This window comes from Pelobates fuscus, chromosome 4 (assembly GCF_036172605.1).
Source record: "Pelobates fuscus isolate aPelFus1 chromosome 4, aPelFus1.pri, whole genome shotgun sequence".
NCBI lineage: Eukaryota > Metazoa > Chordata > Amphibia > Anura > Pelobatidae > Pelobates > Pelobates fuscus.
Window position 1 is genome coordinate 310,981,018 of NC_086320.1, and position 118,888 is coordinate 311,099,905.

The 118,888-nt window shown below is 41.8% G+C and overlaps 1 protein-coding gene across 3 annotated transcripts; it reads right to left on the reverse strand.

Annotated features, from left to right (window-relative positions):
• Positions 1–2,818: 2,818 nt before the first annotated feature.
• Positions 2,819–97,028, reverse strand: KAT2B (lysine acetyltransferase 2B). Of its 3 annotated transcripts, XM_063452297.1 has the most exons (19): positions 96,570–96,646; positions 59,567–59,728; positions 53,179–53,305; positions 51,049–51,194; positions 50,013–50,102; positions 45,893–46,074; positions 45,089–45,280; positions 40,770–40,876; positions 34,852–34,977; positions 31,412–31,548; positions 30,598–30,806; positions 27,650–27,776; positions 26,105–26,215; positions 23,897–24,040; positions 20,980–21,094; positions 19,912–19,948; positions 17,198–17,261; positions 11,586–11,670; positions 2,819–4,439 (listed from the first exon to the last, which is right to left on the reverse strand). In XM_063452297.1, exons 4-19 carry the CDS (start codon positions 51,151–51,153, stop codon positions 4,246–4,248), a joined length of 2,025 nt encoding a protein of 674 aa, XP_063308367.1. In that variant the 5' UTR covers positions 51,154–51,194; positions 53,179–53,305; positions 59,567–59,728; positions 96,570–96,646; the 3' UTR covers positions 2,819–4,245. The 3 variants fall into 3 exon arrangements, with proteins under 3 accessions (XP_063308367.1, XP_063308365.1, XP_063308366.1); XM_063452295.1 differs by lacking the exon at positions 59,567–59,728 and having other exon boundaries at positions 96,570–97,026; XM_063452296.1 differs by lacking the exon at positions 59,567–59,728 and having other exon boundaries at positions 4,349–4,439; positions 17,198–17,256; positions 96,570–97,028.
• Positions 97,029–118,888: the final 21,860 nt, after the last annotated feature.

The following is a 118,888-nucleotide window of genomic DNA, read 5'->3' on the forward strand; positions in this document are numbered from 1 at the left end:
ATTGTGTAACATCTTTCTGTACTTTTTATCTATGTGAAAATGTTTGTTATTCATCTTTAGTAGTGAATAGTGGTTTAAATTGCCACTTGGATGTCTCAACGTATCTGTGTTCATAATAAAATCAAATTTTAATGTAGATGCAAAGGCTGCCCATCTTATCCCCTCAAGGGCTGCTGAGAGGTAATATAGTCAGGATAATGTGTGTATAATTGAGTTAATGTGATCAATTTCCTCCAAACCATTGCATCTACTTGATTTTAGTGAGCACACTATTTGCTCAGGGTAATGCAAGCATTTGCACAGTTCTTCTGGGTTCCATTATCTGTAAATCCTTGATTTGCTGCATATTTCTAACACATAAGATGTTCCCCTATATTTTAACTAGAAATTTTAGAAGATGGGCGTGGGGGAATTAAAATCTGTGTCATAATTACAATAAACTTTAGCTTACCTAGTATCTGTTAAGGAAATGTAGTGTTTGTGTGTGTTTATATTTACAGGATGTAGTGTGCGGGGATGATAGTGTAGCCACCATAACAATGTTTTTTAAGTTGTTTTGGTGCCAGGGAGCACTCTTTCCTTTATGGGTTCAACTGCTTGAGAATGGCGTAACCCCAATGTTGCTTCTGAAATCTGTTTCAGGAAGTGTGGGGTGCCGAGAGCATTCAGCTGATGCTTTTAGCATCAGTGACTCTCCCTTCACAAAACTGACTTGAAAAAGGTAAGTTTTGTTTCAGGACAGTTTTGCGAATGGGGAGTCACTAACTGGCTGAGAGTGTATTAACCCTAGCTCAATCACTTAGAGATGAGCTGTTGACTCGAGTCTGTGGCACAGTCATTCACTGACCTCTGATATCATTTGTGTCCAATCAAGATGATGTTTTGTGAAATGGGGAAAGTTGCTGCGGAGGGTCGAGTAATACTCCGGAAAAATGCAAAACTTTAGTGTAGCAAACAAAAATACAACAAATAACCCACTGCCAATAAGTGAACGTTTGGCCAAGCAAAGCTGTGATATTTTTGTTTAGGTAAGCATTGTATGTTGGTGGAGAAGGGCCAAGGACCTGAAAGTGTTCCTTTTAATTTTTTGTAGATCCAAGAAGTGTTGATTTGGAATCTGTTTTTGTATTTCAAGTGCTGCAGTCATAAAAAGTTGAATATTGGCATAATCTTAAACAGGAAGTGCTCCAAGTGTGTGAATGAATATATACCAGGGATTGTTTTCCATGCTATTCCACACACGACTTCTATTATGTAGTAACTCTGACAAATCTGGAAGGTGCTATCCAATAGTAATTTGGAAAGAGGAAATAGGGTGGCTCTCTAAATGATTAGGAAAATATTATTTGGGTAGATTATTAAAATTTCTCTGTATTTCCAGTATATCAACCAGCTCCCTGTAGAACAGCATATGCATATGTTCAAGTTTGAATGCCCTGAAGAAATCTGGAACGTGAAGAATGTAATACAATAGATCCACAGTCACCTGACTGGGCAAAACAAAATTCTTGTACAGATAAAATTGATGGGTGTTTTTGTGAAAGCTTCATTTTTCTAGCTTCTCTCTGCCAGTAATTTCTTTACCCTACTACCCCCCTCCCCAAGTCAGCCTCTTTCTCTGTTTCATGATTTATTTGCCAGTATCTTATCCCTCTGTCATGTTGATCCTAATTTACGTGTGTGTGTAAATTAGAATATAGACTGCACCTCCTGAGGGTGCAGATCACCCGAATTGCTTCTTTCTTATTCAGAAGCGCTGAAACATGTGGGAGCTGCCTCCACTACCATCTCAGGAGAGATGGAATGTCCCGAGTAGGAACTTACGGTCGCTCTCTTAAGCTAGGTCCTGCATGCATAAATCAATATCTCTATAGGGCACATTCTTAACGTGGAGACACTGCACATTGGGCAGTACTGACACAGGAAGCACCTCTAGTGGCCGTCTGAGTGACTATCACTAGAGATTTTACTGGAGCAATGTAAACAGTGACTTTTCATTTAAAAGCCTGCAGGGACAGGCTATAGGAACCAGAACTACATTAAGCAATAGTTGTTCTTGTGACTATAGTGTCCCTTTAAATTTGAAATTCACTTTAGTATATAGTAGTAACCCTTAAAGTTATGCAAAACACCATAGACACCCCAGGTTCCAAGGGGGCTTCTATTGCATTGGGGAAACTAGTGCCGTTGCAGTAGACAGCTTGTTAGCAACAACAAGGAGGATGTTCAATAGTACCTGGGGACACAAGGGTTAAAAACTACTGTACCTGTTACAACATCTTGAAATGTTTTTTTAAGTACACAATGTCCATAAAATCAAATACAAAAAGACACATTGCCAAAATACCTTTATATCATGTAAAACTATTTAGAACCAATACAATATATTAAATTTATAAAGGTATATTATTTTTCTATATAAAGCACTTGCAAAACCACACATTCTATTCCAGCATTATTGCACAGTATCTATAATAAAATGTTTCTTTTCAATTTATACAACATAAAAATGCATTCAGTATATAAAAGGGGCAGTCTTTTAAAACAGTGTAGCTACTAAACAATACATTAAGGGTTCAGAACATTCACAGAAGAATCTTATTTAACAAAAAGGTCACTTATCATATTAATGTAAAATTATTTTAACATGTTGAGTGCCAATTGGATATTTAACACACTTGCAGTGATCGTGATCAGCACAATATATATTTTCCTGCAAAATTCACAGAGCTTTTTAAAATGTCACTCCAACCAAAACAGTGTTGGGAGGGTTTGGGTAACTTTTGCTGGCATGCCCTTCCCCCTTTTAAAAAAAAAAAAAAAAAAGGGAAAAATCTTCTATTCAGCTCTGATGGCAAGGTCTCCATGTAGCTTGATCCTTCTCCGGTGACATAATTTCCCCTTACAGCAGGGGTAGCAATGCCCCAGGAAGGCAGGGCAAAGGGGGTTCATGCTACCATTGGTCACTTGTCATAAGCATGCTATGCATGACAACGACAAATGCCCAATATGCACAGAATTCACATTATCCAGCCCAGAACTATTGAACTTTTGAAGGTACACCTCTGGTAGCAAGCTGCTATATTTCTACATGCAGCATTCCAAACAAATTCCACTTCAAAGTATTCTAGTTGGTACTCGGAGTAACACTTTAGGTGAGGTGAGGAGAGGGGGCAGGGAAAGGGACATAATGTTGTATACCACCTTCATGGTATACAGGTATAATTTCTGTATTGCAAAGGACTGGATTATAAATGACAAAATGTTATTTTGTTTACATATGCCACAAAACAAAATGGTTAAAAAATAAAAAAAACAATTTGAATAAAAAAATGTGTCAATGGGTGAAATTACTTTGTAACTTACAAACCGTGACCCAAGTGTGGTTATTATGGTCAATAGATGAATTCCAAATAAAGCTTTTACATACACACACACACACACACACACAAAAAAAAAAAAAAGTGTCAAAATCTTCTGGTACAAAACAGTAAAAAAAAAAAACAATTGTGCCACTACATAAAATGTTGTTTTGGGGATAATTCCTTAAAATCTCAAAATGTTCTACTTTGTACAATATTATAACTAAAAGTCATAAAAATTAAAAGCATCAAAATTCTAAAAAAAGAGCTTCTCAAATTGACCAAATATTTTTTACATTAAATCTGTATGTATTTAAATATAAATATAACAGTATACTAAACTTTTGCTATAATAAAATAAAAGAACTGGGAAGTATTTTTTGTATTGCAACAGGAACAATGCCATGGGTCGTTTATATATTTAAAATAGCAAATATATATCAAACAAATGCAGTATTAGTAAATTAGAAATCTTCCCAAGCAAAGCATTAGTGTCTTTGTATAAATATTAAAATTAGATTATGATTTAACTTATGTCCGGCATAAGCAGAGCTGCAATCTATTTATCTGTCCAGTCTAGCACAGTGCTGTAAGATTGGTGGTTTACACACAATCTTTAATATACATTTATTACATTAATATACATTAATATACAAAATTTGTAATTCAAGATATACAAACAATCTGATTCAAACATAGTGTAGTCACAAACCTACAGGTTTCAAGCATCTTAAACTATTGGATAGCAAAAAAAATAAAAAAAATTGCATCTCTTCAAAAGATATTAAGAAGAACAAATAACAAATATATTTCTGAAGAGTATGTATGTTAAGTCCTATAAACAGTAGGCTAGCCAATAAAACGAGGCACATCAAGTTGATGCTTATTTATCAATAAGTCCAGCTTCTTTAATTTTAGTATAGAAAAATTTCTCCATGATGTTTGCACATTTGAAATATTCACTTTCAGGTGGATTATATTCTCTGCAGTTTGTACATATCCTTTGCAGATCTGCCATAAACAATTTTTTCGTCACATAATATCTGTTCTTCACTCTTTCGCTCATTGTTTTGAGATCTGTAAAGTGGTAAGAAAAAATATAAATATATTTCAAATATTGAATATGCATACTGCAAAATGTATTTATTAAATATTTTACCAGGATGGATACATTGAGATTTCCCTCGTTTTCAAGTATGTCCTGGGTCTTTTTCCACAAAACATTGCATTGTTACAATTTTACAAAAATACCATATAGAAACTATATATATATATATATATATATATATATATATATATATATATATATATATATATATATATATATATATATAAATTTAATACATAACAGGTAATAAATATATTCAATCATGCCAGGTGCATTCTGTGCTGAGGTATATTGCCATAGATCTTGTGGCAAAACCGACCTCGCCACGTGTCCTTGGAGGGGACTGATTGCCCGCCTCTTGCCTTTGGACTATGGACCAGACTTTATGGGAATGTGATACCCCAGATAGCTATACCATGGAGCCTATTCATATAATGAAAGACTATGGGAAAGACTTTAGCTCCATGGCAATTGTACTGTGTGAATAGGATCTGCGCGCTCTTCGGTAGTTTTGTGCGCTCAGATCCCAGCTATCTGGGGATATGTGAAAGGTCTGTGTGTTATGGATAAAAAGTAACTTTCTGTATTTTAAAGTGTTTTATGTCGTTTTGCAACCATGTGGTTAATGGAGTCTGCCTCTAGTCCTGGATAATTGGATTACTTCTCCAATTATCTCCAGGGCATAAGGGAGGAAACCAGGATGCATTGTGGGGATGTTTTTTCTGCCAGCCAGGAGGGACAAAAGATACTTTTAGTAACTTTTGAACCCCTGGTCGGATTCATGCCATTTTTTAATATGTTGTTCCCCTGAATGGATTGATTGTGGATATGTATTTTTATGTGAATGTGATGTATGGTTTTAAAGTTATGAAAGTTGTGTTAAAGTATATTTTAAACTGTGTGCATAATGGGATTATGTGTCACACTAAGGGGAGGGGATGTGTGGGAGATAACATCTATGTCATTGGTTATTTTATGCCTCCCCCTGGGTGTGGCCTGTATGTGTGAGATGGAAATAAAAGCCGGGCTGGATGAGCCAGTCCAGAGTTCCTGCTTAACCCTGAAGCTGAAGTGTTGTCTCTTTCTTGGGGGAAGGGGACTGTATGCCGATTGCCAGGAGTGTAAGCTGTTCGTATGGCTTTTCCTGTTCGGCTGCTTCCAGGGTTTGTGTGTCTGCTGTTCGAGAGTTGGTGAATCCGTGCAGTTTGGGAGTTCGGGGAATTGGTGCTTATAGTAGCTGCTGGTCTATCTAAAGGGGATTATCGCCTAAACTGGGTTTTATCCTCTTGTAAGTGAAACGGTCCGTTACAATTGGTGGGATCGTTCCTACAACCAGAGGGACAGCTACAGACCACACCATTCCTGGATTACAAATTGAGGGCAACGCTAGTACCCGTACAGCGACCCTATCTACAAGGAACCAACTGAAGCAGAGCAAGCATGGCACCCAGCTACACTCAGGAGGAGTTTGACCGACAGGTTGCCATGCGGCTGGCGTACTTTGGACCCAACCCAGAGGAGAAATACATACAGTTCGTAAGGAGCCAGGTAGACGAGTACCTGCGGTTCATGGCAGATCCAGCCAAGGGTATCGGTCGCCCCATCCGGCGGCAGAGTGCGTTTCGGGGACTCAAAGGTGTACCCCAGGGAGCTGATGGTGTCGTCCGTCCTCCCCAGCGGCAGTGTGTGTCCCAGGGAGCAGAAGGTGCAGTCCTTCCTCCCCAGCGGCAGTGTGTACCCCAGGGAGCTGATGGTGTCGTCCATCCTCCCCAGCGGCAGTGTGTAACCCAGGGAGCTGATGGTGTCGTCCATCCTCCCCAGCGGCAGTGTGTAACCCAGGGAGCCGAAGTTGCTGTCCTTCCTCCCCAGCGGCAGTGTGTACCCCAGGGAGCTGATGGTGTTGTCCATCCTCCCCAGCGGCAGTGTGTGTCCCAGGGAGCAGAAGGTGCAGTCCTTCCTCCCCAGTGGTAGTGTGTAACCCAGGGAGCAGAAGGTGCCGTCCTTCCTCCCCAGCGGCAGTGTGTACCCCAGGGAGCTGATGGTGTCGTCCATCCTCCCCAGCGGCAGTGTGTGTCCCAGGGAGCAGAAGGTGCCGTCCTTCCTCCCCAGCGGCAGTGTGTACCCCAGGGAGCTGATGGTGTCGTCCATCCTCCCCAGCGGCAGTGTGTGTCCCAGGGAGCAGTCCTTCCTCCCCAGCGGCAGTGTGTACCCCAGGGAGCTGATGGTGTCGTCCATCCTCCCCAGCGGCAGTGTGTAACCCAGGGAGCAGAAGGTGCCGTCCTTCCTCCCCAGCGGCAGTGTGTGTCCCAGGGAGCAGAAGGTGCAGTCCTTCCTCCCCAGCGGCAGTGTGTACCCCAGGGAGCTGATGGTGTCGTCCATCCTCCCCAGCGGCAGTGTGTGCCCCAGGGAGCAAAAGGTGCAGTCCTTCCTCCCCAGCGGCAGTGTGTACCCCAGGGAGCTGATGGTGTCGTCCATCCTCCCCAGCGGCAGTGTGTGTCCCAGGGAGCAGAAGGTGCCGTCCTTCCTCCCCAGCGGCAGTGTGTACCCCAGGGAGCTGATGGTGTCGTCCATCCTCCCCAGCGGCAGTGTGTCCTGCAGGGAGCAGAGACAGTCAGTCTCGCACCCCAGCAGCAGGACAAGAGAAGGAAAGGGGAGACAGCTGGTCTCCCTTTCCACCAGCAGAGAGAGTGGCAGGGAGAGGAGCCTGCTAACCCCTCTCCCCAGCGGCAGTTCACCGTCCAGAGAGAGGAGCTTGTTACACCCTCTCTCCAGCGGCAGCCTGACCCACCTAGGGGAGATGTTGACCCCCGCAACTGTGCAGATGGGACCGTAGTCTCTGCACTTACAGCCCAAGGGGTAGGGACGGTCGGTCCTGTTCCCCAACCACAGAGCAGTATAGCCAGAGGGGAGACAGTCGGTCTCCCCCTCCCACAACCAGGCTTCAACCAGGCTACTTCCGCGGTAGTACTGGCACCAGGGCAGAGTACCGCTGGTCTCTGCCCACTCAGCAACCCACCAAGGCAGACTACCAGTCCCCCACACAGCCGTAGTGAGACACCTGGACCTGGACAAAGTTATCCTCTACCCAGGTGTAGTAACCAGTTATTGTGGGTGGGCTGTACTGCTGTTTCTGTTTTGTGGGTGGGTTGCTGGACTAACCAGGGCACTGACCGGCAGGAGGTCAGATACCCTGTTAGTCTGTGGGGTAAAGGGGAGAAGTGTGGCAAAACCGACCTCGCCACGTGTCCTTGGAGGGGGCTGATTGCCCGCCTCTTGCCTTTGGACTATGGACCAGACTTTATGGGAATGTGATACCCCAGATAGCTATACCATGGAGCCTATTCATATAATGAAAGACTATGGGAAAGACTTTAGCTCCATGGCAATTGTACTGTGTGAATAGGATCTGCGCGCTATTCGGTAGTTTTGTGCGCTCAGATCCCAGCTATCTGGGGATATGTGAAAGGTCTGTGTGTTATGGATAAAAAGTAACTTTCTGTATTTTAAAGTGTTTTATGTCGTTTTGCAACCATGTGGTTAATGGAGTCTGCCTCTAGTCCTGGATAATTGGATTACTTCTCCAATTATCTCCAGGGCATAAGGGAGGAAACCAGGATGCATTGTGGGGATGTTTTTTCTGCCAGCCAGGAGGGACAAAAGATACTTTTAGTAACTTTTGAACCCCTGGTCGGATTCATGCCATTTTTTAATATGTTGAATGTGATGTATGGTTTTAAAGTTATGAAAGTTGTGTTAAAGTATATTTTAAACTGTATGCATAATGGGATTATGTGTCACACTAAGGGGAGGGGATGTGTGGGAGGTAACATCTATGTCATTGGTTATTTTATGCCTCCCCCTGGGTGTGGCCTGTATGTGTGAGATGGAAATAAAAGCCGGGCTGGATGAGCCAGTCCAGAGTTCCTGCTTAACCCTGAAGCTGAAGTGTTGTCTCTTTCTTGGGGGAAGGGGACTGTATGCCGATTGCCAGGAGTGTAAGCTGTTCGTATGGCTTTTCCTGTTCGGCTGCTTCCAGGGTTTGTGTGTCTGCTGTTCGAGAGTTGGTGAATCCGTGCAGTTTGGGAGTTCGGGGAATTGGTGCTTATAGTAGCTGCTGGTCTATCTAAAGGGGATTATCGCCTAAACTGGGTTTTATCCTCTTGTAAGTGAAACGGTCCGTTACAGATCTCTTAAAAAGATTTTAGATTGAATGAAGATTTGACTGTGTCCCTGAGGTTATTCCATAATTGCGGTGCTCTGTAGGAAAAGGAGGATCGAGACGCTTTCTTTTTGTACTGAGGTAGACTAAATAAAGTGCTAGTACTGGATCGGAGGTTATAGGAGGTGGGAACAGCCAGGGAGAGCATTCTACTCAGGTAGGGTCGGAGCTACCAGAAATGCTCTTATGCACAAGGCTGGAAAGATAAGGGTGTGTCGGGATTCCAGCGACAGCCAGTTTAGCTCATTTAACATGCCACAGTGGTGGGTAAAGTAATTACATTCTAGTACATAGCGGCAGAACAAATTATATAACGTATTAAGTTTATTAGGGTGGGTTTGCGGTGCGGGTGCAAACACTACATCCCCATAATCAATGACCGGCATTAGCATTTGTTGCACTATCTGTTTCCTTACTGTAGGGCACAGGCAGGATTTGTTTCTGTGCAGGGCACCTAGTTTTGGGTAAAGTTTTGAAGAGATTTTTTCAATGTGAAGGCCAAAGAATAGATTGGGGTCTAGCAACATACCTAGATATTTAAAAGAATATATTGTAAATTACGTACATGCCAATTATAACAATATTGAACAGAATCTCTTAAAATATAGTTGTCGTTTTTTTACAATTTGTATTTAAACATGTTCTGTGTACGAAACACCATAAAGCAAATATTTTACGGAAAACTATGTTAAAATAGTAAACCAAACCGAGTTACACAGAAGAACCAAGATCCTGTATATTGGGTAGAGATAGGGTCACTGATCTCTATCCAATATACAGGATCTTGTTCTTTGTTAACAGAGAAGAACAAGATCATGGCTATCAACCAAGAACATGGTTAGGAATAAGGATACTGTGGAGGAAAAAAACAACCCACAAAACACCAGGCCAGCTCGCATTTACATTGAACTAACAAGGAACCTTGCACCTGGACCTTCGGTCTACCCAAGGGGACCATACTGAAGTGGAGGCATCAGATTGTCCTGAAAATAGGACTGTGGGACACATCCACTTCAGCATTAGCGAAGTTGAGGAATAGGGGCTGAGCATCAGGGTTGAAAACTGTTACAAACTAAGGGAATGCATCCACAGACTCTTTAAGCACCATAATCACTACAATGAGCTGTCATAGTGTGATGCCTAGCTTATCCCCTTAATTTGAAAGGAATATAAAATGAAGACACGCCAAATTATTTTATATCTCCCTACTGTGGATCCAGTGAAAACAATAATAAAATACAGTCATTGCTAATTGTAATGGGAAAAATATCTTCAAAATAATAAACTTTCACAATTCTATTACATTAAATGGATATTTTTATATGTATGTATATCCCACTGTGCCAAATATCATTCTCTCTAGATTTCATTAGAGATGTTACTGAATGTAATAAGCAGGAAAAGGCATTTAAATCAGAATGGGAGATAGCTGCCTGTGTAATTATCTTTTTAAATCCAATAGAAAATGCAAATATAATAGATATCTTTTGTTAATCTTATAAGGGTCAAGAAATCGTTTCACTATATATAGTAAAATTGGTTTTATAACTAACTTGAATAGGAGGATTTAACTTTAAAGTGTTACTATAATCCTCTTGCGAGACGGGACCTTTCTGGCGTGATATGCTTTTTTGGAAACTAAGAGGAAGGTGTCCCCTCTCGTCAATTTGCAGTAAAACCTGCAAATAGAAAGGTTTTACTTACGGTGAAACCAGTGCTGGGCAAAGCTCTTGGTGCTGATCGATCTTCCGCACGCCGCTGCGACATCACTGGGGCTCCGCGTAATCTTAGACAGAAGTATGTGACTGCACTATTTTGCCGGTTCAGAGCACATACATTAACTCTGAGCAAGCGAGGGGAGAGAGTTGTTTTTTTTGTTTTGTTTTGTTTTTTAAAGACTAATGCGGATGGAAGGAGCGTAATGTGGGACAGAGGGAGGGGAGAACTAGCTTTTCACATCTGTTGTCAGCAGACGGAATTTATGCACAGAATTGACATTAGGAAGCCGCAACAGCGTTCCTATCTGTCACGTGTGCTGAGAGTGCAACTAGCCCCTCCAGCACACAATTAACAATATCTCTGTATGTGCAGTGAATCAAGCAACGCATGTCCTTTCCTTCTTAAGTCCAAGATCCACTGCAAACAGTTTAACAACATCTATTTAGAGCCCATTCTATTCAAATACTTCAGAGTTGCTCTATTAATTATTCCAACATCAGAGTGACAGACATAAGATTTGACTCCGTTACAGTCAGTGAATACTTGACTGTATTAAAATCTGCATTTTTTAAAATTTGTTTTGCATATATTATACAGATGAGATGTGTCATATTGTCTGTGCCTCTGGTTGTTCAGAGTAGAGTAATAGTTATTTCAGTGAGATAATTGTCAGTGAAATGGGTCCCTTGAGAAACAGTTATAGGATTATTCATTAAACTGAGAATTCCAAGTGAATTTGGAATTTAAGGCATGAGTAACCAAACTGATAGTATAGCTGACTTTGAGAATTTTTCAAGTTTGGCTATTTTGACCTTAAATTTAAAATTCACTTAGAATTCTCTCTTTAGTAAATAACCCTATTAGTGAGTATAATCATTGTTTTGTGATGAATTAAAAAGGTGTCCTAATGTTTCACGTTAAGTGGAAGCTCTGGCTCTTGTGAGGCTCAACATTTTAAAATACTTGATTATTCTAATCCAAGACCTAATCCAAGACCTGGTAAAAATGGGGCTACAGATATCTGTCTCAAAAATCTTTGCTTTTTAAAAATTAAAAATACCATTAATTTTACATAAACAATTCAAAATATTCTCTGTAAGGTCAGATTGAAAACGTAGGAAGAAAATGCATTAGTTTGATTAACATGATATCTTCATCAATTAGAAAGTGATCTTACCCATCGGAAATCGTATCACTTCGTAATATCCAGGTGCTTCAGTCTTTTTCACAGGTTCCATAAAGGGCCAGGCACTTTGATGGCTCTTTGATGTAATAAAAAAGTTAAAACGAGTGTCAAATAACTATTTTAAAAATACTCAAAATAGAATTATAAATGGTCACCTGCGAAAATACAATAATATAATAATGAATCTAAAACCACCATAGTGGGGTTCTGCTTTGGGAGAAAAAAGTAGTAAAAACACCTCAAATTACAAAATAATCTATTAAATGAGACAGAACACACTATGTCTTCTGAAAAACATTTCTTCTTCTTGGATTACTCCATATACAGTATGGAGTGGGGTATCATGCTATATTTTAAGAAGAAAAACAACCAGTTCTGATGATATTGGCATCACACATAATGGGATATTTATCAAGGCAAAAACAAGTGCTTTTTCTGAGGAAAAGTCCAAAATAAGCAATCACCATTAGGGGGTCATTAGCATATCACTCACTCAACAATTAGCACTTTGCACTTAGAAAAGCATGTTTTTTTGCCTTGCTAAATCTCCCCCATTGTGCTCAAGGACTTCCCATAAAGATTCAGTGTTGTCTAGATATGACTTACTCCTGTGTTCGTAAAGCCCTCATAAATACTGACAAACTCAAGTGATTTTGTGATACTCAAATATTAAAATATCTCGAGTAACTAATGATTGTACAATATGATCTGGTCCTTTAATAAGCATCATCATCAGACTTTGCTGAAAGGTGATAGATTTTATGATCCATATGCCATGTTATGCGTGCAATGATCATGAATTCAAGCCGTTTTCATAAACTCCAGCTTTGTGAAGCTTAAAATGTATTGCTTGTTCAGCTTGTGTTCAGACTGGGTCACAAATGTTCTTATTCCATTCTATGTCATTTTTCAAGGATGTACATTTGAAAATCTATCCTGTAAGATTACATTTATCACTGTTTGACAATAAAATGTAGTACTGCTTCCATAGAACTCAGCGGTAGTGGATTATGTTAAAAATAATATTACCTTCAAAGTATTTGATTGACTACATAAGGTTGTAAGACTGAGTGGATGCTGCTGGGAATCAAATTCAGTAACCGCAGTTGGCTTCTTTAACCACTAAACTATGTCCCCGCTATATATTGTTCATAGTCCTCCTTTAAAAGAAAAATCTAAAGTACCTTATCAACGTTGCAGAGTTCCCGATACTCGCTATATACAGTGAGGGGAAAAAAGTATTTGATCCTCTGACAAAGAAATGATCAATCTATAATTTTAATGATAGGTGTATTTTAACAGTTAGAGACAGATTAACAAAAAAAAAAAAAAAAATCCAGAAAAACGCATGTCAAAAAAGTTATAAACTGATTTTCATGTCAATGAGTGAAATAAGTATTTGATCCACTATCAATCAGAAAGATTTCTGGCTCCCAGGTGTCTTTTATACAGGTAACGAGCTGAGATTAGGAGCACTCTCTTAAAGGGAGTGCTCCTAGCCTCAACTCGTTACCTGTATAAAGACACCTGTCCACAGAAACAATCAGATTCCAAACTGTCCTAGGATGTCAGGGACAAGATTATAGACCTAAACAAGGCTGGAATGGGCTACAAGACCATCACCAAACAGCTTGGTGAGAAGGTGAAAACAGTTGGTGCAATTATTCGCAAATGGAAGAAATACAAAATAACTGTCAGTCTCCCTCAGTCTGGTACTCCAGGCAAGATCTCAAATCGTGGAGTTTCAATGATCATGAGAATGGTGAGGAATCAGCCCAGAACTACACGGGAGGATCTTGTTAATGATCTCAAGGCAGCCCCGAACCATAGTCACCAGAAGAAAACAATTGGTAAAACACTATGCCGTGAAGGACTGAAATCCTGCAGCGCCCACAAGGTCCCCCTGCTCAAGAAAGCACATGTACAAGCCAGTCTGAAGTTTAGCAATGAACATCTGAATGATTCAGAGGAGAACTGGGTGAAAGTGTTGTGGTCAGAGGAGACCAAAATCTAGCTCTTTGGCATCAGCACAACTCTGTGTTTGGAGGAGGAGGAATGCTGTCTATGACCCCAAGAACACCATCCCCACTATCAAACATGGAGGTGGGAACATTATGCGTTGAGGGTGTTTTTCTGTTAAGGGGACAGGGCAACTGCACCGCATCAAAGGGACGATGGATGGGGCCATGTACCGTCAAATCTTGGGTGAGAACCTCCTTCCCTCAGCCAGGGCTTTGAAAATGGGTCGTGGATGGATATTCCAGCATGTCAATGACCCAAAACACACAGCCAAGGCAACAAAGAAGAAGCCACTCCAGGGAGTGGCATAGCCAGTTTCCAGACCTTAATCCCATAGAAAATCTGTAGAGGGAGCTGAAAGTTTGAGTTGCCAAAGGTCAGCCTCGAAACCTTAATGACTCGGATCTGCAAAGAGGAGTGGGACAAAATCCCTACTGATATGTGCGTAAACCTGGTGGCCAACTACAAGAAACGTATGACCTCTGTGATTGCCAACAAGGGTTTTGCCACCAAGTACTAACTCGAAGGGGTCAAATACTTATTTCACTCAATGACATGCAAATCAATTTATAACTTTGACATGCGTTTTTCTGGATTTTTTTTCGGTATTCTGTCTCTCACGGTTAAAATACACCTACCATTAAAATTATAGACTGATCATTTCTTTGTTAGTGGGCAAACATAAAAAATCAGCAGGGGATCAAATACTTTTTTCCCTCACTGTGTATATATATGCACTTGCAGGCTCCTGCTGTCTTCTATAATGAAGAAGGGGGCCAGAACACTCCAAATTCCACCTCCGGCAGTGTCCTCGCATGCAGCTGTCCGAGTGTTGCATGCTAGGCTCGCAAGACAAGGAGAGGACCTGCTACCTGGCTGCCAGAGGCGGAAGAAGGAGACTCCTGAGCCTTCTCTTCACTGTACAAGTTGCTGTACCATCAGACCACCAGGGAACCTACACTGATCAGCCACAACATTAAAACCACTGACAGGTGAAGTAAATAACATTGATTATATGGTTACAATGGCATCTGTCAAGGGTGGGATATATTATGCAGCAAGTGGATAGCCATTTCATGTGTTGGCATGAGGAAAATGGGCAAAGGAAAAGATCCAATTGACTTTGACAAGGGCCAAATAGTGATGGCTAAAGCATCTCCAAAATTGGAAATCTTGTGGGGTCTTCTCAGTATGCAGTGGTTAGTACCTACCAAAAGTGGTTCATGGAAGGACAACAGGTGAACCGGCATCAGAGTCATGGGCGCTCAAGGCTCAGTAGTGGACATGGAGAGCAAAAGCTAGTCTGGCTAGTCTCCAATCACACAGAAGAGCTACAGTAGCTCAAATTGCTTAAAAACTTAAAGGGACACTATAGTCACCAGAACAATTACAGCTCAATGTAGTTGTTCTTATGTCTACTGCCTGTCCATGCACGGCGCTGGAATAAAGGTGAGTTTTTATTCTTTTTAAGAGCCCATGATGATCGCCATCCACTGATAAAAGCGCCTTCAATGGGGACGTGAGTCTCAGAACTTAACGAAGTTTAATAGGTCTGATGAATCACGTTTTCTTTCAGATCAAGTAGCTGGCCGGGTGTGTGAAAAAAAGGCAAGCTCTGGGCAAATTTTTACTGGGAAATCTTGGGTCCTGACATTCATGTAGATGCTACTTTGACACATACCACCTACCTAAAGTTTGTTGCAGACCATGTACAACCCTTCACCGTAATGGTGTTCCTTGATGGCTCTGATCTCTTTCAGCAGGATAATGCACCATGCCACACTACAAAATTGAGGAACATTTGAGGAACATGATAAAGAGTTAAAGGTGTTGCATTGGCTTCCAAATTCCCCAGATCTCAATACGATTGAGCGTCTGTTGGATGTGCTGGAGCAATAAATCCAATCCCTGGAGGTCACACCTCAAAATTTGCAAGACTTGGTTTAAATGCGTGCCAGATACCACAAGACATATTCAGAGGTTTTGTGGAGTCCATGTCTCGACGCATCAGAGCTGTTTTGTCAACACGGGAGGGCAGGAGTAATATTAGGCAAGTGGTTTAAATGTTGTGGTTAATCAGTGTAGTGTCCCTCCTCCCTGGCCACAGGTAAGAGGCAGGAACGGCAGAATAAACTTTATTATCAATATAAAAAACTGTTCACCCCCCCAGAGCCCCAATCCAAAACCACAAATACAAACATACATTGCATCCACTACACAGACACTGCATCCACCAACACAAACACAAACACTGCCTTCCCTATAGACACTGCATCCACTACACACACTGCATTCACTAAACAGATATTACACTTTGTACACACACGTCATTCACTACGCATACTGCACCCACTATTCACACATTCTGCACCCACTATGCAGGTAAACACACACCGAATCAACTTTATTTATCCTTGTGGATGAACTTTTGAAATAAGTCCCTGGGACCACAGGCCTAAAACCGGTCCAAAAATTTCTGGTGAAAGCGCTGGCTGCGGTATATCAGTTTACTGAGCAGTTACGTGCATATTACATGGTGCACAGAACTGCTTGATGAAAATAAACTTCTTATGTCATGAATCACTGTTGGCCAGGGGTTTATATGAGAAAATCCAATGCCATAGAATAGAATGAGAGGCTGCTGGTTGGTAGAGCCTATACTTGATCTTGTAGAAGTTTTCTGGAGTTGCAGTCAGCCCCTCTAAAATGCAGGAACGTGGAAGATAAGTATTTTTGTTTAATTTTAATTTAATGTTTCCAGAGAAGGAAATAGACCTGCTCAACTTCCAAATCTAAATGTCATACATCCTACCTGAACAGGGATAGGCAACTTTCGACACTACAAAAGTTGTGGACTACATCTCCCATGATACTCTTACAGTCATAATGCTTGCAAAGCATTAGGGGAGATATAGTGCTCAACATCTGGAGTGCCGAAGGTTGCCTAGAACTGCACCAGGACATTATTTTGTATCTTTAAAACCCTTTGAGACACTTAGTTTGCACCTTTTTTTTCCCCACTACTGAGATGTGGCGTAGAATTATTGAATTTATATTAACCCCTTTCATGACCCTAAGGCCTTTCTTTTTAAAATGAGATACATGATTCTATTAGGAATTTAAATTGCTAATTTATAGAAAACCTTTCGGGGAATGACTAAATGTAATTTAATATACCTCCTAGAGCAGAAATATAAAGGAGTCTTACCTTATGACCAGAACCATTATTTATACACCCATGATTATTTAAACATGCGTTACATTTTATGTATTGTTAAAATTATCTAGTCCTACTTTACCCACTTGCTAACCTTCAGCTTTAATAATTAGGTGTCAGACCGCAGGATTGGTGTTTAAAATAAATGACAGGTAATGTGGTTGCCCCAGTATTATCTTCCAGGGACTGGAGTTGAAATTACGATCAGACACTCCCCAGAAAAGTAATTTATTGAATCACCTTCGATCGCAAAAAGACCACAGGCTGTAATAGCCATTCAAATTTAATTTAAAGCACTGCTAGGGATCCAGGGATATAAATTTGTGTAAAGGGAAAAAATAAAATCTTTAATGAAATGCCGACATACCTTCACCTGCTGAAGAATGTTTTTTAGTGTGTTGTATAGCTGTTCCGGATCTTTTGGCTCTTTACTTGAAAAAAATTAAATAAAATAAAAATAAATAATTTACACCCAATAATTGTATAATGCATATGTGAAAATATTAATTTCTAAAAAAGTATTAACAAAACAAATTATCCTGCAATATTAAATTCAAATGGTGTGAATGTATTTTAAATGGGCGAGTGCCCAACACAATCTTATTGAGACGCACCCAGATAATGTTAGAATTAAGGACATGGTCCAATGCTTGCACATTTTATTTCTAGCTTGCCCATAAGCTGCACACGTGAGCAAAGTACCCTAATGAGTACAGAATGCTACCCTTCCCGCCACTGTATGGAAATATTCCATCATGGTTGACCAGAACTTGAGAACTCATGGCGGAGTAACTCCATCATGTGCCTTATTTTCTGGGTTAAAATACTTTTGTGTCTGCTGTTTCAGAAAAACAGGAAGATGTTTTTCAACTAACCTGGACCTATCTATATATATATATGTATGATATAATCCCATGTTTATATGTGACTACACGTTTTGCATTTAAATTCTGTGTTCAATGTCACATAGATTACTAAAAACACGTGCACAGATTGTGTTCTTAAATAACTGTTTGTTAAATTTGTAGTTTTTACAACCATATCACATAGTGTAAAGCATGGGGTGCCCAAAAGGTAGATCCCCAGAGGTTTTAAAACTACAGCTTCCATGATGCTTTGTCATTCTAAAGGCATGGAAAGCATCATGGGAATTGTAGTTCTACCACATCCGGGCATCTACCTTTTTGGCACCCCGTTTGTAAAGTATACACTGACAGTAAGTCAGTATGCAGTAGACAAGATATCAAGATACACAATACCAATCCAGCAGAGAGACATGGATGCGTAGGAGGGTTCTGGCATGGGGGAGCAGGGAAGGATGAGGATTTCAGTATGGCAGGGAATGACGGATATTACGTCATGGAGGAGGCAGAAAAGGACACAGGAATATCAGCATGGGGGGATGGGGGCAAGGAAAGATTCTAGTATGGGGTCAAGGAAGGATGGGATTTCAGTATAGAGGCAAGTAATGACAGGGGGTTCTGAGTTGGAGGAAGGGAAAGACAAGGGATTCCAGCATAAAGAAAGGGTAGGACAGCGGATTATATCATGATGGCAAGGAATGACAGGGGATTCTATCATGAAGTCAGGGAAAATGTGTAAACCTTTTATAAACATTTATTTTGTTAATGGAAGAGCACATTACATAAATCATATAGACTGGTATATATTTAAAGACAGTAGCTTTAACAGACCTATTAGTTTAACATAAAAAAAAAGTTAACACGGCCACTCCAAGCACTATACACACTTCAGTACTCTGCAGTGGTTATGGTGTCAGGAGTGCCTTGAAGCCACCCAATGTCAGAAGTCAGACAATTTTATGAAGGTTTTAGTTCGTCGTCCTTGGAGTCCTCTGGACATCACTACCTGCCTCCTCTCAGTCAGAAGGAGAGCTGGAAGCTCCTGCTTCCACTATTTCATTTATTCATGGCTACCAAGGAGTCTATTTTCCTGTTCATGTTTTCACTGTTAATGAACATTATTTCTCTTTTACACCAAATGATTTTCTTCTTTTTTTTTTTTTTTCAGATTTTAAAGGTCTTTTATTAAAATGTGTCTATTTTGTATATGTAGGTGATTTATCTAATCATTTTTCAATGTGCCAGAAAGGCAGTGTTTTGGGAGGAAATGCTAAAATGAATAATGCATAAAATACCAAGTCCTGATCCAAAAAAATCAATGCATTCCATCATACGTAATTCATAAGTACAAACAAACTGTTATACAGTTAGGAATAAAGTGGACAGAATAATTTATCTTATTCATCTTAGATATATAATCATTTGGCTTGTGGTGCAACATTTCACCTGCAATTAGAAAATGACCTGTGAGGCCTTTTGCCAATCAGTTAAATGAATGTGCTGTGCAATATATGTTATGATAACTGTTAAATCGGTAATGTAGACAAGTAAACTCAAGATACCAAACACCCATGAACATGAACTACAAATGACTGGAAACTATGTACGTTCCTGGGAACAGTAATACAATTTGTCCTGCACTTTATTATTTGCATCAGTTTGACTTGCATTACATAAAGAAACTAATACTTCAAATACATAAACTACAGTAACTGTTACATTAATCTTAAACAAAAGCTATTATCAAAAAAAAAGATAGAATCTATATGAAATATTCATATGGAATGTGTTGAAATTTCAATGAAATCCAGTCAAAAGATACCATAAGAAAAGCAAGGACTACTTCTTTCCTGTGGTCAAGTTCTGTCAATTGCCCCAGCCGCCGCTAGGAGCAGCTTTGAGAATCAGGCCAAGTCCTGCAGATTACGAGACAGCTTTTTCTGATCCTTCATAGACATCAGTGTTGCACTCTAACGCATGCAGGTAAGTATAACTACCCTCCACTGTATATAAGCAATGGTGGCAGAGCTGCTTTGAGATAAAGGGATTTTAATGTTTAGAGTGACTGTTCCTTTAGTCACCAAAACAACAGAGAATTGAGCAGTGAGACTTCAGTGGCACGATTTATACACCAAAACTACTTCATAAAGCTAAAGTTCTTTTGGTGTAGACTTAGGACATAATTCAGATACACAGACTTTACACACATAAAACTTACCTTCTTTCTTTTATACTTGGCTTCCAACCCGTCTCCCCTATAAAGCAATAAAACCAAATGTAACAATTTGAATTTCCGCACCGGAAACACAACGCAAATCTAAATAACAAGAGTTGCAAACTGAACCCTAAAACGCGTCATCTAAAACATTTTTCAGTTTATTTAAACAACAAATAGTAATTCCATTTATCAATGAGCTCGGTGCTAAGTGTAATCTTGGTAATCTGGCTTTCCGGAAGACATCACAAGTTAAATCTGAGATTGGCATGTTGATTCATAAAAATGTAGTAATCTGGTTTGATATTAACATGCTAAATGGTGGCAAACTACAGACCTATGAAATGAAGCCAACTAGATAGAACAATCCAAGCATAACACCACCCTAGACTCGTTTATGGTGCAAGAACCTCTGCTGTCCCTTCTAGAAGCCCATAGATGTGTCAGTTTGCCAACTGTTGTATACACACACACACTCAATAGTTTAAATATCTGCAGTTAAAATGAGTAGGATGAAATTACCAAAGACAGTGCTTCTTGCTAGGTAACCTACACACAGGATAAATATAATCAAGGTGCATGTTCTATGGTGCTCCTACTAATTAGTAGGAGATAAAATGGCTTTATTAAAATGGCAACAAGGCTTTATCGTTGGAATACAATCTTTTTTTTTTTTTTGATCACCAATACACCCAACTTATTTTGTCACAATTACTTTTCTGTCATCAACCACCGTGAAATACTTTTATGCTTTATGAATAAATGCAAAATAATGATATAAGTGGACTGTAATGTTTAGCTTCATACAAAGCTTCCTGCCAATGTGACCTATGTTCTATGTATTAAAAAAAAAGACCTTCTGAATGTGGATTTATTGACTTTACTTATATTTGCAAAACAGACTATAAATAAGCATAAATAAAACCTGCAATGATTTGTTTAAACACAATCTTAGACAAGAAAGCTGAATACTTCATTTTGTTCAATTTTGATATTTCAAAAATGTACTGTAGTTTCAGTGTTTTTTTTTTTCCAATTGAGTAATTTAAGAAAATACAAAATAATACTTACTAATTCCCGGAATGCTTTCAATTGGAATTTGCCGCACTCCCTCTTTAAAGCAGGATAGCCCTGGGTACACTTTTCTAATTTGTGCCTGTTTTCGTTCAATCATTTTTTTGATAATCTGTAATAACAAACAGTAATATTCCATTAGATCTGAACATTCTTTAGCACATACACGTTTTAATGCAATAACAGAGAAAAGTATTGTTTCAAACACAGAGTGATCTTGCAAAGGGACAGTCTATGCTCTATAAACATACAGTCTATTATGGTGGTTATGGTGCCAGTAGGCTTGCAGATACTCTCTCATCAAGTTCCGTGTCAAACCATTTTCAAGCAGTTTGCTAAAACACAGGGGTCCCTGAAGCAGCAGTGATGGGCTCAACCTGCATTTGAAAATGAATGGGCTCTTCATTAAAGATTAGATTTTTATTAAGGCATAGAATGTAATCTGCCTACATTTGCCTTATCACCCAGACGCCGCACCTCTACAAATATTACTGGTCACGTTTCCTCAACTAACAGGACATCCAGGGATACCCTGTTGCAATTTTGATATATTAATTTGCTGGCTGTAGGTGTTTTGTAAATGTATTTGTTATGGGCTTCTGTTGCTCTCCATATAATGGACACACAGTTGCATTTGCACATTTTTCTGCATTCTGCTGCAAGGAGGCGCACGTTGAAGTAAGATCACATTGAATAGTAAAACTACATCAAAGGTTACGTTGAGAACAAGTGGCCATGCCCAATAAGGTATCACCAAGCTGGTGTTAGTGTGCACTATCTCAACGAAGGTTAAGAAATTAAACTAAACCGCCAGGGATTACCGGTCTTAAAGAACAATAGCATGGCAGGATTCTCACATATTAGTAACCTAGCAAGTAATTGTACATTGCATGTATATTGACAAACAAAGGGCACAAAGAATACATACACCTCAATATATAAAATAACACCTTCACACAAAAAATCACGGCTTAAGGGTGTAGAAATGCAGATTTCTGAATTTTTCAACCCACGATATTAATTGGCATGGTCAAGGTCCATGAAACCAATGTAGGGATATTGGAATACTCATCAATTACCAAAAAGAGGATACTGATTTTTAAATTTCACCTATTTCCAAACTAACATTCTATTATTTCTTTAACTAACTAGAGTGAAATTGATTGTGTTGATAAGTGATCAAGATTCATGAAAATGCATTACTACGTTCATAATCGTTGTTATTATTATGTTGTATGAAGCCTATAGTGTGGTTTGTGATTGCGGTGTTGTTGTACACCTGTAATGTCTCACGGCGGAGACAAAAGGGATTGTACATTGCAGAGTTTATTCACTAAACTGGAAATTATGAACAACTGAAAAGGGAATCACAAGCTTTAGGTCAAAAAAGATACAGAATTTTTTCCGCTATGTCTATTTCATTCTAAATCTACATTTCCCACGTCAGTTCTATAAAATTCACAGTTTAGTGGATAAAACCATGTTTTCCATGGATGAATATACCCGGAAATCTCATACAGAAGAGATGCTGTTCTGTTAACTTTTACCGACTATTACAAACTAATATCAACATAATTTTCACCTTTACTGTCTTGTTGAAAAAAAAAATAAAACAGGAAAGAAAGAAAATAAAAAATGCTGACATCCGAGTCCATTTATGAGACTATTAACATTTAATTAGTATTTGTCCGACAAAGGTTGGCACAGCTATGGGTTTGCTGACTCAATTTCCTTTAGACACGAGTTAATTAAGATTTCCAGTGGGTCTAATGATAAAGCTTATCAATGGACTCCATTGCATGATTTATTTGAAGGGGTGTCTGCTAAATCACTTAATCTGCCAAATTCTGATTAATGATTTAAACACCACTAATCAAATTGAAAAGGAAACTATTACACAATTTTTATGATACCTTCAATTCTAGATTTTAAGAAAAAAAAAATTGTAAGCATTAACATTTAATACCAATGTTTTGTTTCAGTTTGTTTTCCTCCAGTCATGACTTTCTGTACAGGTATTTGCATGAGAGCTTTATTGATATTTCAGTCTCAATCCTGATTTATTTATTTTTTAAACTAGATCTCTCTAAATTATGACTAGCAACAAAGAGCAGAGTACACAAAAACGTTTTAATAGCATTAAATACCATTTAGATGCAAGTGGTAGAGTGTCAAATACAAGAGTTAATGATAAAAGAACACCGACAAAGGACTGAGAGCAGAGAACAAGTCAAATAGCTTGGCCTTTGGTGAAGGGAACAGCCACACAACCAACCTTAAATCATTCAAATGAAGCAAGATTATGCACAACAGTAGTTTTATTGTGTTTGGTCTCACCATGGTCTTTTTTGGCACCTATATATGTGTTTACTTATATACCGTATTTACTCAATGTTCATGCGCATCTTTATTGGCAAAATAACGTTTCCAAAATGTGAATGTGCATTAGATTCGAGGGTGCATTAGATTCCGGTAAATTCACCGGCAAAATTTGAAACTCGCCAGTGAATTTCAAAACTCGCCAGTGATTTTTCAATTTCGTAGGAACTTAACTCGGTTGTTAAGTGATGAGCAATTTGAGCTATAAGGAGCTGTTCTAAAAAAAATAAATAACAAAAATAATAATAATGCATAATTTTGTATAGTAGTATGTTCTTGTACAAATGCACATTACAATCGCTAGGTAAAACATTTTTTCAGCTTCCAGGTTTAAAAAAATAATTTGATTCTATGGTGTAAAATTTGAGGATATACAGTATATTGATAAATATATATATATATATATATACATATTGATACATATATATAAATATTAACAAAATAGTAATATTTGGCATTATGATTCCCTGTGACGACCACAAATAATGATTAAGTGACAACATGTACAGTTAAATTTCATCATAAAATACTCTACCTCTTTCTGTTTCTTGATGATGACTGAAAACTCTGTATAAGGGATCCTGGGATTTAATTCACAACCCATCAGAGTAGCGCCTTCATAATCCTTAATATATCCAACATATCGTGCTTTAGGTACTTTTATGTCTTTTGAAAAACCCTAAAAAAACAAAATATATGTCTATGAAATATATGTAGCATCAACCTATACAGGTAGCTCAGTGTAAACAGACCTGACACATTGTGATCAATGAACTGAGCATTAAAGGGACACTTTAGGCACGGTAACTGTTTAATCTTATTGAAGTGGTTACAGTATCTAGAATCCCTTGGCGCTGTCTTTCCATTCAGCATTAAACCATTTTTAATGTTTTAATAGGAAACAAGAGTCCCCAGAATCCTAACCCATCTATGCTGCTTGCACTAATGAGCAAGTATAAGTATTAGCCTGAGCAACAATGGGTGGTTGTGATTGCCTAAGAGTGTCAGCTGACAGCTTTAGCCTAATCACAGCTTTGTTAATTGGTAAGGCTAGAAGAAAGTGTGTAATCTCTGCCCCAGCCATGCCTTTAGAAGGGGGTGAGGGCAGGCTGTGGATGATCAGGGACCCTCATTTGATGTAAAATGGTTTAACACTGAATGGAGAAACAGCGCCACAGAACTTCAGGAACTGTAACCAATTCAACAAGATGAAATGGTTAAAGTCACTTAAGCATGCCTTTAACTCCTAAGAACTCTACCCTCTTTAAAAAAGGTTGGGCGATGATAGTCCTGGCTTAGCTAAAGGCTGCAGGCGGATTGTAATTGCAAAAAAAATAATAATAAATTCAATAGATTGCAGTGACTTCATATTTATACATCGAACTATCATTAGAATAAAAACGTGTATTTCGTGCCTTGTTTTATTTAAAGAGTTTTATTTGAAGTAAATATCTTTTTTAGCTACTAAAGTTAGCAGGAAGCAATCAGTGTCTCTGAGTGGAAACCTCCCATCTCCAAGTCAAATGACATGAAAACACTCGTCTTCTGCAGTTTTAAGATTCTTATCAATCATATCTGTCAAGTTCAGACATCCTTTGTGTGCGTTCCTCGGACTGAAAAAGATTCCACCGTAGGAATGTGTGTATATATGTAATAAATTAAAGTCAATCTTGAGAAGCCTTATATCTATCTTGAGTTGGCATAATTAAGCTTTTGCATCGTATCTCTCTGTATATTCCAACAGTTAGAATTTGCACAGTAACAACAACAAAATGATCTTGCACTAGAGAGAAAAGGGTGTGTTTTATCCCCAGGTAAGAAGTCAAATCATTAGCAAATGTCAGAAGTGCACCAGGGCACTCCTGCACCATAACCACCACAGTGTGCTGTTGTGTGATTATGCTATTTGGAGTGTTCCTTTAACTAGTAAAAAAATTCATACAAATTTCCGGTTAAGTTATGCAGGTCTTTTTTTTGCCCCTTTTGTATTTACTTTATCTTTTGTATATTATTGTGAAATTGGCATAGAAATGAAAGAGCTGCCCTGTATAATAAATTGCCTTCCACAATTAACTCCAGCTGGTGGCACATACTTTTAAATTCATTCTTAAAAAAAATATGTATATGTTAAAAAACAAACATAAATGTTATATGATATGCAATGTAAAACAAATTGATTATTGATATTTTAAAGTACATATATTTTTACAACATAGTCTATATGTTGAATGAACAATTCTGGTGCAAAATGCTGGGGGGTTGTGTATAAATCCTGATTTGTAGGAGACTGAAAACAGTGCTTGCAAAGTATAGAATAAAATTGTGTAAATGGACACATTTTCAAGATTTGCGGTCTAAAGTTTTGACATTCTAACCTGAACTGATCTTATTTACAGTGCTATATTTGAAGCAGTCTGTGCATATTTGGTTCCACCACAAGGTTCAAATAAAGCAAGAGAAATAATCGTGACAATTCAGAAATAGATGATAACTGAAAATGTCAGGATGAATACCACAAGAACCACAACTCCCATGGTACTTTGCCAGCCACAAGGCCACTTTTGGATATCCAGCTCTAAATAAATGAAAGTGTTGAATTACTATTATAATGCTTTTAACATCTCCATCTACAATTATTTGGAGCCAACATATAGACTCATTTGGGTTAGGAATATTGTCAGATTATTTACAAGAATGTCTGTTCTAGGAATGTGCTGAATTAGGCAACTAAAAACATATTTACCTGTTTTTTGAAATAACCTATTGCATATTCATCTGCATAAGTCAGAAAATTGAGAATATTATGTTTGATGTGGTATTCCTTTAAATGATTCATCAGATGAGTTCCATAGCCCTGCAGGATAACATCACCACAATCAATAAAAAAAAAACGTATAAATGTGCAGTATGTATTTAATGCTACGATGAACTTTAAGATAAACAAATGGTTAAGTAGAATTTTTGAAGGTCACAGACCCCAAAAGCCAACTGTGGCCTTTATTTAATATTTTTATTTGCCTTTCAAATTATTTAATATTTTTAAATAAACTTAAATTTAAAAAAAAAATTCACAATCTTAAAAATCAAAAATATATCATATTTAAAAAATGTTTGCATTATATGAAAAATATGAAAATATAAAAATATAGATATTTTTTTCATTTAAAATAATTCAAAAAATGTATTCAAAAATATTAAATCATTTGAAAAACATACCCAAAAATATTAAATCAAGGCCTATATCAGAATCCATCTGTTGATATCTGTGTTGGTGAACTAAGATTTAAAATTATATTTTGTTATATAATTTCATTTGTCTTGTGGTGAGTGAAGGTACAGAGGGGGCACATCATGCTGAAAAAAAACCCAAAAACAAAACATTCTTCAAGCTCTACCAGCATACTAAACAACTAACAGTGGCCTCAATTTAATAAGCTTCCCAAGTGATTCAATAAAGTTAAAAACATTCCAAATTATCAACAATAATTCATAGACTTTAATTGTTATTAAATTGAAGCCAGAGTCACTTATAACAACAAAACATTAAACATTAAAGGGACACTATAGTTACCCAGACCACTTCAGCTCAATGAAGTGGTCTGGGTGCCAGGTCTCCCCAGGAGAAACTGCTATGTTTACATTGCAAGGTTAATCCAGCCTCTAGTGGTTTGTTTTCCTAACACTATAGTGATCCTTTAAAGGACAGTATTCCTGCACATCAAGCAATGTTGCACACATGATCCAAGGTGCAAAATAGGAACCAGATTATTACATGTGAAAGCAAGCAGCATATGAATGGAAGAATGAATAAGTACAGAGATTAAACATATTAAATAAATATTTATGTATGTTACTATTATATATATATATACATATATATATATATATGAATGTGTGTGTGTGTGTGTGTGTGTTTATGTATACATGCACAGGTCACACATGGTTTCTAGTTTTTGATTGGTTAAAAATAGAAAGTAATCCAGGCACTCCAGCGAATTCCAAAGTAGAGGCAATTTTTATTGGAACATTTCGACCCTTAAGGGCCTTTGTCAAGCTTGACAAAGGCCCTTAAGGGTCGAAACGTTGCTTTTTGGTTTCTTGTTCCAATATAAATTGCCTCTACTTTGGAATTCGCTGGAGTGCTTGGATTACTTTCTATATTTAATTCTATATTTGGTCCTTTTTTGGTACTGGGACTTATCCATTGGAGCATCCTAAATCCCATGACGAAGGATTGAGTGCACTTCCATCACCTACATATATTATTTGATTGGTTAAAAGACCTTACCTTAACTTGCTCATTGGAAGTAACGGCACAAAATACTATTTCTGTAAAACCTTGACTTGGAAACATTCGAAAACAGATTCCACCAATTACTCGACCATCTTTGATTAAAGCAAGGGTTTTGTGTTTCCTATAAATGGAAATGACATGTTTCAGTAAAATACTGCAGTTTTAAAATTACGCGACTGGTAGGGAATTTTAATAAATTTGCATATTATTTGTTTATATATGGGGTACAGTCATTAAAATTATAAAACTAGGTGAATACTTACTATAAGCCAAAGCTCTTTACACTCAAAACATCTGTAATATAGGAGCTAAAGGGCTTCTAGAAAAGAGGAGAGAAAATCACTGTCTTCTACTTCAACTTTTACCCATGCTGCATTTATGCTCTGAAATCTCATACTTGAGTCTGTCTCTATACTTGCTTTACAACAAGCATGTCAAACTCATGGCGCGAGTTCTCATGGAGCGAGCCGCGAGTACATGCTTAGTGTTAAAGCAGCGAGCACATGCTTAGTGTTAAAGCAGAATAGGTACCTGCTTTCTCCACATTGGCGGCCGGGAGGAGAGGTCGCTGGAGGAGCTCAGTCTTCCTCAGTCTCACTGATCCCTTGCGCGCACCGTCTGTAGTTATGCCGGGTGCCGGAATATGACGTCATATTCCGGCACCCGGCATCACTAAACTGCGCGCGTGAGGGAGCAGTGAGCAGCACTGCAGCCCAGGGATAAATACAATAATGTGAGTGTGTGGAAGAATGTGTAAATGTGTGTCTGTCAGAGTGTGTGTCTGTCAGAGTGTGTGTGTGTCTGTCAGTGAGTGAGTGTGTATGTCTGTCAGTGAGTGTGTGTGTGTGTGTGTCTGTCAGTGAGTGTGTGTGTCTGTCAGTGAGTATGTGTGTATCTGTCTGTGTGTCAGTGATTGTGTGTGTCTGTCAATGAGCATGTGTGTCTGTCTGTGTGTGTCTGTGTGTCTGTCAGTGAGTGTGTGTGTCGGTCAGTGTTGCGATGGCCGCGGCTTGACAGTAGAGGACCTAGAGGTGCACGGAGACACATATCGTCACGCCACATTCCAACGTGACTTTGACGTGCTCCACCGTCACAGGGTTTCAAGAAGTAGCGGGAGGATCCGCTTTGGCACAGGGTGAGGATGGCGCCATTTGGGGTATACCAGAGACCAGACTCTGGAGTCGCATACTGGCAGCGGCAACATGAGTGGAGTCTGCTTGTTGTTTACAGGAGGGTGCTGGGATTTAGTAAGGGGGGGGGGGGCTGGGATTTGGTATATGGGGATGCTGTTTTTTTTTATACTGTATTTTTCTAAATAAACCTACGTTTCTATGAAAATTTAAGTTTTGTTTTTTTTGAGGCTCAAATAAACTTAAACCTTGTTTATTTGGCCCGTGCTAGACTGAGTTTGACATGCTTGCTTCACAATGTTCGGTCTCCACGCTGTTTTTAAACCTTTTAAACCAGCTCATACTTTTGATACCTTGCTCTGTTTTCATATTGTTTATATACATTTACCTTGCACTGTCAACTATAAACTCTCTCTAAAAATCTGCCCATTCTGAAAGGCTTACAATTTACCCTCTATTCAGCTGCTGTACAGATCTGTCAGACTGTCCAACTGCTTCACCTAGCTTCTGGCTTAGCCACTGTATCCCTCCAAAAGATATGACAGACAAATCTGTTTTGTATGCAGCATACTTTTCTTTCTTAATTACCTCTAAATGTTAAGTGTAACCTTGCAATAGTAGGGCCCCACATCATTCTGTGCCAGAATATATTTTTTTTGGGGGGAAGGGGGGATTATTAGAGGGCTCCTGAAAACACTGGGTCTGATTTTCCCACTGTTTTACTGACAGCCTGAGTCCTCTGCAAATGGTAGGTAAACACTCACGTGGCAAGTCATCAATTTAATTCTGTTACTCTGTGGTCTAGAGCTGGATCGTCATTGATGACACTGATGCAGTGAAATTCATAAGAATAGTCCCAGATCTCGTGGGGCCATCCCGATTTTGGGTTCCTGTATCCCTGTCCTGGTTGGTTCCCTGAGGTCTGTCTGACAGCCACAAGAAGTGTGTAAATTACAATATGTAAATAGAGCCATTTCTCAAAAATGGCACTGTTTTTAATTACAGGGCTACACGAGCAACACTCATACCTTCAAATCACTTAATGATTTTGGAGCTTACTTTGGCCATTTAAAGCAACACTATAGGGTCACGAACACAAACATGTTCCTGATCCTATTGTCTTTAATTCACCATTTAGGTTCCCTGCCCTCCCCTTAGCCCCCTTAGAAAAGTTTAAAATTCTCCATATTTCCAGCGCTGCACAGGTCCGCCGATGCTGACCCCACCACCGATCCGTCTCCTTGGTGACATCATCAGAATTGCCAATTTTTAGCCAATCCAATGCTTACCCACAGGGAAAGCATTGGATTGGCTGAAATGGGCAAGGATGTGGAATCGGTATGGGGCCAAACACTGTTTTAACCAATCAGAACCTCCTCATAGAGATGTACAGAATCAATGCATCTCTATGAGGAAAATTCAGCATTCCTATGCAGAGAGTGGAGACGCTGAACGGCAGTGCTGCCTACTGTGCAGCACTGCCCCAGGAAGCACCTCCAGTGGCCATCTGAGGAGCGCAACTTGGAGGTGTCCCTTGGGGGTAATGTAAACACTGCATTTTCTATAAAAGGCAGTGTTTGCATTAAAATGCCTGAAGGTAACGATTATACTCACCAGAACAACTACATTAAGCTGTAGTTGTTCGGTGACTATAGTGTCCCTTTAAATTAAATAAATGTTGATTTATTCGTGCATGAAGTAGGAGTGTACTGGCACCTGTAGCTTTTATCTTAAAATAGACACAGAATAAAATGTATTATTCATTATGTAAAAATATACACATTTTCTTCAATAGGTAGTTAATCAACTCACGGATCAAAGACGAGTCGTGTAATGTACTCTTTAGGCATCCTAGGCAGTTGATGAGAGAAAACATTTTGCAAGCCAACAAGCCAGATCATGATCTTCTTGTTTGGTTTCTGGTTTAGAGAATTGCCAACCACGTGGAACTCTATAACTCCTCTCCGTTCCTCCAGTCTGGCTGCCTCGTCCCTTGCCGAAATTGCAGACAAAAAGCTGGTCTTAAAAACCAAAGGGGAAAAAATAGGGTTTAACTTTGTCCATACCAAAGATGTGAGCAATACAAATATTTCCACATTTTTATGCATTTAAATAGAAATAATAATAATTTGTATTCACTAAACCAGTAATTGTGGAAAATGTAAAAAGGAATTGCAAGTTTTATGCCAAAATTTATGCCAAAAAACTTGATTATTTCTTCAGATGGCTTCTTTTGTAATGTGTAATATTTCTTTTAGTTGGCATGTGTATACTCACTTCCCCTATACATAGGAAACAAATAGTTGTGGCTTTAAATGTTTATAGCTGATTGATGAGCTCATAGAAGCACTGTAAAAGTATTAGTAATTCAGAACACAAAAATGTTCTTCATGTACCATGAAACAAACATTTATTGACACTACCATTACTGTTTATCATTTACCACCATTTACCTTTTACAAATATAAAAATCTAAGGAAATTCTGATCTTACAGTAAAAATAATAAAGCACTTGAACCATGAGTGTTTTATCATAACACTGTGCATTCCCTAAGCAATGGGATGACAATCTGATACTGTTCATATATGGGCTATTTTATTTTGAACCATGTACATTGAGATTTACCTCTGGACCCAACATGGCAGCTGGGTCCGTTATCGTGGACATAACTTCATTAATCAGTTCCAGAGGAATATCCCCTACAACCCTTGGCTTCTTATATTCTTCCCCGGCAATAGGATCATTGAGTTTCCTTTTGTCACCTGTTAAAAAAGTATGGTCTTAAATAATGTATGCTTAAACAATTGGAAGAATTATCCACCTCAAAACAATAAAAAAAAAAAAAAAAAAAAGAAGAAACATGTGCATAAGCACAAACAGATGGTAATTAAAGGAACATTCCAAGTATCACAACTAACAAAACACCATGCACAGATTATGATGAAAAAAATTATATTGCAGCACTAAGTCTGGATCCTAACGGACTTTTAAGTCTGGTAACTTATGCTGGACGTGCTTACGCTCTGTGTGATGACAATAGCGTCAGCTATTTCCCCATAGGAAAGCATTGATTTAATGCTTTGCTATGGAGAGGCCCAATAAGCACGTGGCACTCGCTGTGATTGCACATTATTGCCCGCTCGTCGTAAGAGGCAAAGCCCAGTGCTGAGAGACAACAGTGCTGGTATCAGGTAAGCAAATGAAGGGGTTTCAACCCTTTATTTACCTTTGGGGAGGGGGAGGGAGTGAGGGGAGGAGGCATGAGAGAGGGTGGAATGCAGTGGGAGCGATAGTGCCAGGAATACAGCTTTGTATTGCTGGCTCTATAGTATCCCTTTAAGCTTTCTATGAGATTGCTTCCACAGTGGCTGTGTAAATAACAGGAGAAAAGGAGGATTATTCACAATGCATTACCTCCATACTGCAAAAAAGGTTGATATATTCCTTTAAATATAAACTTCCTTCGCTCATGTAGTCACTTGGCTTATATGGTGGATTTCCATAATACACATTTACCGGTAATTACTTATGCACTAGATAGAGGTACACCACAAATGTAATAGTAAAACACATTTGCTATGGATGGAACACATCCAACATTCTACTACGGTAACAATTAAAGAGCAATATTCATATAAAAAAAAAAAAAGATTCTCTAAACCAGTTTTCCGAGTGGCTGCATTTGAATTTCTTCTATTCTCAATACATGGTTCTTAAAGCTTATTTTAGCTGGTTCTCCTATCTCTATAGAAGCTGAATAATATTGCGTCTGACAGTACTTTAATCTATAGAGCTCTGGAACTCAGATCCAGACCTGCAGGCTCAAACAATTGTAAGACTCACATCTTACAAGTGGTAATTATTTTTTCATTTTTTATTATATTTTTTAGCAGGTTTTAGACTGTCATGAACATACAGGAAATAAACAGTGAATCATGTGATATACAATAAATACTAGTAAATAGCATTTATACATGTCAGTATAAAGTTATAGAGACAAAAGGAACAAGCAATACCAAACATAAAGAAGAAGGGTCTATCTGGAGTAGTGGGAAAAAATGGGAGGGTGCCAGAAGAAGAACCTTGCAGAAAGAGGGTGGTCATGAGAATGGACAGTTACCGACAACCAATTTATGAGTTTTATCATTTTCATTGGGAGACAAGGTGTACCTTTCTTTAGAACCACCTGTTTAAAGCCAGGCCATACAGAAAACATAGTTTAACTTTGTTTGGAAAAGAGGACAGTAAGAGAGAGACATTTACATAGTGGAGCATTTTACAATTATTTCCTTATAAGATAATATGTTTAGATATATTAAAATAAATCCAAAAGTCTAGAATTGGTACATAAAAATGTAATTTTGTAATAATATTCATAGGGGAAAAGTGTAGGAGTGCATGGGGCCATATACGGAGGAGATTTAGTAAGAGGAGCAGGCGGAGCTATGGCCTGAAACATAAAATGGATACCACCACCTACATGAATCTTCACCAGTATATAAAGCACATAGGTTCTTGCTTGTAGCAAGGAAAAGAGGGAAATAAGCAGGTTGCTCAAAGTTTCATGGAGAGAGGTGTGGTTGCTGAGAGACTTAGCCATAAGAGCAATCGGTGCATTGACCATATGAGGACCTTGCTTCCCCCATGTCATGAAAAGATAGTTTGTTTTGTAATACTGAAAGCTTGGGTTTTGGAAGAATCAGAGAATTGCTGATATTATGCATTACAGGCCTAAGATTTTGCAGCCAATTTTCAAGCCTCTGAGTATGAGAGAGAAAAAGGGGTTGGAGAAAATGTTATTAGGAACAGTGCGTTTAGGCACCTGCAAACGTGCTGTAATAGCTGAATAGGGAATGGACCACAGCGTTTTCCAATGTACCATCAGTGCAATCACTATAGTTTGTACATATTGTACATGTGCAGTTTGTGCAGACTGAGACCATCATCACTTTTGGGAAGTTGGAGTCTGGTAAGGTTAATGTGAATCTGTACACCTTCCATAGTAGTGTGAAGATGAGTGGTATGTTTCCTTTTATCAGATTTGAATAGTAGGGTGGAAAGAACCTGAAGGGGAGTTTTGGAAAGGCTACCATTTTGTACAGAGCAACTGAACCAAGTAGTAAAGGTTTTAAGGAGATTTAGATATCATGCCCATCCTACTTGTGGTACTTAAGTAAAAAGAATTTACGAAGATGCTCTCAGAAAATGAGTTTGTTTTTAGGATCTAAACTTGCCACAACTGGTAGAAAAACATCCCATGTATCTATACATACTTGTTGATATATAATGGCAATGGCATTTACATGCACACACAGATATAAACTCAAAAAGTCATTGTTCATATTTTTTCTGGGGCTTTTTCTTTTCTTTCTTTGACTGCACTTTTTAACTCTGTATATCGCTGACTAAATCACATTGAACTGCCCTTGATCCAATAAAACTCCCAGTTATTATTTCATGTTTCATTGCAAGCTGGGGAAGCTATCACATTAACAGGTTTAGCCCTCAACAGAGCAGATTTCTTTTAATTCTACATTACTATAATGGATTTCAAATAATATGAATGCAAACGCAGGCACTGTATTCTTTAGTTTGATATTCATTATTTCTTGGCTATAACTAAATGCACTATTTGTATTGGAAATGCTTAATCGCTTTAATCGAGTTGCCCCTGAGAGCACATTATATTCCAACAATCTGGAAAGGCAAAAAGCATGCTCACATATTGATACTGGTCTAAACACATATCCTGTGAGCCAGCACGTTCATTTGATATGCAATACAGTATAATAATTAAAGTGGTACACTAAATATGTTGTATAGCAGTCTCTGAAAAGACAAAAGGGAATTCTTACATACATGATTAAGGTCAAAATGTCACATATTGTTTTTTTAATTGGGCCTTTGATGTCCTAATAATGAAGATTCACACTACCTTGGAATGTGATGCCTGTCATTTATAATATATGAGATACAATGAATAGTTGAGATCATGTTCTCCATGTTTAAAGAGGACACCAGGGCATCTCATTAATTTTCAATAAATAGTAGTTTTTTACACTCACCTAAGTTTGCTTCAAGGCCGCTCGTTGGTTTACCTGACGGACTCAAGCTTCCAGTGCTAGACTGTTCTAAAGATGCGGGACTGGCCGTGGTGGCACAAGACCTCGAAATAATCTGAGTACTTATAACTGAAAGGGAAAAACAAAACATTAATAGCTGAAATTGGCCACTTTTGGTGTAAAGAATAATTGGATGCTGCCTATTACATTTCTGCTAGATATAGATAAGAGAATTGTATTCTTCCCTACTCTGTCTACTACCAATAAACATATTGGTTATACTCCTACTGAAATGCAATTTATTTGTACTGGTTTTAAATGCCTCTTCACTGAGCTCTTCTCTACTTTTCTATGTAAAATAAAATTGCACACATGTTGGTACATAGTTCCATGATCACCAATCACCATGTGGATATACTCACACAACATTAGAGGACTCAACTTCCCAATGAAAAGACACCTCTTGTATAGAGAATTCAAAAATAAGGGAATGGATGTAGTGTGCTTGCAAGAGACGCACTTTATGACAGGGACCCAAACATACTACAACAAGACTATCTGTTCCAATTTCACCCAACTTCCCCCAAGAAAACTAGGGGCACTTCAATATTGATCAGTAAGAATGTGGCTTTTCTTCTACACTCTCAACACATAGACCCAGACTGCAGATACACTATTATAGTGGGCATGCTTAACAATATGCACTATATTATAGCAAAAGTATACAACCCCCGAACACCAATCAGCTGAATTTTCTACACAAAACCATATTAAAATTACAATATATCCAACAAGGCACCACAATTATATGTGGAGACTTTAATCATGTGTTTTACCCCACAATAGACATAACTCTGGCCTCAGCTAGAGCTCACGTCGGCCTACTTAAAAAACAAGGCAAAACACTAAGAAAGCTCATTCACAATTACCACCTGTATGATGTGTGGAGGGCCACCCATGTGGGGCAGAGGGGTCACACTTTCTTCTCCTCAGTTCATAATACCTATACCTATAATACCTATGGCTTTCTTGTCTCAGGATCGGGCATGAACCAAATAAATCAATGCAAGATAGGACAGATCAATTGTTCCGACCATGCCCCAGTTGTTCTAACACTTAAAGACCTCTATGATCCTACCCACAGGAGCCTGTGGCAAATGAATACGTTATATTGCAAATCGTCCGCACAAGTAGTGACGGCGGGCTTCACCTTTCAACATAATAAATGGGACACGTCAGGGATGCCTGTTATCCCCGCTACTATATGTAATGGCTCTAGAGCCGCTCGCAGAGATCATTAGGAAACATAGGTCCATCCATGAAGTAGTTATTGGGGACAGGGAATTCAAAATAAATTTATTTGCAGACAATGTCTTACTAACACTACCTCAACCCCACGTATCACTTCCAAACCTCATGGACATTATTATTATTATTATTATCATCATCATTTATATAGCGTCAGCAGATTCAAAGAATACAGACTTAACTCTTATTATAAATTTAACATCACCAAATCCCAAGCAATGGGCATACAAGTCCGGAAAGACCACTTCAAGCACCTAAGCGAAACATTTACGTTTGATTGGAGACGAGAACACATTAAATTTCTAGGCATGCACATACCTCCCCAGCTGCCCCTCCTGTTTAAATAAAATGTTGTTAAACTAATTAAGACATTCAGGGACACACTCCAGACATGGGAGAGCAAGTATCTCTCGTGGTTGGGTAGACTAGCAGCGGGACAAATTACGCTGTTCCCCAAACTTCAGTACTTATTAAAAACTATCCCTATTATACTGCCCGGATCCTACTTAGACACTATCCAGAGGCTATTAGTTAATTTTATATGGGCAAACCGCAAGGTGAGGGTAGCCACCAGTCTTCTACAACAATCAATAAAAGAAGGGGGACTGAGCCTACCCAATGTCAAAACATACCATAGAGCAGCATTGTTGGCAACAATAGCGGTATCCAATTCAGTCGAGGAACCCACTCAATGGGTGTACATGGAATCACAATGGGCATGCAAACAAGGTTTAAAATACCTATACTGCTTGCCGAAATCTCTGAGACAGCATCATCTGAGACACGCAAAGACGTGGGAGATGGTCAGGGCCTCAATGCGCATGGTCGGACCGACTGAAGGGGATTTGCCACTAAAAAGCGTTTCTGTGGGCATCCCGACATTTGGCCACAGGTGTGTGAGGGGTTAAGATACTTCCGTTCCCTGAGCTACAAACCAAAATTAAATTATCTGCCAGACAAATCTTTTAATACCTCAAGCTGAAGTTCTTTGTTTCTACCTTAAATATAACCATGAGTCCCAAGCCATCACATATTAGCTACCTAGAACAAATGTGCCTCTCAGACAGAACAATGCCCTCCTGATGACACCAACTTCTGACACCCCCAAAGAATTTAGAGAGGCCTGGCAGAAGGACTTACGTCACACTATAGAAGAACGGACATGGAAAAAAGCCTTTATGGCACATAAGGGTCACACTACCTGTGCCTCACATTTGGAGACTATAAGAAAACTCTTATATAGATGGTACATGGTCCCAGAAAGACTTTCCAGAATATATCCAGTGACTCTGGGGGAGTGCTGGAGAGGGTGTGCAGACCTGGGGACAATGTACCACATTTGGTAGTCATGCCCGGCTATCGCTCATTATTGGGAAATGGTGGAAGAAGTGATTGCTAACCTACTAGGACAACCATACAAGCTGACACCAGAACAGTGTATCTTCAGGCCAAACAAAGATGGGATGCATTTGTGGAAAAGCATACTGAGCTGTATCAAAAACAACCAGGGGAGGGGGCGTGGCTAAGCGATTGAACTGAATGGACGCACGGTCTCAGAGCTCCGAGACACAGCGAGATATTTACCAATTTTACCTGCAGAATAGCCGAACCGAGACCACAGGAGAGGCAGGCGGTAGACCCCCACTACAATATGGGGCGAAAAAATAAGAAGATAAAGCCCGACAGACCCCGATTAAGCCACGACATTGGCGTGCTCCTACGGCAGGCTCAACAGGCCGGCGGGCCCAAAATGGCCGACACTCATGAGGCCTACTCAGACCTGTCTGAAGAACTGTCCCTTGAGGACGACGAGGACGAAATGCCGACTAGATCGGTACCAGCAGTTAAACCGGTCAGCCCAGACAAGGAGCCGGTAACGACAGCGGTGCTGAAAAGCCTGCTGACGGAATTACAACACAATATCCTGGCGGACGTGGCAAACCTCCGCGCAGACCTCCAGGGCCTGACAGGCCGGATCGGAGCCGTAGAAGCATCCGCAGAGGAGCACACACAACAAATTGCCTCCATGCAGCAAACGATACGGGGGCTTCTGAAACAGAACACAGCGTTCGATAATAGATTGGCGATACTGGAAGATATGCGGCGCAAAAATAATTTAAAAATCAGAGGCATCCCAGAGGCTATACCTACAGAGGAGCTACCACATATGATGAGGCGCCTTATGGTAGCAATATTATCTCCACGACAGGCCAAAGCCATGACTATAGAGGACTGTTTCCGCATACCAAAAGCACCAAAAGCTCCAGCAACAGCTCCGAGGGATTTGATAGTCCGCTTCCGCAGTGGCAGGGACAAGGCGGCTATGCTGATGGCCCTCAAAGACCGGGACTCTTATAATTTTGAAGGAACGCACCTCGCCTTTTTTCCTGACCTCTCGGGAGGGACACTGGCGTGGCGAAGATCCCTCAGACCAGTTACCTCCATCCTCAGGCAGAAGAGCATTCAGTACAATTGGCGGCTGTCACGAACACTATTAATAATGCACGGAGAAACCCAGCACACAGTCCACAACCTCACTGAGGCTCAGGCTCTACTGCACACAATGGGACTTACTAAGGACTTACTGCCACCAGACGGATCAATAAGGCCCAACCATGCACCTCAACGCTGGGACCCAGCGAAAGTGAAGGCATTCGTACCACGGAAGACCCCTCCGGCCGGAGCCGCAACGGTCACCACCTGAACCACTGAACTCTTGCCTCTATTGCGGAGAGCTCACCACTCGAAGCTGCTCTAAGCCACCCTAGACTATTATATGTTATGTTTTATGTTTTATGTTTTACAAGTTTTTGAGCATTTACACATGCTAGGCTTCACCCTGGACGCAGAACATAAACACACCCTAGTAATGCGACCCTCTGACCGCACACCAACCCCCATATACCCGATTGACTTGCACTAACGAGTGACATAAGCAGCCCCTTAACCGGGTACCAACCTCTGGGCCCCTACGATAGCCCAAGCGAGACCAGCAAACTCTAGCAGTTGACACTTAGCAGACTAGTACCTGGAAGGTACCATATCTTTAGTGCACACCCACTTCTGTGACTCTGAGAATAGAGCCTAGTTATCCCGAAATCACCCTCACACACAGAGTTCGCGGGTGGCATAATTCTCCACAACTGCCACATAATATCTACAGCATACCCGACCATTAGTCTCCCAATATGACCGTTACTATATTGCATATATCCTGCTTGACATAACGATGTTTCACTTATCCTTTTAAACTAAAAAATTGTGCAGAATTAATGTAAGCCACACTGAAAATGTTTATTAATGTTTTGCCCTGGACTGCTGTTGTGGCACCAAGGGCTCATTTGTGATTAACCGCACAGCCAAAATAAAGAATTGAAAAAAAAAAAACAACCAGGGGAGGTATCATTGGGACAAACAGTGGTCCAATCACATGTCGGTGATGACATTAACAACTGAGACCAATCCACACGGTACCATGGCGCAAGAGATTAAATGGAACTACCCTTCTGCAAGACATGGCTTTTGATTGAGTTCAGAACGACTCTGGATCTCGTTTAGGCTTGGAGCATGTTCACACCCATTAAAGTTTTCTGTTTATTAGGAGTAATTTGTTATTACTATTTTAATTTTGACCTAGACATGACATTGTTCAAGGGGCCAGAAACCCTACCTATATGACTCCCTACAGTGACAGCCTTGAACCTCTAATGCAATGCATCACCAGTCACCCTGCACCCACAGGACCCCAGGGAGATTAAACCACACCGTAGCGTATACCTACAAGATGAGGAAGGGACAGCACCTTCTGACAGAGCGCATAAATTGACAGCAATCCTTTCCAATCACCACGCTAGGACGAAACACGGGACACCCGTGGAACTCAGCTATGTGAACTGAGGGACTCCACAGTAACCAAAGAAACACCTTCCATGGCCTCACCAACAGCATCTGTGGTAGACGCAATAGGGGGATAACCTGAGCACCTGAATACCTTACACATTGCGTAAGTCTACCATCATAGACCCAAATTGTAGTTGAAACACACTGACACACAAGGGAAGACAATAGGTTGGTTGCCGGGTTAACATGGGGGAACGATTAAAACAAGGACAATAATGTATAATATTTGCATATTGCTGTTTATGAGCATAAGATACAATGTTGTGGCTGTAATGTAAATCGAGCTGCTAAGATGTAAGTGTCGTATATATTTTATGCACTTTATCCCTCCCCCCACCTTTTTTTTCTGCACCCCAAAACAATAACAATTGTTAAGCTGAAAATAAATAAATAAATAAAAGTGCACAAAGTTCATAAAATATTTATATGGCTACAATATTCACATGCCTGTCTCGCATTGGCCTCGTCAGCCACCAGCAAGTCTGCAGCCGATGTGGACAACTAAATCTTAGTTCACAAAGTCAAGCCAAGAAAGACAAAAATATAATTTAGACATTTTAACACAAACATTCAATTCATGACGTGTTGCATTACTTAGGGACCATAATTTATGATAACAACCTATATCTATTTGACTTATTAAAGTGTGGGTTCCATATAAGACTAGAGAAGTGTGAGATATATTAATAGCCCTATCTCTCACAGCAAATTACCTGTTTGAATTCCAAGCTCATTATTTCGAGATGATGAAGACATAAAATCTTCATCCCATATTGGAGAATTTAAACTGTACACCTCTTCTTCCAGCATAGATAAGAACCTGCACAGAAAACAAATAAATAAAGATATTTAATAAAAATGTTTTAGAAAGATATAACTTTTGATAAAGCCACAAATGGCTACCCCATGAGTCCTGCTTTAAATTTAATAAGAAAAAGGTTTTTTTTGTAAGTAAATTCTTCATTCAGTTGTATAGTTCATATGCAGTTTGCTAAAATTAACTGATATATATAACCAGGCATCTACAATAGGACAACAGAACTATAGATTCAATTAAGTCTTTACAGGATTGGGCTTATGCTGTGCAAACGCACTATAGATCTGGTTTATAGTAATCATGACAAACTTGAATGAGTCGGCTCGCAAATGTAATAGAAACTGTTCGATTTCATATTTTTCTTGAAAAAAAATAACAGCTGTGCATGCAAGAATTTCTTTGTTTGAGAGTTATCCTGAGAAAAAGAATCTTTGCAGCTGTAATGGTTATTGTGTTTGTTTATGTACATGCCTCTAACCATTTGCTACACATGTCTGATCAGCATGCTATGTCACAATTTCTTATCCTTGAGTAGTTAAAGAAAGTACATTTGCAGGTACATAAACGGTAGGTGTTGTGAGGTATAACATGTATCACCTTGACAATGTTTGGTGTACTAGATACCAGGTTTACAGTTAACCTGCTCATGACTGGGCATGTAAGGATCATTGATTTTATTTTTAGATTATATGGTAACATCATACCAAGCTTATTAATCAGAAGCAGGTGTCATGGCAAGGATGCATCATTTATTATTACACTATGGAATATTGTCTTTTAATGTAATTTGTGTAGTGCATTAAGGACCTGCCAGCCTTGCAAAGATGGTATTGTTAATGTCAAAAGGGGTTAATTTGATTGTATGGAGGTCAAAGGGGGTTACATCTTTTAAAGCTAGAACCCCCACAGAGGTCAGATGACAGAAGGGGCAGTGTGAATTGCATAGGAATGTGAAAAGGATTTTACCATATGGATGTGAATTAATCGAGGCTCTGCAGGGTGTGAGATCCTACACTTTTAAAAGCTTGAATGTCTAGCTGCCTTCAGCCATTTGGCTGTACCTTGTGATTGGTGAGCCAATCTCTGTGATATGTTAATAGCCTTGATTAATTGGTCTTGATCCAGTATCATATGCAAAGTAAGGAAAAAACATTCACAGAATAATAATTAAGCCTCGTTTTTGTTATATTTGGAATGTGACAAGCCCCATCTTCTAAACAAGCCCAAACATGACAGGCCTAACTTGACCATAGGGGAAGGAATTGTGATGTCCGTCCTAATGGATCGCAAGTCCGGTGTGCGACATATGTATATAATGGGAAAATAATAACACATTTTTAGATGCAACTATTATTTCTGTGGCGGGTACATAAAAGAAGATAGAGCCAAATGTTTCCATTTGGATTGATGTGGATCTGGACACAAGGGGGTGATCGCTTGGGGTCTCTATAGATACGCATTAACTCCACCTGTGGGTGAGGCGTGGTAATCCAGAGGGTATATCTCTAATGAGACTGAAGTGTGTATTGAACTTGCTTGGGGCCAAAATCTAATTTTGAGTAAGTCACCAACTTCCATGCCGGAAGGCAGAAGTTTTACTTTGAAAACCTAAGTGAGTGTTTAGCACTTCTGTTACTTTATCCCTTTTGCTTTTATCTGGTGTTGGTGTAAATAATTTGTTTATCATCTATATTTTTGTATGCACTCTGACTATTGTATGCTCATAATAAAGATCCCTTTATTAAGTTCTGCCTTTGTGAGGTAAAAGAATCCCATTACCTGAAGAGACTAATTAGTATTTTGCAATTACGTAGATATTGTGCTATGTTATATTTGGTGGGGTTTTATTATTGATTTACCTGGGGGACCAAGTCAACCCATTTATAAATTGTCTTGGTGGTGGCAGCGTTAAAATAGTAATAGTTATATTATTATGTTTAGGTGTGGGTGGTGTTAAGGGGGATTTTTTCATTACTTCCGGTCTAGTGCAGATGAATAGTGAATTTTAACCCTTTCACCACCACAACTACGTCATGCACACTCTTGGAGTAGGGTGCGTTCGAGACAGCAGGTACTAAAGCCTTCCCCTGTCCAGCCAGGCAGATCTATATATTTAATAATATAAATTAGTTGCAGTTCAGAGACTGACAGCATCAATAAAATAAAATGGAGGAACAATTGGTGTTTACCACAAGAGTCACCGTCTTTCCTAGTTCGACGCCGCACACGGAAAGAGAAAGAAGGTGAGGCAGAACCCGGTACCAAGCTACCTCATCAGACTTGGACTCTATGTGGCATAGGCCAAATGTCCTGTGTAGAATCATACCAAACCAAGTGTAGCCAGGGTATCAGCCAGCTTTACCTTGCTAGCATGTTATTACTTTGATTGCATTCACTTTTATTTTTATTTTCTTTGTTTAGAACACCTCAAATCTATAAACATCAGTAGTATTTTCACACATGCTTGTTATATGCTTCCTGTAGGCTTATTTCTGGTTTAAGTCTAGCGCAATATGCAACCACTTATTCCCTGCCTAGCCAGACAAGAGATAGGATAGTATCAGCCTAGCATATACTACATTGTAAAGCCGTGTTCATACAATGATTGCACATGTCATGCTTCGTCTCTATGTCATTCCTCTGTTTACCCTTTCCTGACATTTGCACCTCGCTAACCCACTTAAACGAGAACCTAAACTATTGAAATACTGATCTCTCTAACATAAAAATGTGCCTGTCTAGCGAATGCCACAACTTGTATTGCAAATGTTCACCAATTCACCCTGATTGGTGCACAACAAAAATAAAGAATTATTATTTTTTTTTTTTTAAATAAAAAAATATATATATACACATCGTGCACAGAGGAGGGGGGTGGGGGGGGGCGGGGGGTAAGAAAAAATGCCAATGTGTTTTTTTTATATATGTATATAGGAAGTGCTATATATTTTGCAACTTCAAATCACCTGGCAAAGGGATAAATATGCAATTACCAAGTACTAAGTACTTGGTTAGTTACTGTTGTCCCTACTGGCCCTATTTGCTTTAAAAAGGCATTTAGACATCATCACCTTTTCACTGCTAAAGCAGGCGAATACTAGTTTTAACTCTGGTTTTCTCAGTTTTGGGTATTTTAAATGGACCTTCACTCTAGTTTGGAGCAGGAATAGTGAAGACAAAATACCCAGCAGATCATAATCCGTAAGTTGACCCAGCAGGTAGTTGGTTGCCGATGCCACTTTTCATTGATGTGTGAGTCATATGTATAAAAGCAACTTTATATCTTTCATATATGTAGTCATATGTTTAAAAATAACCTTTTATGTATGAAATTAACTTTATATGTATAATGATTTTATCTGGCAAAATATTTTTAAGGTTTTTTTTTGGTGTCATCAAAATTAGTTTCAACTTTCAACAGATTTTTCAACTGTCAACTGCTAAGACTTCCTTCCTTCTTCCCCGCAACTTGCCATTATTTGTGCTTAACGCTAATGGCATCCTCACCCTCTTGTTCAGTCAGTTTGGAACCCAATGATTAATTGTAAGTCTTTGGGCTTGAAATGCTTGGTCTTCAAAGGTAGGTAGGACAATCTCTTAATTGCACCGCACACGATAAACTGGAGTGCTGTATTACACCAACTGACTCCTGAGAATTATTTCAGTTACATATGAAGCTTCCACATCTTCTTATAAATACATTGATATCATGAATACAAGTACTTTCATATCTAAAAGCTTACCTTTAGCATTATTGCAATATACAACAATTGTAGACATGTAAACACTTTATAAAACTGTATAGCAACTTTGTATAGTACAGTTAAGTGATAAATTCTTATTTGAAACTGTAATACAGTTAAAAGCAAGAAACACTCCAATTGCAATAAGTGTATGTGGGTGCATGTACTCAAATTCTACACTCAGCTTCTCATAATGGCAATCGTGAAGCATTGATGCAGCCAAATGTATAGCAAACTTTGTAGGCCAGATGCGTGCACATAGCCTCACATTCACCGTGACAGTCATCTTAAAAGAAGAAACTCCAAGCACATAGATCTCTTAATTTAGCCATGTGCCGATGACTTCACAAGGAAGTTGCAAAGATGGCATTTGTATACCTACCTGATTCTGACCGTGTTATCCACACTTTTTGTGGAAGACAGGACAATGTTAAATGACATTACTCCCTATCAGGTTAGACTATTTTCTTACTTTGGAAAATGAGTCAGTATTAGTGTTCGCTTTTCCGGTGGCAGTTTGTCTTTCTCCTGTCTGGCCTGCTCCAGTAACTGACGTCTCATGACCGTGAAGACAGAACGCAGCAGGGTTCTCCCAAAAACTTGGGTAGTTTCGTACCTCTGCAAACTGTCACAGAATTGCGGGACATTACAGTAACAAAGCCACCTGCAGAAAAAAAGAAAAAAAAGAAAATCAAAAGATAAGACCATTGTAACATAATTTATATTATCCTATAATTGAATAAAGTACATATGAATTAGTTTTTTACCAAGGAATTACAAATTTTAGGCAAAAATACCTAAATTTAGCAAATTCTGCAAGTCAGCTGTGTCCAGTCCAGCTATTTTAGAGCTAATTTTACGGCAAATAATTGTTTTGAAGTTTTGACCTCTTTAATATGTTGTATTGCTACATGCCCATTTTTATTTTTATTTTTTTGTTTTTGGGAAGAAAATGTTTGCAGAAACATTTTAAAAGACAGCGACAGTATATATTCTGGTGCACATATTAAAACTCTAACTTCAAATGTTCCCAGATGGTGTTCAGACAGACACTTCTGAATGAAATAATCTGGATAAAACAAGGAGAAGCAGTAGAGGTAGATGAAGGAAGTTATAAGAGGAAATGGGTAAAGGGAGAGGAATAATATATTTTGCAAGCACAGACTCCCATTTCATTTCACACCATGTCTCTCAGACAAGGCTCTCTTGGGGAAAAAACACTCTGTAGTGGTCGTGCTGCTTACAGTGCCTCAGTAAATAAATATATCTCTATTACCTTGTGTAGTTTACTTTGTAATCTGCGTTATCCTCATTGGGTGATCTCAGCCTTCTTTGGGAGGGAGTTTCTAGATGCCAGTAGTTAATGCGATTCAAAAACATTTTAGCCAGCTCAATAATAGTTTGTCTTTCTTTTGTTGGAAGGTGGCTGAACTTATACTGCACAAAATTATTTACACCCTAAGGAGAAAAAATAAAAATGGCATAGATTATTCAACTTTATGGGATAAGAACCTCCCATCCTATTGATTCATGTCCATTTTACCACTATTAGAACATCTGTTTTAATTAGTGCATGTGCTGTATAAGGGTTAAACACACATTGCATTCCTACGAATCCCTTTGAGAAATAGAATAAGGAAAGCATGGCACTCACAACAAATTGTTGCCATCTAAGTAGATGGTATTGATACCGTTAAAGCGGATGTGTAAGGTCTATATTACCAACGTTGTTGAAAAGTTGGGCGAGCTCTAGGTGCCATTGTTTTTGTTAAATCCCTCTAAATTTTTTGACAATAAATGTGGTATGGCTCTTTGTGCCATAACCACTACACTGAGTTGAAGTGGTTATAGTACTTAGAATGCCTCTCTAAGAATCTTTGGCTAGGAAGCAGAAATGCGTTTTGCTGTTGCTAATATATATATATATTTAAAAGACTCCCCATTCTAATTTCAATTAACAGCTGTCTAAGGAGCATTGTTTGCCTGGTCCTGACTGCATTTTCTTAAATATTAGTACAAGTTCAAGAAGAAAAAAAATTAACTTTTCACCAAATATTTTCATTATGAAATAAATTACTCTCTAGCTCCCAAATGCTTTTTGTGCTAGAAATCATGATACAAATGACATATTATTAGATATACCATCACCTACCGCTGGCATGTTTATTGCGAGGAGACTGGGAATGCAGTTAAGAATGATTAATATGCTGGGACACTAAGGATTTTTTTTCCTACAATTCCAAATCTTTCCTTTGTAATGGTTGTCTAACCTGTATGTTGCAGCAGTGGAGCAGTAATAATTTAGCAATGACAGACTCTTGATTCAGCATTTTGGGTTTTGAAATTGTGCAGTTATGTGAATAGGAATGTTAAATGAATAAAACAAGTCAAGCAAAAATATTACCAAAGTGGAAATATAAATTGGAACAAGCACTCTGAAAACATTGTGATGGATTAAGACAGAAAATATTGCACTCATTTTTTAAAATAAGCAGCCTTAAAAAAAATGGAACAAAACATTGCCCTGTGCACATTTGCTTTTGCAGCTTGATAAATGATAAACATAACCTTAGTGCATCAATATGCTGCAAGCAGGAAATTCCTCATGTCTCCTTGCCGAAGTACACATGATACCACTCTCTTCAGTTATACTGAAACACAACGAACCAACTGTGTTCATCTGTGGCACCTTTATGCTAACTGAGTACCAATAGGATGCAGTTCAAAAATATCTAGGGGGCCAACCGTTCTGGTTTTAGAACGGTTTGATTTCTTATCTGGGATCCACCAGGTGCCGGCCTCTGCTTCCACTGCAGCCTCGAGACCAGCTGGAAGCTCTGGGCCTGAGCTAAGTCTAGCAGTACAGGGCTTGGGGCCTGACCGTCTAACTGAACGGACACATGGGACAAGGGCTCCTCACAAATCGTTATAATCAGGGTTAATTACGAGAAAATAAGCAAAGCACGACCCCGGAGCACTCAGAGGGGTGTCAGGGATACCCCGAACAGCAAACACAAGACATCCTGACACGGAGCTCTGATCCAGCAAACTTGAGGCCTAGCGCGGTCTCGGCTCGGAGTGACTGCCGACCTCCTTAGCTGAGCGGTGCAGGCTGAACTGCGGCGGAACCCTGTACCCCCCCCTCTGGACCGGTGGGGGTTATCCCGGTCCCCAACTCTACACCTGCCGATACTCGCAAAGCACTCGGACTTACCTACCACCGGAGCTCTGCTGCATAACCACACAGCAATTGCCTAATGGTGGGGAACAAGATGGAGGACACACTCGCCTCGGAAGCACGAGGCCAGGTGCCACACCAAACTAACCGGCCTGAACAAAGCAGCACTCTCTCAGACCGTCTGGAGGCAGTCTTCAACCGCTGGTGGGCCACCTTGGCAGAAAGGGCAAAGCAGGAGACCGCAGATGTGGCCCCCCAGGCGGAAATAAAGCTGTGCCGCAAGGTGAGATCTGAAAGGTCCCTCACGGGCAAATCGAGGCCGAAGCCGACGGCACATTTCACTCCACGCTCCCAAGGGACAAACGCCACCAGGCGAACGACCCCTAAAGCACGCAGGCAAAAACGCAAGCCAAGCAGAGCCTCCTGCATTCCCCCGGATGGGAAAGACTTGCCCTCTAAAGGGACCCGAGTCCGAGCTATCATGGAGCCGGCTCTAATGCTGACCGGGGGCAGGAGGGAAGAGTGGCTATGCCCAGGCAACACCACTTACCTTTGTGACCTGCACACCAGTGGAAGCAGCGTAGCGAGAAATGGAGCAAAAACCGCACTACTTGCCAACCTCTACGCTCTCCCAGTCCAGGGCATTGGTTAATTCTGGACTTCCCACAGAGGGCTGGCAGCCTGACTTGCTGATATGTTTGTCTCACTATAGACACCACAACTTAACAGTTGCCTCTGCCTGTGAATATCAATGCCCATCATGTCTCTTGTTCTTTTTTTTTTTTTTTAAACACTACCTATTGTTTACTACCCTTCAGTGATATCATTGTGCAGTGCCCAGTACCAGTGGTTAGCATATACAAGTAACAGTAGCTTGTTGTGGTAGTTTATAGCCTAATACCTCCATGTCTAACTGATGTCTACAGCTTGATAACTTTGTAGTAAGCCAATATCATAGACACGTGCCTAGCAAGATTCATTATTGTTTTACTTTATAATATTGTGCCACCCACCTGAATGCCAGGAGCTGTTTTATGATGTTTATCTCTTGGCGGATCGACATAACGGTGGCGGCACCGTAAGCTTGTCACCCTAGCCTGACTGTTTATATTTTGCAAAAATTGTGCTGCTATCATAAAGCCACGATGTGACACTACTCTGTCGATCTTATTGTCCATGACTCTGCTGTTGTGGCAGCGCATGCTCTTCTGTTATTACATTATGCACAACAAAAATAAAGAATAAAAAAAAAAGAATGAGAGCAATCAGCTGACATTCTTAGCCAATTAGCTGACCCTGAATTGTAGGACATAGCTCAGGAGAGCTAAAGTAAGCTCCTAAGAAGAAGCTTCCAGTTCCCCTGGCTGCTGAGAGGAGACGGGAAGCAGCATGTAGTGGACTCCAGGTAAGAAGTCACCTTATTCTAAAACAGTAGATTACTTACAATGGCACAAGAGCTTGTTGTGTTCCTTTTAATAGTATAGACCAGAGGTTCCCAAACTGTGTACACAGGGGTGCCATGGAAACATTACTGCTCGACAGGAACCCGTTTGAGTGCCGCGGTCCTTTAGGACCGCGACCGGGCCCCTGTAATTTCGGCTGGCTGGGAGGAAGTGACAGCCTGTCACTTCCTCCCAGCATCCTGCAGGGAGGCAGCACAAGAGGGAGAGGAGGCAGCCGCAATGTGAGGGGAGAGGAGCATGAAGAGCTCCAGATCTCTCGCTCCCACAGCAGCAGGACTCTAAGCCACCCTCCTGGCACATAAGGTAAGCTAACAGGAGGGTGGCTGGAGATATTTTTAAAGAAAAATCCCTTGTGTGTGAGTGTGTGTACGTGTGTGAGTGTGTGTATGAGTTTCAGGGTGTGTATTAGTGTGAGTATGTGTGTATGGGTGTTTTTTTGTATGTGTATGAGTTTCAGTGTTTGTGTGAGTGTGTGTATGTGTATGAGTGTGTGTGTGTGTGTGTATGTGTATGAGTGTGAGCATGGGTATGAGTGTGTGTATGAGTGTATGTGTATGAGTGTGTGTGTGAGTATTATTATTTTTTTATTATTATTCACGTACCACAGGATGAGAAACCTATGGAAGTTAAAAACAGATAAACATGTTTAATTCTTGAATGAATGCTACTTAGAATTGGACAATGTGCAGAATGCTTATAGAACTATGCAACTATATAAATATACACCCATGGTGCGATAGTATCGCTATTTTTACCTGTTCAATACTTGGTTTTTCAAATGGAGGACTTTGCAATGATCCATCCACCACAGGTTTTACCATTTGTAGAATACACTTTCGTAACAGCTGTAAGTAAAAATAAATAAAAAAATTAGAAATAAAGTCACATTCTCAAAATAAAGCAAAACAATATAAAGCATTTACTTGACAAAAGGGGACAATTTTGTACAAACACAAGTTGCTGTTCTCTGAATCTGGGAACTGGCAGGATTCTCCCCTAGATACCTTAGAGAACTAATTACCATCAACAGACTCATAGATATTGTGAGATTGTTTGGAATACTGGATGAGCAATGAATTTGCAGAGCACTTTTTAAAAGCATTAGGGATATTAAAGTAGCTCTGTCATTTTTGAGGTTTTCAGAAACATAGGATCTCTCTGAAAAGCACTTTTTGACTGTTTTGGAATTTCTTGAAAAATAAAAAGATATACCTAATGTAATGCCAATCTTTGACAAAAGATAGATTTTTACCTTGCCATTTCCCATCAGCTGTCACTCGCTTATTGCAGATGCAAAAAATGATCTATGGAGTATCCCGTAGTCTTGCAATATCCTCCATAGACTCAGTTTTGTACTCTCATACATGCGTAAGAGTACAAAAGTGACAACAGCTCCTTGTGTATAAAGTCATCAGGTATAGACAGAAAAGATGGAAGCATTGCAGAGGGACAGAATAAGGTAAGTATTTCTCTCTATCTGCTCCCTACTTGGGAGCGTCCACACAAGCACACATGACACATTGTGGAATATTTGCAAAATAAAATCAACAAAGATCCTGCATGTGACAGTGTCATTTTAAAGTTGTTCTAAAATGCATATAGATTTGATATAACACTTAACAAAGGCAATCCCCATAAGAAAGATGGAGAGGCCTTCGAGAGAGTGCTTCAGGCAAGTATATCTTACTTTTGCTCCTACACCAGGCTGCTGTGAATGTCACTTTAAGGGATCTTTGCAAATTCTGTTAAACATTCAATTAAGAGTATTAATTATAATGTATCATGTAGTACCTTAAATAGATAGAAATATACTTGTTTGGTATCAGCATCTTCTTCTTTGTGCACACATGTGAACAGATACTCAACATCTAACACAATCCCCAAAAGCCTGCTCATTTCTTCTTCTGACACATTCTCTAAATGAGATACATGTGAGGCTGAAAAACATTAAAAATCCAAAGAACATACTTTAATTTGATGCTTTGTAGATGATAAACACTGAAAGGTATTAGAAGATACAATGCATTTGACACTAGAAAGTTAGAGGAGATCGTGGTGAGTATTGGTTAAAGATGTTGCATATGATTCTATCTCAGTATCATTTGATTTGAATAGCTTATAATATTACAAATAGAAAAAAAATGCATGTGTGCTTATTGAGAGTTATTCGTACAGTGTAACATGAGGGACTGCTAAGTTTTAAAACCAACAGGGCGTTGGCACCAAACAAAATGCGGTGACCTCTCCCAACAGGCTGCGTACAAGACCAATCCACAAAGCCATCCCTTAACCCATGCATTCCTGATCCCAAACCCCCCCATTCTTGTTTCTCTGTCTTAAATCTCCACTCACTCCCTATTGTCTCTCTAATACCTCATTAGCATCTACTTTGATTAGCAATGCCCAATAAACACTATAAAAACACTAGTATCCTGTCCCTTATCAAGGACGTCAGCCCCTAACACCCCAAATTATTGCCTGAATTGGCATATTATGGAGATTGAGGAGAAGGTTAGTATAGTTTTGAGCAGATAGACAGGGCACTGCCCATCCATATTCTTGGTGGCATGCACTCACTAAAGATATATTTATGTTTTTTTCTTTATACAGGTGGTCCTCACTTAACGACCTACCTGTTTTACGAAGGCTCACACTTACGACTAGCTGTCTAGTGTGGGGATTCAATGGATTCCCCACATTAGAGAGCTGGTCTATGTTCGGGGAATTTCCCCCAACATAGATTATTGGGATTCACTGCGCTAGTAAGCTAATCTATGTTTGGGTAAATTTCTCCGAACATAGATTTGTGGGATTCCCTGCGCTAGTGAACTGATTTATGTTCGGAGGAATTCCCCCGAATGTAGACCTGCTCCCTTGCGCATGCTCCCTAGCGCATTCTCACTTACCGACTAATTCGTTTTACAACAGGGTTGTAAGAACGGAGCCCAGTCGGTAGGTGAGGACAGCCTGTACATAAAAAGGGAATGTGCAAAAAATTGAATGAAAACACAAACATGGGGTAATATTGTAACCATAGTGAGCAAATGTGTCTTTAAGCAGCACATGATTTAGAGAATAACAGGCATATCTCACAACTAGGGGTATTCCACTTAAAATACTTAAATCTTCCTATTGTAATGCATTTAAACGCATAGAGAAAAGCACACATAGTGTGTACTGTTTTAAAAAAATTACCTAATCAAAATTGCACTTACAAGAATGTGTATTGTCAAACAGCATATCTGTTAAACATATACGTATGAAGTTTAGCACAGTCGATAGTAAATGTCGATTTTACTAGTCCACAGCATATTGCAGCCATAAAAACATTAAAAATATATTTAAAACAAATACTATACATATAGTCTCTGTTCCAACATGTTTCATCCGCTCCAAACGTGTTGGGACAGTATATACTGTATATACTGTGGATCTATTGTCTCGGCAAAGGAGAAGTGCTTACTAACACAGATTTAGACAGATTTGTGAACAATATTTGAGAGAAATAGGCCTTTTGTGTATATAGAAAAAGTTTTAGATCTTCGAGTTCAGCTCATGAAAAATGGGGGCAAAAACAAAAGTATTGCGTTTATAATTTTGTTCAGTGTATTTATGGTATTTGTTTTACATATATGTTTAACAGGTTGTTTTGAATATTTAACATATTAAATTCTGGGATTGTTCCTGTGTGCAGTCAAACAGAATTATCCAAGCATTAAAGACACATTCACCTATTTATGGTTACAATATTACCATATATTTGTGTTTTTTTATTCTAGATTCCCTTTTTGGTAGGTATGGATATAGAAGATTGGGGGGAATATTGAGTTTTCTACAATTAGTGTACAAGATAAGTGTCATTTTTCTTTTTCTTCATTTATTTCCATTGGTGTTGAAAAAGGTATTTTTGTTTTTTCTTACCAAGTGAATGAGAACAGCTACGACATGGTTCAGTGAGGCTAAGCACTGTCTGCTGTAAATCCACCCTAGGTGGTGTTGTGGGTGGATTTGGGTTCTTCCATCCATTGCACTTGCAGGTTTCATCTGCCTAAAATTAAAACCAGATGCCAGTTTACACAAGCAAAGATAAAGCAGATTTTTTTGCAATTTCTTACTATAAAACTTTAATAATATACACTGATCAGACACAACATTAAAACCACTGATAGGTGAAGTGAATAAGATTGATTATACTGTTGCAATGGAATCTGTCAAGGTGTGGGAAATATTGGGCAGCAAGTGAACAGTCAGTTCTTGAATTTTCTGTGTTTGAAGCAGGAGAAATGGGAAATCAAAAGGATCTGAATTACTTTGACAAGGACTAAATAGTGATGGCTAGATCAGAATATCTCCAAAATGGCCAGTCTTGTGGGGTGTTCTCGGCATGCAGTGGTTAGTACCTACCAACAGTGGTGCAAAGAAGGTCAACCAGTAAACTGGTGTCAGGGTCATGAGTGCCCAAGACTAATTGATACACGTGGGGACCGAAGGCTAGCCCGTCTGGTCCGATCACACAGATGTGCGACTGTAGCTAAAATTGCTGAAACACCTAATGCTGGCCATGATAGAAACATGTCAGAACACACAGTGCATCACAGTTTACTGTATATGGGGTTGTGTAGCCGCAAACCAGTCAGAATGCCCATGTTGACCCCTTTCCACCGTTAAAAGCGCCTTCAATGTGGACATGAACTGGACCATGGAAAAAATGAATTATGTTTTCTTTTAGATCAGATGGATGGTCAGGTGCATCGTCGTTGTTTACCTGGGAAAGAGATGGCAGCAGGATGCACTATGGAAGACCTTTAGTTGGGAACAAGGCAAGCCGGAGGAGGCAGTGTTATGCCTGTTCAGGAATAGTTTGAGGAACATGACAAAAAGTTCAAGGTGTTGCTTTACACCACCAAATTCCCCAGATCTCAATCTGACTGAGCATCTGTTGGATGTGTCGGAACAAAATATTTGATCTATGGAAGTCCCACCTTGCAACTTGCTGGACCTAAATGATCTGTTGCAAATGTCTGCAAAGTGCCAAATACCACAGCACACATTCAGAGGTCTTGTGGAGTCCATACCTTGATGTATCAGATCTGTTATGGCAGCACGAGGAGGACCTACACAATATTAGGCAGGTGGTTTTGATGTTGTGGCTGTTTAGTGGACTCAGCATCATATCTTCCAAGTTTCACTGTTCAGGAAGGGCAGTCCCTATTTTGGGCCCAAATCCCTCTATCATTCTGGTCTCTCCTAAAAAAAAGAGTTCTGCAGCAATAATACTTATGGTAATGTGTCTTTAAACTAAATGTGCTTAGTAGGTCTGTCTAATGCCTAAATTTAATAAATATTGTTGGATAAGTTTTCTACATGATTTTATTTCTACATTTTGGGATAAACTTTTAAAATGATTTAATATTATGGAAAATATTTGAATTTTGTAAATGTTTTTGTGTCAATCTTTCTTTTATTTGAGTCAATTGAATAATACATAACATATCGTGGAAACAGGAGTTATAGCGAAAGTAAATACATTGAAATTATCATGTGTACAGTGACAACACTCCTTGTTAAGACAGCCTCATTTTTATAATAATAATAAATATAATGAAACAATTCTACATTACTACAACTTTATACTGATTTTCAGGTTGTTATCTGTTTGTGTTGGTTTTATACTGGAGTGTTCGTGAGGTACACTTTTGTAAGGTGGCTGTATATCTATATGTATGCCGCGTTTATATATATAGTAACTATTTTGTTATTTAACATATGTGGCCACACACAATGACACAGAAACACACTAACACACAGATACAGACATGTACCCACACAGACACATACACACAGATACAAACATATACATTCACAGACACATACACTTGTGCACACACAAATAACACATACCTACACATACACACTGGCAAGCACAAATTAAAATTTACATATTGTTAATCACCCCCCTGACTGCAGAGCTCCCTCCTCCCTCTCAGTACCTCGTGTGTGCTCATAGCCCTCCCGGACTCTAGGCTAGGAGGAAGAGACGGATAGTAAGTAACTGGTGGTAAATTATGTTTTAATTTAATAAACTGTTATTAGTAAACCACCTAAAATGTATCAGAACTCTCCTGCCCCAGTTCCCACCCCACTCACACCCTCTAAAATTAAAGTGTCCCTCTCTGCTTATTTGAAATGTTGGAAGGTATGCAGTATTTAATAATCTAGTAAAAAAAAAAAAAAAAAAAAGCAACTGTGCACTTAACAGGGCAACAACAAAGGAAAATACATATAAAACAATATAATCTGTTATTTAAATTAGCAGGATATGATTTCAAAACCTGTAATTCACAAGAGTGACTCTGCATTTATAATGATGAGATTTAGTGGTTATTCACTTGAACATCACAATGGGGAAGACACGTGATTTAAACGACTTTGATCATGGTATGCCTGTTGGTGGCAGACATTCCAGAAACTTAGAAACAGAGACAACCTCTTTTAGGATATTCACGCTCTGCAGTCTAATTACAGAGAATGATCCAAAAGGCAACAAAAAGAATAAAAATAAATCAAAGGCAGTAATGTGGAATTGTATTAATGAGTGAAGTGAGAGTAGAATGCCAAATGAAATCGCTCTAACAGAGGTCACAAGACTGATATAACCACTCTTTTTTTCATAAGCAGACACAAAGTAAAAAGTTATGGTAATCAAATAACCAGGAGAATTCTATATAACCATCCCCTATCGAAAAACTTGAATTATGGCAGATATAGGTTTATGTAGTAGACTTCGGTTTGGCCGAAATAATTTGTATGAAAACAAAAATTTTCAAGTAGTCCAAAATACGTCCATCGGTTCGTTTGGCTCTGCCAATTTTAGTCCTTGTAAATAATTTAGTAAAATGATTTGGACAAACCAAACATGGCCCATTAGTATACTGTTGAATATAAATATTAGGTTGGTAGAAAAAGAGGAGGAGCAGTAATAAAAAAGTCACATATTATTTATTAAACACATAACATATAAAATATATATATATATTTATTTTTTTAAACTAGTCCTCCTTTTTTGCCTCTATTGGTCACTTTTCACTTGAGCTGTAATTAAATTCAACATTTAGTGGCTGTCCCTTAAACATGAACCATCTTTTTTCCTATCAATCATCTTTTTTTTTTTTTGAGCCATCGCCGCAGGGGGCAGTATTAACCATGGTCTTCATGCCATTCCTCTTCAGCTCCTGGTGCTTCATCTGCGAGGAGCCTATGTGAGATGTAAGGAGGATGCCACATGACCTTCCATAGACAGTGCCTTTTTCACTACAGTTGTCACTAGTAACGGCTGGAGGCACTGACATAACGTGACGTAGCTGTGCCTTTTGTCAAGTTTTGTCAGGAATACAGAAAAGTAGTACAATGATGCCACAATGAAGAGGTACCCCATTACAGGGAAACTATAGTGCTAGGAAAACAAACCTCTTTATCACTTACCTAATTCCCGGTGTCCCTCGATGCTGGTTCAGTCTCGGCCTCCGCTCCTCCTACGCGGTCAGCCAATAGAGGGGACCTAATGCTCATGCGCGGTGAGCACAGCGCTCACCTTAGGACTTCCCACATAGGGAAGAATTATATAATTTTTGGGTGACGCTGGATGTCTTTACGCAAAGTGTGAGGACGTCCAGCATTAGTTAGGCAACACCACCTGTAAGTTCCTCTTAAGGCTGTCTGCTAAACAGCCACTAGAGATGCAGTTAACTATCTAATGTAATTATTGCAGTTTATCAAGAACGGCGATCATTAGAATTGTAGGGTTAATGGGCCTGGGACACTGCACCCAGACCACATCAATGAGCTGAAGTGGTCTGGGTGCCTATAATGTCCCTTTAAGCAGAGCAGCCACCTGTCTATCTATAGCACTAAAAGTGTGATTTTTTTTTGGAGCTTAGGTGGGCTGATGAGGCTCAATTAGCAACAGGAGCCTTGGCCAATGTTCTCTGTAGACCAGTCAGCCTCCTGTAGGAACAGTTATATAGGGTGTAAAACACAAGCTCTTTCCTCAGTCCAAATTTAAGCACTCAAAGCCTAAACCTAGGAGAAAAGAAAAGCCTCTTAAAAATAACACGTCATGTGGCCCTTAAAACTAACTTCAACCTCACTCTAACTCTTAAACTCAATAATTATAAAAATAAAAAAAATAAACTACCACAGCTATAACCACTCTTAAGCTTTTAATCCACTTAACACTACACATCGTATGTAATCTAACTCTGACATTAATCACTGTATAATCTGAACCCCCTCTTTAACCTAACCACTTCTAACTTTATTTTTAACCCTACATGCATTACATAGCAGCATACACTCACTATATTCATATATTCAAATTACAAGAGGAAAGGTGCACATACATACATATTACAATATACAAGTTGTGAAATCGTATTAAGTTTTTTAGATTTATTTCATGACTGCAATGTCAAGTTGATAAATACATTAAACATACTTTTTTAAAGGGGGAGCAGAAAGCACCTCACAATTCTGTGGCTACAGGAACCTGACATGTAAATCTACAATCAGTAGGGAAAATAATAGAAATCCGAAGCATGCTCCATAATTAATAAATTCAGCAGCCATTTAATGCACGATAAAAGTCTGGATTACTATATTACATTGGGAATTCCATTTTTTTGGGAATGACACCAAATTGCTCTGAAGTAAAATTTGGAGAGCCAATAATTATTTATTTACCCAAGCTGTGCTAACAGATTGTGGCTGTGTTAGTTGTATATAATTTTGTACATACTGTTTTACATTTGTTGTCCATCTTAACACATTTTATCATGTATTTTATTTTCGCAATACGCGTTTACATTTACCATCCACATTAAAGCTAAGTAAATCAAATTTCAGGAGCACACCAAGCACATTACTGAATACAAATTAATAAAGGGACACTATAGGCACCCAAACCACGTCAGCTCATTAAAAAGGTCTGGGTGCAGTGTCTCAGGTCCCTTAATCCTGCAGTGGCAATTATTGTAGTTTTTAATAAAATGCAATAATTACCTGCCAGGGTTAACTCTACCTCTATTGGAAGTCTACCAGACAGTCACTAGAGGGACTTCTGGGTCGTTAGGCAACTTTTGGACGCCTAACTGGTGCTGAAGATCCTCACGCTAGACATGAGGACAAACAGCGTCACCCGAAACCCCATAGGAAATCCCTAATGCGAAGGTGCAGCCAGAATCAGCACATAGGGACATTGGCGCTGAAATCAGAAAAGTGACACAAGGGTTTTTTAACCCCTTCTGCACAGCGGAGGGAAGGTGAGGGAGGGAGAGCTATAGGTAGCTATAGTGCCAGGAAAACAACTTTGTTGTGCTGGCACAATAGTTTCCCTTTGAATAGTTTTCCTACACTCTACAGGTCACACACACACACCTTGAAAAAATATACACCATGTCAAATGTAATTTTTATAATGCAGAAATAGATCACTAGAAGCATTGGCTTAAAGTGACACTCCAGACATCCAGAACACTTCTGCCCATTGGAGTGGTCTGGGTGACAACTCCCATCCCCCTTAACCCTGCAAGTGTAATTATTGCAGTTTTTCTAAACTGCAATATTTATGTTGCAGGGTTAAGTCCTACTCTGGTGGCTGTCTATCAGACAGTCACTAGAGGGACTTCTGGCTTCTTAGAACACTAAATGTTAAATGGCGCTGGACATCCTCACGCTCTGCATGAGGACCTCCAGCGTCACCGGAATCCCCATAGGAAAGCATTGAATAATTGCTTTTGCCGCGCATGTGCATTAGGTCTCCCCCGCCGACGTCAGTCTGGGCGTAGCCTGGCCCAGTGCTAAGGGACATCGGCGCTGGATTCAGGTAAGTCACTGAAGGGGTTTTAACCCCTTCAGCAACATGGGGGGAAGGGAGCACTGCAGGATCCTGAAGGGTTTGTTTTCCTGGCACTGGAGTCCCTTTAAATATGTTAAAAGTGCTTTTGTGGTGTAAATAATAAGTTGTGGACTACTAAATTGCTCCCACTGAGACGTGGGCATAGCTAGAAATGTGTCCAAATTTAATGCTATGAACTAATTTGCCATTTGCCCAATTTGGCTATGTAACTGCACAAAAAATAAAAAAACTAATAAAGCCAACAACAACAGCAAGTGTATTTATTTTGCCTGTGACCTTATTATACTTGTATGCTTCTGTGTTAGGGAGTTATGGATGGCACTGATGATCTATCAAACACAGGGTGTCCTTATAAATAATGTTCTGCTGTTCAGGCATGTCCTGCGGGTCTGCTCACCTCAGAGCTTGGTATTCTTGCCTTGACACTCCCGGTGCTGGCTAGTATTCATAGCAATTGGAGTCCTTACATGTGTGTTAAAGCCGGTGTGATGCGCAAGGAAGATGTCTGGCCTCCAGGAGTTCTGGTGTAATAAGAGGGATGTGTATTTAACACACATGGCTGTAGATGGGAGATAAAGGGCACAGTTGATAGGAATTGGGTAGATAGTAACCTAACCAGTACAATATTCTTTGATTAGGAGATCAGGGAAATTCTTAACTGGAATTCCTTCCTAAACTATACTACCAAGGTAATGTAGATTAGGGAGTCATTTTGATTTTACATAGAGGCGTTTAATCAAATAACACCCCATATACCTAGATCTATGCTGAGCTCAAAATATTATAGCCAAGACTCTTACCATGGAAGGATAAAGTGATGGCATGATAACTCACATAATAATGTCTGCTACTTAAATGTTTATAAATTACTTTGCATAACAAATTAATCTAGCTATGTATATGACCGCGTGCATGCTGAAAGGAGTTTTTCAGAAGAGGTGGAAACTGGAATCATATGATTTCCATCAGACCTCAGAGGATTGCCATAACCCCCAGATTAACTGATATACAGCATTTACTGAAATAAATTAAATACAATTTGGCATACAGTGAGGCCTACTAAATCCATTGCCAGAAATTATCAAGACCTACGGTCAAATCACTTGTTAGCAGAGACACAAAGGTTCAACTTCAAGTGTAACAGATGGATGACTACCTACACTTCTTTCCAAGTATGTATATGTATATATATATATATAGTAACGGACCGTTTCAGCAGACAAGGGATTAAAATCCGTTTAGGCGATATTCCCCTTTAGATATAAAGGCAGCTACTGTAGAACACCAAACTCCCGAACTGGATACAAGTGAATGCACCAAACTCCCGAACTGCATAAAAGGGAATAAGATAGCACTCCAAACTCCCGAACCGGAACCTCACGAATAGCTGCTAGCAGACGAACAGGAAAAGCTCCCAAGCGGCTTACACTCCTGGCAATCAGTCTCTAACAGCATACAGTGAATCCCCCCCAAGAACGAGACAGAGCTCCGTGTTGAGGGTCAAGCAGTGGTCTGGTTTAATGTGGGCTACCCGCCCAGTATTTATGCAGGTCTCCCACTTGGTGGACACTCCCCTAGGGGACCAAATGGGAGACTGTAACAAAAGACAGACAGGTATCAGTTTAGGACATACAGTCACAATATTTTCCCACAATGCATCCTGGCTTCCTCTCCTCTGCCCTTGAGATAATTGAAAAGTAATTCAATTATCTCCCAGGACAAAGGCAAATCGCCATTATGCACATGGTGAGCACAGGATGGAGTATAACTTTAAAATGTACAGTATGACAAATGGTACAATAAATATATGCATGTAACATATCCCCAGATAGCTCAGGTCTGAGTGCACATTATTAGGTGAATGGCACTCAGACCACACGAATACAGTTCAATTGCCATGGAGCCAGAATCTTTAATTACACAAATTGGCTCCATGGCATAGCTATCTGGGTTAACACATTCACATATACAAACTACCGAATTAACCGGTGTTCGGCTAAATCGCACGAATAGGAACCAGGGGGCTGGCGGCTCAGCGGTGCTTAGCAGAAAAAGTGTCCGTGTTTGGTGTGCTGAAGCCGGGCAGAACAGCGCTGGCTGCCCGGGGAGCTCCATAACACCGCCATCGTGTGGCAGCTATGTGTAAACGCGACCACCCAGTAACCATCAATTAAGCTATGGTTAACCGCAGATACGGGGTGGTCAATTGAAGGCACACGCCAGCTTCCCGGTGGTGGCGCCATCGGTATTTTGTTGATAAAATCTACCGAACACCCTGGCAGAAAGGCACGAATAAGCCTTTCTGCAGGGGAAATAAAGTCTTTTAAAGTCTGGTCCATAGTTCAAAGGCAACAGGCGGGCAACCAGGCTCCTCCAATGCAATGTGGCGAGATTGCTCTCTGCCACATGTGGCAAGCCGGACCCTTTCTGTGGGCACGCGGCCATAGGTTCTCCATTAATGCAGAGTAGGCACCTGCCTGTCCGAAACGGCAGGCGCCTCCTCTGCTTCCGGAGCGGGAGGCAGGGGAGGGATCTTTGAAGCAGCTCCCCTGTCCTCCCGCGAGCAAGCTGTGTTGAGCGTTGCCGCGCGTTACCATGGCAACGCTCCACACAGCATCGCGCGGGAGGACAGGGGAGCTGCTTCAAAGATCCCTCCCCTGCCTCCCGAACCGAAAGCAGTACTTGCCACCACCGGACCACCAGGGATGACTGTGTCCCCAAGAGACAAAAGTGGAGACCACCCAGAATACGTATAATGAATGAAATACAAAGGGACAACCTGATAAGGATCCAATTCCCTAGAATGGGATCTGTGTGAAAATGAGAAACACTTTCATAGCGTAAAAAAGTAAATATAAATGGTGTTTAAAGTGAGATTAGAAATGCACTCACAAACAAACGATTATTCAGGCCTTTCACCCTCTCAGGGGTAATAAGATGAGCACAGAGGTCCTCCAGCACGATATATGTGGATATAAAAATGCAATAATAGTGAAGAATGTTTGGAAATATATAAATTCACATTTATTCATTGCACTTACAAATTTTCAGCATAAAAAAGGCATCTCTCCATAAACATATGGAACTCCTGGTGATGGTAATCGAGTATCCACAGTCCAGAGTCAGGAAGAAGATACAGCATACAAATAAAATAGAATAAAAACAATAGTACATAAGTAAATGAGAAGTGTAGTGATGTCCAACGCGTTTCGTCCTATTAAATGACGGACTTCTTCAGGGATAGAGGTAGATCCACTTCTGAGGGTTTTTGTACCCTTCAACATCATTATCTTCATCCGGTACAGCTGTTTTCGGGCATGCGATTCACTGTGGAACGCAGAAATCCGGCGCGAATACAGGAGGTTTCTCCAACAGTTCCGGGTAGTAGTGCGCATGCGCGTAATGTCCGCGCATGCGTCTATTGAAAAGACCACTGCCTGTGAAGGACAAAAAGCATAGAAAGGCGAAAAACGCCTGAGAAACAAACCGAACCCCTGTAATTACAGATTCTAATGAAGTAAAGGAGTTTACCGAAATTATTGCATCATACAAATTAATTATACATATTGAATATGTCTCTCCTAACAAAGTATATGTACACATATGTACATGTAGGCACAGAATAAAATGTATAATATGGATAGTGTGATGTAATTCCAGTAAAATACAAGTTTAGCAGGCTAAGATTGCCACAAGGCATATGTATGTATATGTGTTTGTAGTATCAGTTAGTTAATTACACGTAGCTAAGATACTGTTATCACTGTACTGACCAGGTGCAGGAATGTAAGAACTGGAATTACGCGTCCCTCTCCTTTGTATCAGATGAGCCACGTGGTTAGACCGGATGGATGAGTTTAGACTCTATTTATTAAATAGGTTAAGGGTATGTGTGGGTGTAGTTAATTGTGGGAGGAGCTACAGTGCTATATAAGGAATGTACTCTATGTATTCAGTACTCAGACTTTGCTGTATTTTGGTGACGCTAGTCCCTCTGAGTCCCGATCGGTGATCCAATAAAGAATCTCTTCCTTCCTGAAGAAACCTGTGTCCATCTCTCTGTGCTTGGCTTCCGTCAGTTTCTCCGGTATCATTTGGTGCATTGGCCGGGAAGCTCATCGTTCAACGGTAGCTGAGAGGCAGAGGCGTGAGACGGTCTATCTTTGCCCACGTTCTCTACGGCTGCACCCCTGAACTTCTGCGTGGACCTCCCTTCGTCTCGGCGCCACTGGTCTGTTGTCCAGGAGATCATCGGCCTCTACGTGAGAAGTGCTGGGGTGTCCCCGTCGATGAGTGTGAACTCAGGTTCAGGAACGAGGAGGTAAGACAACTGCTGTTTTAGACGGCAGGACCCACTAGGGGTATACCGATTGTGCGGTAGGCCCAAAGGGGTTTTGAATCTGTGTATCTGCCCCCTCTGTCGGAGGGAAGGAGCGAAGGCGCACCGCTCGATCGAACGCTCTTTAGTCAGACCGTTTGATTTGGTTAGTCAGGCGGGGTCCTGGTGTAAATAGCCCTAGCCGGACACCGGTGTCTTGTCTAGACTAGCGTTCTAGGGTGTATATTACGTTCGCTAGGTCGGAGGGACCGGGAGACTAAGCGGCGCCTGTGTAAATTCGGTTCGCTAGTTCTCATCCTATCTGGGCTAAGTGGGAAGGCGTGTAAATTTGGAACCCACTAGACTTTTGATAGTGCGACTAAGAGGCGCCTGTGTAAATTCGGTTCTCTAGCTCGCTATATATGTGGTGATTGGGCAGTGTGGCTAACCAAAACGGGTGTATATAGTTTTAGGTAGTCCATTCAAGGTACTGGCCAATAGTTTAGTTGGGAATTGTAAATGTGTTAACGATTGTTTTAGTAAAGTGTATATCTTGTTAGATAGCGCGAGCTCAGCCGTCTAGCGAGAGTGTTAATAGTGTGTTGCTGTATTATAGTGCACGGTACCATAACCCTGTATATTTACTGACATTATATAATAAGTACTAATCATTGTCGTCCATTGCATGTTTAACACCATAACCACTAATAATTGTATTGTGACCTTAACTTGTGCTTTGACCTATGCTAACCGTACTGTAACCGCTATTTGTAAAAGACGATGTTACTGGGGTGTGTTATAGACGGGTAATTCGTATATAGAGAATTATAGCGTGGGTGACTGTATAGTTACGCCAAAGGGCATAATATTGATTATATAGTGACTGGTGTAACAGCTGTGTGTGTACGGGAATTCCCTGAGTGTTTATTGTTATTGTGTACGTTTCACTTGGTAACCGTACCACGTGGTGCTGTTGCCAGAGGAAACGGGTGTGACTGTTGAATAGTACGCGTGTATAGTATTCGTTGTCGACGACGTTCCATTGTTAAGTATGGGTGCGTCGCAGTCAACGATTCCGGATCCCTTAGGATGTATGGTTAAGAATTTTAAAAAGGGATTCAAAGTTTGTGATTTTGGGGTAAAGATGTCTCCTGTACGTTTGGTCACTTTGTGTACTAGGGAGTGGCCTACTTTGGTTGCGGCATGGCCGCCACGTGGCAGTTTGGATCCAACTCTGGTACAGCGCTTACACGTGGCTGTATCGGGTAGGCCTGAACTTTACGGCCAGTTTCCTTATATTGACTGTTGGAGACAGGCCGTAAATGACTCGCCAAAATGGCTCCAGACATGCCACGAGGAGCAGTGTCGCCTCATGGTAGCTAGGACTTGCTCGTCCACTAGGACTGGTGTTAGGCCCATTTTGGACACGCCCCCTGAGTCCGAGATCCCTTTGCCGCCCCCTTACTTTCCGTTAAGAAGAAGTGACGCAAACGCAGGAAGTCCTGCACCCCTCCCCTCATTACCCTCATCCACTTCCGCTTCCTCCTCCAGTACAGGATCCACCCCCCCTCGTACTAAATCTCCCCTTCCGGAACCAGAATCCACCCCCATTAGAAACGAATATCCTGATTTGGCGCCACTTCAGACTTCCGGTCAAGCTTCATCTAGCTCGGCTCGAAGTGTTTTATTTACGACCTTTTCCCAAAACCGACCTCCCACATCCCCATACCCTATCTCTCCCCGACCGGAACCCATGACTGACGCCTCTCTACGTAGCCCCATCCAAACCCGACAGTTGACTGGTGCCCAACAATTAAAGCAGTATCAGATGCCTCTTCGTCTGAATCCCGGGTCAGCTTATATCGATGCCGCAGGTCAAATGGCACACGCTGACCCAGTCTTCGTATATGTCCCATTTACCACAACCGATCTTTTAAACTGGAAGACCCATAATTCCTCGTATACTGAGAAACCACAAGCTATGACTGATCTGTTCACCTCAATAGTACAGACGCATAATCCGACATGGGCTGATTGCCAGCAGTTACTAATGACTTTATTTAACAATGAGGAAAGGACAAGAATAAATCAAGCAGCCATTAAAGCATTAGAGGATAGAGCCCGTGCTTTGAACCAAGCCAATCCAGCAGCATGGGCCGCGACACACTATCCCAACACCGATCCCGATTGGAACGTAAATGGTGCTGATATGGTTCAACTCAGAGCCTATAGAGACGCTATAATTGCTGGCATGAAAGCCGGAGGAAAGAAAGCCATTAACATGTCGAAGACAGTTGAGGTGATCCAGAAAAGCGATGAAGCGCCCAGTGTCTTTTATGACCGATTATTGGAGGCATACCGCTTGTATACCCCCTTTAATCCGGAAGACGCAGACAATTCCCGAATGGTTAACTCCGCCTTTGTCAGCCAAGCATACGGAGATATTAAGCGCAAGCTACAAAAGTTAGAAGGGTTTGCAGGTATGTCCATCACCCAACTAATGGAGGTAGCAAATAAGGTCTATATGAACAGGGATACAGAAAGTAAGAAAGAAGAAGAGCGCAAGATGCGTAAAAAGGCTGATATGCTAGCGGTAGCGATCGCAGGCGTAGATAAACGGGGCCCAGATAGAGGCAATAATAGATGGAGTAGGGAGCCTTTGAGTAGGGATCAATGCGCGTATTGCAAGGAAGAAGGGCATTGGAGGAACGAATGTCCGCAAAGAGAGCAGTACGAGAGAGACCAACCCAGGGCAGGCTACGGAAACTTTAGAGGTAGAGCGAGAGGTAGAGGAGGCCCCGGAGGGAGTAATGGTTATAGAGGGAGTAATGGGAACAGAGGAAGTGTTAGGGAAGACAGGTATATTCCAGCAGCGCAAAGGTCCCGCGATAGAGAAGGTAGGGACTTTGTAGGATTGGCTGACACTGTCATGGAGGACTATTGATACCGACCGGGCTCCATCCCCCTTGGTCGAGCGGAGCCTATGGTCGATGTATCAATAGGGGGGAAAAGGAGTGCGTTCATGATCGACACTGGTGCTGAACATTCAGTGGTGACTAATCTAGTTGCTCCTCCATCTGGAAGGACTATTACTGTGATAGGAGCAACTGGAAGAAGTGCTGAAAAACCGGTTCTTAAAAGTCGACTCTGTACATTGGGAGGCCACGTAGTAAAACACCAATTCCTTTATATGCCTGAATGTCCAGTCCAATTGCTGGGACGTGATATGCTATCAAAATTACAAGCGCAGATTACGTTCCTACCAAATGGAACAACATCCTTAAAGTTTAATGGACCTTCAGGTATTATGACTTTATCCGTACCAAAGGAAGAAGAGTGGCGACTTTATACAGTGTTGACTAGCCAAAACCCTAGGAGTGATGAGACATTGTTTAACATACCAGGAGTTTGGGCAGAGAACAACCCACCAGGACTGGCCCGCAATATTCCACCAATAAAAATTGAACTGAAACATGGGGTTTATCCAGTGAGCCTAAGACAATATCACATTCCGCAGAAGGCTAAGAAGAACATCCAATCCTATCTGGATAAGTTCATACGGTATGGTATCCTAAAATTCTGTACTTCCCCCTGGAACACCCCATTGCTGCCTGTTCAAAAGCCCGGTACAGATGAGTATCGACCTGTACAGGACTTAAGAGCAGTCAATGATGCGGTTGTTAGCATACATCCAGTTGTACCCAATCCATATAACCTGCTTGCTTTAATTCCGGGCGGGGCTACTTACTTCACAGTCTTAGATCTCAAAGATGCCTTCTTTTGCCTCCGAATTGCCGCAGAAAGCCAATGTATTTTCGCTTTCCAATGGGAGAACGCTGTAACGGGCTCAAAACGCCAAATGACTTGGACAAGACTGCCCCAAGGGTTTAAAAATTCACCTACCCTATTTGGTTCAGCTCTAAGTCAAGATCTACTGGATTTCGAGTCTATCCCAGGAGAATGTGTATTGTTACAATATGTAGATGACTTGTTGATAGCAGCAGTTACAAAAGAAAAATGTCAGCAAGCAACGCACGATCTACTACATATTCTCTGGAAGGCAGGATACAAGGTGTCCAGGAAGAAGGCTCAGTTGTGTTTGCCAACTGTCAAGTATCTGGGATTCCATATCTCTGAAGGTCAAAGGATTATGGGGCCAGAGAGAAAAGAAGCTGTCTGCCAAATACCAATACCCAAGAATAGAAGACAAGTGCGAGAATTCTTGGGGGCAGCAGGCTTCTGTAGGATATGGATTCCCAGCTATGCGATACTGGCAAAACCTCTGTACGCAGCCATCAAAGGTACAGAGCACGACCCCTTCTTATGGACCCAAGAACAGCAAACGGCATTTGAAGATGTGAAGAAGGCTTTGATGAGTGCCCCAGCATTAGGTCTACCTGATCACACACGACCATTCTACTTATATGTACACGAGCAAAGAAGAATGGCTGTGGGAGTATTGACACAGTACTTGGGATCATGGCAAAGACCTGTTGCCTACATGTCTAAGCAACTGGATGCAGTGGCCAGCGGACTTCCACCTTGTCTAAGAGCCGTAGCTGCAGCCGCCCTGCTAGTAGCTGAAGCCGATAAACTCACTCTGGGTCAAGAACTTTATGTACGAGTCCCACATGCAGTACAGACGTTGTTGGATTACAAAGGAAATCATTGGTTTAGTAACAGCCGTATGACCAAGTATCAAGCAATGTTGTGTGAAAACCCAAGAGTGCATTTAGAGACTGTAAACACCTTAAATCCAGCTACCCTTTTGCCGCAACCTACTGAAAGTCAACATGATTGTTTGGAAGTAATGGATGAAGTATTTTCAAGTAGACCAGATCTTCGTGATTTTCCCATCCAGAACCCCGATGTTCAATATTACACCGACGGCAGTAGTTATGTGAAAGAAGGGATCCGCTATGCAGGATATGCAGTGACAACAATAGACAAGGTGATAGAAGCTCGGCCACTGGCGAAAGGAACATCAGCACAAAAGGCAGAATTAATAGCACTAACACGAGCGTTACAATTGGCTGAAGGTTTAAGAGTAAATATCTATACGGACTCTAAGTATGCGTTTTTAACCACTCATGCCCACGGAGCTTTGTATAAAGAAAGAGGACTACTGAATTCAGAAGGCAAAGAAATCAAGTACGCAGCTGAAATCCTACAACTATTGGAAGCAGTGTGGGAGCCGAAAGAAGTCGGTATCATACATTGTCGAGCGCATCTGAGAGGAGATGGTGATGTAACCAAGGGAAATCGGATGGCAGATAGTGCAGCTAAGCGTGCTGCTGAATCAGGAAGACAGGAGTATGTGGGGCATATAGCTGCTCTTATACCAACTCCACTGTCCCAATGGACTCCAGTTTATACAGCTCAAGAAGAGGAGTGGTTAAAGACTGAACCGGGAAAGTATTTGGAGAACAAGTGGTATCAGCTAGAAGATGGAAGAATAGTCATACCAGCATCACTAGCGGTAGAAATTGTCCAAAATTATCACAACGGGACACATTCTGGGAGAGACAGTACTGAAGAATCTCTCAGGAAACATTTCTACATACCAAGATTGTCCAACTTGACTCAGGCCATTGTACGCAGATGTGTAACGTGTGCTAAGAATAATGCAAGACAAGGACCAGTAAAGCCACCAGGAGTCCAGTTTATGGGGGGACTCCCCATGTCCGATCTACAAATAGACTTTACAGTAATGCCTAAATCGGGTGGACATCGTTACCTGTTGGTAATTGTGTGCACCTATTCAGGCTGGGTAGAAGCATGTCCTACTCGTACAGAGAAAGCAGGAGAAGTTGTAAGATTCCTGCTACGAGAAATAATACCCCGATATGGACTACCCTGTTCTATAGGATCGGACAATGGTCCAGCTTTTGTTCATCAGTGCCTACAACAACTGACTCATATGCTTGGTATAAAGTGGAGGCTTCATACTGCATATAGACCCCAGAGTTCTGGTAAGGTAGAGAGAATGAATAGAACTATAAAGAACCAGTTGGCTAAAATGTGTCAGGAAACCCAACTTAAGTGGAACGTTCTCTTACCCATAGCTTTATTGCGAATCCGCAGTACCCCTACCAGAAGGATGGGCCTCTCTCCTTTTGAAATCATGTATGGGCGACCACCTCCCGTACTTGGTAACTTAAGGGGGGACTTGAGTCAGTTGGGAGAAGGAATTACCCGGCAGCAGGTTGTAGAGTTGGGTAAGACTATGGAGGAGGTACAGAAATGGGTACAAGATAGATTACCTGTGAATATTTATCCCCCTGTTCATAGTTATCATCCAGGAGACCAAGTGTGGATTAAAGAGTGGAATAATGTACCGTTAGGGCCCAAGTGGAGAGGTCCTTATGTTGTTCTTTTGTCTACCCCTACAGCGATAAAAGTAGCCGAAGTAACTCCGTGGATACATCACTCCAGGGTTAAACCAGCAGCAGTCGATTCTTGGCAAATTACAGCAGATCCAGAGAATCCCTGCAAGATCCGGTTGAAACGCACTACTCAGTCGGAGTAACGAGGAATTATTGTGGATTACAAATTTTATTGTTACAGGTGTGAGTGAGAAGGCCATAATAAAGCCTGTCCGCTTACCAACACATAGTGTATAAGCCAGGAAAGTCTCGAAGGGACACCTGTGAAGACGAGCAGAACTCCATTCCCTGCAGCCCTCACATCCTGGAAGCTGAGGTTCCATCGCACGGACGAAGACTGAGGATGACGGCGAAAGATGTGCTTTTGATTGTGTTTATTTATATGTGTTTTTATATTCAGGAAGGTAGAGGTACCGACACTCCTAGCTGTGAGGTATGCATTAAGACTACGAGAACAGGTAACCATATTTCCCAAACCCTAATTTGGCATTCACAATACGAATGTAAAGGAGAGGTATCAAGATGTAGATACCTAAATATAGACTATAGTGTGTGCCATTTAGGAGTAGGAGAACCTAAGTGCTTCAGTCCAGAGTATCAACCTCGTACAATTTGGTTGACTCTCAGGAATGGAGATCCTCAGGGGACCCTAATTAATAAGACGGTGTTAGAATCCGTACATTCTTCGGGTGTTCTGCTATTTGATGCATGTAAGGCGATATCAAGTGGTAGAAAACCGTGGAATGTATGTGGGGATCTTAGATGGGAGAGGACGTATGGGTCTAATGATAAATATATTTGTCCCAGTAGTAAAAATAAATATGTGAGTCCTAGATGCCCAAATAAAGACTATAACTTTTGTCCATATTGGTCTTGTGTGGGGTGGGCGACTTGGGGACAGACAGTAGATAAAGACATGATAGTGACTAAGTTGCCGACTAGCCCTTATTGTAAGTCTATGGAATGCAACCCAGTCCATATACTTATTAATAACCCCGACAAGTTCCTAGATAAGTATGGAAATTTATTTGGGTTTCAGATATACGGGACGGGTTTAGATCCTGGGACATTATTGTTTATAGGAATAGAGACTGATACGGTATCCTCCCAGACTCATCAAGTATACCATTCCTTTTATGAAGAGATGAGTATAGATAATAAGATCCCCCATAACGCTAAAAACCTGTTCATTGACCTAGCTGAAAGTATTGCCGGTAGTCTTAATGTTACCAACTGCTATGTGTGTGGAGGTACTAACATGGGAGACCAATGGCCTTGGGAAGCAAAGGAGGTAATGTCCGGTTCTGAGGCAGTTGACCAACTAATATCTACACAAGCCGATTATCATTTGAGTGTTAGAGGTAAATCTGAGTGGAGATTAAAGACCTCCATCATAGGTTATGTTTGCATAGCAAGGAAAGGAATAATGTATAATACTTCTGTAGGAGAATTAACTTGTCTAGGGCAAAAAGCTTATGATGATGATACTAAAAATACAACTTGGTGGTCGGCTTCAAATGTCTCAGAACCATCTAACCCGTTTGCTAGATATGCCAGTTTAAAGGATGTGTGGTTTGATTTATCCATCACATCTACCTGGAGAGCCCCAGCAAATTTGTACTGGATCTGTGGTAAGAAAGCCTATTCGGAGTTGCCACAGGACTGGGAAGGGGCATGTGTGTTGGGTATGCTCAAACCATCCTTCTTCTTGTTACCGATTGAAACAGGTGAGACTTTAGGTGTTAAAGTGTATGATGTGAATCATAGGAAGAAAAGGGGACCCTTAGAGATAGGCACCTGGGAAGATAATGAATGGCCTCCCCAGCGTATCATAGATTATTATGGGCCAGCCACGTGGGCAGAAGATGGTACCTTTGGTTATAGAACCCCAATTTATATGCTCAACCGTATTATAAGATTACAGGCGGTGGTTGAGATTATTACTAATGAGACCTCACAAGCACTCAATCTTCTAGCGAAGCATAATACCAGGATGAGGACAGCAGTGTACCAAAATAGATTAGCCTTGGATTACCTTTTGGCAGTAGAGGGAGGTGTATGTGGGAAGTTTAACCTGAGCAATTGCTGTCTTCAAATAGATGACGAAGGGCAAGCAATAGCTGAGCTTACTAGCCATATGGTTAAACTAGTGCATGTGCCTACTCAGGTATGGAAAGGGTACAATCCAAGTAGTTGGTTTGGTAGCTGGTATGAGTGGTTTGGAGGGCTTAAGGCAGTGGTAGGTGGAGTCCTACTGATTTTACTGTTGTGTCTACTCCTACCGTGTCTTATACCCTTAGTAGTTAGGTCTGTGCAAAGCCTGATAGGAAGTATAGCAGAGAGGAAGGCTGCTGCACAGATAATGGCGATATATAAGTATAAGGCTCTAGATCAAGGAGAACCAATGCAGGAAGATGAGTGTTAAAAGATTCACATCATAAGATAAGTCTGGTCTGGTTCATGGTAACCTGAGGTATATGCAAACCAAGGTTAAGTGATGCCTCAAGTAATTGTGAAATATCAGAGGCATCAAAGGGGGGAATGTGATGTAATTCCAGTAAAATACAAGTTTAGCAGGCTAAGATTGCCACAAGGCATATGTATGTATATGTGTTTGTAGTATCAGTTAGTTAATTACACGTAGCTAAGATACTGTTATCACTGTACTGACCAGGTGCAGGAATGTAAGAACTGGAATTACGCGTCCCTCTCCTTTGTATCAGATGAGCCACGTGGTTAGACCGGATGGATGAGTTTAGACTCTATTTATTAAATAGGTTAAGGGTATGTGTGGGTGTAGTTAATTGTGGGAGGAGCTACAGTGCTATATAAGGAATGTACTCTATGTATTCAGTACTCAGACTTTGCTGTATTTTGGTGACGCTAGTCCCTCTGAGTCCCGATCGGTGATCCAATAAAGAATCTCTTCCTTCCTGAAGAAACCTGTGTCCATCTCTCTGTGCTTGGCTTCCGTCAGTTTCTCCGGTATCAATAGTACATATATATGCATGCAGCCATATGTAAATATAAATTAATATAAATTGGTACATGAAAATGGATTCAAATCCAATTGATATAAATTTACTAGGGGGGACATATAACCCCATAATGAATTAATTAGTATACACCATACTGGATGTGATTGTTATTATAGAATTATTATATTTACATATGGCTGCATGCATATATATGTACTATCCATATTATACATTTTATTCTGTGCCTACATGTACATATGTGTACATATACTTTGTTAGGAGAGACATATTCAATATGTATAATTAATTTGTATGATGCAATAATTTCGGTAAACTCCTTTACTTCATTAGAATCTGTAATTACAGGGGTTCGGTTTGTTTCTCAGGCGTTTTTCGCCTTTCTATGCTTTTTGTCCTTCACAGGCAGTGGTCTTTTCAATAGACGCATGCGCGGACATTACGCGCATGCGCACTACTACCCGGAACTGTTGGAGAAACCTCCTGTATTCGCGCCGGATTTCTGCGTTCCACAGTGAATCGCATGCCCGAAAACAGCTGTACCGGATGAAGATAATGATGTTGAAGGGTACAAAAACCCTCAGAAGTGGATCTACCTCTATCCCTGAAGAAGTCCGTCATTTAATAGGACGAAACGCGTTGGACATCACTACACTTCTCATTTACTTATGTACTATTGTTTTTATTCTATTTTATTTGTATGCTGTATCTTCTTCCTGACTCTGGACTGTGGATACTCGATTACCATCACCAGGAGTTCCATATGTTTATGGAGAGATGCCTTTTTTATGCTGAAAATTTGTAAGTGCAATGAATAAATGTGAATTTATATATTTCCAAACATTCTTCACTATTATTGCATTTTTATATCCACATATATCGTGCTGGAGGACCTCTGTGCTCATCTTATTACCCCTGAGAGGGTGAAAGGCCTGAATAATCGTTTGTTTGTGAGTGCATTTCTAATCTCACTTTAAACACCATTTATATTTACTTTTTTACGCTATGAAAGTGTTTCTCATTTTCACACAGATCCCATTCTAGGGAATTGGATCCTTATCAGGTTGTCCCTTTGTATTTCATTCATTATACGTATTCTGGGTGGTCTCCACTTTTGTCTCTTTGTAACATATTTCCACAGGTGGTTGTGAAGTTCACCTGGAACTACCTCAGTATACGTGTTTTCTCTTAGTGTATATACTTTATTTTTTTGTTTCATGACTGTGTCCCCCCCTTCCTTCATTAAAGGTAAGAAGGGGGGGGGGAAGATAATGATTTACCATACTTTTTTTTTTTTTTAAGTTTACCCCCCCACACACACAGCACTACTAACCCCCAGCAGTACCCCTTCCCCCCCCCCCACACACACACAGCACCCTTACCCCCGCCCAGCACCACCACCCCCACACAACACAGCAACCCTACCTCCCCACACAGCACATCACCCCTCATACACACACACAACACCCCACCCACACAGCAACCCTCACACACACACACACACACACAGCAACCCTCACACACACACACACACACACACACACACACACACTGCAACCCTCAGACACAGCACCTCACAAAAACACATACACTACACCCCTCAATGCAGTATGTGTGTGTATTCAGCAGTCTGTGTGTGTGCGTGTATTCAGCAGTCTGTGTGTGCGTGTATTCAGCAGTCTGTGTGTGTGTGTATTCAGCAGTCTCTGTGTGTGTTCTCAGCAGTCTGTGTGTGTGTACTCAGCAGTCTGTCTGTATGTGTATTCATCAGTCTCTATATTCAGCAGTCTTGTGTGTGTGTGTATTCAGCAGACTGTGTGTATGTATTCAGCAGTCTGTGTGTGTATGTATTGCATTTTTTGGAGATACTAATAAATATAAGCTTAATTTTATCTATTTATATCATTGTTTAAAATTTGTATCATTGTACTCTCTGTTGTTGTGTTCTTTTAAAACAAAAGTTGTTAATTAGTTCGGACAACAGTGCGAGTTGTTTTTTTCTAAACTTAAACCTCAATATTCAGGTTTAATTGCCGTGTTGGCACTTTAAGGAAAAAAAATTGGCATGTATTGCGGTTTGGGCACTCGGGCTCAAAAAGGTTCGCCATCACTGGTGCAGTGGGATCATGTAACAGTTTAGGATTGTTACAGTAGTTCTAAAATCGAACTGCCCTGAGACTAAAGATGTTGCATGGATTTTTGCCACTGATACAATAGTAAAATCCATTCTGAAGTATATTACAAAAAAAGTAATTTGGACGATATCCTATCATTAATAATTTACATGCACTCCATCCCTTTAACTCACCTAACTCAAGCTACTCGGCCAAACGGAGGCCGTCAAAATGAGTCACGTTCTATAATAACCAGCATTTCAATTCACAATTTGTACCGATCACAAATAGAAATGACAGGTACGATTATAAATCCCCCTCTATTAAACAAAACTTCCTTATCCCTGTACACATACCACAGTAATGTAAATGCTGTGTTTAGTGGGACTGTGCAGGATGCAATCATAGAGACATAACAGGCTGATTATTTATTTAGAAAGTTGGAAACTAGCGAGCCAGGCTTATGGTGAAGAGAAATGTAAACATTACATTTCTTTTTTGCAAAAACTGTGAGAGGCGAGAATGGCCTCCGATAGACTCCAGGTAAGAAGTCGAACTGTAGTGGTTTATGGTCCTTGCATCGTTTGTGTGTTTGTTTAATAATTAATATAGTCAAACAAATAATAAGCAGTGCCCAGAAACACAGTTTGCAGCCTGAGAGTAATGTTTTTGAAGACATTTTTACAGGCAGGATACATGACTGAGCATGAACTGCTTGGCAAACAGGAGGATAATTGGCACTTCAGGATTGTAAAAGTGAGGAACGAGAGCTGTTCAATTACATTTTAAACGCCAAGAGAATATACAACAAAGCATTTGAAACTTGAATCCATAGCCCTCAAAATATTTTGAAAAAAAAAAACACTTTACTAAGCCCAGAAAACTACAGGTTGCAAGCAAAACTCATAGAGAACAAAGGAAATAAGATTGCTACATAGGGGGCATATTGAGAGACACCCCACTCTAGATTCCAGCATGATATCTTGCAGCACTAAAAGGTTTACGCCAGTGTTAGCTGGTGAGTTGAGCTTCCGTACTGAGATTTTAGGCATGTCTTAACTATGTATTGGGTGTTTTATTTCTCATGACAAGCAGTTTAGAAAATCTTTAGTCTTTAATGGAGCAAAGGGAAGCATTCAAATCCCAAATGGCAAGCTACCAGTTGGACCTCCCATTCACTCTTGCCGAAAGGAGCCAAGTTTGGATAATGGTCTTTATGGCACCTCGGGCCCCTGTCTAGCTCCTGAGTCCTACGTTGCTGCCTTACCTTACAGTTGATCCAACTATGATAAATTAAGATAGAAAGTTTTTGTGGTTAACAAGGTTTTAACAAGAGTTAGGCTTGAGCAGCTACCATGGAAATGTCAGTAATTTCCCTTTGCCATAGGGTTTTTTGGGGAAAACACAGCTAACAGCTATATTTAACATTTCCTTACTGGCTATTACTGTCACTCTCTGTTGAATGTTATTCCTTTGAAAATAAATTTTCTTTTTTTGTTGTTGTTGTTTTAATATTGTCAATATTCCCTTTTGTGTCTCTCTACTTTGTATGTCAAGTTTCATATGCCCCTACGCATTCTCAGTGATGTGTCCTCAGCAATGTGTCATGCTGCAGAGTAAAAGACATGCAAAAAAGTTGCATTAGTTATTTAACGCCATCACTACGGGACTCATGTATACACGATTCCCAGGTTATGCAACCATACCACACAACCATGTACACAGGATTCTTAATATTGCAAGTAAAATTTATTTTACACAAATTAATTTAGTTTGTAATTTGTCCCTTTATAGTGTTGGCTCTGCTGTTACCCCCTGCAGCTCCATTGATTGGTGGGAAGATCTTTAGAGGTAGATTTTCCTGCCCAGTCCTGAGATGCTTTCTCAGTCTACTCACCCTGTCACACTCACCCCCTCTCCTTGTCACATTTATTCTACAACTCTCATTCCCTACTCACCCTGTCACAGTCACCCTCTAAAGAAAGTAATCCTCCTACACACAGTCACCTCACACACAGGGCCAGATTAAGAGCCCAGTGAGCCTGGTGCTGACAATTATGATGGGCCTAATTACAAAACCTTATTGACCAACAACACTAAAACAGTCCTACCTCCTAAGCGTCATGTATCTGATGGAGATGGTGCTGGAGGGAAACTTATAGGATGCAGCTATGGGAAAACACATACCCTATGCTAATCATACGCTTTCATCTTTCAAGTAAACCCATCCCATACCATACCCCCTAACAGCAGTGTCCAGTAAAGCAGGAAGTCTATGGATGGGGTAAAAGGGTGGGCCACTGACACAAATCACATAACCAGAACTGCCGAAAGTGGTGAACATACACAAAAAGGGGACATGTTTGTGTCCCCATGTCTCACAGTCCCTTAGTGTCTGTGCCCCAAGGCTCCCAGTGTCCCCATGTCACTGGGACACTAGGGGACATTGAGAGACATTGGGACACTAAGATACTAGGGAACACTGGGAGACCTAGGGACACTGAGACTCTTGGGGACACGGAGACATGGGGACACTGGGTGACTTTGAGACATGAGGGGACACTGGGAGACATGGGGCACTGAGACACTGTGATACATAGGGGACACTGTGCTATATAGGGGACACTGGAGACTCCATAAAGACCTGGGTACAGGTCAAAACATTGCAGTGTCCAATAAACCTGCTTAAATCTATCACAGTGAGTGCCTGATATTTTTTTATTTTATACTAGGGGGCACTGTGAGACATGGGGACATTGTGAAACTAGGGGATTCTGAGAGACTAGGGGGCACTGAGACACTATGGACACTGGGATACACCCGGGACACTGGGAGACATGGGGCACTGAGACACTCTGATAGATAGGGGACACTGGAGACTTGACAAAGAACCTGGGTACAGGTCGAAACGTTCTGGTGTCCAATAAACCTGCTTAAATCTATCACAGTGAGTGCCTCAGATTTTTTCTTTTATATTAGGGGACACTGAGACACTAGGAGACATGGGGACACTGGGAGACATTGGGACACTGAGACACTGGGAAACTAGGGACAGTGGCACACTACGGACACTGAGAGACATGGAGATACTGGGGGACGCAGGGAGACATGGAGATACTGAGATACTAGAGACACTGGCTGGGAGACATGGGGACACTGGGACTGCCCCATATCTCCCAAGTCTCAAAGTCACCCAGTGTCCCCATGTCTCCCTGTGTCCCCCAGTGTCTCCATGTCTCTCAGTGTCCCCATGTCACCCAGTTTCCCCTAGTGTTTGTATCCCCATGTCTCCCAGTGTCCCGATGTCACTAGGACACTAGGGGACCTACCCACCATACCAGCCCATTTCCAACCACAACCGGGTGGGTGGGAATAATACTCGCCTCCGTGTTTTTAATAAAATCATGACTTTACGTCATGTTAATAGTAAAATCTGGGAATTTTATTAAAGACACGGAGGCTCCTATTATGCAAGTTCAAAGCTTAGAAACCACTTGAGATGCAAAATGGTCAATCGGCCTGAAGTAGAAATCACGAAAAGTCGATTCCCGTGACCAATGCGCTGCACGTAGAATATCTTCCAAGCGGCAGCCCATAGCCGAAGCCTTGGAGGCCATAGCTCCACGGACTGAATGTGGGGTGAATCTGGAAGTATCGATCCCGGCCAGAGTCAACAACTCCTGTACCCATCTTGCCAACGTAGGGGTAGACACCTGAAGGTGTGGGGCTCGAAACGAAATGAACAAGGGGCATAAATCCGGGGATCGCAACGGTCGAGTAACCTCTAGATAGGCCTAAAGGCATTCAACTGGACAGAGAGCAGGATTATCCTGGAATCTTGGGTAGACGAACACTTTTGAAGCTGACTTCGTCCTTCTGGATATGTTAAAGGAGATGCCTTCTAGGGTAAACGCAATGGCATTCCAGTCAAGTGCTCGAACATCCGAAACCCTCTTACAAGAAATCAAACATAACAGCATGACCACCTTAGCAGACAGCTGTTTTAGTGTCAGATCTTGATTTGGGTACCAAGATGACAAAAATCGCAGAACCACATTCACGTCCCAAAAGGCAGTGAATCTCGCGCAGGGTGGTCTAGCGAGACGAATCCCTTTGAGCAGCCGGCATACGAAGGGGTGACGCCCTACAGGCGAACCATCCAAACCTTGATGCCCAGCTGATATAGCGGATCGGCATAAATTAATGGTGCGATTCAAACATCCCAGTAAGGAATTCCATGATCATATGCAAAGGGGCAGATACGGGATCCACTGACCGTCCCACGCACCAACTAGACCAGATTCGCCAGGCGGATCGGTATGCCACTCGAGTACCTGGTGCCCATGCATTGTCGAGGAGGTCGAGAGTTGATTGCGGAACTCCCGCGATAGTCCAGGGTCCCCTGAAAGGGGCCATGCCATTAGACTTAGAAGGCCGTGATCCACTAACTCGTGCGAGTTGCCATCCGGATCCCTCAGGAGATTCGGGAAGGTTGGTATCAGTCGTGAGTAATCTGCGGTCAACTCCAGTAACAGAGGGAACCAACACCATCAAGCAGCCGTGTCGAGCCAGTTTCGACAGCGTGCGAGCTATCAGATTGAACGGGGGAAAGGCATTCGGCCATTCCTGAAGGAACGCATCAGTCGCCACTGCTGCCGGATCTGGTCTCCAACTGAAAAACTTGGACACTTGCGTGTTGAGACGGGACGCGAAAAGGTCCACTTCGAATGGGCCCCAAATTAGATCCAATCCCTGGAAGGCCGCAGCGTGTAAGTGCCAATATCCAGAGTCTTTCAAGTAGCGTGAGTTCCAATCGGCCGTTGAGTTGTCTAGTCCCGGTATATGTTCCGCCTGCATGGAAATGTTGTTGTGAAGGCAGAACCGGCAGAAGTCTTTTGCCATGAGAGCTAGCATGCGCGATTTCATTCCTCCCAGGTGGTTGATGTAACGCACCGCTGACACGTTGTCCATCCTGAGCATCACGCAACAATTCGCACGTTCTGGTGTAAGGCTGCGAATAGCGAATGCCCCTGTCAATAGTTCCAGGCAATTGATGTGGAGCGTTTGCTCTTGATCTGACCATCTGCCTCCGGTAGACGCGGTACCACAACTTGCACCCCAGCCGTGTAAGCTGGCACGACGTCCGGGATGGATCCGAATATGGCTCTCCCGTTCCAGGCGTCCATGTGTTGCAGCCACCAGGTCAGTTCGTCTCTGGACTCGTCGTCCAGCCTCACTCTCATCTCGTAAGATTGGCGAGAGCCCTTTAATCGTTGAAGGGCCCGATAATGTAGAGGTCCAGGAAATATCGCCTGCATTGAAGCGGCCAAGAGGCCGATCACCCTCGCCAGATGCCGAATAGAGAGGTCGTCTGCACGTAACGTACGTCTGATCTCCTTCTTGATGGCCTTCATCTTGGACTCCGGAAGGAATAGGAACTGCTGGATGGAATCCACTGTAAACCCCGGGAATTCTATCGATTGGGTGGGATCCAACACCGATTTTTCCCAATTGATGAGAAAACCTAGATTCTGGAGTAAGGACGTAGTCCATGAGACATGAACCCATAATTGCTCTTTTGATTGAGCCATCAGTAAGATGTCGTCTAAATATATAATCAGACGCACTCCACGGCTCCGGAGGAAGGACACTAGCGGCTTCATGACCTTGGTGAAGCAACAGGGGGCCGAAGAGAGTCCGAATGGCAGACAAGTAAACTTCCATCGTCTCCCTTTCCAGGTGAACTGGAGGAAATCTCTGTGGTCCGTGGGTATAGGAACCGTAAAATAAGCGTCCTTGAGGTCCAGTTTGGCCAGCCAGTCGGACTCCTGTAGGAGGTCTCGAACACAATGGATGCCTTCCATCTGGAAATGTCGATATTGAAGAAAGGCTTTGAGGGGGCGGAGGTTGATGACTGGACGTACACCTCCTCCTTTCTTCGGGACCAAAAAGAGGTTGCTCGTAAACCACGGTTGAGTAAACGGGACCTCTTGTATTGCACCCTTGGTGCGAAGTTCCATGATCTCCGAGGAGATCAATTTTTCTTGATCTCGAGCGAGTGACAGTTCCCTGGGGACAGAGAGCTGAACAGGCATGGACACAAAGTCTAAATGGTAACCCCGCACTGTTTGGAGAACCCAAGCATCTGTTGTCAAGGCAGCCCACGCCTCGTAAAACTGGGCCAATCTGCCCGCCACCCGCTCTTGCGTATGAGGGAAAAAAGGGGTACTCACCATAAAGGCATCTGCCCGACGAGGCACCTCTCGGATATCGGGAGTTCCAGGGACTCCCTCTGGAGGGGAAGAACGGAGCCGGTCTGGGCTCCTGGAAATTCCTTGAAGGGAAGAAGGAGCCTTTCTGGGCTCGAAACGAACCCCGGAATCCTCGGCCGGGTGGACGGCTCCTGTTGCGTCCGGCCCCTCCAAAAACTCTAGGGGAAAACACCCTCTTCATGTTAGCCTGGGCCTTATCAATGGCGGTGAAAGTTTTCACGTAAGACCCCAAGTCTCTGACAAAAGTATCGCCAAAAGACATCCCCTCAGCCGAGGGACCTGGTTCTGATATGGCCATGGTAGCCAATTTCGGGTAAATTTTTAGCAGGATCGCTTTCCTGCGCTCAGCGGATACGGCCATGTTGGCATTGCCTAGCAGGCAAATGGCACGCTGTACCCAGCCAATCGCCACATCTAGATCAAGCTCCGCCTCACCTGCTTTGGCAGCTTCCAACACTTCATAGGCCTTAGACAGTGGACCAAGAGTGTCCATTATCTTGTCGAGGCCCTTCTTCTGTTTCCAGTAAAAATAGAAAATGAATCCAGGCACTCCAAATGAATTCCAAGAGAAAGGCAATTTATTGGAACCAGCAGCTACAAAGCGACGTTTCAACCCCTAAGGGTCTTTATCAAGCTTGATAAAGACCCTTAGGGGTTGAAACGTCACTTTGTAGCTGCTGGTTCCAATAAATTGCCTTTCTCTTGGAATTCATTTGGAGTGCCTGGATTCATTTTCTATTTTTACTATTATATTTGGTCCATTTGGGTACTGGGACATATCCAGTTTAGCACCCTGGATTCCTTGGCAAGGGGTGGAGTGCACTTCCATCAATTTTCTACATCTTCTGTTTCCAGACCGATTTATTAAGAAATTGTGCAATCTGAGGATCGACCTCGGGCGTCTTACACGCCGATCCTGGGACTGAAGGTCTAGGGAATTCCGCCCGCAGCTTACTGCGACCCTCCTTAGAGAGTGGTGTGCGCATCCTGTGCGCAATATAGCGGGCAATATGCTCGGGTGGTTCCCACTCAGCTGAGCGAGGATGACGCAGGTCGTCCGGATCAAACAGGGGGTTACCCTGCGGATCCAGAAGCACTACGCAGCCGCTCGCCCCCTGGGCAGCAACACCTTTAGCAGGAATAGCGCTCCCAGTACGGGATGCTACGGCAGGGGGAGCTCCCTCCTCCGAGCTGGCCTCATCATAAGAGGCATAATCCATTTCCTCATAGTCATCCTCCTCACTCCGGTCGCTCTCCGACCTTTCCTCACGGATCTAGCCCGTTTCCATAATCTGGCCGTTTTTGCCCGACCAGGGGCTCTTTTGCGCGGTGGTAGCGCGCCATCTGTGACTGCCTCAGGCGAGTCCGTCAGGGCAGGTATAACCTGCGTCATGGAGTGGGAGGAGAGGTGTTTGGCCTTCACCTTGGCCTTACGGGCAACAGGTGAGGCAGGGGTAGGGGCAGGGCCCGCTCCCAGTAGGGTAGGGGTAGCTACCTGGGGCAACAAAAGAGACTGTGCTAGAGTCTGGGAAAAGGAGGAGGACATAGCCCCCATAGCGGAGGCGAGCGCTCTCTGGAGAGAAGACGCCATGGTGGAGTCCAGCAGGGCTTGGAACTCCTCAGACACGGTCTGTTCCTCAGGGACCCCCTGATGAAACTCATCAATGTGGCCCTCAGGGCCATCACCCTTATCCTGCATGATTGCAGGTGAGGAATAAAATTATTGGCAAAAATGACGGGCAATCTGAAATAAAATAGAGACAGAAATATAAGTATTCTGGAGAAAACAAAAGGAAAAGTGGTTAGGGTTTATTAGCCCAAAAAGGGGACAGAACAGAAGGAAGGAACAGGAATGAAAAAATCAATGAAAATGAATGCAAATGAACCAGCATTAAAAGTTCACCTAGCACAGAGCAAATGACACAATACAAAAAAGAAGAAACCTACCCCACAGTGGTGTGTCCAGAGAGAGGAGAGCGGGCACTGGGTGCCTGTAGGAGTGACCCGCCAGAGGAACGAGATCGGGACGAGGAAAGATGGCCGCCGCACGAGGCAGTGAGGTGAGACAGCCGGAGAGAGTGGGGGAAGGGGCGCGCGCGCAGTAGCAGCGCGGCCCGACCTTCACACGCTCGGGAGTCGCCGCCGAGCTAAGCAGAGGCTCACCGGCGTGTGCCCAAAGGGTCTGGTGCAGGGGATTCCCCACGGCCACCCGCAGTCTGCGGTAGGGAGGGGAGAGGGCGGGTGGCGGCACTGCCGCACGCGGCAATAACAGCCCCCAGGGGAGCACACCACAGGGGGAGAAAATGAAACAAACGGACAATATAATACGAAATCAAAGTAAAAGCAGTAGGCTCCTAATAAGTCCAAGGGCTATAACTAGGAGCAAACAAATAATAACACAAGAAAATCAGTATAAAACAATTCAATACTAGGCACAGAGCAGAAAATGTGTACTTAACTGGTCTGAGAGCAGCAAAGAAAGAGGGGGATTGTGGGTGCTTCAAGCATATTATAGTCACTTCCTGTGTTATGTGATCGGTTGCTTGAGCACTGTATTTTTTTGTTAATTTCAGTTATTTATTTATCTATATTTCTTTGCTGCTGAGAGTAATAAAGAAAGAGATATGCATAATAGGAGCCTCCGTGTCTTTAACAAAATCATGTTTATTAGAGGCATGACATTAATTTAAAAAAAAAAAACAACTAAATGTGCTTTAACCCCTTAAGGACCAAACTTCTGGAATAAAAGGGAATCATGACATGTCACACATGTCGTGGGTCCTTAAGGGGTTAAACAAATTCATGTAAAAAATGCTACATCTTACACAAAAAAAACAAAAAAAAAACTGTAGCCAATGTAGTTACGAGAATGGAGTTTAAAAGCACCAGGAAGAAGATGTATGTTATTTTTACAATTCAGAAATAAATTAGTCATACAAGCAGTTCATGTTCCTCTATTTTTTTTCAAAATAAATCGTACGGATGTTTAGTCACTAACAACTTCTGCTCATCAATGAGATATAGCTTATATTTAGAAACACCACCTGCAGATTTTCTGCTGGAAAAACACAGTGACAATTTCATGTTCAGCTACAGTCCATACATGGTCTGCTGGGAACTTCTCTTGTGAAATAACGAGCACGTGATGAAATATAAAGCTTTGTTGGCATTTGCTGCAATGCTTTGCTTGGCAGTAACAATTGCTAAATGTCTACAAAGTCCAATATACCAAGAAAATTATTTAGAGTATTGATTTATTAGCAACATGTAACTGCAAAAGATTTAAAAGGGTGCAATTTGTTTTTAATATTCAGTTGTGTGCCTTATGCTGTTAGCATGAAGTCTGGGAAAGAGGCCAGTAATACTACAAAGGAATCTGATTCTCTCCATGGGCAAAAGCAGGGTGTGTATATAGTAACATTCCGAAAAAAAATAATTGTAAAACCATTAGATTTTATGTAACTTGTTTCTAGATATAATAACAAGACTTTTGTGCTCAGATTTATTTTGGATCTACCCATCTTTTTTTAAGAAAATAAAATTTAAAAAGTGTATTGACTTTAATAGTGGGTTGTTTAGAGCGTAAAACCCAGTGGCATAATTTAAAAAGACACTGTAGGTATCAAAAGAATTTGAGTTTAATGAAGCAGTTTTGTTGTATAGATCATGCCCCTGTACTGTTCAATTCTCTGCCACTTGGAGTTACATCACTTTTGTTTCTGTCGATGCTACAGTAGCCACACTTCCCCCTGGCTGTGACTAACACAGCTTGCATGAAAAATATGGTTTCATTAGATGTTAACTTACTTTAGACGTTTTTTTATCTCCTGTTTTGTGAAATGAACTTTAGTCAAATACAGGAGGCTCTTGTAGGCTCTATAAAGCTATTAACAAGGCAAAAGATAAGACATCCGGAATTAAACAGACTGTGCAATAAGGAAAGAAATTCCAAATTAAACAGACTGTGCAATAAGGAAAGCTTAAACATTAGACGTCTCTTTACAGAAAGTGTTTAGGAAGGCCGTGTCAGTGACTCTGGTCAGTGAGGGGAGGACCTGCATAAACAAAGTGATTTAACTCCTAAAATTTTATGTATTGTGTGTTTTGCATGCCCATGTTGCTTATTACACGTAAGCTGCATATTATTATGTGTTACACAATACTAAAATATCATGGTTTTATGAGAATAAGAGTCAAATGTTGGTAAAACCGTGTTATATTTGGCTTCAGGGGCAGGCAGGTTTCCCAGGTTGTGGGAAAAAGGAAGCATTCAAATCACGATACAGTGGTGTGAAGGAGCATACTGGAAATATTATGTAAGTGGACAGAATGATGAGCACCCTCATATATGATAATAATATTAATATTAATAAAGGAAAAATAGATGAACCAAACACACAGTGATTTACAGGGAGATCCCAAGCACCATAATAAATACCTATGTATCAATATTTTCATTAACCCAGTGGAAGGTTCTTAGGTAAGCAAGGAGTTAACTGTGGGATGCCACCTAAATTACATGTTTTTACAATTCCCATAAAAATACCATGCAATTTAATCTGACACCAAAATCAAAAGATAGACCAGCCTTCTCCAGTCCTAAACAGCAAAAATGTCATTTTTGTATTATTTTTAGTAGAATCTGGCAGCAACATTATAAAATTTGGTAGCAACATTCTATTACTCACAACACGAGTTTGCTCCCATGTATATACACTTCCTTCACTAAGCCTGAGAAAATATGCAGATCGCTTGTGGGATTATTGTTTTACAAAATGGTTTGGCCTTCAAGAGAGATCATGTGCACAATATCAACAAAGCAAATACTCGGTTTTCATTATTGCTACGCTGACACTGGAGATCTTTAGTACAATTTTACTTTAGAAAGTATGTAATAGATAACATGAAGAGTGCACAAAAACACTGTAACAGTTAACACACAACACCTTGTTTAACCCCTTAAGGACACATGACATGTGTGACATGTCATGATTCCCTTTTATTCCAGAAGTTTGGTCCTTAAGGGGTTAAGTACATCGCGCATGCACACACACGATAATACATTAATTAAGGTAAATAGTTCCATAGTTCCTAATGTATCCATTTGCCTACACTAACTTTAAAAAAATACTGCTATCTGTAGATATAGCCTAACTTGCAGCTCAGTAATGGATCTTACAATATAAATAATATATATGTTCCCAGTGTGAATCCTATAAGAGGTTATGAAATGTTCAAAATATAAACTTTCTCATAAGTGAGTGGTTTATTCTGGCAAAAGGTAATGCCTCCAATTCCCACTAACTGTCAAAATATAAAGTAAACAAAGCTAAAAAAATAAATAAAATGAAATATGTTAAACTCTACAATTAATCACTCAAGAAAAAGCAATAAATACTGGAGAAAAAAAGAGATGTGAATTAGTACAAAGGGTTTTCTTCATTTTTCATGATGACATGTACAACTGTGTTACTGGAAACAAATTTGTGTCTATGAACCTCAGGAATTATTTTAGAATGGCGGTAGTAGGGCAAAAGAAGTTTAGATGCAGAATTCTGCTTAATGTTTATTTAGCAAAAAACATAAAAATCGAGCATGCAAAAAAACTGATTATTATAGAGCAAATGCATAAATTTGTCTTTCGCTATTTGGGAGTTACTCGGAAATCTAGATAGTTTAATTCGTTCAAATCGACTTTCCCAAGTGTATTCCAGCGAACTGTGATTGCCTAATATTATTAGAGAACACTTGGATTTTGTTTATGTATTTTTACAAGTTCAAATCCATTAAAAGACACTTCAAACATTTTATACACGTGCAAAATGAAGAAAATATAAAAATTAGGTATTGCAGAATGTTGTACATGCTAATAAAATAGAGGTAGTAAAGTAATAAGAAGAATTCTCAATGATTATTTTAACTGAAAATTCCAACCAACAGTGCTCTGTAGTAGTTATAGGGCAAGAAGTGCCTCCCTTTGTAAGAGGCCAAACTGTTTTAGAACGGTTTGAATTCTTACCTGGGGTCCACTTAGCACCGTCACCTGCCTCCACTACCTCTGCCTGAGAGCTAGAAGTTCCTAAGCCGGGTCTACTGTAAGCTCTGCTGGAGATGGCTCTCCAATTTGCAGGACCTGTCTGATAACCCAGGCAGAAAGTCCAGAGAATTAAATTTGCTAGCACTATATTTAACCCTGTAACTTTCCAAGACACCATAAAACCTGTACATGGGGGGTGCTATTTTACTTGGGAGACTTCGCTGAACACAAATATTAGTGTTTAAAAACAGTAAAATGTATTACAGCGATGATATCATCGGTGAAAGTGAAGTTTTTTGCATTTTTCACACACAAACGGCACTTACACTGACGATATAATTGTTGTGATACGTTTTACGGTTTTGAAACATTAATATTTATGTTCAGCGCAGTCTCCTTAGTATAACAGTATCCCTCATGTACAGGTTTTATAGTGTTTTCAAACGTTACAGAGTCAAATATATCGCTTGTGTTTCAGTTTTTTCACATTGAAATACACCAGATTGGTTACGCTGCTTTTGAGACCGTATGGTAGCCCAGGAATGAGAAAAACCCCCATGATGGAATACCATTTGCAAAAGTCGACAACCCAAGGTATTGCAAATGGGGTATGTCCAGTATTTTTTAGTAGCCACTTAGTCACAAACACTGGCCAAAATTGGCGTTCAAATTAGTTTTTTGCATTTTTCACACACAAATATTAACGCTAACTTTGGCCAGTGTTTGTAACTAAGTGGCTACTAAAAAAGGCTGGACATTTGCAATACCTTGGTTTGTCTACTATTGCAAATTATATGCCATCATGGGGGTAATTCTCATTTATTGCAGTAAAAGCAAACAGTATTATGACATTCACAGTTAAAATGTCATGTAGAACTAAAAAAAATAAAAAAAATCTTATTTTCTCCCATTTTTTTTATATTTTATTCATATTAAATTATGTTTCATATCTACATATTTGATGTTAAATGAAAGCCCTGTTTCCCCTGAATAGAATGATATATAATAAGTGTGGGTGCACTTAATAAGAAAGAGGTAAATTACAGTTGAACAGACATATAGTAAAATTACAAGTTTTGTTTACGTTTTATTTTGATCAAAACGCGTAGATTTGGCTCAGTCCTTAAGGGGTTAAAGTATTCCTTTAATGTTTTTCTAAATGCAAATATTATAATTGTGAATAGAACAATAGAGTTTGTGTTGTGGTGTTCTCCTTTAAATTATTTATGTTCATACTACGCAACATTAATAAAAGATAACACTTTACACTAAAATATAACTAAACATTAATAAATTAGTTACCAGATGTATTGTATTCATGTCTATATATGAATGAAAGGGTCTCTATAGACACCCACACCACTTCATCTCAATAAAGTGATCTTGGTGCACTGTGCTTCTATTTTTAACCCTGCATCTGAAAACAATGTTGTTCTCCAGGAACGGCAATGTTTACATTGCATGGTTAAAAATCCTCTAGTGGCTGTCACATTGACAGCTACTAGAAGCGCTTTCACCGAAATAGTCATTATTTCAATCTGACTGACTCAGTGTGCCGTTTTGCCATGCATGCGCACTAGCCTCCCAATGCTTTCCAATGGGAAAGCAATGGATTGGCTGAGATCATCACGATTGATGATCTCAGCCAAGGAGGAGGGGCTAGCCACAGAGAGAGCACTACAGCAAGGGAGAAAGTAAACTCTCATAATAAACATTATAAACTACAATATTAAAACTCCTGCGAATTGACAGTTATCATTTAACGTAATGAACCTATTTTAAAAAAAAAAATGTAAGTTACTGACTTACTAGCAGTTTTAACATATGCAATATTTTTGTGGTCGCAGAAAAGATGAATAGTAGGTTAATTGTGTAATTATTACGCAACATATCACTTGTTCTGGATATTTAAAGCTCAATATGCCATTATTTAGTAAATTACTGAATTTCCATAAAAGCAAAAACTATAAACTAATCAAACAAAGGATTATAAAACCTCAATAACAATCTGTTTTCTACTTTGTAGACAATAGTATATTGGCATAACCATCTCCTTCTTTGAGCTCTCCGATTAGCGTAATCTAACCATAGCTGGAGGGTGGCTTTCTTTTACTCAATCCCGCTATAGTCAGTGAGTTTTAATAAAGTCCTGATTTTATCTACAACCGTTTTAATCACATATTAAGATTAACCAGAGATGTAAGCCAGGCATTGCCTGCGATTATTTCCTTTCCGATGACATGACAGGAAATGAGTGACTGTCATAATTGCATCCAATCCATCACAGCTATTTAAGCAGCAGCGCAGTAATCCTTGCACTATTGTTAAAATGGGTGAAAATGTAATGCGCTAAGAGAAAGACATTTTAACAAAGATGCAATACATTTAGTTACCATATATTATGCGATCATGAAGCAGCATTAGAGCATTTGCATTTAGATGAGTAAATTTTGTACTATTCTTCCCAGGGTGAAGCAGCCTTTAAATTACTACCACAGTTATTCTACAATTGTTGCCAAGGGATTAGAATTATTACTAAAGATAGCATCATTCAAAGAACGGAACAGCTGCTCTGCTGTATGAAGCCTTGGGCAGCTTTTTGCGAAGTAGTTTTACATATGAAGTACGTTACATCTGATAATCTGTTTTTTATATAGAATTTCTTTTAACGTGAATCAATGCACTCAGTGTACAGTCTCTGATTTTAAACAAATCAGCTACTGATTAACATAAGTTAGTATTATCCAAGTCAATAGTGCTCCTTCAATGAACCTCAGAATGATAAAAACCAAAGTCAAACCAAGAATATAGCCTACAGCCAACGTACTACGCCTGATGCAATAACCAAATGAGCTATCTCAACAGCGGTAAATCTGCGCAGACAGATGTTTATACACACTGAAGCGTTAATGTTATGACTTGGCTTGAATCCACTATGCTACAACCACTTGGAGGTAAGTAGAGTTAAGGAGAGGTAGGGGCAGAGGGAAGAGAGAGTTATGCCTCGTTTCCACTGAGTGGATCGGTTTGGTTCGGTTCGCTATTTTGGGTGTTTCCATTATGAAAGTGGTCCATAGAAGCGAACCGTACCGATCCATTCAGGGCCCTGCTTCAGATGTAGGGCCATAGAAAATGGAACGGTTCGGTTAGGGCAGAGCTACTATACAATCCATTGATTGGTGGACAGGAAGAGCATTTTTTCTAAACCCTGCATGGCCCTGAAAGGTCTGACTTGCAGTGGAAACGCTGACCAGAATAGGCTGGTCCATTATAAACCTTCCAAACTGTACCGACCTGAACCGATCCGCTCAGTGGAAACGAGGCATAAGCTGCCTCCACTCTGATCACATTAGTTCCAATTTGGAACTCATGTGAATCAGTCCAACTAAGCCTGTAAGCACCTGTAATACTAAATTGCTCAGGAGTTTCCCTGACTGAATAGCCTTGTTCAGGCAATGGACAGATTGATTTGCAGAGATACAAACAGCAGTGTAAGAGTAAATAAAATGGTGATCACCCACTTACCTCTGCGCAGGCCCATGTTCATTACTAATCCTTCCGAATAATATGCCTCTGCGCAGGCAACATTGCACTCAACTTAAAAAAAAAAACAACTGTGAACTACCGTGTTTTAAGCCCAAACAATAGCGTGTAAAAAGTTTGCCTGTTTTATTATCTTCTACTTTTCTTAACACGAGACCTGCCTAGTTCATTAGACATACTTATGTAACTAATATAACCTTAAAAAGATGTGCAAGTTCTCAGAGCCACTGCTCTACATGTCTATGTTTCCATATTATTCTCCGCTATTGTGGCGCATGACTATGTTTTGTACTCACCTGCACAACAAAAATAAAGAATTTAAAAAAAACAAAAAGCGGCAGTGTTAGAATAAATAAAAGAGTGATCACCCACTTACCATATTAATAATCCTCATACCTGCACACCTATATGGTGTGATGGATTAGTGGATACCTTCTCCAAACCCCTCTTGGATACTAGCAGGGTTTGTCACTAAAGTAAAAATTTACGGGAATTCAAACTGAATTTGAGATTTACAGCCAGGAAAAAAAATGGAGATACTTTCCAAGTTAAACTTGAAATTCTCACGTTAGTAGGGCTTCAGGAATACTCATTTATTGCATTGTCTTTATTACATTTCTTTTATAAAAGTTTTCTCACTCTGTGCAGACCTGACCGTGCCCAAATATAGCAGATTTCTATGGTTTTGCATACAAAAAGCAAAACGATTTTATTTTCTGAATGTGGCTTTTTCTGTAACAAGAATTTGCATTTCTAGAAAAAAATGAGTATTTTCACCAAAAATTGCCTATATAGAGTGTCTTTCAATTACTGTTAATAACCTCAGCAGAGTATACACGTGTGTATTGGGGTACACAGCATTATAGTAGGTATTGGCAGAAAAAGAAAAAGTTGGACTAGCACACACATCACATTCTGAGCAGCCAACTCCACAGCATACAAAGTATGGATTGACTGGAAAGACAGGAAGTACATGGCTTGGATACTTTACTTTCCCTTGGTTGCATAGCAGCATTTCATCCCTAACTTGCTTGAAAATGTTTTGCTTTAGGACCAACATGTTGTTGCTATGAACCCTGGGTAAATACAATTTTCTAGCCATATATTTCTTAGAGAGAATTTTATTGTCGCAGCATGGTGTTTTGCCACTAATGCACAGTAGCCTCCCAATACCTGACTATGCGGAAGCTTTTGATTGGCTGAGAGCATCGAGACGGATGATCTCAGCTTGGGGGTAGGGAGGGAGCAGAACAGAGACCAGTGCATTATGGGATGTAAGGTAACTAAATATAACCGAAGGGGGGACACCAAAGGGAGGGGAACATTGTATTTTCTTTGTTTGCATATTTTAAATGCATTAAATGCATTAAATGTTGTACTTCCTATTAAGATTCAGGGCGCCCTAAATTTTATTTAAAAAAATAAGTTTTTTGATTACCCTTTTTCAGCTCCGAGACACGCAACTTACAGCCAATTATGACGTCTTCCTTAAGGCTGAATCTGCTTCGTCTTCTTGTCCAATCCAGTGATTCTCGTAGGGAAGCATTGGGAATGAGAAGTGCCTAAGGCTTTACTGTTTTTTTCCCCTATTTAGGTTCATGGCCCCCCTAAATTTAACGTTAAAACAATATATGTTTTTTTTTTTTCATTTTAGTGGTGTTAGTGTGGGTGTGGCCACAGGTGGAGCTGTTCTGGGAAGTTTTAGGTAACTAGAAAAGAGGGAAATTGAGATTTGGCCCTAAAATAGGGACTGTCCCTCTTAAATAGGGACACGTGGAATGTATGCAATATTATCAGCATTACTATAAAGCCATGCAGTCATGCCTTTTCTGAAATCACAGACCACATAGATTATATCGATGTTGGAATACAATACAAACTATGGGTTTTATGGCTGAATGAGGGCTGTATGACTGTTGTGTGACAGCAGTTTAAGCTTAATTGGCACACTGAGGGTTTACTGCCTCAAAGTCAAACTTTTTGCAATAGAGGGTAATCCAGTTCAATCTTGAATATTGTCAAAATAGACATGCAATGTGACTTTCCCATCTCCTAGCTTCCCAATATCACAACTCTCGATAGACCATCAGAAGGGCTAAAGGAGGAGAACCTTGCTCCAATGTGTGATAGTGTGATAACAGTAGGGTATTACATATTAATGCAGAGTAGACAAATGTATCAGTAGTGCATGTTCATGAGGTGTGAAATTTCCACATTATTGGTGCAAACTCCATAGCGGACTGCGCGGAAACAAAAAACAAATTTAAGTTCAGTCCAAAATAGTTAAGATGGTTTTATAGCCACTTGGAGTTTTTATCCAGCATTTTCTGCATTAACTTTGCAAATGTAGTTTTCAATATGCCATAACTCACTATTCAAAGCATACAACACCAGATATTATTATTACAATCCTACATTTCAGAAGAAGTAACAACTGCCACAAACAGATTTTCAGATTACCATAGTTGTCTTTCATTAAACGAATGTATTAATTTCTTACTCTTTGTTAGAACTGCTGTGCTTTTTTTTATTAGATAATATTATATCCACTTTAACTGGTATTGTTTCTCTGATGTCAGTATTGTATCACTCAATTCTGTAGACAGTAGTATTCTGTATATGTTCTTTGTTGTGTATGTGTCAGAAATTACGTTCTTAAAGGGACACCATAGTCACCAGAACTACAGCTTAATGTAGTTGTTCTGGTGAGTATAATAGCTCCCTTCAGGCATTTTCATGTAAACACTATAGGGTCACTGTCTTTTCAGAAAAAAAATGCAGTGTTTACATTGCCCCTAGGGACACCTCCAAGTGGCCACATCTCAGATGGCCACTGGAGGGGCTTCCTGGCTCAGTGCTGCACAGTAGGCAGCCCTGTCGTTCAGCGTCCCCACGCTCTGCATGGAGACGCTGAAATTTCCCTATAGAGATGCACTGATTCAGTGCATCTTTATGAGGAGGTGTCCTGATTGGCCAAAATGGCATTTGGCCCCGCCCCGTGCCAATTTTAGCCAATCTAATGCTTTCCCTATGGGAAAGCATTAGATTGGCTAAATATTGGCCATTTTGATGATGTCACAAAGGGGGCAGAGCAAGAGCTGGCGGACCCACACGGCGCTGGAAATAAGGTGAGTTTTAAACTTTTATAGGGGGGCGAAGGAGGGGCAAGCCACCTAGATGGTGGGTTTAGCACTATAGGGTCAGGAATACATGTTTGTGTTCCTGACCCTATAGTGATCCTTTAAATTAGAATGTTTTATTCACTTACAGTGTTAGCATTATTCTACCACAAACTTAACAGGACACTATAGTCACCAGAACCATTACAGCTTAATTTAGTGGTTCTGGTGTTTATAACTTTCCCCTGCAGGCTGAGCAATGCTGCCTAGTGATGCCTATAGTGGCAGTCACTTAGACAGTGAGGCACCTACGTTCGCTCCCCGTAGAGATGCATTGATTCAACGTGTCTCTATGAGAACATGCTGATTGGCGCAGCACAACATTTTGCCGCACATGGCTGAGATCGTCAAGACCTCCGCCATGAAGGCAGTGCCGCGCCAACCAGCATGTCCTCATAGAGACATGGCAGTGGAGAAAAGGTATGTTTAAAACCTTTTTACTCCATTCCGACGGGGGGCAGTCACCTGAACATGTACTTCAGCACAATACAGGTTTGTCTTCCTAACACTTTAATGTGTTCTTTTAACCACGATGCCATATCAGCATAATTATTGGGATATCGTCATAATTTGTTTATGATGCTTTGGTAACACAAAATCTTTTTAGTATCACGATAATGTTATGAGAGCAGTGTTGTCAACAGGTTGGAGCTTCCTGTAATAGAAATGCTGTCTGTATCGGCTAGATATAAATTCTAGCTGTAGTATAAAAAAATACTTTTAAGTCTCACTGACAAGTACAAACTGGTGCAGTAGTTTGCTTTATCAATAGTATCATATTACCACAGTGTCAGATTGCAATATTAACTTGTTCTGTCAGTGAAGGGTTGTAGTGAGGATGTGTCAAGTGTCAAAACATTGTTTATCCACAGCATGCTTTGATGCCATTGCAATGTTATTATTATTGCAAGGGAAACACTCAGTGGGAGCTTGGGGAGTGATATAACTTTAAAATACTGCTACAGAAGCAGTATTAATTAACTGCACTCCCAGGTTGCAGTATTGCAGTGGGTGAGGTGTGAGTGTCTAAAAATAATTCTGTGGTTTCTAACTTTTTGTTTGCTTCACACTCAGGGCAATAAACATAATTAAAAAAACTATTCATTTATATAACTTTTCCATTTTCACACAGCTTGCACAATCCTTTGCAGGTAATGGTTTCACACTTATCCCACTTCCCCACCACTAGCAGTGTCAGTTATGCTAAAGATGCAATATCACAAAGGATCATTTCATCGTGACACCATAGAGTAACCAAGAGAGCAGAGTTATTACAGGTCATTAACAGTGACATCATAGGTGTGTAACATTGTATCTGTAGTATTACCAGAGGATACTGCCATTTGAATCACTCAAGGATCAATGAGAGCTTACATTTGGAACTACAAAGGCTTTGGACAACATTTTCCAGATGTGAAGCCAGAAATTATAGCCCACAACAAATCGAGAGCTAAAAGTTTTGTCCCCAGCAGCTCTCCCGCCTGGCAGCACCGTGTCCCTGTGTGGTGTTGCTGAGTCAGTGTTGCTGCACAGAATGTTGTTGTTGCTGTTTCAGCATTTTATTATTAGTCTCTTGTTGTTGATATCCTTCACGCATGTGAACTTTGTCAGCAAAAATGTTACACTAGTATACATACTGTGCAAAACAGTATCAGCTGGACTGCTAGGGCACCACATAGTGAACTAATACAGTGCCAGTCCTGGCACACGATGGGCGTGAGGACACGATGCCAGTATGTTGGTTTGTTTTCATTCCTGGGTGGCTGCAACCCAGTGTTATCTCTGTATAGTGTGTAACCTAGTCTTAATAGGTATCTCTGTACAGTGTGAGTCCACAGGGGGAATCTGTGTATGGTGAGTGTCAGGGCAGTGGTTATAGTGTATTGTGAGTGTCAGTGCAGTGGTTATAGTGTACAGGGATTGTCAGTGGTTATAGTGTATTGTGAGTGCCAGTGGTTATAGTGTTTTGTGAGTGCCAGTGCAGTGGTTATAGTGAACAGTGAGTGTCAGTGGTTATAGTGTATAGTGAGAGTCAGTGGTTATAGTGTACAGTGAGTGTCAGTGGTTATAGTGTACAGTGAACGTCAGTGGTTATAGTGTACAGTGAGTGTCAGTGCAGTGGCTATAGTGTACAGTAAGTGCAGTGGTTATAGTGTATAGTAAGTGCAGTGGCTATAGTGTACAGTGAGTGTCAGTGCAGTGGTTATAGTGTACAGTGACTGTCAGTGGTTATAGTGTATAGTGAGTGTCAGTGCAGTGGTTATAGTGTGCAGTGACTGTCAGTGGTTATAATGTACAGTGAGTGCCAGTGCAGTGGTTATAGTGTACAGTGAGTGTCAGTGGTTATAGTGTACAGTGAGAGTCAGTGGTTATAGTGTACAGTGACTGTCAGTGGTTATAGTGTATAGTGAGTGTCAGTGCATTGGTTATAGTGTACAGTGACTGTCAGTGGTTATAGTGTACAGTGACTGTCAGTGGTTATAGTGTATAGTGAGTGTCAGTGCAGTGGTTATAGTGTACAGTGACTGTCAGTGGTTATAGTGACTCCCCCTTACCTTGCACGCTGAGTACACTCCGAGTTTCTCCAGTTTCTTAGCCCGGGGAGCGGAGCGGAGCTGTCCCTTCTTGGCGGCGATCCTGAGCGGTACAGCCGCAGGTCCCCCTCCCCCGGCCGGGCTATCAGCTCCTCGGGCTGCCGCTCCCCCGCCGGCTGAGACCGTGACACCCGGGGATCCCTGGGGGGCACCGGCCGCACTCCCCACCGCGCTCCCTCCGCCGCCAGCTCGCCCTCCGCCCGCTATGGCTCCCTCTGACATTGCAGCAGCCATGGAGCCAGCCCGGGAAGGAGGATTTGCCCCCTCTCCCTCCTCCCGGTGCAAAGATCCCTGGACGAGGTGACGAGATCTACAGCCGCTCCCCCAGCGGGGAGGCAGCAGGAGCAGCACATCACCGCCTCCTCCTCTCTCGCTCTCTCTGTCACTCTCCTCCCTCTCTGTCTGTCACTCTCCTCCTCCCTCTCTGTCACTCTCCTCCCTCTCTCTGTCACTCTCCTCCTCCCTCCCTCTCTCTCTGTCACTCTCCTCCCTCTCTGTCTGTCACTCTCCTCCTCCCTCTCTCGGTCACTCTCCTCCCTCTCTCTCTGTCACTCTCCTCCTCCCTCTCTGTCACTCTCCTCCCTCTCTCTCTGTCACTCTCCTCCCTCTCTCTCTCCTCCCTCTCTCTCCTCCTTTCCCTTTCTCTCTGTCACTCTCCTCCCTCTCTGTCTGTCACTCTCCTCCTCCTCCCTCTCAGTCACTCTCCTCCTCCCTCTTTCTCTTGTCACTCTCCTCTCTCTCTCTGTCACTCCCCTCCTCCCTCCATGTCTGTCACTCTTCTCCTCCCTTTCTCTCTGTCACTCTCATCCTCCCTTTCTCTCTGTCACTCTCCTTCTCTCTCTGTCACTCTCCTCCTCTGTCTCCCTGTCACTCCCCTCCTCCCTCCATGTCTGTCACTCTCCTCCTCCCTGTCTCCTACTCTTCCCAGAGTGTCACTCTCTCCTCCTCCCTATCTTCTCTTCCTCCTCTCTGACTGTCACTTTCCTCCTCCCTGACAGTTACTTTCCTCCTCCTCTCTTTCACTCTCCTCCCTCACTCACTTTGTCACTCCCCTCTGTCCCTCTCTCTCACTGTCACTGTTACTCTCGTCCTCCTTTCTCGCTCTGTCACTGTCACTCTCCTCCTTTCTATGTCACTATCTCTCTCTCTCTCTCTCTCTCTCTCTCTCTCTCTCACTGTACCCCTCCTGTTCTCAAGTCCTCCCTGGGCTTACTGGCTGTGCATCTCCCTCCTTCTGTTATCATATTATTTTCCTGTAAGGAGTTGCTACTGTTTGATAAACTTCTCCCTCCCCCCCAAACAGCCTATTGTTTAAAGTTACAGAATTGTGTTTAAACTATTCTGGAAAACAAAAAAAAAGTTAATAGACTTTCAATGAAAAAAAAAAGAAACAATATTAACCTTAACAATGTGACATCCAGACAGTTAGCCATGTCATGTACTATAAATATAAAAAAAATGACAAAGAAAAAAAATAAAACCACAAATTATATTTACAGTGAGGGAAAAAAGTATTTAATCCCCTGTTGATTTTGAACGTTTGCCCACTGACACTGACGTTTGCCCACTTATAAATTGATTTGCATGTCAATGAGTGAAAAAGGAATTTGACCCCTTCCACTTAGTACTTGGCGGCAAAACCCTTTTTGGAAATCACAGAGGTCAGACCTTTCTTGTAGTTGGCCACCATGTTTGCACATATCTCAGGAGTCATTTTGTCCCACTCCTCTTTGCAGATCTTCTCCAAATCATTAAAGGACCACTATAGTGCCAGGAAAACAAACTCGTTTTCCTGGCACTAAAGGGTCTTTGGGTCGCCCCCACCCTCAGGGTCCCACTCCCGCCGGGCTGGAGTGGGAGGAAGGGGTTAAATGCTTACCTTTCTCCAGCGCCGGGCTCCCTCGGCGCTGGGGACTCTCCTCCCTCTTCCGACGTCATCCGCCGAATGCGCATGCACAGCAAGAGCCGTGCACGCATTCAATCAGTCCATAGGAAAGCATTTCTCAATGCTTTCCTATGGACGTCCTGTGTCTTCTCACTGTGTTTTTCACAGTGAAAAGCACGGAAGTGCCTCTAGCAGCTGTCAATGAGACAGGAACTAGAGCAGGGATAGGCAACCTTTGGCACTCCAGATGTTTTGGACTACACCTCCCATGATGCTTTGCCAGCATTATGGGTGTAAGAGCCTTATGGGGGATGTAGTCCACAACACCTAAAGTGTTGAAGGTTGCCTATCCCTGCACTAGAGGCTGTATTAACCCTATTGTAAACATAGCAGTTTCTTTGTTGAGCTCATTTGCATACGCCCAGAATTTCTTGCAGTGGTTAGAGCACTGTTAAAGTGAGATTTCTGTGGGAAAAGCAAGTCTTATGGCTTGCCTGGTGTGTGTATTTGTGTTTAGCAATGTATTAACTATCCACCTTGTTAAAGAAAAATCTTTAAAGGAACACTATAGTCACCTAAATTACATTAGCTAAATAAAGCAGTTTTAGTGTATAAATCATTCCCCTACAATTTCACTGCTCAATTCACTGTCATTTAGGAGTTAAATCACTTTGTTTCTGTTTATGCAGCCCTAGCCACACCTCCCCTGGCTATGATTGACAGAGCCTGCATGAAAAAATAAATGGTTTCACTTTCAAACAGATGTAATTTACCTTAAATAATTGTATCTCAATCTCTAAATTGAACTTTAATCACATACAGGAGGCTCTTGCAGGGTCTAGCAAGCTATTAACATAGCAGGGGATAAGAAAATCTTAATTAAACAGAACTTGCAATAAAGAAAGCCTAAATAGGGCTTTCTTCACAGGAACTGTTTATGGAATGCTGTGCAAGTCACATGCAGGGAGGTGTGACTAGGGTTCATAAACAAAGGGATTTAACTCCTAAATGGCAGAGGATTGAGCAGTGAGGCTGCAGGGGCATGTTCTACACACCAAAACTGCTTCATTAAGCTAAAGTTGTTCAGGTGACTATAGTGTCCCTTTAAATTATTTCTGATCTTTGACCTCCTTCTAAGTGTAGAGGTCAGTGGGAAAAAAGATCAAAGCACTCTGGAATTTATGTCCCATCAAATTGAAAGCAAAAAGGTTCCATTCCCAATGGACTATGAATCTCTTGTGCTTTCAGGACAGGCTGACCATCTGTTCTCTGGGCGGTCCCACCCCTTCTCCAGAAAAGACAGGCCTTTGGGCATTGATGGCACTGCAAGTTGAATCACTGGCATGCTCCCTCTAGGCCCGCCTACACAGTCCCATTGTCTTACCTTCCAATGCTGAGAGGCAGGGCCGCCATCAGGGGGTGACAACTATGAGGGTTGTCGCGGTTCTAGGGGGCCCAGTCTGCACTGGTAATCCTCTGCGTGTCCGGGCCCCCCGCCCTCCAATGTGCAGATATATATATAGCGAGTACCGCTATATATATGCCCCTGCGGGCCCTGCTGACTTCCAAGTGGGGCCCAGGATATACTGACCTCCCTCTCCGACACTCTAGCAAGCTGCGGTTGTAAAGCGTTGCCGCGGGTTGCCGTGACAACGCTCGCGGTACGCAATGCATGCCAGGCTCGCTACAGAAGTAGAGCCCGGAGAGGAAAGATGCAGACTGCTGGCTTCTCTTTGCTGGCCTAAGCAGCCCAGCTGAGCCACCGGACCACCAGGGGATTCAGTGTCCCCCCTCCCTGACTACAGGTAAGAGGCAGGGAGGGGGAATACATTTTTTTTTAAAATTTGAATAAAAATTCAACAGCAAAAAAATACCCACTAGCACACACCCACACACCATCAAACAGACAAAATGCATTCACGACACACACACACACCCACACACCATCAAACAGACAAAATGCATTCACGACACACACACACACACACACACCATCAAACAGAAAAAATACATCCACTACACCAAGCATGTCAAACTCAAAGTCTAGCAAGGGCCAAATAAACAAGGTTTAAGTTTATGTGGGCCGCAAAAAGATACAGAAAACAAACCTTAACTTTTCATAAAAACTTAGGTTTATTTTGAAAACTACAGAATAACCCCTCCCCCCCAGCATCCCCCTCTACTAAACCACAGCACCCCCCATATACTAAATCCCTGCACCCCCCTCTAACCAATGACGTCATATCCTAGCTCTCGGCATCACTACAGGTGGCGCGCGCGAGGGAGTAGTGAGGAGCAGGAACACTGAGCTCCCTCGCTGCATCCACTGTCCCCTCCTCCCCGGCCGGGTAAATTATAGCAGAGTAGGCACCTGCAATGTGGGGAAAGCTTGGAACACTAGGCAATTAGGCAAATCTTGCACATGCTTGCACTACACAAACACACAAACTGCATCCACCACACACACACACATCATCAAACAGACAAAATGCATCCACTACACAAACACAAAAACTGCATCCACCACACACACACACACATCATCAAACAGACAAAATGCATCCACTACACACACAGCATCCACCATATAAACACACAAACTGCATCCACCACACATCATCAAACAGATAAAATGCATCCACTACACAAACACACAAACTGCATCACCACATAAACACACACAGCATCCACTACACAAACACACACAATCCACTACACATTTACACACACACACTGCATCCACTACACAAACACATCATCCATTACACACACATATCATCCACTACACACATACAGCATCTAATACACAAACACACACACAGCATCCACTACACACACACATCATCCACTACACAAACACACACACACACAGCATTCACTACACACACTCTGCATTCACTATACACACACTACATCCACTACACACAGGGACGTTTTAGCTGCAAGGCTAACAAGGCATTTGCCTTGGGCGGCATTTTCCAGGTGGCGGCAAAAAACGCCGCCCCCAAATGCCCAGGGCAAATGCCTTGTTAGCCTTGCGGCTAACCGACATGCTGGGCGGGTGGCGCCGGGGCCGCAACACCAGGGCTCGAGTCCTGCAGGAACGCACAGGAACGCGTTTGAACGGCGTTCCTGCACTTTTTCCACAGCAGGAACGCCGTTCCCATTACTAGTCCTGCAGGACCCAGGGCTGGCACAAGTGGCTGTCAGAGCAGGGGGGAGCACAAATCCGAATCCCCTGCCTCTGACTGGGGACTCGGATTTTTAAAACTCACCTCTCCCCCTGCAGTCAGTGGAGTTGTCCGGCCTCTCCTGATGATGTCAGTAGGAGGGGGCGTGACTTTCTCTGCTCTTCTCACAGGACCGCTGGGGAGCAGAGGAAGTCACGCCCCCTCCTCCTGACATCATCAGGAGAGGCCGGCTTACTCCACTGGCTGCAGGCTGCAGGTTCCAGATCCTGTCCCACCCCTCCTGGCCCAAGGTAAGCCTCAGGGAGGGGGGAAGGCACTTTAGGTTTTTTTTTTTGTGTGTTTTTTTTATCCCATTCCTCAGTCCCTGTCCCCCTATTTAAGGCCCTGTCCCCCCTCCTCAGTCCCTGTCCCCCTATTTAAGGTCCTGTCCCCCTCCTCAGTCCCTGTCCCCCCTCCTCAGTCCCTGTCCCCCCTCCTCAGTCCCTGTCCCCCTCCTCAGTCCCTGTCCCCCTCCTCAGTCCCTGTTCCCCTATTTAAGGCCCTGTCCCCCTATTTAAGGCCCTGTCCCCCTCCTCAGCCCCTGTCCCCCTCCCCAGTCCCTGTCCCCCTCCTCAGTCCCTGTCCCCCTCCTCAGTCCCTGTCCCCCTATTTAAGGCCCTGTCCCCCTCCTCAGTCCCTGTCCCCCTCCTCAGTCCCTGCCCCCCTATTTAAGGCCCTGTCCCCCTCCCCAGTCCCTGTCCCCCTCCCCAGTCCCTGTCCCCCTCCCCAGTCCCTGTCCCCCTCCTCAGTCCCTGTCCCCCTCCTCAGTCCCTGTCTCCCTCCTCAGTCCCTGTCTCCCTCCTCAGTCCCTGCCTCCCTCCTCAGTCCCTGTCTCCCTCCTCAGTCCCTGTCTCCCTCCTCAGTCCCTGTCTCCCTCCTCAGTCCCTGCCCCCCTCCAAGTCCTTTCCCCTTACTCAGTGCCTGTCTCCCTCATCAGTCCCTGCCCCCCTCCTCAAGCCCTGTCTCCCTCCTCAAGTTCTTGGCCCCCTCCTCAGTCCCTGTCCCTTTCCTCAGTCTCTGCCCCCCTCCCCAAGCCCTGTCCCCTTACTTAGTCCCTGTCTCCCTCCTCAGTCCCTGTCTTCTTACTCAGGCCCTGTTCCCCTCCTCAGCCCCTGCTCCCTTCATCAGCCCCTGTCCCCCTTCATCAGCCCCTGTCCCCCTTCTCAGCCCCTGTCCCTTTCCTCGGCCCATGGCCCCTTCCTCAGACCATGCCCCCCCTACCCCCTCCTCCTAAGCTCCTGTCCCTTTTCCACAGCACTGTCACCTTACTTAGCCCCTGTCCCCCTCCTCAGCCCCTGTCCACCTTACTCAGCCCCTGTCCACCTTACTCAGCCCCTGCCCCTCTTCCTCAGCCCCTGCCCCTCTTCCTCCCCATATGCTCTGCTCTGCCCCTCTTCCTCAGCCCCTGTCCCTCTTCCTCAGCCCCTGTCCCTCTTCCTCAGCCCCTGTCCCTCTTCCTCAGCTCCTGTCCCCCACCCTCAGCCCCGTGCCCTTACTCAGCCCCTGCATACAAGCGTATCATTTTTTGGGGGTGAGGGGGGGGGGGGGGGGAGAAAGTAGATCTTGGGTGAGTTCCTGCACTTTTTTACCCAGGACTTGACCCCTGCGCAACACATGGCGTCAGGCACGTGGTCCCAGGGCTGCGACCCCTGCGACCGCGTATGTACGCCACTGCATGCAGATACATATACTTTAAGGACCACTATAGGCTCTCAGATCATTTCAGCTCAATGAAGCGGTCTGGGTGCCAGGTCCCTCTAGTTTTAACCCTGCAGCTTAAAACATAGCAGAAACTGACAGCCGCTAGAGGCGCTTCCGCGATTCTCACTGTGAAAATCACAGTGAGAAGACGCTGGACGTCCATAGGAAAGCATTGAGTAATGCTTTCCTATGGGCGGTTTGAATGCGCGGGCGGCTCTTGCCGCGCATACGCATTCGGAGCATACACAGACACATACACACTAGCTAACAGACACATACATTTACTGACAGACACACACTCAGTGACAGACATACACACTCACTTACAAAACATACACTCTCACTGACAAACACACACTCACTAACAGACTCCAAACAGACTCACTAACAGACACACACAAACACACAACTAACACACTCAGTAACAGACACACTAACACACATATACACACACTCATATTTTCATATATATTTTTTTAAATTGAATCCCCCAGCCTCCCTACCTTTGGTAGTGCTGAGGGTATTCCCTGGGGTCCAGTGGGGCTGCTGGGCATCTGGTCCTGCAGGCAGCATGGGGGACCCCCAGGAGAAGAGACTGGCAAACTGGCGTACATACCCGGTCGCAGGTATGCACGCAAGTGCTCCCTGTGTCTCCCCTCCTGTTATCTCTCCCTAGACCACAAGTCCATAGCCCCCAGCTCTGTCTTCCTTTCTATTTTCCAGTTATCTCACTCCCCTCCAGTTTTCTCTATCCCCTCCAGTTAAAGGGATACTCCAACCACCATGACCACATTGATTTGAAGGGATCATGGTGCCTGGAGACTGTATGTGCAGAGTTTCAGTATAAAGTGGTTAAGCATAGTTCAACCACTTTAACCACTTTGCTGCCAGGGCTGTAACTCCACTGTCAGCAGCATCATTTAGGAGTCATTAGCCAGCCTGAAACAAGAGTTGCATAATGTAAATTTCATACATATTTCTATGCACGGACTGTCCATCATTTGCTGAGACTTGTCAGTTGATGCTCTCAGCTAATGAATGACCAGCAATATCGGCATTGGAAGCCGGATGCACCACGGGCCATCTAGGACCCTCGGCGCGTGGCAGAGACCTATGTAAGTGGGAAAACTGTTACAATATGGTTTGCTCAATTACCAGAAACAGGGCCAGGGGAGTCCTGGAATCATAGCTGATACAGCAGACTGTAGTGATTTTGAAGCTTGGAGTAACTCTTTAATTAAGTGTAGTACTAATCCTTCATTCTCAGCCCAAACAAAATGCTACAGTGACATTTAGACACGTGAAATTCATTTCGGTCCGAATTTAAATTCAGCTGAATTTCAGCAATTCGGACATTCGGAAGCTTCCGAATTGCTGAGGTGACGAATTTCGGAAGTGCCGAACCAAACCAAATTGCCGAATTTCGGAAGTGCTGAAGTGATTCGGATTTCTGAAAAGTGGCAAAACAGGAGAGGGAGAATTAAGGGAATGATGACAGGAATCTCTCCCTAACCCTAGCCCTACCCCTAATCCCAACCCTTACCGTAACCCGTAACGGGTTAGGGGTAGGGTTGGGGGGTTAGGTTAGGGGGAGGGTTAGGGGTAGGGGTAGGTTTAAGGTTAGGCTTATGGAATTGCCGAAGTCCTGAATTTCTTAAGTGCCGAACCGAACCGCCGAATTCTCGAAGTCCTGAATTTCGGAAGTGCCGAAACCAAACCACATTTTTTGCCCATGCACATCCCTAGAGACATTGTAGTCAGTGAATGGGGTGGGGCCATGATCCCACCTTTAATTCACTATGCAGCTGCTATATATGGGGGTTTCATTATTAAGATTAAGAAGGAGTGCTGCTTGGCCATGCTGCAGGTACCTGAATAGGTGTCAGGAAGCGATAAAGTTGGATAAAAACAGTGTTGCAGAGACCCCTCCACAGGTCGCACACCATTAAAGTCGGACCTAGCTTTAATTCAATTTTAAACAGAATTGTTATAAGTTTTATACATCGTGTTTGCATGCTTTGGTAAACCTAACCTGTGCTCTTTCTGTTCTGTGTCTAAGGAAACAGTAACTGCGGTAACAAATGTACACAAGGTACAACAATTACACCGGTACTAGGATTTTAAACTGCTTTGTAAACCATCAAGGTTAATGTCCAGGTGAGTCTTCCTGCTAATTGCAATATTCCATAGTAATTCAGTTTTTTTTCTATTATACCCATCCTGTCATGCCATGTCATCTGTTGTGTTATTTAATGTACTAGCAATTATAACAATGAAGTGTATGCTAAATAAATTTAAAAAAAACTGTGTACAAATTAGCCATTATATAAACACACTAAAAAAACAAAATAAAATTGAGAGATAAAGGGGTTTAATCACTAAACTCCCAACCCCAGCCAAATTCAATATGAATGGCAACATTTAGGTATTAGTATAGACAAGCTGTGACTATAAATGATTTTTCCAGATACTTTTACTGGATTTTTGGCTTTCAGTTTTTTTTTCGCTGGAATTCAAAGTTAAGTAAATAAATTTAAGTAAGTAAATTTATTATTGAGCCATCTCCGCACTATAATAATATGTTGATCCAAATATTGATAAACAATGTGACGTACTCCCAGCTGCAGGCCTCTTAACATGTATTCAAGGTAGAAAAAAACCAACAACAATATAAGGTAATCTCATATCATATTGTCAGGTCTCCTAACCCCATTTTTCCAGGTTCTGCCTAATTCCTAAATTTTTGTTCAGTCTTTTAGTAATTACCTTATATAATTACTGTTTGTATATACTGTGCCCCTACTAAAGAACAAATGAACTAAGTACATATGAAACTTAAATAAATAAATATGGATCAATAACGGATGACTATTTAACCCCTTAAGGACAGAGCTTCAGAAGCTTGTCTTTCACTTAATGACAACTGCATTTTTTGCATTTTTTACTGTTTGCGTTCAACTGCAATTTGCATTTTACTAATTTATTGCACCGACGCATATTATATACCGTTTTTTAAAGGACAGAAAGGGCTTTAATTTGATGTAACATGTATTTACATAAATGCTTATTTATTATTAAAAAATACAGAAAAATGCAATAATAATATGTGCACAATTAGTGCAGGTTAAGGAAAGTAATTAAAAATAAATTCATTTAGTTGTTCTGATTTACAGAATATATAATGTGTCTGGGATTTTAAGTTTTCACAAAGCACAAGGAGTAAAATAAACCTTTAATGTGGAGCGATTTTAGAATTTGGTATGTTTGTCTTGTAAGCTTAATAGCCATAAAAGAAAACAAAATTGCCACACAAAAGTATATATTTATATAAAGTAGACACCACAGGCTATTTACCTAAGGTTGTTTTGACACTTTCTACGTAGCCATTTTACCGCCAACCTCTGCTAAATATTGGAGTAAAATTGTGTTTTTTGGGGGTTTTCGCACACAAACTTATAACAAAGAACTTCTCATGTGTATTTTGTAAAGTTGGTGTGTGCTATTCCTGTACAAAGTTTTATTATGTGTTCAGTTACTTCTGCTGAGTACAACGGTACCCCCATTGTATGTCTTTGGCACTATTTTGTGAAGCTACAGTGCCATATAGGAGACCTGTCCTTTTCAGTATTCACAGTAGAATTTTGAGAGACGGATTTAATGAGCCTATGCTTCCATTTGGGGTATTATAACAGTTTGACTGTTCAAAAAAAACCCCACAAAGGCCTACCATTTGTAAAAGTAGACACTCCATGGTATCTCATAAGGTGCATATTGTGCCTTAACATGCCCTTAACATGTCCATTACCATTACATGCCAAAGTATGTGGAAAAAATAATTTTGTGCATTTTTTACATACGGATTGCATTTTTGCTGGGCATTTTGTATATTTCATATGTGCCACTAAGTTCAAACCCCCCAAATTATGCTCAGCTACGTCTTCTGAGTAAAAGGACACCCCCATTGTATGTCTATGGCACTATTTCGTGAAGCTACAGTGCCATACAGGAGACCTGTCCTTTTCAGTATTCACAGTAGAATTTTGAGAGACGGATTTAATGAGCCTATGCTTACATTTGGGGTATTATAACACTTTGACTGTTCAAAAAAAACCCACAAAGGCCTACCATTTGTAAAAGTAGACACTCCAGGGTATATCATAAGGTGCATATTGTGCCTTAGCATGCCCCCATTTTTTCACCAATATATGCCAAAGTATGTGGTAAAAAATAATTTGGGGCATTTTTTTACATAAGGATTGCATATTTGCTGGGCATTTTGTATATTTCATATGTGCCAATAAGTTCAAAACCTCCAAATTATGCTCAGCTAAGTCTTCTGAGTAAAATGACATCCCCAATGAATGTCTTTGGCACTATTTTGTGAAGCTACAGTGCCATATTGGAGACCAAGCCATATCAGTTTTTACAGAACTCTGAATTTTGACGCTGGGCCTATGTGCAATTTCCAAGCATCTTCGCAGGTTTTAAATTCAAACTACCCCACAAAGGCCTACCATTTCTTAAATTAGACACCCCAGGGTATTTCAAAAGGCATATTTTGAACCTTAGCGTGGGATAATTTTTCCGCTAGCTTGTACCAGGTGTAGTGGTAATAAGCGTTTTTTTCTGCCTTTTTGACACACAAAGTGAGTTTGCACAGTATATTTTGCAAACCTTATGTGTACTACCACTGTATAATACTTCATATGTTGCTCAGCTATGTCTGCTGAGTACAAAAATACCCCCGTATGTACCTTTGCCAGGTATATGTTGACATCGGAGGGGCACATTTGGGACACAGCCATTCCATTTTTTTCAAACTTTACATTTTTACGCTGTGCCCATGTGCCATTTTAGAGTATTTTACCAGGCTATATAATCCAAATACCCCATAAAGCCATACCATTTCTTAAAGAAGACACCCCGGGGTATTTCAAAAGGCATATTTTGAACCTTAGCGTGGGATCATTTTTCCGCTAGCTTGTACCAGGTGTAGTGGTAATGAGCGTTATTAAATGTATTTTTTAACTTTTTAAAACTTTTTTTACTTTTTAAAACTATTTTTTAAACTTTTGTTTTGCTTATTAATTTTTTTAAAGTTTCCTAAACTTTCGTAAAACTTTTTTTTTACAGATTTAACATTTTTCTAAGCTTTTTTTTTACCGTTAACCCCTAACTAGCAGTAAGCAGCACTAACAGTAAATTCCCCATTTTCCCATAACTCCCACCCACCCCAGCTAGCAAAATATTTAATTATACAATATTTAAATTAGTTAATTAAATAAATTTAACCCCTGAGGGTTAAAAAAAATTAGATCACAGTATAATACTGTGATCTGTATTTTGATCACTGTAGGCAGTGATCGACTGGCAGGGAAGTGGTTAATTTTTATTTGGACTGGGTAAAGGGTTTATTTCTTTTATTCTTTACTTAAACGTTATTAAAACTTTTTTTAACTTAATTTTTTAACTTTTTAAAGCTTATTTTAAAACTTTTTTTAACGTTAACCCCTAGTTAGCCTAACACTAAATCCCCCAATTCCCCACTAACTTCCACCCTCCCCAGCTAGCTAAATTTATAATTTTAAAATATTTAAATTAATTAATAAAATAAATGTAACCCCTGAGGGTTAAAAAAAAAAGAATTAACCCTCAGGGGTTAAAAAAAAAATCAGATCATATTCAAATGTAATCCCTGCCAATTGATCACTGTAGTCAGTGATCAATTGGCAGGGAAGGGGTTAATTTTTTTATTAAAATGGGTAAAGGGGGGTGGGATTTTAATTTTACTTTATTTTTTTTACACTAGGGGGCAGGATCAGCACTGATCCGTCTCCCTGCACTTCACACTGAACCCGGAAGTGCAGGGAGGCGGAAGGTAAGTATACAGAGCACATGTGCTCGCTCTGACATGCTGTCAGAGCGGGCACATGTGCTGGGGCAGCACTATCGGGTGCTCCCGGTCTGCCTCTAATACAGAGGCAGACCGGAGCACCATTAACCCCACGATCGCCGCGATTGCGGTGATCTGGGGTTAATTTTACCGCGTGACGGATGAGGTCCGTCACCCGTCGTTAAGGGTATCCCCAGGATGACGGACCTCGTCCGTCACCCGTCCTGAAGGGGTTAACGCGATTTGCCAAGCATTCTGGCAAAGGATCAACACCAGGCAGCTCGCCAAAGCTGCGGCCGCCACACCACTGACCCTGCCAATCACTGCGGTACACAAGCCTACATCTGGACAGAGGTTCCATGTGGATCAATGCCTACCTCACCGACCACCTACCTACAGGGATCGCCGCGCTCTGGAGTCCCCGCAGGTCTATTGTTTACCCACCGGGAAGGGTGAAAAGCCTGGACATGGGGCACCAGAGCCCATCAAGACCCGAGCTGGAGGAGGTGTTAAGTTGTGGCACTGCGGACCAGACTCTGTACTCCTGCATAAAGCCAAGCTACATCCTCATCGGGGTGTCAGGGTGCGAAGCAGATCAGTTACTGATACAAAGCCTGCCTTCCTGCTGTGGCCCATATGTGGGGTTGGTTGACTACTGGGTACCACCGGTGCCAGCTATTTCGGCACTCCAGAGATTTCAGACCCATGATGAGAAACAAGCTCTTGTTTTATTTTTATGCCATACTAGCACTTTTCTCTTCCGTGTAGTGCCTAATGGCATCATTGGTACTCCACATAACAGCTAATATAGTGAGCTACTTCCTCAACCATTCTCTAATACCTACTGACACATACAATGTCTTGTCCTCTCACTAATGTACTACGCGCTATATACAAGTGGTAAGGTGCCCATACAGCCGATTGCGACCCAGTGGTTCTCATAATATGTAACTCCTAAGTCTATACGCTGCGCGGTGCTTATTTGTCTAGTTTCAGTACTCCTAACAAGCAGATATTACGGTTGTTTCAGTTTTGTTAGCCAGCATGTTTTAAAAGATCCAGACCTGTGAGCAGAATGTATTAACCCGTAATGTCAATACTTTAGCACTGTTTTAAAATTGTTGTATCGCTACGGCTCCAGCCCAAGAGCAGCCTGCTCAGACCCACTAAGCGATAGGCAAATGTATAAGATGCCGTAGGGTATTAGGCTACTCAAGCAAGCGTGTTAGACTCCTGTCTCCTACTTATTATAACTCTTGAAGCTACTATGCACGTCATGTCAATTTACTTCTTGCGAATCTCATCTCTTGCTATAGTTAAACGTATTTACTAATCTTCTGACTTACTCAGCGATATTCTAACTATTAAAAAATGTGCAGTTGTACTCTTATGCAGGGCCGGATTAAGAGCCCAGTGGGCCTGGTGCTGATAATTATGATTGGCCTAATTACAAAATCTTATTGACCAAAAACACTAAAACAGTCCTACCTCCTAAGCGTCATGTATCTGATGGAGATGATGCTGTAGGGAAACTCATAGGATGCAACTATGAGAAAACACATACCCTTTGCTAATCTCATGCTTTCATCTTTCAAGTAAACCCATACCCCCTAACAGCAGTGTCCAGTAAAGCAGGAAGTCTATGGATGCGGTAAAAGGGTGGGCTACTGACACAAATCACATAACCAGAACGTCCGAAAGGGCGAACATACACAAAAAGGGGGAATATCTGTGTCCCTATGTCTCCCAGTCCCTTAGTGTTTGTGTCCTCATGTCTCCCAGTGTCCCCATGTCACTAGGGGACATTGAGAGACATTGGGACACTGGGAGACATGGGGACACAGATACTAGGGAACACTGGGAGACCTGGGAAATCTGAGACTCTTGGGGACACTGGGTGACAGACACAGGGAGACATGGGGCACTGAAATACTGTGATATATAGGGGACACTGGAGACTTGATAAAAACCTGGGTACAGGTCAAAATGTTGTGGTGTCCAATAAACCTGCTTAAAGCTATCACAGTGAGTGCCTGAGATTTTTTTCTTTTATACTAGGGGACACTGAGACACTACGGGCACAGAGACACTACGGGCACTGAGAGACATGGGGCACTGAGACACTGATACATAGGGGACACTGATACATAGGGGACATTGGAGACTTGATAAAGACCTGGGTACAGGTCGAAACGTTGCGGTGTCCAATAAACCTGCCTAAATCTATCACATTGAGTGCCTGAGATTTTTTCTTTTATACTAGGGGACACTGAGACACTAGGAGACATGGGGACACAGAGACATTGGGAGACTAGGGGACTTTGGGAGTCTAGGGAACACTGAGACACTAGGGACACTGGCACACTACAGACACTGAGAGACACCAGGGACACATGGCGATACTGAGATACTAGGGACACTGGCTGGGAGACATGGGAACACTGCCATGTCTCCTATGTCTCAGTCGCCCAGTGTCCCCATGTCTCCCTGTGTCTCCATGCCTCTCAGTGTCCCCATGTCGCCCAGTGTCCCCTAGTGTTTGTATCCCCATGTCTCCCAGTGTCCCTTTGAGTCTGTGTCCTCATGTCTCCATGTGTCCTGATGTCACTAGGACACTAGGGGACACTTAGAGACATGGGGACACTGGGAGACATGGGGACACTGAGACACTAGGGACAGTGGCTGGGAGACATGGGGACACAGACTAGGGGCCACTGGGAGACATGGGGCCACTGTGTCCCCAGTGTCTCAGGGTCATGGGCATCCGAATGGGGGGGTAAAGGGGGTACTGGCCCCCCCGGATTTTTCAGCTTGTGCTGCTATTTTTCGTTTTAGTGTGAGAATACAGTGCAATACCAGCGCTGGCCAGTAGGTGGCGCTGTGAATGGAGAAAGGCAGGAAGCTACAGCTTATCCCTGCCTCTCTCTCATGACTGAAACCGCAGGGGAGCAGCACAGAGGCAGCCTACAGAGCAGGTAAGTGAGGGATGGGGGGTGGGGGAGACCGCATAGAGGAAGGTAAAGTAGAAGGAGCAGAAAGGTTCTGCAAGGGGCAGGAGGGGCCAGCAAGGAATAGAAAGGGGCAGCAAGAAGCAGGAAGGGGTCGAAAGGTTTTCAAGGAACAGGAGGGTAAAGTAGAAGGAGCAGCAAGGAGCAGGAGGGGTCAGCAAGGAGCAGAAAGGGTCTGCAAGAGGCAGGAGGGGTCAGCAAGGAATAGGAAGGGGCAGCAGGAAGGGGTAGGGACAGTCTGCAAGGAGTAGGAAGGGTCTGCAAGGAGCAAGAGGGGTCAGCAAGGAGTAGGAAGAGGCAGCAAGGAGTAGGAAGAGGCAGCAAGGAGCAGGAAGGGGCAGCAAGGAGCAGGAAGGGGCAGCAAGGAGCAGGAAGGGACAGCAAGGAGCAGGAAGGGACAGCAAGGAGCAGGAAGGGGCAGCAAGGAGCAGGAAGGGGCAGCAAGGAGCAGGAAGGGGCAGCAAGGAGTAGGAAGAGGCAGCAAGGAGTAGGAAGAGGGAGCAGGGAGGGTCTGCAAGGAGCAGGAAGGGGCAGGAAGAATGAGAAGGAACAGAAAGGATCAGCAAGGGGCTGCAAGAAGCTGGAAGGGGCAGAAAGAAGCAGGAAGGGCAGTAAGAAGCAGGAAGGGTATGCAAGAAGCAGGAAGGGCCATCAAGAAGCAGGAAGGGCCATCAAGAAGCAGGAAGGGCCATCAAGGAGCAGAAAGGGATCAGAAAGAGAGCAGAAGGGCGCAAAATAAGCAGAAAGTAGCAGAAAGGTAAAGGAGCAGAAGGAGCCTCAGAAGGCAAAGAAGACTGTGTCAAATGAAGGAGAAGAAAATGAGATTGGAGCACTTCATTCTGGACACCACATCATTAGGCGTTGGTACCTGGGCCTGGCAGGGAAACTTTGGACCTTCTCATCTCCCCAGGTAAAAACAAACAATATCAGTGTTAATGTGTTCACTTTTATTTACTGAGTGTCAGGAAACACAGAGGGCCGCTGGGTAGGGGTGCCGCTGATTGGCTAGATGGGTCAGCTAGCACTCTAAGCCAATCAGTAGCTCCCCATTCATAAAAACGTAAAACATTTTTATGAATCGGGAACTAGCGATTGGCTTAGAGGGTCAGCTGACCACTCTAGCCAATCTGCAGCACCCATGCCTGACGTCAATCTGCACTTCCTGACACTCTGTTTCAGAAGTTGAATACCACTGAGCGACCTGGAGATCTGGAGCTGAAGGAAGCCTTTGGGGGTAAACCATTTGAGAGCGGTTTAACCCCTTCAAAGAAAGAGCACCCAGGGGCCTCCTTGCATCACATCATTTTCATTTAGATAAAGTTGTTATGGTGACCAGAATGTTCCTGTAATTTGATGAAAGGAACACTATAGTGTAAGGAATACAAACATATATTCCTGACACCATAGTTGTGAAAACGCTATTCACCCTGGCTTTATGTGAAAATGACTATGCTCCTTCCCTTTCTTGACACTGTCAAAAAGGGGCCAAGCATGGATGTCATTACAATTATGTCCCCTCTCCCCCCCGGAAAAATTCCTGCGGACGTCCATGCTCAGGGTCCCCATGTTACCCAGTGTCCCAATGTCTCAGCGTCCCCATGTCTCGGAGCTGCTGTCTGGACTCTCTGTGCAGAACTGGTCCCCGCGGATCAGTGAGTAGAGAGATGCAGGGAGGGAGATGCCGTAACTTCTTATCACTGCCTCTCTCCACACAAACAGCGACCCCTACTGGCCGGCGCTGGTATTGCAGAATAAACTATGTTTATACTGAGACAGACATTTGTATTGCCGGTATTACTGCAATACTGGCACCGGCTAGGCAGCCTCAAATACCTGAGAAATACTTCTGAGAAATACCTGGCAACCCTAAGAGTAGTGTGTAAAAAAAAAAAAAAAAAAAATGTAAAAAAAAAAATTTTTTTTTTAAAACCAATGGGCCTATTCCATGGGCCTGGGCCTGGAGCTGCAGCTCCATCAGCCCCTATGTTAATCCGGCCCTGCTCTTATGTCACAGATTGTCAGCTTTGAAAGGTCTGTAACTGTTATTGTGGCATTACAGATATGTTTGTACCTCCCTTTGCACAATAAAAATAAAGAATTTAAAAAAAAAAAAAATAACGGATGACTAGGTTTATTAGGGTTCCCCATTTCCTAGCTAGAGGTGATAACACATTTTATTTTACACAAACTGTGTATTGACTTTTCAGAACTGCATACCACAATAGTAATTTAATGCTTATGGGCCCATAAACAATCTCATTATCCATAGATAATAATAATAATAATAATGCAACTAGTGAGAGTGCACATTTTATCAGTCATGATTGTCACGTTGAAGATAAACAGTATTTTTTCTGCTTCTATCAATCAAATTTTAATGAATATGTAACTGACAGAAATTGAGCCATGTTTTCTAGGCATGTGCATGGGGAAAATTTTCGGTTCGGTTCAGCATTCCGAAATTCAGAATTTTTGCAATTCGGGACTTTGGCAATTCGGCACTTCAACACTTCGGAACTTTGGCAACTTCGGAACTTTGGCAACTTCGGAACTTTGGCACTTCGGAAATTCGGCAACTTCGGAATTTCGGGACTTCGGCACTTCTATTGCAGCCGCTTAGTAGATAACTCCCTAATTCCCACGGTATTAGGGAGTTACCGTATTTTTCGCTCCATAAGACGCACCTCACCATAAGACGCACCTAGTTTTTAGAGGAAGAAACCCAGAAAAAAAATATTCTGAACAAACTGTCCCATAGTGTTTCTTACTATGGGACAGTTTGTACAGAATATTTTTTTTCTCCCCTGTCCCATAGTGTCCCCCCCCTCCCATAGTCTTCTCCTCTCTCCCATAGTCTTCACCCACCCCCTCCCCATAGACTTCACCCACCCCCTCCCCATAGACTTCACCCACCCCCTCCCCATAGACTTCATCCCCCCTCCCTCCCCATAGACTTCATCCCCCTCCTCCCCATAGACTTCATCCCCCCTCCCCATAGACTTCATCCCCCCTCCCCATAGACTTCATCCCCCCTCCCCATAGACTTCATCCCCCCCATAGACTTCATCCCCCCCCCTCCCCTCCCCATAGACTTCATCCCCCCTCCCCATATTCTTCTCTCCCATACTGTCCCCCTCCCCTTGTCCCATAATTACTTACCTGTCTTGCAGCGTTGGCCGGCAGCACAGGGCGCACCGCGGTACTGGAACTTGAATTTCATGTTCTGGTTTCCGGCGGGACTGAAAGGAAGTGCGCACTCAGCTTGTGCACACTTCCTTTCAGTCCCGCCGGAAACCGGAACATGAAATTCAAGTTCCACTACCGCGGTGCGCCCTGTGCTGCCGGCCAACGCTGCAAGACAGGTAAGTAAAGCTTCATATTCGCTCCATAAGACGCACAGACATTTCCCCTCACTTTTGAGGGGAAAAAAGTGCGTCTTATGGAGCGAAAAATACGGTATCTACCAAAAGGCTGAAAGACCTAAATTGGTCTTTCAGACAAATTTACTAATACTAAGTAAAAATGACTTAGTATTAGTAAATTTTGCCCCTACTCGCTATACCGTGAGTAGGGGCATGTCTAGTAAACAGTGAGCAGCCTGTGGCTGCTCACTGTTTAAAAAAAAATAGGCCCCCCCTGGCGGGTGGGGGCACCTAAGTAAAATGATGGGGGGGGACCTATTGTCCTCCCCCCCGGCCCCCACCCCTGAGCGGTGGGTGGAGGCCCTAAATTAGTATAAGGGGGGGACCTAATGTCCTCCCCCTGGCCCCCAACCCTGAGCGGTGGGTGGGGGCCCTAAATACTAATAAGGGGGGGGACCTAATGTCCTCCCCCCTGAGCGGCGGGTGGGGGCCCTAAATTGGAATAAGGGGGGGACCTAATGTCCTCCCCCCTGGCCCCCACCCATGAGCGGTGGGTGGGGGCCCTAAATACTAATAAGGGGGGACCTAATGTCCTCCACCCTGGCCCCCACCCATGAGCGGTGGGTGGGGGCAATAAATACTAATAAGGGGGGGACCTAATGTCCTCCCCCTGGCCCCCACCCCTGAGCGGTGGGTGGGGGCCCTAAATACTAATAAAGGGAGGGGACCTAATGTCCTCCCCCTGGCCCCCACCCCTGAGCGGCGGGTGGGGGCCCTAAGTACCAATAGGGGGGACCTATTGTCCTCCCCCCTCTCCCCCACCCCTGAGCGGCGGGTGGGGGCCCTAAGTACCAATAGGGGGGACCTATTGTCCTCCCCCCTCGCCCCCACCCCTGAGCGGCGGGTGGGGGCCCTAAAAAAATGTCCCCCCGCAAGGTGACTAGGGGTCCCCAAACCCCTAGTCACCCCCTCCCCCACCGAAAAAAAATGATCCCCCTACCTACCCCTCTAACCCTAAAAATAATGAGGGGGGGGCCCTTTAACTAAGAACCTGTAAAAAAAAAAAAAAATAACAATAACTTACCATTCAATGTTTTCTTTCTTCTAAAATCTTATTTTTTCAGCCCCAAAAAGGCCAAATAAAAATCCATAATAACCGACACAATAACAAAAAAAAAATCCTTCTTCACCCATGGAGGGCTCCGCGCAGACTGAGCTCTGCAGGACTGGGGAAGGCTTATTAAACCTTGCCCCGCCCTGCAATTAGGCTCAGAGCACTCTGATTGGTGGGTTTAAGCCATCCAATCAGAGTGCTCTGACAGGTAAATGAAAAGACTGACAGGTAAGTCTCTACATTTACCTGTCACAGCACTCTGATTGGTTGGTTTGATATCCACCAATCAGAGTGCTCTGTGTCATTTTACACAGCGTGGGAAAGTTCTTTGGAATTTTCCCACGCTGTGTAATTAGACTCATAACTCTCTGATTGGTGGATTAAGCCACAGGCTGCTCACTGTTTAATAGACATGCCCCTACTCGCGGTATAGCGAGTAGGGGCATATTTACTAATACTAAGTAATCTTTAGTTAGTATTAGTAAATTTGGCTGAAAGACCAATTTAGGTCTTTCAGCCTTTTAGTAGATAGCTCCCTAATACCGTGGGAATTAGGGAGTTATCTACTTATTCATTCCTGTCATTACATTGACTGGCCAAGTAACTTACATTTTATATGAATGTATGTTACTTGATTGTTGTAAGTGTTGCAAATGCTTACAGGTGAATCCTGGCTATGTTTGTATACTTTTTATTTAAAATTGTATACAATGTAACATTCTTCTTCTTTCACTGGGTAAGTATATTAGTACCTAGGCAATACTGTGCTTCGGAACTTCGTCACTTTGACACTTCGGGACCTCGGCAATTCGGACATTCGGAAGTACCCGAATGTCCGAATTTCCCGAAATTCGTCCGAATTCATATTCGGACCGAAACGAATTGCACATGTCTAATGTTTTCTAAAAACAGACATAAAATTCTCAATAGTTAAGCAAATAGACATCAATAACTCCATAATCTTCTTCTAACTCTGCTTCTATGCACAGCATTGAGGAATTTTATTAAAGTTTTTACTGGCATTTATAAATCACAGACATAGTCTGCAGCTCTATATGTGGGAAAGTAACATGGCAAGAAGCACTTCTATTTTTTCTCATGATTCGAAAAAAATGGGACACCAGTGAGGAAAACCTGATGAATGAACCTGGATACCACTTATCATATATATATATAATTATATATAATAAAATATATTATTTATTGGAATATATTACCTTCCCATGGCAACAAATGAAGAAGAGAAATTATCTTACTCGACTTAGTATTTTATTCTCTTGCATCACTATATACATTAAAGCAGGGTTCGCCAAACTATGGCCCTCCAGATGTTGCTGAACAACAACTCCCATGATTCTCTGGCTATCTATTTCATTCAAATAATCATGGGAGTTATAGTTCAGCAACATTTGGAGGGCCAGTTTGGTGAAGCCTGCATTTAAAAGGAATTTAAGGGACTCTATAGCCATCCAGACAACTTCATCTCAATGAAGTGGTTGAGGTGCCATGCCCCTCATTTTCACCCTGCACATGAAAACATTTTTGTTCTGCAGGGTTTAAATGTCTCAAGTGCCTGTCATTCCTGCATTAGGGTGGGATAGTTCACACCTGGCACACCCTTTATGCATGCTTATGGCAGCAATTGAATTCACACAAAGACATTAAATAAGCTTTTGCCCAAACTTCTCACAACTTCTATCAATGTACTGATTGATCTATTTATATCTTATCTTGAATGGAACTATAGAATTTTGCAATTTTTACAGGATTTTGTCCGTTCTGACAAAATCTGGTGTTTGGTTAATTACCCTATGAACATCTACATAGTTTTGCGTAAATGGTTGTATAGGAGGCACTTTCTCAGTATCTGAGAGTTAACAGACATAGTTTCTGGGTGAATGTGCACATTATCATGATGTTTTTTTTACATTAAAATTTTGAGATGTATGCAAAAAAAAGTTGTATACAGGTGGTCCTCTTTTTGTGACCTACCTGTTTTACGACGGCTCGCACTTATGACCGGCTCTCTCGCGGGGTGATAAGTGCTAGCCCTCGTGGGGATTACAGGGATTCCCTGCTCTGCTGTG

Excerpts from the sequence above, each read along its gene's own strand:
- KAT2B (XM_063452295.1), bottom strand. The coding sequence starts at position 96,842 with ATGGCTGCTGCAATGTCAGAGGGAGCCATAGCGGGCGGAGGGCGAGCT. Across the intron at positions 40,877-45,088 it reads ATACTGACTCATTTTCCAAA|GTTCTTATCTATGCTGGAAG; the intron begins GTAAGAAAATAG and ends TTTTCTGTGCAG. Across the intron at positions 17,262-19,911 it reads CCAAGTATAAAAGAAAGAAG|TAAAGAGCCAAAAGATCCGG; the intron begins GTAAGTTTTATG and ends ATTTTTTTCAAG.